At 35.5% G+C, this 131,097-nt stretch overlaps 7 protein-coding genes and 1 long non-coding RNA gene across 12 annotated transcripts; 4 read left to right on the forward strand and 4 right to left on the reverse strand.

The window, feature by feature from the left end:
• The first annotated feature begins 3,319 nt into the window (after positions 1-3,319).
• On the forward strand, positions 3,320-5,287 carry LOC110786738 (mannose/glucose-specific lectin). Its single transcript, XM_021991313.2, has 6 exons — positions 3,320-3,478; positions 3,622-3,822; positions 3,946-4,212; positions 4,398-4,598; positions 4,694-4,960; positions 5,037-5,287. Exons 1-6 carry the CDS (start codon positions 3,458-3,460, stop codon positions 5,055-5,057), a joined length of 978 nt encoding a protein of 325 aa, XP_021847005.1. The 5' UTR covers positions 3,320-3,457; the 3' UTR covers positions 5,058-5,287.
• Positions 5,288-31,546: 26,259 nt separating this feature from the next.
• LOC110786757 (protein FAR1-RELATED SEQUENCE 5) lies at positions 31,547-35,127 on the reverse strand. The gene is made up of 3 exons (XM_056839008.1): positions 33,796-35,127; positions 32,008-33,442; positions 31,547-31,915 (listed from the first exon to the last, which is right to left on the reverse strand). Exons 1-3 carry the CDS (start codon positions 34,593-34,595, stop codon positions 31,694-31,696), a joined length of 2,457 nt encoding a protein of 818 aa, XP_056694986.1. The 5' UTR covers positions 34,596-35,127; the 3' UTR covers positions 31,547-31,693.
• Positions 35,128-35,853: 726 nt separating this feature from the next.
• Positions 35,854-36,408, reverse strand: LOC130465602 (uncharacterized). Its single transcript, XM_056834430.1, has one exon. The coding sequence runs from the start codon at positions 36,406-36,408 to the stop codon at positions 35,854-35,856; it is 555 nt and encodes a 184-aa protein (XP_056690408.1).
• Positions 36,409-38,786: 2,378 nt separating this feature from the next.
• On the forward strand, positions 38,787-45,452 carry LOC110786778 (rRNA (cytosine-C(5))-methyltransferase NOP2C). The gene is made up of 2 exons (XM_021991354.2): positions 38,787-38,963; positions 43,578-45,452. The coding sequence occupies exons 1-2, from the start codon at positions 38,908-38,910 to the stop codon at positions 45,220-45,222; spliced, it is 1,701 nt and encodes a 566-aa protein (XP_021847046.1). The 5' UTR covers positions 38,787-38,907; the 3' UTR covers positions 45,223-45,452.
• Positions 45,453-45,925: 473 nt separating this feature from the next.
• Positions 45,926-57,154, reverse strand: LOC110786780 (uncharacterized). Of its 5 annotated transcripts, none has more exons than XM_021991356.2 (14): positions 56,763-57,154; positions 55,623-55,721; positions 55,417-55,496; positions 55,279-55,342; positions 55,110-55,177; positions 54,970-55,024; positions 54,792-54,872; positions 54,595-54,633; positions 53,714-53,803; positions 51,737-51,799; positions 47,986-48,072; positions 47,560-47,817; positions 46,745-46,891; positions 45,926-46,366 (listed from the first exon to the last, which is right to left on the reverse strand). In XM_021991356.2, the coding sequence occupies exons 1-14, from the start codon at positions 56,784-56,786 to the stop codon at positions 46,202-46,204; spliced, it is 1,320 nt and encodes a 439-aa protein (XP_021847048.1). In that variant the 5' UTR covers positions 56,787-57,154; the 3' UTR covers positions 45,926-46,201. The 5 variants fall into 5 exon arrangements, with proteins under 5 accessions (XP_021847048.1, XP_021847050.1, XP_056694996.1 ...); XM_021991358.2 differs by having other exon boundaries at positions 55,623-55,743; XM_056839018.1 differs by having other exon boundaries at positions 55,623-55,761.
• A 25,044-nt stretch (positions 57,155-82,198) lies between these two features.
• LOC110786739 (uncharacterized) lies at positions 82,199-84,839 on the forward strand. The gene is made up of 3 exons (XR_002532932.2): positions 82,199-82,337; positions 82,495-82,572; positions 84,763-84,839. It is a non-coding gene; the product is annotated as an uncharacterized lncRNA (long non-coding RNA).
• An 8,058-nt stretch (positions 84,840-92,897) lies between these two features.
• LOC110786781 (cell division control protein 48 homolog B) lies at positions 92,898-108,820 on the forward strand. The gene is made up of 12 exons (XM_021991361.2): positions 92,898-93,285; positions 93,376-93,420; positions 94,016-94,071; positions 94,221-94,370; positions 101,956-102,060; positions 102,983-103,082; positions 103,230-103,514; positions 104,262-104,431; positions 105,387-105,515; positions 106,531-106,618; positions 106,799-106,876; positions 108,048-108,820. Exons 1-12 carry the CDS (start codon positions 93,139-93,141, stop codon positions 108,522-108,524), a joined length of 1,830 nt encoding a protein of 609 aa, XP_021847053.2. The 5' UTR covers positions 92,898-93,138; the 3' UTR covers positions 108,525-108,820.
• A 598-nt stretch (positions 108,821-109,418) lies between these two features.
• LOC110786740 (uncharacterized) lies at positions 109,419-110,657 on the reverse strand. Its single transcript, XM_021991315.2, has one exon. The coding sequence runs from the start codon at positions 110,484-110,486 to the stop codon at positions 109,860-109,862; it is 627 nt and encodes a 208-aa protein (XP_021847007.1). The 5' UTR covers positions 110,487-110,657; the 3' UTR covers positions 109,419-109,859.
• Between the last annotated feature and the right edge of the window lie 20,440 nt (positions 110,658-131,097).

The following is a 131,097-nucleotide window of genomic DNA, read 5'->3' on the forward strand; positions in this document are numbered from 1 at the left end:
AATATAGGCTATGTAGCGTACGTTATGCGTGCTTTGGATGCATATTATAAAATTTCACCAATCTATCACTACCGTCTATCTAGAAGATTGAACATAAATTGTTTTTAAATAATAAAATACGTAGCACTATAATTCCATAGAAGTAAATGGAAACTGAAACCTTGTTTACTGTTTATGCCAAATTTCGTATAGACGACCTTTGGTTGGGACATAGACGACTAGATAAAATAAAGTATGCAAATGACGGGAGATAAATGACAGAAAATAAAGAGAGACGAGACGAGAGATGGTGACGCGGAAAACCCGAAAGGGATAAAAACCGCGGGTGGCAATGAGTTCACCAATCTACTATGTTGTCGGCATAAATAGCCTAGGTACGTGTGTACATGTACAATGTATATTTTCGTATATGTAGACATAGCTAATAATGAAGCATAAATGTGAGAAGATATTTACACGAAGAATAATGGGTTAGGGATTGCCCGGAAAGGTAATTGGTAATAAGTATTTATCATCGGTGTATATGGCGTAGCCTTTGTAATGTCAGAGATGTTGGCATATGAGAATGAGGTAATATGATGAGATCCGAAATAGGAAGTGCCCAATTATCGTAGAAGGTTGGTCTTTATATAGGACTTTGGTGCGGCATTTGTTGAGGGAGTTGTGCTAGTAGTGCTCCTTGAATTGCTCAACTGATTCCTTGATCTCCTCCAACCGTTTGCTTGATCTTTGCTAACCTCTTTGACCTTGCCCAACAAGTCTTCCATGACTCAGCCATAACCGCTCCTCAAACATAGGAACAGACCGCGACATGTACGGTACGAAACGATCCATAACATTTACAATAAAATTGATTATGAGAAGATTCTAAAACTCGAATATCTTCCAACCCCAATGATAGAGATTGAAAAAGCCTAAATTACTTTGACATGAGTATGATATATAGAACTCTTTTTTCTCTCCCTTTTCTCTCTTCTTCTTTTTTTTTTTTTTTTTTTTTTACTAAGCAAGTAGAGTGGTATATATATATATATCAACAAACAACTTTACAACCTAACTTCTCAAGTGGACAGGCCCACTGAAAAAGATTCAAAACAGGCCCAACAAAGGCCAAAACAGCAAAATTATCCCTCTATAAGGGAAGTATACCAAGTATGATCTTTATGACTTATGTTTCTAGGCAAAATTGCTGAAACTCTACACTGTACATGGTGTTTAATGTTGTTGCAAACCTTATTTACTCTGCATACTTGGCCATTCCACAGAGCATTGTTCCTTTCCTTCCAAATATGGTAAACTGTACACATGACAGCAGCATATATGACCTCTTTTCTGAATTTAGTAACTGATTTTTTATGCAACCAGTTAACCAGTTCTGGTAGATTCCTGGTGCACCTGATGCCCAACCATGAACCAATCTGATGCCAACATCTCTCACTGAAAGGACAACCACTGAAAAGATGCATGTGATCCTCAACTGCAATGCCACACAACAGACAGGTATTGTCAGTTGTAACACCAATCTTCATTAACCTGTCTTTGGTGTTCAATCTACCTAGCAATGCAAGCCAGATAGTCTCCCCATACAGCAGTAGTCCAGTATTGAACTGGAGCAGGACCCATCAACTTCAAATAAGCTTTCTTTATGGAGTACTTGCTGATAGCCATCAACTGGTTTTCAATAATATGTTGTTTCATCAAATCCTTGATCTGGCAGATGGCCCTCCAGTACCAACTATCATCACTCTTAGGGGAGTAGTCCCACCAGGATTTACCTTTCAAGTAAACTGAGTGAATCCACTGAACCCAAATATTCTCCTTGCTCTCTTTCTCTTTCAAAACCCTAATTTTCTAGGGGCTACCACCAACCATTAGGTTGATGGTAAGCCCCATTTTTCTTGTTTTTCATAGCTTTTGATTTCATGTTCGGAATAAAAACTTCATTCTCTCTCTATTGGGGAGCTTTTTTACCCATTTATTGGGTTATCTGTACCCATTTATTGGGTTTTATCTCTCTCCTTATGAGAGTTTGGGGCCATGTTTTTAATTTCGCAGGAAAAGTTGATTTATTGATGAAGATTTGTGCGGAGTTACAACGGATGTCATTCTCACGTCTACAATCAATTGAATCAGATTTAATTCAATACCAAAGCTACAATAGATCGAAAGACCCCCTCGTTGAAGGCTGTATCAAACAGCGATGTGAAAGAGGGTATTCATCATTGTCAGATCTCACCTACAACGATCGTGGTATTGTCGGATTAGAATTATGTTTGATCCAAATTGTTTTGTATTTGTTAGTTTTGATTTCTATTGTAGATGTCGTATGACTATTTTATTAATGAACTAATTTTTACCTTCAAAAAAAAAAAGATATGATATATGGAGGTCCTCGTAATCGTGGATCTTATATATGGGTCATTTAGGACTTGGATCGATCCTAATCTATTTGACATAACTTCATATCAAAACATCCAATTAAACACTAATTCTCACCTAGCTTAGTCACCAAGATTGCATGAGGATGGACCTATTTATATTGGGCGATGATAAAGGTCGCAAGTTACGACAACCTTTAGTTGTCTGAATCTTACATGTCGGGGTTTAATTGGTACATATAGGAACCACGTAGGTTGTGCGTCATCAGAATATTTTTACTATCAATGTAATATTTTACTATGAAAAAATGTAAATAAGATAGTCGATAAAAAGATGAAAACAAATTAGAATGTTAAGATTTTTCTACATTTTTTTTGAAACATGTATAATAGGTTATATAAGTTAAATATTTTAATTTCTAATTTAAATCATGACACATAAACATGTCATGTTATCATTGTGACACGGCTTAAAGGTCGCATGTAACCTTTATCATTTTCGATCAATATTATCGGAGGATAAATTTTAGCGTATAAACCGGATGTGCCTTATAGGATATGATTAACAAGTTAGGTAGAATGCACACCAAAATAAAAGATGAATGAGAGTGATGGATAGCTCAGTTGGTTAGAGCTTCCATCCCGGTTCCAGATGATCTGGGATCGATTCTCATCCCCACCCTTGTAGCTCATTTGCACCAAAAAAAAATAAAAAATAAAAGATGAAATATTCAGAACTATTTCAACGTAGTGGACGCACATTTCAAAATTTCATCAATCTATCACTAATTGTGTAAGAGAATATAAATTATTTCGAAATAGCAAAATAAAGTCCACTATTTATTCGAAAACATGCATAAATTAAATAAGATAATAAGTGTATGGTGAACAAGCAGAATAAGTTCTTACAGATCCATATGGTAAAAATGTAAGATTATGACTTCCACGTACTTCGTATGTACATAGTATTTAAATAGATATCTTGAGCATGAAATTCTACCAAAACACACATCAACCAACACACAACATACGCAATACTTGCTTACATAAACATTTGCACCTTATTTTCTGCATACGAAATGGCTCAAGTAATCGTCAAGGTGCGTCTTTATTATTTTTGCATATACTACCTCCGTTTATGATTGATCTCATTATGTTCTTTATTTGTCTATTAATGTTTATTAATAAATATTAATTAATTGGGTCGTACTAATTATTACTTTTGTTATATTCAACACCATAGAAGCAAGCAGTTGAATACTATGGGCCTTATGGTTCTAAATTGTCACAAAATTATAGCCTGCAACTAGAAGACGGGGAACGTTTCAAAGAAGTTATAGTAACATCTGGGTCCATTGTGGACTCACTTGGGTTCGTGGTAGCTAAGCGAGATGGGAGTACCGCCACTTACCAGTTTGGTGGCAATGGCTTCCATGTAAACAAGGTTAGACCAACACGTACATGTTCAAATCTTCATTTTTTTGAGTAAAAATATACCTAAATTCATACAAGTCATTTAACGTGTAATTATTACCCTGTTCTTTTTCCTTAAAATACATATCTAAAGATGGTACTCAAGGATGGAGAATACATAACAATGATCACTGGGACTTCTGGTAATTATAAATACCAAACTGGTAATGGTGTGCTGATTGCTACGCTGAAAATACACACAAATTTGAATGTGAATGGATACGGACCATTTGGAAAAGGCATTGATGTCCAAAATGTGGAGAAATTTTCATCCCCGAACAAGAGTGATGTACCTGCTATTGTTGGATTTTTTGGAAGGAACGGCAGGTATCTCGAATCTGCAGGAGTCATGATCCCAAAGGTATATATACGTATATATTTACAAATATTAACTTGAATTTTGACATGTGAAAAAACATGAAAATTAATCTAACATGTCCAGTAGTATAAAATCCGAAGTAATTTATACGTATGTTAACATTTTATTAGTATACATATAAAATGTGTCGTACTAATTATCATTCATTGTTTTGTCTACTTTCGTAGAAGCAAGTGATTGAAATCTACGGGCCTTATGGTTCTCAGCTCCCAGAAAATTACCGCATGCAACTTCAAGATGGAGAACGTTTCAAAGAAGTTATAGTAAGGTATGGGTCCATAGTGGACTCACTCGGACTCGTGGTAGCTAAGCGAGATGGGACTACCGCCACTTTCCAATTTGGTGGTCCCGGTTTCTATGAAGGCAAGGTTAGACGACTAACGTGTACATGTTTAAAACATCATTTTTTCCGTCAACTTGTATTTATTTCCTCGTTCTTATTTCTTAAAATGTACATCTAAAGGTGGTACTCAAGGATGGTGAATACTTAACAAGGATTAGTGGAACCTTTGGTAACTCATCTAAATACCTCCCTGATAATGGTGTGTTGATTGCTACAATGACCATACACACCAATTTGAATCCAAATGGATATGGACCATTTGGAAAAGGTATAGATGTCGAAAATGTTGAGAAATATTCATCACCAACCCTGACTGATGGCCCTATTGTTGGATTTCTTGGAAGGAAAGGCAAATTTCTTGAGTCTGTAGGAGTCATGATCCAAAAGGTAAGATAATTACCAAATAATACTTAAACTTAATCAAGCTTTAATATGCTAATGTTTTTTTGTATGCCAAATACAGGAATTCCCACCAAAGAATTGAATGCAATGTGAGGCCATGTAAGGATGTATGAATGAACACGCTATTATAGTTATTATGTGTATTTTTCAATAAGCCATATTAGTTTATATATAAACTACGAGTGATTGTGGCCTCTCAAGAATGATTGTAATCATAAACTTGAGTGAATATTGTATTCTACGTACTTTTCCTAATTTCCCTTATGTATTGGCCTATCTATGATAATATTAAGTCTCGTTTTCCCTTTTCCACTCCTCATTAATTTTTGGCAAATTTGTCAAAAACTACCTTATAAAATATGATTTTTGCGAAAAACTACCTTATAAAAAAAATGTTGTAATAAACTACCTTATAAAATTTTTATGTTGTAAGATACTACCTTTGACCATATTATGAGCATTAATTTAAAATTACGACGTTGACTTTACTAGGTGCATATTACGCGACATCTAACGGGAAAGACGTAATTAAATGGCACGTGACATATATATGGTAAAGTCAATCCCGAAATTTCGATCAAACGTTCATAATTCGGGAAAAGGTAGTATCTTACAACATAAATTTTTTATAAGGTAGTTTATTACAACATTTTTTTTATAAGGTAGTTTTTCGCAAAAATCATATTTTATAAGGTAGTTTTTGACAAATTTGCCTTAATTTTTTTTTTGCAGCTTTGATTTAAATCATATTATACCAATTAGTGATCGAGCTCAATCTTTTAAATTATGTTATAAAGTACATTTAAGCTAATTCAAAATATAGCTCCTAATAACTAGATTAGGAATCGTGAAACTTACTTGTGCTATTCAAATGGTCCTCTTCTAAAGCGCAACCTAAAAGCCCATTTTCAGTGAAACACTTGAGTTTTTTTTGCATCGGTGACTCTACAAGGAAAAAGCTAGGTAGGTTAATTACAATAACAATTGCAATTATTTACGCAAATCACACATGAATTAATTCATTGCATCCTACAAGAAACAGATTATAATAATATTATACGAAAATGATAAAGGTCGCAACATGCGACCTTTAAGCCGTGTCACAATGAAGACATGCATGACACGCCTATGTGTCATGATTTAAATTGAAAACTAAAATATTTAACTTATATAACCTATTATACATGTTTCAAAAAAAGGTAGGAAAATCTTAATATTCTAATTTTTTTTTATTTATATATATATATATATATATATATATATATATATATATATATATATATATATATATATATATATATATATATATATATATATATATATATATTTTCATAGTAAAAATATTGTATTGATAGTAAAAATATTCTGATGATGCATAACATACGTGGCGTCAATATGTACCAATTAAACTCTGGCACGTAAAATTGCGACAACTAAATATTGTCGTAACTTGCGACCTTTATCATCACTCAAAATTATATACTACCTCCGTTTCAAAATGATCTTTTACACTTTCCGTTTTAGTTCGTTTCATAATGTTCTTTACACTTTACTTTATTCTACTTTTGGAATTAAAATTTACTACCTTACCATTCTTACCATACAATATTTACAATTTTCCACTTAATTTCTCTTACTTTATTCATTTACAAGAATTTGTATCTTTGATGACAACCTAATTACGACGGGTTAAATATCCCATCGCAAAAGCCCTTTGCGACGGGGCTAACAACCAAACAAAGACGGGAACAACCGTCGCAAATGTCTTTTACGACGGATTAATGGAGGAATTTTTCATTAACGACGGCCACTTTTATGACGGGTTCGCGACAAGAAATCTCGTCATTAATCAACGATTATTGATCTTTAACGACGGGATAACCCGTCATTAATCAACGATTATGGTACAATTTCTTATAGTGTCTCTTCCAAAGAAGAATTTTTCCAGACCTAAGATACAAGCATCGAATCATCGATACCAAGTGTTGTGTGGAATAAGCTCATAACAAGGAGATCGAACAATCCCCTATCTCTATCACTAACTTAATTAATTTACGAGGGAATAATATTTGTGCTATTCATCCAATCAAATCAACTTTAATGCATTGGGATGTTGCCATGTTACTTGCTCTATTTCGCATCCAATTGTTGTGCCAAATAAACAACCCTTGAATTGAACTAGCCAAGCATATATACTCATTGAATAACCTTTTGCACAATGTTACGTATAGATAACAAAAAGCAAAAGAATTTTTAATTAGCAAGTTTTCGATCCCATATTCCCATGCATGATAGACACTGTGACTATAATGAGGAGTTTAGTACGACACTGTGACTATATGAATGATAGGGATAAGAGTAAATTTTGTAAACAAATCATGCAACTCCAATTGGTCGTTGCTAGGGGCATGGGTATTGATAACATCATTGTCCGAATACTAACGTTAGACAAAAGAATAAAAATGAAGTTCAATTCTTTATGCATTTTTATCGGCTAGTCGATCTCCGATCAGATTATCTAACACTTGTCTAGCTAACTGTGAGACCATATTCATAATTAGTATCTCAAGCTCGTAGCTAGCTTATGTATGTAGGAGATGGGTGGGTCATATGTGGCTAGTTACCCGATAGTTTACTAATTTCCAAACGATCTTTTACAAAAATTTGTAATTAAACTTCTGTTCATTATGTTTTTTTGTTTTATTTTTTTGACATTGTTTTCCTTTATGTTGAAACAAATTAAAAAGTAACTTTTTTTTTTTTTAAGTGTACTATAACGTGTACTCTTTTACCAAATTGACTACTTTTACAATTTTATTTACCAAAATAGCTACTTTTGAATTCTATTTCCCAAACTAGCTACTATTTATTTACCAAAACGACTACTTTGACTTTGAGGCAAAAAAAAAACAATGAACCAGTTTGAGTTTTTTTAGTAGTGATCCGGTTTGGGTTTTTTTAATAGTCAACCGGTTTGGTTTGATTTTTTTTTTTAGAATAGTGAAATGATTTTGTTTTTCAGGGACTCCCATCCGTATATTTTTTTGGGTTCCTTTTATTTTTCTATACCCAAGTCGATCAACGTCATTAAGTCTGGCGTTTTTCTATTTTTTCAATTAACCATCGACATTCATAAACCCTAATATTTTTTATTGAAGATTCCAATAGAAAACTTGATAAAACTATGTAATTTTCTTTCTCTTTGAACATTTAAAGCTTATTATTCATGCATATTATATTTAATTATATTCAATTTTATGGAACTTTGGTTTCAATTCTAATAAAAAAATCAGAAATTTCTTTGGGTTGAGAAAATTTGAGAATTGTATACTTTGATTGAGAGTTAACGTCTATTATAAGAGAGATTTTAGCTTACGAGGTTGTTAGCCCTTAGATATGTTTTTTTCTTTATTTTCTAAACTTTGGGTTGGTTTATTGTGTAAGACAATAAAACTTAGTTGCACACCGTAGTATTTTTTTATTTTGCCTAAAACTAATAGGGCTTATTATGATATGTGTGCGATTGGATCAATGTTTATGTTTGCATGGTCCTTTATTATAAGTAAAATACAAGTTATTTTTTTTTTAAATAAAGTAATTATTCTTTAGTTTGTAATTTATGTTTTGAGTTGATTTTATTTGAGTATGCTTTGTCTAAAAGTAGCTATTTTGGTATATAAAATAAATAGCAAAAAGAGGGGAAATAGAATGGATCTTTGTTAAATGGTTTGGTTTGATTTTAGTAGCAAAAATTACTCGTTTTTTAGTCTAAAAAAAACACAAAACAAACAAAACCGGTTCACTATTAAAAAAAACCCAAAGCGGTTCACTACTAAAAAAAACTCAAACCGGTTCATTATTTATTTATTGTTTGCCTCAAAGTCAAAATAGTCGTTTTGGTAAATAAATGCTCCCTCCATCCCAAAATTATCTTCCTGCTTTCCTAAACGAGCGTCCCAAAATTATCTTCCTGTTTCTAATTATAGATGTACTAACTTTTCACTTTACCCTTGTTTGGGACCACTAAAATTAAAAAAAAAAACAAGGAAAACTAATTTAATAACACAAAAATCAGAAAAAAGAGGAGGGGACCATTTGATGGAAAAAATGATCCCATATGACCCCTATTTGTGTTGAATCTGTGTGCTTTAAATCTGAGCATTTTGATTGGTTGAGAATAAATATTATTGTATTCTTATTGGTTAAACTATTTTGAGTAGGATCCATGTGCAAAAGAGGAGGGGACCATTTTACTTATTCCAACACAAGTACAATCCAATCATTAGACTTATCCACTCCAAATATTTTTCTTAAAAACCGTGAAATTGGTCAAACAGGAAGATAATTTTGGGACGGAGGGAGTAGTAGCTAGTTTGGAAAATAGAATTCAAAAGTAGCTATTTTGGTAAATAAAATTGTAAAAGTAGTCATTTTGGTAAAAGATCCTAATATATAAATCTAATAATCCAGAAAACGTCTCTAAATGTCACTGAAGAAATTTGAGGAGCATGGTCGAGTTCCTGCTAAGGAACATGGTCATTGGTCAACATGGTCATTGGTCAACATGGTCGAGTTCCTGCCAAGAAATATGCTAGAGTTCCTGCTCCTCACTTTACTGAAACAAAGTCCTCACATGTATCCTCCTCGAATTATATGAGCTGACAGTGACAGTTTCCCATTAACACAACAACTACCATTTTGTTTGCGCCAAACCCACACATAAAAGCATTTTAAGATGACTCAGCTTAAAATGGTCACCAATTGGGTATCATTGCCAACTCATTGCTTTGTCACTGTCCAGTCAGCTGAAAAAAATTTCAAGTACAATTCAAATTTGAAATTCAAATAATAAAAGGATTTAATTTTTTTTTATTTTGGTTAAATGTCGTTGAAACCGATGTTTTTCATCTCCCCCAAGTCAGTTGATCTGTTATGTTTCGTTTGTTTTGATTTTGCAGTAAAAGATCTTTGTTTTGAATTCTCCTTCTTCATCGTTTTATCATCTATGTCAATGGAGTAATTCCTTTGAAATTGTTATTTTTATGTCGATATTTCCAATGTTGGATTTGGTTTACTGTTGCATATCTGTTATGTTTCGTTTGTTTTGATTTTCCAGTAATAGATCTTTGTTTTGAATTCTCCTTCTTCATCGTTTTATCATCTATGTCAATGGAGTAATTCCATTGAAATTGTAATTTTTATGTCGATATTTCCAATGTTGGATCTGGTTTACTGTTGCATATTTTTTCCTAATTTGATATCCGTATTTCCTAATTTTATCAATGGTTTGTTTAAGTTTGCAAATAAAAAACATGGTTTGTTGTTCACAAATTGCATGGAATTGGAAAAAGATGGAGCGAAAAATTCTGGACAATTGGATAAAAATGGAGGAAAAAAAAAAGGGGTGGGGGGTTGGTAGGGAAGAAGTTAATTGCGCGTTTTATTATGCTCAAGCCAGTACTCGAACCCTTGACCTTCGTGTAAGCAATGCTCTATGTTAATGTTGTAGTTGTGACCATTGTGACGTGAGGCCGAAGCCATTGTTGGTTTTGCATAGGAATTGTATTTGTTCGGTTCCATTATCTTTACAATACAATGTAAATTATATTGTATATAAAGGAAATCGCTGATTTATTAAATTGTATACAAGAAACATTCTTAAAATAAATTGTGTATAAACTGTAGTTAGTGTAAAGATGTAGTTGTAATATAAATTAGAATATGTAGTTTTTTATGAATTGATAATGAACCTATTTAATCCATTACCACTCAATCCGTTGTTTTTTACAATATTTGTTTTCGAGTTTGGTTATCGCAAACTTGTATTGGAGTAAAATGTGGGATTCAGCCGGTATTATTCCAAGTTTAAGATTGTCAAACAATCACCCAACTTACTTAATACGTTACTTGAATGTATGCAACATGAAAAGGTTTCCATAGCATTAGTTTAAGATTTTACAACAAAATATCGTTTATTACTAAGTCTTTCAGAATATTTCTAGCATCACAAGCGTCCTTAGTTCCAGAACGAGGCCACAACATTGTTTATATAATCTTGATATTCCATTTCCATGTAATTCAGCTCAACATCTTGGTCAGGGCCTGCTACAAAATTACAATTGCTTAATTAGGAACCATATGAAAATAAACTTGAAATTGTTGTGTACGAGTATCATAACATTGGGTTAATTTGCATGTTACCTGCAATGTTAGTGTTGTCAATTGCTTGGTTGAATGCGTTTGGTTCGTACGGTGCGGCTTGTGAGGGATTAAAGATTGCAGCCCACTCTTCCTCCCTAAACAGCCGTTCGACCCACGGTCCTTTGTAGTAAACCTTGGATATGACGTAACTTCCTTGTTCGTCTCCTAGATCATTGTCCGTAAGGTGGTACTCTTTCATCCTCCATAGCGTTTTTTCTCCACACCATTTGTACAACAAGATCTTGATTTCTCCTATCATTCTTCCAAACCTGTACACATATGTAGCCGAACCTGAGACTTTCCATTGGCCCCCAGTACGCGTCAATCTGTTACGCACTCCTCCTCTTCTTACAAAGAAGAACCATGCATTTTCCCCAACGTCAATTGGTGACATCTGTGGTAGTTCCCATGGCTCGTAATTGTAGAATTCAATTTCCTTTATTGCATCGCAACCTAAAGGTTGTTCCCTAATCTTTCTTTTGAGGTACCACACTAGTAGTTCCTCATTAGTCGGGTGGAACCTTAAACCAGGTGCAAGTTGCTGTCAATTTGTTTTAGGGTTAGTTAAACACAGGTATGCAATTGTATTACCAAAGGGGAAGCAAGCAGATGAACAATGTGATGATAATGTGATTGTGCTACTATTTCAGTGACACAATTGTGTACAACGTACTCCATCTAACCCTATACTTCATTTCGTATTCTATTAATTATATATAGTAAATATATAAGTAATAAAATATAAGTAATATTATCAAATAAGTCGTATTCTTAGAAAATTAGTGTATAAATTTATTTCGTTTTAAATTGAATTGTGGTATAACAAGGTAGTATGTTGTTGTTGTATTTAAAAAACTGAATTATAATATGGTCCTAAAAAGACGTCATTAGTCATAAATGCAATATTTTATTTTATTAATCAGTTAAATCCACTAATGATGACTAGTGATGTAGGTCTTAGTATTGAGTGATTTGGTCAATTTATCCTCATATAATTCCATTTTAGTAAACCCTAATTAGCTGAGTAAATGATTGTGTTGATTTCTACTTGATTGAATCTACATTGAACACTAGATCATTACCAGTACCAAAAACACAAGATCAACAAGAATACCAACAACAGATCGATCAACAACAAACACAAAAACAGATATAGACAACAACACCAACAACAAATCCATCAACAACAACAGAAATAACTACAATCAACAACACCAACAGCAGATCTAGACCAAGAACAAGAAGAAATTACCACAAAATGATCAACACCACTACAAAATCAACACCAAGAACATTAACAGGGAACATGCAGCTAAAGAATCGACCGGAAAACAAAAAAAAACTCGATTTTAAGTAACATATTTTTAGTGGGAAATGCATAATTAGACAAAGAAATGGTTGGATCCATACCAAGTTTTCCCCCAAATTCTGATTCTCCATAGTTGTTTGGGTTGTAGTGAATTATTTCGCGTTTTTGTTGAGAGAGAGAAACAGTCGTGTGAGAGTTTTATGGGTGTGAAATGTAGTTTTATTGTAAACTTTGTGATGCTCGGACTAAAACTCCAGGGGAGTGAACTAAGTATTTGCATGTAAAGTGGAGTGAATTTTTAGTGACGTGTGTTAGTAGGGTGGAAGACAAAGGCTGATGTGATTCCCTTGTTGACCTATTGAATCCACTGTTTTGATAATTTTTTATGTAGTTGTTTATACTTTATTATTAAATTAAATTTTATGTTATATATGTGCTTTAATTTGCATCAGTAATTGTAGTATGGAATATTATTCTTACATTAATAATAAACAGTACTATAGTATGCAGGAAAAGGGAAATTTTGGTTGTCATCATTACACTTTATTGAAGAAAAAAATTTTGACCTAGTAGTGTCATTCAATCAGTTTCCAAGTACATGTTGCAAATAGTTTACAAAATTGATAACTCACCAATTAATCTTTTCGTCAAGTTTGTAATTGTATCGTAGTTATAACTAAAATATTTCACAATATGAAATACGAATTTTACGCTATTACGGGTTTGTTTTTTTTGTACTTATACTAATTAGTTTATTTTTTTGTACATTTTCTCATTTCCAATTCTTGGATTAGCTTATAATACAGTTTCTCATGTCGACCTATTTACGGCGAATGTTATGGAAATAAAAATCGGAATAGAGTGTTTATTAATCCCAAAAACTTAGAGTTATGGAAATAAAATTCGGAATAGAGTGTTTATTTATTCGTTGAGTTAGTTATGATAGTTGTTGACGAACAATCACCCAAATTACTTAATACGTTAGTTTTTTTTCCTAGGCAAGCAAGATCAAATAATGTTAAGCTCAAAACAGATTTACAAACTAAACTAACTCAAGGATGAAACAAACCAACTAGGTTGGACCATTCCATCAAAGCTAGAAACAGACTAACTTACATTTTTAGGTTAAAACAACCAAAATTCGATCTCTAACATTTTGCTTAACTCTAGCTACCATATTCTGAACAGTTGGAAAGGAAGCATTCCAAAAACAACCATTCTTACGTGACCAAACAGCATACACTGCAGCAGCTAGCATTTGCAAAGATCACTTGCTTCCTAAACTTTGACATTCTTCCATGAGCAATACACCTCATGAGCTGCTGCTGCTTAATACGTTAGTTGTAATGTATGAAACATCAAAAGGTTACCACATCATAAGTGTCAATATATACAATAATAACCCGAGTAGTACTAATTCGATCCCAAAATTCGCACCCTCACAAGCATGCTTAGTAGTTTAGCGATTCCACCATCAAGTTGAAATTTTCATTTTCTTCCATCTGCATCCCATTGTAATGGTTGTAGTTCATCGAATTCAGATCATTCGGAATATTGATTGCTACATAATTACAATGGCTAAGTTAGATGCCTTATGAATGAAATAGTTTATGATCAGTATGAAGGGGTGTTGCATGTTACCTTCATTGACATTGTCTTCAAATTCTGGCTCGATTGCGTTCTGGTGGTACGTTGCGGCTTGTGGTTGATCAAATTTTGCCGCCCATTCGTCCTCCACAAAGTGGCTTTGGGTCAATGTTCCTTTTTTGTAAAGCTTGCAGATGACGTACTTCCTTTGATCGTCGCCTAGGTTATTGTCCTTAAGGACGTATTCCTTCATCCTCCACAATGTCTTTTCCTTATCACGCAGTTCGTACACGAATCTTTTAACTTCTCCCACTATTGTTCCCGCACTAACCACATTCCTAGCCGTACCGGTTATTTTCCACCTACCCGCCCTTGTCCTTCTGTTACGATTTCTTCCTCTTGCCACAAAGAAGAACCATCCATTCTCCCTATAGTCGATAGGTGATAGGTCCGGTAATTCCGATGGCTCGTGACGGTAGAAATCAACATCTGTAATTGTTTCCCAACCCAATGGTTTATCAGTAATCTTTCGTTTGAGGAAAAACACTATTAGTTCTTCATCCGTTGGGTTGAATCTCAATCCCGGTCCAAACTGTTAACAAGAGGATGCAACCAGATTAATAGGATGGAAGCAGAAATAAAATGGCTGCAAGAAAATTTAAACATGGTATAACGATGGTATCTAGAAGCACTACTTTTTGAAGAATACCAAATTAGGTTGACCAACAACATGACGACCTTAGATTAAAACCCTATAAGTTTCATAGCTTCTAAATTGAACACAAGATCAAAAACAATATTAAGTGAAATTAGTAGAACATGTACTTATGTGGTTCCTTTAAATTGAAAAATATGTACTTAGTTATTTCCAATAAATAACTATCTTGAAGTGAACCTTCAATGTTATTACATTGTTCCAATAAATGTGAACTTACAATTTCATTACATTGTTTCATTTTTTTTGTTTGTGTTGGTTATTTTTAATTGCTGTAAAATTGTATTACATTATTTCATTCATGTGTCGATATTTGTTTATTAATTAGGATATTTATAATAAATCATTTCACACGTATATACAGTTTAATTAGGATATTTATAATAAATCATTTTTAGGACATGTAATTGTTTTGTGTCTTAGTCATGTCACTAATAATTAGCTAAATATTTTCATGGACATAGTCTGACCAACTTGAAGTAAGATTTTGAGCCCAATAATCTATATAATTTAACTATAGTATCCCGTATTTAGTTGTCATTAACAGTTTTTAAAATGTAACGATGTTCTTAAAAAGCTGTTAGTAGTCATAATGTGCTAAATATTAGGAGTTAATCACATTAAATGAAGTAATTGGTGTTAGTAGTCATAATTTGTTAGTAGTCTTAAGTAAAATGTAACGATGTTCTTAAAAAGCTGTTAGTAGTCTTAAGTAATTGGTGTGTTCGAAAACACCAATACACTCCCAATGAATCCTATTTATTAATCATTAGCAACACACGAAATCCACACTAATTTAGATGGGTGTTGTGTCCATGACATCATCCCCAAAATGGAAATCAACAACAACACCAAATTAATTCTCACCATACGAAAATAAAAAACAACACACGACTAAAAAAAATTAAGAGAAGAAATTTAATATATGCACACGAACAACACATTAACAACAGCAACACCAAAATGGAAATCAATTTCAACAGATCAGCACAAAATTACTACAACCTTCACAACAACACCACCAAGAACAATGTGGAAAATTTCCCAATTTGTAATTAATCGAACCAAAAAACCAAAGGAAAACGCCATTTAGTATAATGAAATTAGGAAACAATTAAGGAAAATAGACAAAAAATTGGTTGGATCCATACCAAGTGTGGCCCAATATTCGGATTTTCCATAGTTGATTGTGCTTTAGCTTCCTCTTTTGTGGGTTTTTTTTTATGTGTGTGTGTGTGAGAGAGAGAGAGAGAGAGAGAGAGAGAGAGAGCGCGTTGGTGCTTCAAGTGAGTTTTGTGATATGTTGGTGATTGAATGAAGTTATTGAAAAAGGTGGTGTGCCTTGTAAGCTTTGTGGTGGTCGGACTAAAACAGACAGGGGAGTGAACTGAGTTTTTGCATGTAAAGTGGACTAAATTCTGAGTGAGGTATGGTAGTAGGGTGGAAGACAAAGGTTGATGTGATTGCCTTGTTGACTTTTGATACTCCAAATTTTTTTAATTTTATTTATTTAATTGTCTATACCTTATTATTTAATATATTTTTATGTTATATATGTGATTTAATTTATTTCACTAACTCAAGTATGGAATATTAAACATGCAGTAAAAATAATAAATTCCAGGAAATGCAGGAGTAAGAGTTAATTGTATCGAAAGAAGGGAAATTATGCCTGTCATCATGACGCTTATTTAACATTTTTTTTTTCTAATTAATGTTATTCATTCAAATTTCAAGTAAATGGTGCACAAAATTGTTAACTAAGTTAAATTTTTTTTTTTTTTTACTACGACTTGGAATGTAGACGTAGGTTTCACTAAAATGTGTCTAAATGATTTTTACATTTGTTGGGCACAGTAAATCTGGTTTTAATGTTACGTGATTAATTAACTGATTTTTGGAAGCGTAGTGTATAATTGGAACAATACGGTTTCTTATTATAACTTATAAGAACTTATACTTTATTTGTTGCATTGTTTTGTAAATTTTCAAGGTATATTACATCAAAAGTGAAAATACATCAAAAGGGAAAATACATCAAAAGGAATAGGAAATGTCATATAGTTATGCAATATTTCTTAAGGTATATTACATTAAAAGTCAAAATACGTCAAAATGTATAGTACACCTTAGGGTATATTACATCAAAATGGTCATTGGATCCAAATAAATTCTAAAGACACAAAAAGTTATATGAGGTTCCATTGATCGTTTCCTACACTCAATGACTTTCCCCACAGCATTAGATAATGAATTTGTCTACCAACTATCGTCCATAATTTCATCACAATAAAATATTGTGCTAAATGCAAAATCTCTCCAACTTTTGCACACCTTTGCTAGTTGCAATGCTTCTATGCCAGTGAAACGTGAAAAAATCAACTTCCCCATAATCTCTTCGTCGAAGATAGCCACGTGAGGGACTGGTTGACGCTGCACGTTTCGTGTAACAATGAAATTAAGTGTAGTAAACATATTCACCCAGCTCATACTTTCAAGTATTCAACAAATTATAAACTAACTATAGAATTTAATATGTTTCGGTTCTTAAAAATGAAAAAAACACTATAATGCAAGTAAAACGTAGTGTATGTCGTATTAATATAAGTAATTGGTGTTGCTTAAACTTATTATGAAGTTATTAATGAATAAACAACTACTCAACAGTTAACTAAAAACAAATTGACCACATATTACTTAATCAATTGTTATGGATAAATTAAATCACACAAAATTGGTCAATATGGCCACCATACATTCCCAATTTAGAATCCAAATATTGGTCCTTTTTAATACATTGATGAATTGTACTTTAGATTAATGCAATAGATGAACAATCCTTAAGTCGTTTGCAAATGGTTATTCAACAACATCATTGACAGGTAATACAAGTACAAATATTGGATCTAATTGTAAGCAAAAGCACACACATTTTATTCGCCCAATAGAATATATTTACCATCAACCGAATCAGAAAATTATATCATTTAATTACCACAACATTAGTAAATGTACGAGGAACTAATCAAACAATGGATGGTATTCATACCACGTTCAATTCACTAGTCGGATCTGCTAGCTGTTGATCTTTATCTTGCGGAGGAAATTCCATGATTTGTGACGCAAAATCCTGTTGTGCGTGGGTTTTATTTCCTTAGAATGGGGTTATGTTTTTGTGATTGGGATGTTTGTAGGATTTTTGAAGTTGTGGGGTTGAGGAGTGGAAGGGAAGCCTTTGTTAAGTTCGATTAAATGACAATGGGAAGAGTGTGCTCAGTTGTAGGCTGTACAAGAAATGCAGTAGTCTGAAATTGGAGAGTAGGGCGGTCGACAAAGGTCGATGTGATGTCCTTGCTGACCTTTTGATTCCCTTTTTAAAATAGAAACCATTATTTTTCTATTTATGTGGATTGACGTCGTTTTTAATAATTAATACGTCCCAGCTAGTTTTTTTATTAAAGTCGTGTATGGAAAAATAAACAGATATTCATATTTATTAATTCCCACTTTTGGAGACTTTATAGTTAAATTTATCGAAAGGGGGTAAAGCGAAGATGTGATGTTTATGATTAGTTTTTGGTAAATAGTGACATTGAATGGTCATTACATTGACATGGTGTTATGTTTTAAATGTAGTTGAGTTAATTCTGATCTCTAAGTCCTTTCCCTAGTTATAAATTTTTACCTCTCATCAGTCCAACCAAATTGTCTAGAATATGAAACAAGTTAATGACGTACACTTGTATTAAAAATGTGTATTCTTTGAAATTAGTACAATCGTTTTATTTAGGGAAAATTAAGTACAATCGGTTAACTCTAACTTACGACGGAAGCATCACATTTCCTTAATAAAGCATACTAGATTATTTAAAGTCGTTCACAACGTTTTTTGGGAAGATTGCACATCTTAAAACCCAATTGCATAAATTAGCATAGCAAAAGAGATCATGAATGCCATCTTGTACATCAAATTTTCGTCATTACGTGCTTTTTCAATCTGTACCAGTAGAGTCTTATTGTCACCCTCAAGCATTTTTATTTTATCTTTGAGTACGATGTTGTCCAAAATTATCATCTCCTTTTCAAGCTTGACACGCACATTCTCATCTTGCAGCCTTGAAATTGCCTGTTGGAGTACCTCTATGATGTCATTGTTGTTGTCATTCTCCCAAGTGAAAAAACCACAGTTATCATCCTGAATATAGATGTATGGAAGGAGTATGTATTAGATTGGAAAATTGCTTTATTTTAAACATCACTTTCATGTATTACTTACCTTCCAGGACGGGCATGAGTAAAACCGTTGCCCAGCGTTTTTTGTGTGTTTACATAGTTGAAGTTTGGCTTTGTGACCATGGTAGCATAACAAGTGCTTCCCATTATGCACACGGCTGTGTCTAGTTGACGCGGATGAGTTTTGCGAATCGTTTTCTATGACCATATTTGTATGTGTTTGAACTACCTATTTTGAGTTGAATTGATAGTGCATATGTTGTGGTTGGATTAGTTTCAGAAGTTGACTTACTTATAGTCCTTCCAGCCTGAAGTAATTTAAAAAAACGGTACAATTTCAATATGACCGTTACATGGTTGTTCATTGGTCATACTTAGTATTACACATCATACATGATAAATAAATTTACACAATTAGAGATTTAATAAAATATACTTACGATGTATAGAATAATAAATGGCCATACACAATAACTGAGTAGCATTTTATTTGCACAACAAATGTTTCCATAGTTGGGCCCAGAACGGACCCCACAATAAAAAATGTAAAAAACGCTTTTCTATTACATTCATGCACACTTATACATAATTGAATTTAGAAAAATCAAAATAATACAAAATTGAAATGTAAATCTAATTACTTCTCACCATTGACATAACCCCCCACTACCTCGCCGAAACCATAGCCACCGTCCGGACCTTGGTCTGATTTCAAAATCCTATCCACACTTTCTTGGTCCCAAACACGAAGACGACTTGATTTTGGAAATATGTGAAGGTTTGCTCTAGGTGACGCCAGCCTGTCGATGTATATAATCTGGTAAGAGTAGAGTAATTGTTTTAGCATAAACACAATGCAGACATAATTGCAAACTATGAAGCATTGTTTTGCAAAGTAGGGACTCACGAGCAAAAGCAGAGTACACCCCCCGTATCCTTCCTTTGAGGCATTGAATTTGTTTCCATATTTCACAAGCCAGTCCAGTACATAACGTCCCCAATTATACTCGGATGCTTTACTCGCTATCTGGAGGACGCTGAGATGCAAAGGGCTTATCCAGCCACACTTTTGTGTTGGACATAAAATGGTTCCTAGTGCGTACAATAAGAAGTGCCTTTGAAATGACTCTTTCTCTGGTCCTTGGCATACTATTTTATCAAAAACCTCAGACTGTGTTACAGTTCCGTACATTGTGTTCTTGTATAACTTCTTATTGTTTAGCGCGGTACTCTTGTTTGACAAACTTGGATGCATCAAAGCCTTATCAGATGGTATTCCTAAAACCGAATTCACCATTTCCTCATCAATTCTAACCCTATAGTTATCCCTTACTGTTAATTGTAAGGTTTTGGGGTCAAACCTAGAAGTAATCCAATACCCGAACTTTGGGTCAATACTGTTAATCCTCGTGAATAAAAGTTCCTCAAAGCCCATATCAACAATCCACATCTTTTGTTTCGGTGTTAATTTCTCTACTAGAATTGCGAATTGACTAAGAGCACATCCCATTCCCGGAATCTGTAAATATGGTATTTTTTTAGTTTGGTAAGACATGTTTAATTAAATCAACATTTCCATTGTGTACAAAAGTAGCCTCACATTTAAGACACACAAAAAATCTAGCACTTAAAAAAATATGTCCTACTAATGTGACGCATAAATAATGTATCCCGGACATAACTTAAATTTAGCCAATGGTGTAAAATATAATTGATTTACCTTGCGAATAACAGGTTCTTTATTGAAACCATTTTGCGAATCAGAGCTGTCCGATTCTTTTCCACTCGATTTCCTATTCTGTTAATAATGTAATTTATTTATATTTATTAGGGAAAGCATATATGAGGTATTGAAAACTCAATACGTCGGTAAACATTGTATGAATAAATAAAGAACACTTACCCTAGGTTTTTTGGTAGACGTTGTTGGGTCAGCCGCCACCTTACGTTTTGCAGCCCCCTTCCCTTCTTCTTCAACATCTCGATGTTGAACGACGATATGTATCACCGGATTTGATTTGGTAAGCTCCAAAAGATTGTAAAAGTCATCTGGATCTGTGATTGCAATACCGTCCTCATGAAATCTATTCATATCTTCAACATACCAGATCGTGTATTCTTTTTTGCAGCCTAATTTGTCAATTAGCTTGTGCGTATGATTAAGACTTAATCGATTTCTACTCGTGATAATCGTCTCTGACAATCCTTGCTCGTACCCACGTTTTGGATGAAATATGAACTTCCCATGATACCAAATGTTAAGGACAACCATGGAAGTCCAATTGCAAAGCCTGTGACATATCAAATTAAAGTTTTCTTTGTAAAAGGGGATCTAACAACAAAAACAACAACTGAATCGGTGTAAAATTGGCAAGAAATTACCTTTTTTTTTCCTCTTTGGAGAGCATTTTTTGGGGATTTATTCCTCAATATCAAGTATATTTTTGATTTGTTGTTTTTTGTAGAGAGTGTTGTTTGTCTTCAAAGGTGTGAGTGAAAAAGCGATGTTTCCAAAGGCACAGTCTCAAAAGCGATGCTGACAGGTAAAGCGTGATGTACGACAATTTAATTTTCCATACGTAATAAAAAGTACATAATTAATAAATACCAACAGGTAAATTTTTTTTTCTACAATAGATGAAAACATTAAAAACGGCGACATACATTTAATAAATATCTCCGAGTTTATAATTAAACTATGAATTAATCTTGGGATGCGATTAAACAAATGTAGAACAACAGATTATCAATTACTGAATTCTATTCGTTGGTCAAATCAACGATTTCAATCTTCTTTTGTCTCCCGATCATCAGTAGGTATTCATTCTCTTCTATCGGCTCCCGCTTGATTAGCCTATCGTCCGCTTTTGCTACAGATACAATACGAGTCCCTTTGGAGTTTGGTTCAATGTCTTGCCAAGAGAAGTTCTCTAACAAATACGAGTCCCTTTCGTCCATGAACACCTCGCTAACTTTTGGGACATAATTGAGGTCACTTAGCAACTTTGATGTCTCCGAAGGATCAAGTCTATCTATGACCCCTCTCATGAACATTCTCCACTCTACCTTGAACCTCTCTTGTTCAAGTTCAACAGCCATGTATTTTGACCATCGTCGGGTAGGAGGAACCTCTACAATAATAAAAATTATACGTCAAATTCCAAAAAACAATAATAAATTGAATGGATCAAGTGACTAATAACTAGTGCGTTTAGGACCTATGTGATTACCTTTTCCATTCACCTTGATTGTTGACGCATTTGCTCCAATAGATCCATGCTTTCCTCCCCTTGTTCGTGGTGTTGCTTTTTTGGGTGTTCCCTTTGCCATTCTTTTACTGATCAAGAGTTGTGGATGGAGGTTTAATTTGTTTTTTATGTGGGGTAAATTGCTTGTTTGAATATGGCTACTACTACAACCTTGTTCTTTATATACCACTAATCTTACACAGCCGTGAGGTATAGAAGAGTGGATGATGCTTAAAATGGCGGGAACAGCCACTGTTTATTTCCATTGTGATTCTTTAATTTTTGGTATAAACAATTAAATAACTGTTTGTGCGAATTAAAACATATCACATTACGTAAGTCAATAGGGGGAAAATTCGCATTTTTATATGGTATGCATATTTATTATAGACGAAATGTGTTTTCCCGCCAATACAGATAGTTGATGTTGCAGCCAATAAGCAAACAACCCAATACATGTGCCTGTAATGATTGACCGGGTCCACTTTGCACCAGACATATAATTTAATATAGTAGTTTGTATGTGTCTTTAATTAAAGTTTATTTTTTAGCGTGTATGAAAATTAATACTTCTCGTTACGTATTCATATGTAATTATTTTAATAATTATGCAATCACGTCGTCCTTCGTATTCCATGAAATCTCCATATCCTTAATTCACTTATACCCCGTCTTGAGGAATCGTTGTTCGTCAATCAACCTAGGGGGCAACTCTAGTCAATATGCCTTCATATCACATTGAACGACCAATTCCATAATTCACTTATACCCCGTCTTGAGGAATCGTTGTTCGTCATTCAACCTAGGGGGCAACTCTAGTCAATATGCCTTCATATCACATTGAACAACCAATTCCTTAATTATTTTATACCCCGTCTTGAGGAATCGTTGTTCGTCATTCAACCTAGGGGGCAACTCTAGTCAATATGCCTTCATATCACATTGAACGACCAATTCCTTAATTATTTTATACCCCGTCTTGAGGAATCGTTGTTCGTCATTCAACCTAGGGGGCAACTCTAGTCAATATGCCTTCATATCACATTGAACGACCAATTCCATAATTCACTTATACCCCGTCTTGAGGAATCGTTGTTCGTCATTCAACCTAGGGGGCAACTCTAGTCAATATGCCTTCATATCACATTGAACGACCAATTCCATAATTCACTTATACCCCGTCTTGAGGAATCGTTGTTCGTCATTCAACCTAGGGGGCAACTCTAGTCAATATGCCTTCATATCACATTGAACGACCAATTCCATAATTCACTTATACCCCGTCTTGAGGAATCGTTGTTCGATATTCAACCTAGGGGGCAACTCTAGTCAATATGCCTTCATATCACATTGAACGACCAATTCCTTAATTATTTTATACCCCGTCTTGAGGAATCGTTGTTCGTCATTCAACCTAGGGGGCAACTCTAGTCAATATGCCTTCATATCACATTGAACGACCAATTCCTTAATTATTTTATACCCCGTCTTGAGGAATCGTTGTTCGTCATTCAACCTAGGGGGCAACTCTAGTCAATATGCCTTCATATCACATTGAACGACCAATTCCATAATTCACTTATACCCCGTCTTGAGGAATCGTTGTTCGTCATTCAACCTAGGGGGCAACTCTAGTGAATATGCCTTCATATCACAATGAACGACCAATTCCTTAATTATTTTATACCCCGTCTTGAGGAAACGTTGTTCGTCATTCAACCTAGGGGGCAACTCTAGTCAATATGCCTTCATATCACATTGAACGACCAATTCCTTAATTCACTTATACCCCGTCTTGAGGAATCGTTGTTCGTCATTCAACCTAGGGGGCAACTCTAGTCAATATGCCTTCATATCACATTGAACGACCAATTCCATAATTCACTTATACCCCGTCTTGAGGAATCGTTGTTCGTCATTCAACCTAGGGGGCAACTCTAGTCAATATGCCTTCATATCACATTGAACGACCAATTCCATAATTCACTTATACCCCGTCTTGAGGAATCGTTGTTCGTCATTCAACCTAGGGGGCAACTCTAGTCAATATGCCTTCATATCACATTGAACGACCAATTCCTTAATTCACTTATACCCCGTCTTGAGGAATCGTTGTTCGTCATTCAACCTAGGGGGCAACTCTAGTCAATATGCCTTCATATCACATTGAACGACCAATTCCTTAATTCACTTATACCCCGTCTTGAGGAATCGTTGTTCGTCATTCAACCTAGGGGGCAACTCTAGTCAATATGCCTTCATATCACATTGAACGACCAATTCCTTAATTCACTTATACCCCGTCTTGAGGAATCGTTGTTCGTCATTCAACCTAGGGGGCAACTCTAGTCAATATGCCTTCATATCACATTGAACGACCAATTCCATAATTCACTTATACCCCGTCTTGAGGAATCGTTGTTCGTCATTCAACCTAGGGGGCAACTCTAGTCAATATGCCTTCATATCACATTGAACGACCAATTCCTTAATTCACTTATACCCCGTCTTGAGGAATCGTTGTTCGTCATTCAACCTAGGGGGCAACTCTAGTCAATATGCCTTCATATCACATTGAACGACCAATTCCTTAATTCACTTATACCCCGTCTTACTAAAACGTTGTTCGTCATTCAACCTAGGGGGCAACTCTAAACACGAGTCATAACTGAAAAAATAATTACAAATTAAACGGAATGTCGTTTAAATAATTTAAACGTGATAACCAACATACGTTATTAATGTCTCTTTAATTCATTTAGTTGTTACATAAGTAACAAATTATTTATTATTAATTTAAAAGGGGTGTAGACAATTTCCTTTTTTTCCAGCATAAGTTACTATGAAAAATGAAAAAGCTTTACACCTACTCACCTACATGTCGGACGACATCATTGCATTGTTTGACCATTTTGTTTTATTTGGTTTGTTTTCATTTTCACAAACAAATTACCTTTATTTGAATTAATATCATATCTTACTCAACACAATTCGTGGGTTTCAGTTAAACACACAAACACTCACCGGACGCCGACGACACCATCGGTTTGGGAAGATCATGTAAGTGACTAATATCTTGTTTGTCTATTCATGATTGATGTTTTATAGAGTAATTAAATGAGGTTTTTTCGGAAATAATTCAGATTTGCATGTCAATTGTATGTGTTAAGAGATTCAATTTTTTCTTCCCCCCAATTTAGGGACGACCCTGCTGCAGATGATTTTGGGGAAGTAGCTGCCATTGCTGTCGAGTACGCACTTGGGGCAGATTTTAATCAGCCTACCACGGTTGAAACAGCTCCGACAACAACTCAACACATCGGCGATGATTCCGAGGAAAACGAGGACGTGCGAGAAATAGCCCGATCCAACAACCCAATACATACCGGAAGCACACCGCCCGTCGACGGAGACAGCGGCCCTGTCGACAAGGTTGTAGCCGGTTCGTCTGTCTCCCCCAAAGTAAATCTCTCTTATAACCCGGTTTATTGTACTTCCTATTTGTTAAGATCCCAAATCCGGTTTTCAGTTCATTGAGTTATTTACTTATTAATTGTTGCCATCAACAATTTGTTTGTAGGCCGTACATCAGCAGGGAAATGTACAGAGTGATACGGAGGATATACCCATCATTCAAGACGACGGAGTGTCTCAGGTAATGTACTATTCAATTTACAGTGGTGAAATAAGTTAACCACGATCAATGAATATGTAGCTAAAGTACTTATGTTTCCATACTTTTATCTTGTTTAATACAGCCAGGATTTATGTGCAATTAATTAACTAAGAAATTGTTACAATGGTGCGTGTTAAAATAGGATAATATTTGGGATAACATTAGCAACGGCGAACAAAGCCCCGTTCTCAATTTCTCAGAGTATGAGGTACGACTAGCAAAATGTGTTAGTGTAAAATTTGGTACTAAGTTCTTACTACATAGGTTTCCTATCATAACTTTGCCTTATAATAATAGTTCGTACGCCCATTTGTTTAATGTAGAACGACGTTGTACACACTCATAATAATATGAACAACACAACACAACCGACGCCACAACAAGAGACCGAACAAAGTGCCCAAGACAGTACTCCACCTAGGCGTAAGAGAGGGAGGCCGCCTATTACAGAGTTCCAACGACTGACGCGTCCGAAGCCTCTTGGAAAATGGGTTCCCGGAGGGCCAGGACGTCCGCCCCTCGGCAAGGGTGAAAGCAAAGCGGCTAAACCGGTATATAAAATTGGTACTAGTTTTTAAAAATTTCCATAATTCCTTGCTTGTCTGTAATTTAATTTCTCTCCTTAATCATTTACTGGTACAGCATACTTCATTAAGGGTTTACCCTCAATTAGTAATAGACGCAGTGAATGCAATGTGTCCAGTACGAAGAGACTGGGTTGAGAGTGCGGGTTTTAGTTCGATTCTAGAACTTAAGGTAAACAAAGTGGATAGACACTTTATGACTTGGTTAGAGAAGAGGTGGGACTGGAAGAGACAAGTACTAGTAGTGAGGGATGACTACGGAATCGCAATTGATGAGGAAATGATATCTTGGATTACTGGCATACCCTTTGTTGACCAAGACTTCGAGTCAATGACGTTAGGAAACGATGAAGTTGAAGAATTTGAAACTGCGTACAACACTCGGAGTGGAATTGATTACACTCATGTTTACAACAAATGTAGTATTGAGACCGACAGGCTTTGGTTTTTAAGGCATTTCATACTATTGACTATGGGTAGTCTATTTTGTATGAACAAATACAACTTCATTACACCGAAGCTATTACCATTATTGAAGAAAGACTACGTGTCCAACCCGTCCGAGTGGAATTGGTGTGGGTTTGTTTATGATTGGATGACAGGTCGTGGTAAGGAGCCGGGAAAACCATCTGCCTTTGTGTTATTGGTGAGTGAACAGTGGTTTTTTATGATGTTTACAAATGTGTTATGTTATTAGTAATTCATTTTCCGTTGCATAGATTGCATATCTAGATCGAATAAAGTCCAAAAAAACAGGAAAGCTATGGTGCAAGGAAAAGCCCCGCATAAGTGCTTGGACCACCGAGGACATGGACTTGGTCATTGCGCTTGACAAGGGATCCAACGGCGAATTCGGCAAAGCTGAGGTACTTGACTAAAAACTACCACATCTCTCAATTCTTCCAACTTATAATATGGATACAATGGACAATGTGCTAATAGTGCAATGTCTTCACACTCTCGAGCAGGTTGTTCGTGATATTGTGTATGGTAAAGAGTACCCGATTGCCAAAACGGCTACGAAACCACCATGGAGTGATCTTCGAGGAAAAGGTATTGTTGGTGAACCCATCATTTTTCCGGATGTGCAGAAGGTTAACCTACGGCCGCACAAAATTCCCCAAAAAGATGCAAGTACCAAAGAGGTTCGTCTATGCCTATTATTGTTACAAACACTTCTATATCGTTTGTCATCATTCAATAACGACATGGATAACATTTTCAAAGTACCATTCAATTACAGGATGCAGTGAAAAGTAGAAGGCCGCGTAAAAAGGGAGCAACCAAGAAGGCGAAGGAGAAGTCAGTACACAAGACAAATACCAACGAGGAGGAGGATGAAACTGAATCCGATGATGACATCCACAACAGGGAGTTGGAAAAACCAAATGCCATTGTTCATCCTAAGCATACAAAGATTGCGGACATCATACTGGCACAAAACAAGAACTCCGAGCAAGTTCTATTCAAGTTCGGTAAACACACACTATCTCGTGGTTTGCTGTACGCGTCATTTAAAAAATCAGGAGAAATAAATCAAAAGGTATGCGTGACAAGTTTTCACCTTATACGACGTGTATGGAACCCCAAATTTAGTTTTCTTAATCTTAATAATCGCAGTATACACTTGTAGATTATGGATGCTTGGTGTGCTTGTTTGAACAAGGACATCACAGAGAACCCTGCAATAACTGCATACGTTATCCACCCAACACTATTGGTAAGTTAAATGTAGGACACTTTCGCACAAACATTAGGCACAAACGGATATAATAAGAATAACTGTAAACAATTGTGTGTAGGATGATATTTTTCTTAAAGATATGAATTCAAACGAGTATATGGAGTTGGTGGAGAAGAAGGTTACGGAGATTAAACAAGACTTTGACAGGGACTTTGTTCTAAAGGATGTCAACAAGGTACAATCTTAAATTTATGTGTAAACTACGTCCTTTAATCCTTCACCGTAACTAATACAATTATGGACTTTGTAACGCAGTTGTATATTCCCTTATGTGACAATGGCGATTGGATGGTCATTACTATATCTGGTGGAGAAGAAGTGATAAAGGTTTTCGATCCTCGGAGAAAGCCACATACATCACTTACCTTCAGCGAGTTACTAGCCCCAAAGACTGTACGTGTTTTTGTTTTTTAGGTTGTTCATATAACCCACCGATTTGTAGACACTCCATCTTGAAATATGTTGTGCTTTAAAACAGGCTAACCTTATTGGTCAAGTTCCAGAGCAACGCACGCTGAACGACGTTTGGTCATTTTTTGATTATTCGGATTACAAAGTGCACATTATGAACAATCCGATAGCTGGTAATGTTCCCGATCGTGGCTTGTTGTGCATGCTGCATTTGTTGTCTGTTCGGGAGAATGTAACAGAAATTATGGAGGTAATTACTTAATTGGTTTTCCTTTCTCAATTTCCAAACAAAACACAATGTCACAAGCAAGTTCGTTTCAATTGCAGACGTATAGGGACAACAACAATGGTATCAGGAACTTCCTTCTTGGCCGTTTAGTGGGAAGCCATCATAACGACATGAAATCCAACGACGTCCTGAAATTACTCTCAAGCAAAACGTGTTGAATCACTATTAACAAAAAATCTAATCTGCCGGGAATTGTGTGTGGTGGCGTATGATGTAAACATTGTAATTAGTATTCGTATGGCTTAAAAAACCACTCGTTTGTGGATTTATGACAATGAAGTCCTACATTTATTTATGAAATAGGAAAATGTGACCTTCTTAAGAATATTATCACGATGGCAAGTGGTACTAATCCCATTTTGATCATTCAGGAATTAGCTATTTTAAACAGACAACACTCCATATGGATTTTCCTATTTTGAACATCTGTGAAGTAACATTATTTCAACTATTTGCAATTTTCTAACAATATACCGCAAAAAAAGACCCCATTATTTTCAACAACAGTATGAACAAAATCAATGTAAAAATATTCCAATGTTTAAAATTTAATTTAATTTATTTAAATGAATGAATATGTAATTATATTACCAATTCAGCATTGTATGAGTTTCCACGAAATGATTTTAATGAGGGTATTATAATTATTTTATTCAACACATAGAGCATTATAACTATATTTTTGACGCAAATGAGGCAATGGCTTCGGCCTCACGTCACAATGGTTACTGCCTTAACATAGAGCTTTGCTTCCCCTTTGGTCTGAGGTTCGAGCCCTGCTAGCACCGGGATTATGCATATTTCCCTACCAACAACCCCCCTAACCCCCACTTTTTTTTTGGGAAATTTTTCCACATTCTTATGAGGACCAATTCAGTTCAACGTTTTACGTTTATGAAAAGTTAAAAATATAGAATTGAATTTAATGGGACTAATTTATTTTAATGAATGAATACGTAATTATATTACCAATTCAGCATTGTATGAGTGTCCACGAAATGAAATTAACGAGGGCATTATAATTATTTTATTCAGCACATAGAGCATAATTCTAGGCAAATATCCAGCATAAGTTTCGTTCTAAATGATTTTTCACTACAACAATGATTTCTTTAGAATTTGTGTGGATTAATATTACGATGTTATCATATTGTATTCGGTTACATTCAGATTGTTACATTATTCAGAATATTTTTCTAATAATCCCCCGGAATATGTAATTCATGCATCAACAACCCCCTTCTCGGTTATTTTAAACCTACATACATTTAACTCTAGCGTAGATGATAACAAGATACTTATCATTCTTACATAACTTTGGTCTGCGACATTAATTGATTTTGATAAGAATAACCTTGTTCTTATATTCCGAGTCCATCCGTTGCCCAGAGCAGGCCGAACCTTCCTTCCAGAGGACATCATGAAATGTGTAGAGGAATCGGAATCAGTTGGAAACACATCAATAACATTATTGACCACTAGGACGGCAACATTGTATTGGGATGCAATGGACTTCAAACCGTATCTAATTGCACGAAGCAATTGTGTTCGTGACTCTAGCCCTTGAGCCGTGTTCTCAAAATGGGTAGTGCAAATACTTGCAATAGAGTCTATAACAACTAACCTGACATGCCTGCATGTGTTGTGCGACTGTTTAATCAACTTTACAACCCAGTCAAGTACGTCAGGTAACTCATACGGTGATTCAACCTGTTTGGTTGTTATATGATCACAGGGGTTGTCATTGGGATCAAGAGAGGTCTCTAAAATGAAGGGTATTAGAGAAGTTAACCTTCGAATTGGAAAAGGTCCAATTGAGTGTATATAAATGGTTGCCCCATACATTCCACCCAATGACGGAGGTAACTGACATGCAATACTAGTTTGAAGGCAAAGTTGTGTCTTACCGGTCGCATTCTCCCCGCATAATTCAGTCACTTCACCAACACTTATTCCACCTTGCAAAATACTATCAATAGAATCGCACTTCGTTGTTAATTTTGGATGATTTGCTGACATTCTTTTACTTTAATTTACTTTTAAACTAAACAACCATTAATATATATACAAGTTGGATTGTGCTACACTAAACTTGGATGTCAACAAGAAGATTAATTATGTCACTCAAACTCATACAAACCACACAGAAACTTAAACTATTATTTCTACAATTTGAAAATTTCTAACAAAATACCACAAATAAAGACACCAACATTTTCAACAACAAATGTGAACAAAATAAATGTAAAAATATTCCAATGTAATAAATTTAATTTAATTAATTAATCGTTGTATGCGTGTCAACGAAATGTAATTAAAGACGCTATTCTAATTAATTTTATCAGCACGTGTAGCATTAAGTCAAACTATTAGTATATTTTGGACGCAAATGAGGCAATGGCTTCGGCCTCACGTCACAATGGTTACTGCCTTAACATAGAGCATTGCTTCCCCTTTGGTCTGAGGTTCGATACCTGGTAGCAGCGGCATTATGCATATTAACCTTCCCCCCCCCCCCCCCCCAACCCGCACACTTTTTTTTGGAGCATTTCCCCGTACTATTTTGATGTCCGATTCAGTTCAACGCTTTGCGTTTATTTTAAGTTAAAAATTAGATTTAATTTAAAAAGTACCAATAAACAAACTTCAAATGACAATCTAACACAAAAATTCCATACAGATAATACGGTACCAAATTCATTATAACATTGATAAAAACAACTACATGGTCAATCTTCCTCCAAGTCTTGTGTTCCATTCAAAGGTATCATAATCAAAAGTTTGAGATATATCTTCGGACAAATTTATTTGAGATGATTCAGGAATGTCTTCTAAAACAGGTCCAATGGATGAGGAATGTAAACGGGCATCCTGAACGTTGTTCGCATGCTCTTGCCTAGCCCGGTAGCTAGGAATATGGCCATAAGTAGACCTTATGAGTTCCTACAATTACCGTAACTTGAATAAATTATAAGTCGTAATAAAAAATACACATTCAAAAAAAAAAATAAAAAAAATAAACAATGTTACATTACCTCGTTCGCTGCAATCTCAGCGTGATTACATGCTTGGTTCTTCTTTGATTTGTTGTAGATTGAATACGGTCCTTTCTTAGACCGCCCAACATGCCTCTTATCAATGGGGGTTTTAATGGCACCATCCTCAGCAGGTTGAGATGCCCTCTTTAGGGCACGTTCATTACACTCCCTCGGTCGTAGCCTACGACGACCAAATACGTTACGTGCTTCGGGATCCCACCAACAAATAGACTGATCACCTCCTTCACCAGTCTTTCTTATACCGACTGCATCCTCCATTTTCAGCCTAAGACTATCAGTGCCTTCCGTATATAACTTGTAGGCAGCTTCATTGCGCATGGCTAATTCTTTCAAATAGTTATGCCTTTGGGAAAGCTCTTTAGCTTTGGCTAACGTTGCGGTTTCTTGAGGATCATAGTATGAAACCCTAACACACTCATACGACCTAACTTGCTTCGTCCATCTATCTAGTATATATTTCTCCGGTATAAATTGGAAATCCTCCACATCCATTGCTTTGAGTATGTGCCTACATAAAATACCCCTAAATTCAAACAACTGACATGAGCAACTCAGTTCCCCCTTTACCTTATCTATTTTAACAACGTAACTTTTGAACCTTTTCCTCCAATGAGGGGAGGTCAGTTTCTCATCTGCTCTATACAATACAAGTGACCCTATTGCATTGGTTTTGGTTACGTTAGTATGGGTTAAACCTTTACGCTCATTCACAACCGCAGCAAACATCTCATTGGTGTATACCTTATGCAACACATACTCAGTTAACACACTCTTGTCCACATCAAGTCTAGGAGGCTTATCCATACTATTATGATTATCCTTCGACTCTTCCTCTGCCTTTATCTTCATACAGAACTCGTAGTTTTTAATAAACTGCGTTAATCCACAATCTAAGTTTACATGAATTTTGAATGTGCGATTCATACCTTCACTTCGTTGCGTAGAGGACATTCCAGCCCAAAATTTACCTCTATTGTAAGCTGGTGCCCACTGCCGACGTTTATCATACGCATCCAGCATCCAACCCTGACGTTGATTATATTTGTCCATCACAAGACACCAAGCCTCATCAAACTCCTCGGGATCGAGCATGTCATGAACGGCGGTTCTAATCAGCGTGTCGATGCTTTTCCATTCATCGAGCTTGCCGAGATTGCGAGAGGCATTTTGTAGCATGTGCCACAAACAAAGCCTGTGAGGAACCCCGGGGAAAACTATGCTTATCGCTCTACCTATTGCCTTGTCCTGGTCGGTTATAATTCCCTCAGGAGGCTTTCCCATGCACTTAAGCCATTCCTCAAAGATCCAAACAAAACTCGGAGTGTCTTCGTGTGAGATTAAAGCGGCAGCAAAAACAATTGACCTCCCATGATGGTTGACGCCAACAAACGGGGCAAATGGCATACGATACCTAGTTAATTCAGTAATTATTATTGTGTGAAGTAGGATGGAAAAACAATATCAAGTAAATTATTATCGCATGCATGCACTTATATTAACTTAATTAAAAATCATTATCAAATGGGAATAAAAACTATTTATCAATTATATCGCATTTATGACAAGCATACACACGGTAAACGTACCGTATAAAAAACCTATGCATTTACACTATTATTAGGAGTGTCATAAAAATTAACATCACAATAATATCAATTACCACATGCACAATTACTTCAATTTCAATAACACTTCCCCAAATAACCCAAATAACTAACAACCACAGTAATGTAATTGAAAGAAATAAATAGTAAAATAACATACCTGTTGCTAGAAAAGGTGGTGTCGAAACTGATCACATCCCCGAAATATTTGCAACTTCCTCTACTACGCGCGTCGGACCAGAATGCGTTCTTTAAAATACCCTCTTCATCTCGTTCTATAGAACTATAGAAATCGCCATTCAAATCTCGTTGTGCTTTAAAATACTCTTCAAGTGCAACAGCATCCCCTTTCTCAAACATGGTTTTACGACGTTCAACAGCTATGGCGTTCCTCAAATCTTTTTTGTTGAACGTTATATTATCAAAACCACCCTTTTCTATCAATTGCGTGCCAAAGTTTCTACTAATGCTAACACCGGCACGTTCATTTATCATTACCCTATCAAAGGTAGCACTATCGATGCTTCTATAGTTAACCATCATCCTACTATTTTCGGGAAATAGGGGATGATTATGCACCAAATCACAACTAATAACTACAAACTCTCCGTTTTTCTCTTTACCATAAAAAAAAACGTTGCAACCTGTAACATTAGACCCGACACTAGATTTCACGCCACCTTTCTTACACTTTAGTCTGATCATCTCCATCGTATGAGGCCTAGCCTCAAGCTCACCAATACCAACTCTACTAACACCCTTATCCTTGTACTCCTTCTTAATCTTACTACATATTACAAACAACTCAAAACCAGTCATGTACGCATAACGATTGCAACATTCAAAAAACTCACTACCGGACTCAAAACACATTCCTGGACAAGGGGTGGTTGGCGTAGTTGAATTCACAATAGTTCCTTCTCCGATGAAAGGTTCAACATTAAGGTCTATACTAACCATTGTACTCTGAAATAAAAAATGAAATCAACCAAGTAATTTGTTAATACAAATTAAAATAAATCATACAATGCTTTTATACAAATAAATAGGTATGGCCATTTTTTTAAATATAATTCAAATAAACAAACAATTAAATAAAATAATATAATAGCATTACGTTTTTAATTATACATATACAATAAATTAAATTAAACAGGTTAACATACACAAGTTATCCCCTAAAATAAATGATTACACACACAGGGTACATAGGTTTCTCCGTCAACTTCAACCAACAACATTGGTTACTCCGCTTGATTAATTAATGGTTCATAGATTTCACGACAATGATAAAATAACAATACATTTATAAGGATTATATTCGGGAACAAAATTTACTATGAAAATACATAAAACGAGTACAAAATTGTAGATAACAAAGTTAAAACATTACTTAGTAATTGCTTTGTATTAAATGAGAAGTAGAAATGGAGTTCATGAAAATTCACCTCTTACAACAAGCCTGGTAAGTGATAACCTTCTGTGGATAGTTAATGTTAACCTTCACTTTGGTTTGTTTTGTTTTTTTTTTTTTTTTTGGGGAAATTTAGGCGGGGAAATTTTCGCCTGATTTTTGGGCGCTAAGATACCCGCTTGGAAGAGCAAACTGGCGGAAACAATGAAAAAGTTTCCCTCCTAAAATATACCATTTCCCACCTAAAACCAAAATGTACAAGCTGACATGTCGTTCACTGATTGCATTCTATGTCCAGTCAACATAAAACCATTTTATGTGTATGGACTCCCTTTTGTTTGTTAGTGGTCTTGTATGTTTGTGTATAGCTGTTTTGTTGCTAGTTTCTGATTGGTAGTTCCTTTTGTATATATATAGTCTTATTAGCATTAGGGTAAAATTAGAGGGTTAGAACTGAAAACAGAAACAAAGAGGTGCCGTCCTGAAAAGATCAATACACAAAATCTGGGTTTCTCACCCAACCAAACTCATTTTCTAAATTGATTTTTTAGACATGAACTTAAAAGTGTAAACTTTCTTTAGTTACAAAAATTTCTTTGAATTCGTATTTTAGACTATGGTAATATATATACAGGCCCGACCCTGAGAGGTTATCAAATTGTTTCCCATGGTCGAAGACCATTAGCTTCGACCATTAGCCTTGGCATGCCAAATCTCGTTATGATGTTCTGCCATATGAATTTTCGAATTTGGGTTTCCGTAATTGCAGATACTGCCTCGGGTTCAATCCACTTGCTGAACTAGTCAACTTCCACGATCAATCACTTCTTTTGATTTACAACCGAGGGAAACAGACCAATGATGTCCATTCCCCATTGTGCAAATGGTAAGGGGTATAATGTTGATTGCAAGGTTTGAGCTGGTTGGTGGATGGCCGAGGGCGAACTTCTGACATTTCTCGCATTTCTTTGTCATTGCCTTTACTTCAGAAATCATGGTGGGCCACCAATATCCGGCTCGGAGTGTCTTATGTGCTAAGGTCCTTCCCCCAATATGGTTTCCACAGATACCCAAGTGGATCTCTCTCAAGATATAGTCTGTCTCGGTTGGCCCGACGCATTTCAGTAGTGGGGTTGAGAAAGACTTCCTCATGAGTTCTACCTTGGCATCAATGACGAACCTGTTGTTGTATCTCTTCAATGTTCTGGCTAGCAACTTATCTTCGGGAAGTTCTCTCCTCTCCTTATATGTTATGACTGCGTCCATCCAACTTGGCTCGGGACGCAGATTGCAGACCGTGGGAGGAGGCAGATCGATGCTTCTTTCTTGGTAAACTTCCACATGGACCGACCTATTCATGTCGATGAGCGTTGAGCTAGCTAGCTTCGACAGGGCGTCGGCTTGTGCATTCTGTCCTCAGGGAATCAGGATGACTTTGAAAGATCTTAACTTTGACGTTAAGGATTTAATTTTTGCTAGGTAAGCTGTCATACTTGGCCATTTTGCCTCATACTCCCCTCAGATCTGGTTTGCTACGAGCTGTGAATCAGTTTTGAGGCAAACATGTTCGGCTTCCAGGGATAGACAAAGTTATATTCCTGCGATTGCAGCTTCGTATTCAGCCTCATTGTTGGTCGCTTTGAATCCGAACTTCAAAGCATACTCGATGCTTTTTCCTACAGAGGTATTAGGACCACTCCAGCTCCCGAGCCATTGACTGTTGAATATCCGTCTATGTAAACCTCCCAAGTCATGTTGGTGTCATCTAATACCTCTTAGTACGAGCAGTCGGTCAAGAAGTGAGCGAGTGTCTGTGCTTTGATGGTTGTCCTCGGCTGGTACTTGATGTCGAATTCTGAAAGTTCGAAGGCCCAAGCGGCCAATCTTCCCGATCTCTCGATTTTATCCAATACTTATTCGAGTGGCTGCTCAGTTAATACCACGATCTGATGAGAGTGAAAATAAGGTCTTAGCTTTCTTCAGGGGCAGAATTAGGGGGGCTGGTGGGGCCATGGCCCCCCCATGATATGTTTAAGTATTAAATATGTACAATAATAGCACATGTCTTATATATCTTAAGTGGTTATTTTACCTTAAAAATAGAGGTTGTTGGAGGTACAAGGTTCAAATCTTGACTCCTTCACTTCTATACTTGTTTTTTTATATTAAGTTTTGGCCCCTCATATATATATATATATATATATATATATATATATATATATATATATATATATATATATATATATATATATATATATATATATATATATATATATATATATATATATATATATATATAACTTCTAGTTCCGCCCCTGGCTTTCTTGCAACTACCACCAATGCGTGGGCTTCTTTCTCGATGAGGAGATACCATGTTTCGGCTCCCGTTAAAGTTCGGCTGGTGAAGTAGATTGGCTCTTGCTTTTTCTCTTCTTCCCGAAGGAGAACTTCACTCACAGGCCCTTGACTTACTACGACGTATAAGAATATGGTTTCCCCTCCCTTTGGTCTGGCCAACGTCGGCAGTTGAGTTAGTTGTTGGAAAGCTTCTTTCTGCTCTTGTTCCCATATGAGCTCAGGGTCTACTTTCCTCGGGACGCCTTTCTTTTTTACTGGTTCGCCTTCTCCTTCTGGGAGTGTCTTTGGCTTAAGGGCTTTAAAGAAGGGCGCACCTTTATCCGAAACTTTCGAGATGAATCTTGACAGTGCGGCTAACCGGCCGGTTAGCCTTTGCACGTCTCTTTTAGTCTTTGGTTCGAGAAAATCGAGCGTTGCATGGAATTTATCTGGGTTTGGTTCGAGAAAGAACATCAAAAATTATAATGCTTAATTAGCACCCCGGGGCGCTCGTTAGCATTTGCCTTTAAAGAGATATACTTTGTAATACTTAAACTTTTATGTTTTCTATGAAGTAAATGTTTGATTAAATCTAAGGATGAGTATCAATAAAAGGTGAAAGAGATGTGAGATATGAAAAGATTTGATATACTTTGTTAGCAAATTGAGGAGGGAAGGAGGCGGGGGGGGCAAATAATGATTTTGTTAGGGTTTTGGTTTATTCTTCCCGTAATGATTCTCTAAAAAAAAAATCAACTTGATCACATGTAATTTCCACATTTATACATAAATAATTAAAATATAAACTTTTCTACGACGATCTCATGTATAAAATCAACTTCTTAACAAATACAGTACATATTAGATGTACTTTTAATCAAAGATCTGCTCCCACCATGGCTCACCCACCCAAGATCTGCGGCTGAGCCATGGTGAGTTCCACCATTTCTGGGCGAGCCACCATGGTCACCACCCGCTAATTCTGGGCGGCATTCGAGTTACAGTATAATTAAAAAAAAAATCGAACCTCCGCCGCTGGTGACGATGGTGGTGCGATGGTGAATACGGTGGTGAAGATGATGGTGGTGACGGGACGAGGGGTGGTGATTGCAGGCTGCTGCGGGGTGGTGGTGACGGGGAGGGGAGGGGGGTGGTGACAAGGAGGGCAGTGGAGATGGGGACAGTGATGGAGATGGTGGGGGTTGCCGGAATTTGTTGCCCAAAATGTATGGTAAATCGTGGGATAGATTTTTGAAGGGCACAATTGTCATTTCATGTAAAATACGCGGGCGTTTTTAGCGAACGAGGACGTCGAATAGCGATACACAATAATAATACAATCAAATACTTCTACTTTTTTTATCAAGTTATTATACGGAGTAGTTCTTATTCAAATAGTTACATTTCCCCATAGTCTAAAAACTCAGTAAATAATTTGCTGCAGTTCGAGGTTGAACTTTGAAGTACCGCCGCCTTCAACAACGGAGCTGCAACGCTTAACAGAAATTCAATATCTATGGTATGCAGTTACGTACCATCGCAGCTAATTGTCGCAGCACCCAAACTTTGATTTCCAGGTTATATACCAGTTTTTTTTCTAATTAATACCCTATGTTTTTCTTTCATTTTGCTAGCATTATACTTTTGTGGCATTTTTCTGGTAAATTTTTGGTTGATTATTCATTTTATGTTGTTTGATTTTCTGGGTATTTTGGGATATGATCAAATATATGCTGTAAATTAATTTCTGAAGGCTTGTTCTGATTGTATAGTTAGTTTGGTAGGTTGATTTTGTCTGGGTTCGGATTGTACAGATATTATGTGTTTTAGTGACAAGATGGTGATTTATTTTGTGGGTAATTGTTCGCTTTTAGCTGTTTATGTTGAAATTTGTAGGTAAGCGTAAACCCCATTTTGAGTAGGTGGATATCTGTGTTTCCTAAAGCACAAATGTTTTAAAGTTGGGATTGTTTGATTGGAAAGGAACAAAATATTGCGAAAATCTCAGCATGTAGTTCTGAGTCTTTAGACTATGTGTTGGATTATGATTTGGTTCATATTGATATGATTAGGACAGTACTTAGTTTGATACTACCTCATCAGATGAGGGGCCGCAATTGATTTCACTGTCGAAGATTTACTTACTCCGGCTATTAATTTCTCCAAGCACGTACCGAGTCCAGAAATTGCTAAATTTAGGGGTTTAGAGAAGTCTCGGAGGCAATTCGAAGCTTTTGAACTTATTGTTAGGTTGTAATTTTGTAAAACACTATGCCTGCGGCTAGAGGAGAGAGGGAAATAGTGGGAGCTTTCTTAGGACGGAGGAGTGTACAATGCACAAAGCATGCAACCTTTTTTTTCTGGTAAGCAAGTAATTTTATATCATTAAGACCAAAACATTGTACATCCTAAAGCATTAAGAGAGGTTCTCAACACCTAGCCACATAAAGTGTCAGAAAAACCTCAACACTAATACAATGGAAAAGATTATCTGTCACCATTAGGGATCTTCTTCCCAATAATGCCTCCAATCCTTTGCTTCACAATGCACTGAATCTCCTTCACAGCTGCCTGTAGTAGCTACCTTTTGTTCCCACCAAGCCTTATTCCGAACACTCCAAATCTTGTAAAGGGTTGCTGCCACAGCAGCCAGAGCCACATTATTCCAGAATTTAGATCTTTTTTTTCTTTTAGTAGCCCATTTCATCAAAATATAGAAATTAGTAGTATCTTCCATAATTCCCAACTTCCTCATAATTTCCTTAATACACTGAGTACTATACTCGCAACGAAAAAATAAGTGTTTGTGAGTCTCTGTCTCGTTGTCACATATTATGCATCTCTCTGAATCACATATGAGTATTGAATGCAGCCTTTGCCTAGTCTGGAGCCTCTCATGAAAACCGGCTAAGTAATGAATCTGTGTTTGGCGATGTCAACCTGTTCCATACAAACCTGCACCATTTCACTCTCTTCCACGTACCTAGCTAAGTTTTGTAGACTTTAGCAATCTTGTAAGAGTTATAACCAGGGTCAGTCAGCCACTTATCATCTTGCAAAGCCAACCACACTTTTATCTTTACAAACACATTTCCAAGCCCAACTAGCACTATTAGGGGTCTGGTACAATGTCCAATCCTTCTCCTTATTCCTTAATATAAACAGAATGGATCACCTTACCCGTAAGTTGTCTGCCTTCCTAGAAATATCCCAAACATGCTTCCGATGGCTGCTTATTTCTAATCTCTAAGCCTCCACATTAATGCTCTTAACGACCTTATTTACCAACTGCAACTTGCCTGCAAAAATAAGTGTCTACTACACCAAACTCTGATTTTGACAGTCATTTTTCCAATCATCTTCTCGCAGTCTGCAGCATTGAGTTTCTTAGGACTCACTGGAACACCTAAGTATCTTAATGGAAGAGAACCAATCCTGAAACCAGTACTGTCTGCAATCCCTGCAACAATATCATGATCCATCCCACAAGTGAAGGTAGCTGACTTCCTGTTATTTGCCACCAGACAACTTTTAGCATTGTAGCAGAGAATAATTTCAAACCTTGAAGCAGCATAATTATGGAAGTATCCTCACCTTTGCAAAGCATAATTAAATCATATGCAAACACAAATGATTTTACTTGAGAGACTTGCATCTAGAATGAAATTTAAAGTCCCTTTGAGCACTAAATTTAGATCATGATCCTATGAGGTACTCCATACATAGAACAAAAAGCAGGGGTGACAAAGGACCCCCTTGCCTTAGTCCTCTTTGTGCTTGAAGAAACCCCGAAGGAATTCCATTTAGCATCAAAGTAAAGATGGGACCTTGGACACAATTCATGATAAGACCAGAAAAAAAGGCGGGAAACCCAAGACTTGAGAGCATCTCTTGAAGGAAACCCCACTCAACTGTATCTTAGGCCTTTTGTACATCAAGTTTGAACATATGTACTTCTTTGGCTTCTCTTATATAACTCACAAGATCTTGACAGATCAGAACATTGTGAAGTATACTCCTTCCTGAAATAAAGGCTCCCTGGGTGTTTGAGTCTTTGAGATCAAACTTGACAAGACCAATCTCAGCTTTTCACACAAAAGTTTGGTGATACACTTGTAAATCACAGGCTCACAACACAACAAGAAATGGGTCTGTAGTCCCGTACTGTACTAGGGCAATATACTTTAGGAACCAAAGTGACAGGTGACATTCAATTCCTTTAGTAATTTCCCAGACTTAAAAAGTCCAAAAGAGCTCTGAGATTTCATCACCTACCACATCCCATGAAGACTTGAAGAAGAAACTATTATAGAATTATACTCATCAAGGCCCGGGAACTTATCATTTGGTATAGAAAACATAACCCTTTTCACATCATCTCGAGTGAGTCAATCAACAAGAGAAGTGAGAATGGCTTCCAATTTGGGCCCCTTGGTCCACAATAATGTCTTTCACACTACTTCTATCTTCCTTACAATTATCCAGCAAGTTTTGGTAGTATTCGATTCGTTAACCCAAACACCATCTCCTCTCTGGATAGCATGAACCCTATTTTTGTACCTTCTGCTTTTAATACTCTGGTAAAATTTATTAGTATTTTCTTCACCATTTTCCAACCATTGAAGCTTTGCTTTCCGTCTCAAAAAAGACGGGAAAACCTCATGCGCTTGCTTATAATCGTTAGCTGCCTTTTTCTCCATATTAGCTAACTCAGAAACCTGTGGTCATTGATGCATCTCTCCTTGCACCTCAAGGAGCTATTGGAATGCCAAGGTGTCAGCTGCTTGAACATCACTAATTGGCGGAGACCGGGGGGGCTGGTAGTAGACCTGGTTATTGGACAGGATAGTCCAATGGATATAGGGTTAGGGTCAAGTTAATAGGGCTTTTATTGGACAGTGCTCTTATTGGACAGGGCCTTTATTGGACAGGGTCATTATAGGGTCAAACTTATACTACAATTATTTTGAAAATTAAAATAGTAATGATACAAAAAATTACGTGTATAACTTCGTATTTACTTGTACTTGCACATGGCTCTTTTGTTTTTCATTTTTCATTGCTCGTTTATTGACCCGCCCACTAATGACCCGCTATTGACCCGCGACCCGCTTTTGACCCGCCCATTATCGACCCGCTAAAAATGACCCTTTCAATACCCGACCCTATTTTGACCCGCACCGACCCTGACCCGCCCCGCCCGATAACCAGGTCTAGCTGGTAGGGGCGGCCGCCCCCCCAAAGATGAAAAAAATAAGCAATATGTAATAACACCTGTAAATATAAACCATAAGTTTCCCTTTGCTCCAGTGGTCAAAGTAGGATATTTGAACCCCGAGATACAAGATTCGACTCCCATCTTCAGAAAAACTTCCTTTTTTTTATACTTATAAAATGTTAACATTTTTGATGTAAATTTCTCGCCCCCCCCCCCCCCCCCCCCACCTACAAATCCTGGCTCCGCCACTGTTGACACTAAAGCCTTCCTGGTTCAACCTTTCTAAGTCACCTTTCAAGCCCCTTAACTTCTTTGGAACATGGAACATAGCACACCCTTGAACCCCTTGCAGCCATGCCCTTTTCACCAAGCCTAAAAACTTTGGAGCAGAATCCCACGTATTAAAAAGCCTAAATGGTTTTTTCCTATCGGAGCTTCAGGGTCATGCCACACTGTTGATGGGTTTAGGTTTGTTGGAAATACTTGGGAATGAGATTCAGGAGTCCTAGTCAAATTTCTTTGAGAAATCACTGTAGGTTTGCCTCGCAGGACATAAGTTCAAATCTTTTCAGTGTTTTTTTTCTTCTGATTTCTAGATACCTAGCGAAATCTATTTTGAGGCTAATTTTAATTCAATGTTCCTGTCATAAAAAATACTACGTAAAAGAACTGAATTCAATTTTTCAAATACTACGAGTCTATGATTATGAGTTATGTTTCTGGATGTCTTAATTTGTTACTTCCTTATATCCCATTTGTGTATTTTTTTTCCAAGAAAATTTTGTTGAACAAGTGCATGTGTTTCAGCTGCCACAAAAAAAAAAAAAAATTAAGAAAGAAAGAAAGAAAGAAAAAGCTTATGTTTCTGGACACTGTTATTTGACTTATTTCCTATTGTCATGTGACGTGTATATTCTATAATTCTAATTAGCTATATAATCTCTGTACTAAAATTGTATTTTTCACTTAGCAGGCGCCTACAACAGCTCCAGAGCGGCTACTCCACACAAAATTCAGAATCCTATCCTCTGATGGATTCTTCAGAGCGTTATTGCTATAACCCAACTCTTCATTGGAATCCCCAGGTTGAAGAATACTTCATAAAGGCATATGGTGCTGACCATTTCAGTAGGATCTCTAACGCCCTTACTCGCCCTTCTAGCTATTCTTGCCTACGTGTTAATATTCTGAAAACAACAACTGATGCTGTCATTGAGAAGCTGTTGTCAATCCAACATGGAACAGATGGCAAAGGCATAAACAATAATCTCATACACAAGTGCCCGATTCCTGGGTTAGATTATGTTGTCTTTGTTCGAGGCACAGGGCCTCATGAAATTGATTATGCTTATGCACCTGAACAGCCTGTAAAGGAGGTCATTGTAAGCCGCAAATGTGCTGAGGCTGTTCTTCGGGGTGCTCAAGTGTATGTCCCTGGTGTTTTGGCATGTAGTGCTCATGTTGAAGAAGGAGACTCAGTTGCTGTTTCTGTTGCCATTGAGCAACATGTACCTGGCGGTAAATGGGGTACTGGAATAACACGTGGGATTGTACTTCAGGGCTTAGAGACAGATCCCCAATATTTTCAGCGAAAAGGCCTATATATTGGCCAAGGAACTACAATGATGTCCAGGGCTGGGATTTTCCGAGTGTTACAAGGTGTGGCCATTTCTATGAGTAACAGGGTATTTAATCTTCCTTCTTTCAACAACGTGCTTGAAGGTGATATTTTTCTCCAGAACCTTCCGAGCATTATTGTTGCTCATGCGTTAGATCCTCAGAAGGGTGAAAGGATATTGGACATGTGTGCAGCTCCAGGGGGTAAAACAACTGCCATCGCGATGCTTATGAGAGATGAAGGAGAGGTAGTTGCTGCAGATCGATCACACAACAAGGTAATTGATGTTCAAAATTTGGCTGCCGAAATGGGCTTGAAGTCTATAGTTACATGCAAGTTAGATGCTGTGAAGTCTGTTGCTACAGAAAAAGTATCTGACATTGACGTGACTGAAGATACTTCAAGTTCAAAGTCTTGTTCTATTGTTAAAGAAAAGTTAAATGGAAATATGTTACACAAGGAAAATGTTGTGTCTAACCGCAGGAAGGATAAAGATAGCATAAAAAATGGGATTGGAAAGAATCACGTAAGTGGTGGTAGAGTTGAAAAATCAAAAGGTTTTGCTCGTAATAGTTTCGATAGAGTTCTCCTTGATGCACCTTGTTCTGCTCTTGGTTTGAGACCACGATTGTTAGCTGGTGAGGAAACCTTGGAATCTTTGAAGAGTCATAAGTTATACCAGAGGAAGATGTTTGATCAAGCGGTTCAACTGGTTCGCCCTGGAGGGGTACTTGTATACTCAACCTGTACAATAAATCCTGGTGAAAATGAAGCACTGGTGCGTTATGCTCTTGATACATATAAATTTCTGTCACTGGCACCCCAACATCCAAGAGTTGGTGGGCCGGGCCTGGTTGGTCGTTGTGAGTTATCTGACGGGTACATTGAAGAATGGTTAAGGCCCGGGGAAGAGGAACTTGTGCAGAGGTTTGATCCTTCTACATCTGACACAATCGGGTTTTTTATAGCCAAGTTTAATGTAGGCTGCAAAGACACATGAGTCTTGTTCAACATAGACAGGTAGATACTGGATTCTTTTGTCATCACCGTTTACCAGATCTCTTTGCCAAACCTTTAACATTCAAAAGATAACGTTTGAAGTTTGAATCAACAACATTCCATAGTGGTGTTAGCTTCTGATGATGATTTTCTTTTTTATTTGAAGAACTTGGAAAACATTCATGTTATGTAATCATATTCATTCATTGATATAGTGTCTGTAAACTGGAAGTGATTTCATCAATGCATGTTACTATTTGATTCCAAAGAAAAGAACTTAACTCATTAATGTTCTTATGATAAAATTTCAAAGATTGTTATGTTTCTCCTTGAGAATGACATACAGAACAAAATGTTCAAGTCATGGTGAAGCTCGCAACAGCATAAGGGTTCTCCTGCAGCTTGTATTAGACTCGGCCTACACAAAGAAAGTTGTCGTGAACCGCAATCTCACAGAGTCAGAGTATAGCACTTGATGACGAACCCTATAGACCAAACCCCTTCTGTTGACGATCACCATCCATCTAAGTTTTAACAGTATGTTTGGTTCGCATTTACAATTACAGGGAAAAAATGTGAAGGAAACGAAGGCTCGTGCTTCTATGACTCAAGGCTAAAAAAGAGACTATGTAGACTTTTTCTTTTTGAAGGAATATGTAGACTTTGAGACAACATAAGTTTGTACACTAGATTGAAAATCATCGTGGCTAGAACGCTTGTAATTAAACATCATTACCTTGATGGTTTACGGAAACAAGAATAAGCACGTTCCACTGTGAAGGAAGCCATAAGTTTTAAACACGATCGAGCAACATTTGCAATTCCATACACAAGGTTAAATGGCTAAGGTACCACCCCCTCAGCAACAATGTTTAATAAAAATGGCAATGGTTTGGTTTGACAATGTTTTACATCGCGAATTTGAAAATAGGCAGTCACAAGCTTAACTTTTAACTGGGGCAGAGAAATATGAAGGTCTTCTAAAAAAGAGGTGAACGGTGAGGTATACCCTTTCTCCTCTTGCGAGTCTTGTCCGGTATTGCTATTTGTACTTGCTGTACGATTGCCTCCAGGCCCTCCACTACTTGATCAAGCAACAGGAATGGAGGAGCTAATTCATTTTCCTTCTTCATGAATGCTTCCACCTGAGATGCATTTGTGCCATAAATTACAGGGAAAGGGATTGAATAAAAGAGTGGCTGATTTATCAATATGAGCATTGATTTTGAGCAGAAACAACTCATCAAACAATTCAAACTAGATGTTATAAAACAGTCTATATGGTCCAGGATTTTTAACTTGTGACCTTCAGAATTAACAAATATAAAACAATTTAACGGGCACATATAATAAAATCAAATACTCCACCTTAGTATAAATTCCAAAATAAAACCAAAGTACCAAACAAACATAGCCTTCATAACAGCATGCAATTCACAAGATTTCAAATTCAAACCATTCAATTAAAACGCTATTGTTTTCAAATTAGTGAGACGAAGCTACAAAATTATAAACCGCGTTACCTTGCAAGAAATGGAGCAGTAATTATAAACTTCATACTCAATCAACTTTCTTTTGCATGTATGGCATGTCGCCTCCTCATTTGTTTTCGTCCCCGAGTGTGGCAATGGAGTCAAAGCTATGACCATCTGCCTGTTACATCTGTATGGCTGGATACACATGCAAATAAAGATTAGGCGATAGTTGTCTAAGTAACATGATCTAGTCATCTACAAACTCTCATATCTTCCATCTTCCTAAGTTGCAAAAACAATAGATATCTAAAGCATCCTGAACACATATTTGTTATCCTTGTTATCTAACACATATTTCTTTTTTCCTGGCTAAATAAAGTAGTTCAAAGACTAAGGTACAGAACAGGGAAACTGATCTGTTCTTCTGAATACAAAGTCGAAAGATAAGGGGGGAAAAGAAACAGATGCAGATTTTAATTTCCCAAGGAATACATAGAAAGACCTCAATCCTTGCAACAACCTCCCAATTCAGACAGAGATTTCCTATTATCTTTCTCAGAGAATGTGAGAAGCCAAGGATTGTACCAGCAGTAAAAGACTACAAGACACATCTTCATTGCCATCTCCGTGACAAATTATAGTATACGGCAATTCAGACATATCTATTACTTAGGAGTTGAAGGACATGGTGTTTCTAATCATCTAATAGCATCATTAAATTAGTAACTACAAAGACAAAAGACTCGCTAGCCTAAAATATGCAAAAAAATAAAAAATAGTTCCCTGAACCAAGTAAAAAGATAATTAAATATTAAAAACTAGTTCCTTGAACTAAGTAAAAATTAATAGAACGGTAAAATCACCTGGATCTTTGAACAATCAACATGCCTCCCTATCTCATCAAGTGGGACCACATCCTTGTAAACATGTCGATAGATCTTCAAAAGTTTATGGCCTGCATGGGAAGCTAATGACACACAATACTGGCAGAGAGATGCATCACAATCTATACAATACTTGTTCAGCTCATTCCGGCGAATAGGATGTTCAGAACAAGGCTCAAAAAAGGTCCTCCTGAAAAACTTTTCAAGCCACTCTGGCTTTAGCTCTCTTAAATTAACCTACAATTTTTTTAGAAATGGAACACTATGTATTAGATACTCCATATAAGATTAGATACAACAAAATATATATTAGAACAGCTATCCAAAAACAACAAAATAGGATTGTTTCAACTTTTAAAGAGGCGTGAAATGACAGATACTCTGTAATAAGATAAGATACATCACCTGTATGCCCTGACTTGACAGTATATCATGGTCTTGCTGAGGCTGTGAATCCTCCTGATTTAGCTTCAACTGAATTTTGGTACTGCCCTGAAGACAACGAAAAGAAGAAACAGATTTCTTAACTTTCACCTGCTAAATACCAGAGGTAAGATTACAAGAAAAATAAGACCACATTGCTGCTATTATTGGTCACTTCTACCAACATATTTAAAAGATACTCTCAGTGTGACCTGAAATTTATTTTAATACTGCGCTCTCATTTTCAATCCTACAATTTACCCCTGGCTAGATTGCCACTTCCATCAACAATACAAACTCACAAAAGTACCACCCGGCTTAGGTAAAACAAACAAGAACAATGCTGCTAAAAAAATCATCACAGGTAATGATATAAATTCAACTAATCATTACAATAATTGTATAAAACCTAAATATTTGCTATAGTGATATGTGTACTACAATGGTTTTGTAACTACTTGTGTATTGTGGAAAGTAGATATTAGCTGGCTGCAATGTGCAATCTTTTAACTGTTCCATGGCTGCAAACCTATTAATGCCCAGACTGCAGTTGATCCATTGACTGGGCAGGAGGACCTGTGAATGATGTTCATCAGAATCTTAGTAAAGGTTTTGCGAAGATCTAGTAATTCAAAATGCCAGCTCTTGTTCCACCAGCCAGTTAGCTGATATGAGCAGTGGGAAGTACTATTATCACACTATAATTAAGGTGCTTCGAACGTCGGTTTTAGTTCTCACTGTAAACACAATACTAGCATTTCTTGATAACTCTGGTGGCATGACTCATACATTCAAAAATATAAGTTTCGAAGGATAACTTATTCAGAGAGCAATAGAGAAAAATCAATTGCATGGCTGGTGTAAAAAACAAATTTGACAAGGAGAGGGGGGGGGGGTCTTTGGAACTTTGGCATCGAGTTGGTATGGTTTTGGTCCAATTCAAACCCATAGGTCATTTATGGAAGAAAATTATAAAAAGACAGGACACTCTCTCTTCCGAGGCGCTACCACCTCTTCCCCCATCAATTCCACGACCCCGCTGGGTTGCTCTACCATCCAAGCCATCATTTCCCTAAGAACCAACTACAACAAAAAGATACAGAAAAGATAATAACTTGAATATCTACCTTACATCTACTTCCTTTAATCATGATAATAAGTGGGTTTTTTACACACTATAGGTCTACATTTGTAACTTTAGTGCGCAAAATTGACTACAAAAGGTCTGCAACTTTACATTTCACTAAAGTGTTGAATATAAGGGAGGAAGCGAGAGGAAAAGAAAGGAGGCTGTGGAGGGGGACGAGCAGAAAGACCATATGAGGAAGACTCCATATGAGGACAACAGAGAGATAAAAGGGTGATAATGGAGGTGAGAAGGAAAAAGCAAGAGGTGAAAAGGTGAGAATGAGGAGGGGTGAAGGGAAAAAAGCGATGGTGAATGACGGAGAGAGAGAGAGAGAGAGAGAGGTGAGCAGTTGATATCGGAAGCAGGGAAGAGGAAGAGAAAATAGTGTGTGAAAGGGAGGGGGGGTAGGGAGTTAATCTGCCAATCAAAAACTTGTCTACGGCTTTGCCTTTCAGATTTCGCCCGTTATAAATGCATGTGTATACCATACAAGGTACCTACCTGGTCTTGGAACTTAGACGAGAACAACTTTGAAACTAATTCAGAGGTAAAGCATCAACTTCTTAGGAAGTATAGTAAATGTTGAATACATAATGACACGGGAAAAAAGGAAAGAACCACCGTTGCTGATTGTCATAAATGGAAGTGAGAGAGAAAGTCTATTGACCCTAACGATAACTAAAAGAGGGCAGGAAAATTGGCTAACTTGACGTGGAGAGAAAATAAGATAACTCCCTCAAAATGTCCAAAATTGATGTTCCACTCACATTATAGTTAACGGACGAGAATTTCTTGGGAAACGTATTGCTACCTAACTCTGATCTAAGAAAACAGATTAGCTTCTCAATTAGGCTAACCAGGAGAAAAAGTAGCAAACCATGGGTTTTTTTAACTTGATGAGAAGAGGGTCCAAAGGTAATTTGGTTCAAAGCTTCACATGCTATGTCAAAGCAGGACCTTGCTACAAGTTTTCCTGTAATAGTTTCACTTATCTTACAGGGCTTGCCTAATGCATAGGGCTCAGAAAAGGAAATAAGAGTCCAGGAGTTCCAGGATGTAGGATGAGCCCAGGAGATTGAGACAGTTTAGTAAGTAAACAGAGACAAGTGAATTATAATGAATAGAAATATGCCTTAATTAATGGTGAAGATCTTCACATCAGGAAACAAACGAAACAGGGTACTCCGGGAAGATTTAATTTGGCAGAATAAATATCATGGATCTTTCAGTGTTGACTAGCTTATTTTGTCGGTACTATTTGGCGATGACGGGAAATACGAGAAATAAAAGTAACTCGCCTTACATGTTTTATGGAAGTTTCCAGAGAGGCAAAAAGTAATTGTAACAGCCCCAAACAAACCAATTCTTCCCAATTTCACCACTTTGCAAAAAAGAATACTTAATAAGATACTCATGTTATGATTATTTAGCTATGTTTGGAAATACTAGTTGAAAAGGAGTTGAAACTGACGAGGCAGATGACTGTATGAGTTGTTTGGTAGAACTAGTTGTACAAGTAGCTGAAATTTGTATACTTCGTATAATTTTTCGAATAAAAAGAAATAAGATGGTGGCCGATCTCAGTTCAAACCCAAGGATCTGCCGCATTAATCGGCTAAATATGAATAAATAGCAAAATTTAAAGTCCTTATTAAGACATGATACAAAACTAGAAAGAGTAGCATCTCAATTTAAGCCATTTCCAGCGCCCTTTATTTTATTTAAGATGCATGCCAAATAACCGTAGTTAGTCAACACATTATACATTTCAGTTCCTTATCAATTAAGATAGCTGAAATGTGTTACCTTAATTGGCCTTCATTAACACAAGTTAGAGTAAACCTGGGATGTAACAAAGTCAAAAGAACCTTTTTTTTTGGAAGTTAAGATTTTAGAGCTTGATGGTGGCAACATCACTATATTCAGAAAAACAAAGCACTTGGCTTTGAAATTTAGCAACGATTAAATCGTGGCAACAAATCAATTGAAATGCACAAAATAGTGTCTTGTCAGCAAGAAAACTAAGTTTCTATAGACACCGGTCAAAGAGTATATAAGTCCGACCTTTTCTTTTCTTTTCTTTTCTTTTCTTTTCATTGATTCTCTTTTACTTTATTCTTTCTTTAGAGAAAGGGGTCACAAGGCGCAGGTTAACGGTTTTAACGGTCAATTGACTATCAGCAGATTGCAATATGATGATAGAGAACTAATAAATTATTGTCGAGCTGCTCTTTCAGCTCCAAAAGACCATGCCAAGAGTTAATTCAACATTTGATATTTTACCTCAGAAATAATCAAGAACTGAAACCAATCACTTCAACTGAAACCAATCACTTCAACTGAAACCAATCACTTCAATTGAAAACCAATCATAAATTCAAATTTGTTAATTTCACTCAATTTGTTAAACCCTTCTTCCAATTAACTTTGTCACATACTCACATCACATGCATGTTTATATACAGTTAATGACAACACCATAAGCCATTAATTTATGACAAAAAGGATCCTATCAAGAAAATGAATCAACTGCAATTTCAGTGTAAGAAGAAGTTCAAACAAAAACAGCTTTAGAAGAACATCAGCATATTTAATTTTCCATACCTCAAGTGCAACGTTAGAGGACGAACAGCTACCCATCTTCACACCCAAAGGATCAGATCTTCCCTGAGAAACACATGTGAAAACAAAAAGAGTAAAATATCGTTAACATGCAACCCTGAAAAGTTTATAAAGTATGGAAGACAAATTGAAATGTGAACGGGTGGATATCCAATTGAATAAACCTAAATCAAAAAAGGAAGAAGATGGCCATGATTCATAGATTGATGCATTCGAGGTGCACTACTTGTTGATATCATGAGATGTTTCAATGACGTTTAACGTTGAACAAGGTAACGTAACATTCAGTAACACACTATTGGTGTTTTAGAAGCTTTTTCATTCAGTACAAGACAAGATTGATATTAATGAGTGATTTAATGCTATTGGTCACTACCTCATGAAAAATGCAATCAATCAGTTTTTATACTGCCAAGTTAATCAGAATTTCAATTGGTAGGCTAATACTAAACTTTTCGGGGAAAAGTACTGAATGATGCAATAATTACGTCACAACGAAATTATATTTAGCATATGAAAGAAGAATCAAGTAAGAACTTCTTTGATTAATGTAGTTAAAGGTTCTATACTATATTAATGAGGATCAGTTGATTAAAAGGGCTATGCAACCTTTTAAAAAACAATGAGCATCAGATGAGTAAAATTTTGACAAATTTAATTTAAATGTGCAATAGAAAATACACCAGAAAAAGTGAGCAACTTCTAAGCACAAAATGGTGTATCTGTTTATCAAAATCAGATATCAAATCAGATATCAAAATCAGATATCAAATCAATAATGAGGATCAATCTATCCTATGACAATATCATATCTTCCCCTTGTCAGTGCAATTCATAGCAAAATTCTTCCATGTGAGATTCTACCAACAAAATACAATTTATAATATTTTACACATTGCACACCAAATAATCTTCAAATACAGTATCTTCTGATGGTTAAGTGCATAAAATTCAGAAAAGGTTCAAACATTGAATAGAATGGCACTTCAATCAAATGAATCTGTAAATTCCTTCTCCTCTGATTTTCCAACAAAGAAATGTTCCCTACAATTAATCAAACTGAGCAGGGCAGGTACACAGAACCTTGGTTTCATGCTTTACCTTGATTTGGATTCACCTACCCGAGGTACAGCAATGAGCCTTCGTTGGTTATGACACGTAAAACATTGTATTATAATTTCTTTTCCAAAATAATGCTTGTGCTAATAATACAAATAAGCCTTCAATTCCTTGACTGTGTAGGTATACTCAGTTCCTCACCCTCAATTTTTAGGGAGGGGGGGGGGGGGGGGGGGGGGAAGTTTTCAGACTTAAACAACTGCAAAAGCTTGTTTTTATAATAGAAATGCTAAATCCATATCTTTTCTTGCTGATAATAAAAACTCACAAGATCCTTCCCTGAGTATTTAGTCATAGTAGAAAAATGTTAAATATTTATCAGTTGTTTAATTCTATATCTGCTGCCTAATTATTGGAGTTTCCTTATATGTAAATGAATAGCATTCTGCTGAATAATTTATTTCTTCCTCATTGAAAGAAATTAAAAATTAGAAAAAAGGTAATTCACTACTTCTATGAGTAAGTCCTCTAACTCTTTTCCCCTTAAACTTAGTGGATTAAGTACAAATTTTTATTTATTTCCCCATCAATCTGGTAGTACTTCTTAAGATCCTTGTGAACTGCGATAAGGATTTCCAGTTGATCCTAGGGTACATAAAAGTTCAATAGCTATAGTATACTTTGAAATTGTTATAAGTACTTTAAACCTAGATTAATAAAACAATCAGGAGTACAGTAATTCCTTTTCGCTAAACTATGACGACAAGTTGCTAGGATGGACCCCCTCCTGTGTATGTTGTCCTCCAATAGAAATCGTCCTCTCAATATTATTTAGGCATAGAAATCAAAGAATATGTGAATCCAATATGACAACAGGAGAATGAATAGAGAAGTAAATACCTTCATTTTTTCTGCCAATGTGTCTTCATCTGCCGCTTTTTTGTTCTTGATCTCATCAAGCAAAACCAATCTTGCTGCAACAACTTTCGTCTGCAGAGAAAAAGGAAACTTGACAACGGCACTTGGTTACATTTAAATTTAGAAGAGCTTGCAATGCCTCCTCATTCAAGGTAATTAATAAGCTCATTTTCTAGAAGCTTTACATGCAAAAAATGTTTTTCAACTTCAAGAACTTTAGGCGAAGTCCAACTAGTGAAAGATGTATTACGTATCTGTGTAAGTAAACAATAGAACATATATACAAGAGGCAGATCTTATAATATACAAAGGTTACTAAGATTATCGAGGCAATTATAGGCATAGCTAGTGCGAAGAATGCGAGATGATTGACCCCTCAATCAAGTGGTACTATTTCCCCTCTTGCCAACTACTGAAAATATTTCCACATTTACACACGAAGCATCTTGATTTCACGCTGTGGGTATTCTTTATGTTAAACACTTCCCAATTGTCATGTCCTAAATCCAAATTTTCTGGTCTATAAGCCAACTGGAAATCAAGCGAGCCAGGAGAAGAATCGCACAATGTAATATTCTCAAGAAGACTAAAAAAGGCCCGATGGAGGATTCAATGACTAAAATAAGGTAAAGTAGCAGTATAACAACGGTTGACATGTAAGACTTCATAACATCTAATCCACTACAGAAACCCACAATGTGTAACTTCCCGGTCATTTACATGAGCGATGCATCCATGAATACATTTGTGACACAAGCACCGGACTAAAGAAGCATTGCTAAGCTTTTCAATATGGCAGACAAAAAATCAGAAGCACATTAAGTAGATATTAAAGAAGGTGAACATTCCAAACATGTATTCACCTTCCTCCATGAGTTCCATCCAGGGGTATCCTCTTTCCCCTGCCGTTCAAATTTTCACGACTATAATATCTCATTCTGTGAGTGCAAATACAATAACAAGTTCCAGACACACGTGAAAATACTAAGTGCTCTTTAATTTTATTCTTGTTGCAAATTAATACAGGACATCGAGAGAAAAAGAAAAGATATAAACCCACAAACTGCATAGAAGGAATGAAATGAACATCTGGATCGTCCTTGTAAGCTTCCGATAGAATGCTGACAAACTCATCAGCCTCCTATATCATGCAGAAAACAATCTTATACGTTTTTTCATTTTATTTAGAATGTGTGCATGATAGATAAGCAAATAATAAGTTCCAGTTATTAAAGTACCGAAGTTGAAACTTCGTTCTTCTCATTACTCTGTTTACAGGATTCTTCTGCAGGCCTGTAAAAAAGGACCAAAGTTTCTGTCAAGAATTGGAAAAAAGGACAAAATAAGGGTCTGAATAGAGTTGTCTGCTTTCGCTTACAAATGCAGGACACTAATAGCTTCACTCGCAGTTTTTTGTTTAATGTTGGAGTATATTCGATTATGGACCTGAAAAGAGAAAGAAAATAATACATATACGAGTACTTAGTTTGATGATATTGTAATCAGTTGAAATCACAAGACATATAGAAAGAACCCAAATGCTTTACCTCATTCTCTTTTAAGAATTTGAGGTCCTTGCAGACGATTTCTTGAAATTCTAAGTTGTCAATTCTGCAATATAAGTACGAGATCTAAAAGTATTTCTCCCATTTAAGTGTCTCGTATCTTAGTTTGTAAGCACTTACCCCGTATTTTGTACTAGTAATTTCCTCATCATATCAAGCCTTTTCTCCCGTTCTGGATTCAAAATCTTTGTTGGTTTTCCCTGTAATAAATTAAGGTTACTAAACACAAAATTACCAAACAACTATGGAGTACAGTGGATGTAAAGACTGCAATGCAGTTGCACCAAGACAATAGGATATAAAGTCTGCTCTATAGAAGTTGGCACCTCTAATTTATCTTGCAGAAACCTTTCAGGAATCTTCAGCATACTGTCATACAAAGCCTTAGAAGTGCTGCAATCAATCCGAACTTTTGCCCCTGCCTCCTGCGGTGAAATGAATTGGAGTCTAAACAGGAATTCTTAACTGTTAATATGGAAACAAAACTATTGTTAAAAATTTAAGATTCATTTAGCCTCTAAACTGAACAAAGTTACTCAACCAAGGTCGTCTTATGAAGAAGAATCACTGTATCTCTTAAGAATGCAAAAAATGGAATAAAAAAGGGTGAATGACTTGAGAGTTGGGATTAAGTGGAAAAAACAGCCTTTGGTAAGTATATTTGGTCTTCAGTAGTGAAGAAAGAACTTCTCTGAGATCATTTGGCACATACTATCTAGTGAAGAAAAATCTTCTCTAAGTTAATTTTGCACATACTATCCACTGGAGAAGCAAGAAACCTAAAGTATTTCCTTGAGTTGGAAAAATGGTCATTAAGTCATCATATTACAAACTACACAAGAACCACTAATGCCACAATCACACACAAGCAGCATAACACTAGCACACCAGCATGGATATGCACCAATTCCATGGACTAAAAAACAATCAATAATTTCCCTTGTAAGTATAATTCTGAAACCGAACAATTACTTTTCATCTTCTCCCTTGTTTTCAAAGATGGTCAATTTCCAAATTGAGTCAAATTTTCCTCTAAAAGAAACCATTTCAAATCCATGAAATGCAGTGTAATGTCACTTAAACTTTCCAAATGTAGTCTTCATCAATTTTTTCTCTCATATCATGGGAAATGCCTCAAACTCAGAATGCAAAGAAATTCTTAAGTTGTCCAACTCACAACCCCATAGTAAATTTACACATACCTAATAATTCAATAACATGCAATAAAATTAGCCATATTAATCATGCATGACATCAAAAATCAAACAATGGGGCAAAAAAACATTCATTAGACCCTTTAATTCTCTAAATCCCGATAATTTTATACAATTATTACAAAAAAATCACAACTTAACATTATACCATAAAGTATTCATAAAACCCAGAAAACACATAAGTCAAAATTGAGCATAAAAACACAAAGTTCTTGTCCTTTTTTTTTACCCAAAATAGAAACAGAAGCATACCTTCATTTTCTCAGCATCTTGCATCAAATAATAAGATCATGTTCATATGAGATGGGTATTAAAGGGTTTTGTTGGGATGTTCAAATACGAAAGTGTAATTGTGTAAAAAAAAAAAAGGTTTTTTATCCTTTTTTGTACTTTATATGTCTATTTTTGGGTGTTTTTCTACCTTCAAATTTTGAATTTGTGCGCTCTAAAGATTAAAGATGAACAGAAACCCTTTAATTTGAGATTAAGAGAAGAGAAATCTGGGAGTTGATAAGTAGGGAATGAATGCTTCTGCAATTCCTAAGCAAATGTCACTTCTAACAATGTGCTTTCATGCTCTCCAATGCAGGTTTTTGCAGGTTTCTTTATGACTAATTAATGATATTATTCTACCATTTTTAACAGTTTCCATGGTGGAATAATTAAGAGTGTTGAGCCCGTCAATTATAAAAACAAAAAACAAAAAAAACAAAATATATATATATATATATATATATATATATATATATATATATATATATATATATATATATATATATATATATATATATATATATATATATATATTTTAGGATGGTTGAGAACTTTTAGATCATGGCATCTTTGAAACATAACCGTAATACACAAGTGGTAAAACTTGAGAATAGAGCTAATCAATGATCAGAAAATTACATCATGGAGTTTTGAGTACAAACTAGTTAGTGTTCCGGGCGATGCTCCGGATAGTAGAAAAATGAATTAATTAGATTATTATATAACTCGCTTTGAGTCAAATTTAATTTTCTACATTACAATATATCTTGCTTTGAGTATGCTTTAATAAATCTAATCTAATATATATATATATATATATATATATAAAGGAGGCATATTTGTTGAACTATTAGAGCGCCAGCTAGGATTACTAATAGTTTCGGCCAATGAAAAATAATATGTCTACTTTATGTTTGAATTAAAAAAATTGAATGCCACGTAGATAATTAATTAGATGCTACTTAGATATTTAAATTAATTAATTAATCACTAATATATATACAATTCCATCCAAAATCAAACGCTCTAATAATTAAAAAATAAATCTAAAATAAAATTCATCCATAATCAAACACTAATCTAAAATAAAATTCAATCCAAAATCAAACATTAATCCAATATTAGAGCGCCACGTAGGAAATCTAATGGTTTCGGCCAATGAATGAAAAATAAGACTTCAAAATTATTTTTGAATTAAAAAAGTTGAATGCCACGTAGATAAATAATTAGGTGCCACGTAGATATTGTAATTAATTAATTATTAATATTATATATAATTTCATCCAAAATCAAAAACTATAATAATTAAAAAAATAAATCTAAAAAGAAATTCAATCCAAAAAAAAAACAATCTAATCTACTCCCTCCATTTCTTTTTGATGTATCCATTTCAGAAAGTGGAGAGTTTTTAAGAAAATTGGAATCTTGGTTTGTATTGGTATAAGTGTAATGATTGGGTGTAAGAAAAATGATTGTATGTAAGAGATTATAATAAAAAAAATAAAAAAAATAATAAAGAAATAAGGTAAGAGAGAGGAGTGATAATGATGGGTGATAAAGGAGGTGAGAGAGTGGTTATATGGGGAAGAGAAAAGAATTAAATAATAGGGGTCGGGAAATTTAGGTGGGAATATGGGTAGAATCTTTAGGTATTTTGATAATTAGATAGAAATGTAAGAGTATTTTAGGATAAAATGTATGTCCAAAAATAGAAACGGATACAACAAAAAGAAACGCTTAAAATGAAAACGGATACAACAAAAAGAAATGGAGGGAGTAATATATAAAATATAGCAGTTGATATATATAGGAGTTTTTATTTTAACGTAATAATTTAATAGAAACCGTGCATCGCACGGGCTAAAATCTAGTTTTAACATGTAAGGATTATTAACTCGTAAAGTACTGACTAATTAGTGATGTGATCGAGAGACAAATGAGATGTCATAGGTTCGAAACCTATAACTAACATTTTTTCATGATCAAGAAAATTATATGAGATGCATGACATGTCAAAGATGACGATGCGACATGTCATCGATAATAGAAAGTGACATGTGGCAAGATGTCATTCCTTGCCTTGGAGTTTTAATAATAGTATAGATTTGGTCTTTTGGACTTGAGAGTCAAGAAACGAACAATACATTAGATTATGGATCGAGTGAGTTGCAAGTAAAAAATTGGTCATTTGGGACTTGAGATTCGAGATAGGGGTTTTTGGACCATAAGTGATCATACATGCTGCAACGTATGGGGTGTAAGTGGATTGAGAAAAGTCCAGTCCAGTCCAGTCCAGTCTAAAGTTGTTGGAGAGGATCGGACCCGGACTCAAATTTCCAAGTCCAATTATTTTTGGACTTGACTTGGACTAAAACGTTTGGAGTCCAAAAATCCAATTAAGTCCAAATTTTTAAAATTTTATTTTTATACAAACCTATGTAATTTTAAAACTATTGTGAAATATGTGATTTTTGGGTCTTTATTTACTAGTATGTATAATAAAAAATAAAATAAAAAAAATAAAAAAGAACACTCCATATAGAACCCATAATCCAAAAAAAATTCTCACCCTCTTTCTCATTCACTTTCTGTAGTTGGTTGTGATGGTTGGATTATTGAGTTTTAATAGATTTTAAAATTTACGTTTTTTAAGAATTAAAACCTTTTATGACAAAGTATTTAGATTTTTTTTTTTTTGGTGCGAATGAGCCACCAGGGCAATATAAATTACAAATGGGGGCGGGAGGATTCGAACCTGAGACCTATTGTACACAGGCCCTCAGTATTTAGATGTGTAAGACATATTGTTATTTGCAATTATATCTATGCTTGACTAAATTAAAGGCTATTTAGAAAAGTGATTAGTAGTTATGGGTGTTAAAATATTCGATACCCAATATTTAATACTCGTACGTATTATTTTATGTGCCAGAAAATATAGCCGGTGACAGTATTATGTTCGAACCATTTGAGTATAACTTTTTTTTTCTAAAGAAATTGGATCGGATCGGATCGGATTGGACTGGACTTGGACTCAAGAAAATTTATATGGATTGGGTTGCATCGGATTCAAAAAAAATTGGATCGGACTCATACTCAAATATTCAAGTTGAAACTTTTTTTGGATTGGATTTAGACTTAGCAAAGTCCAACCATTCCATCCAATTTATACCCCTAGCTACATACTACTTTATCTGTTCCAAAAATATCGCACCATTTGATTCTTTATCTATTTACACCACGACTTTGGCCATTTTTTGTGACTCATACGTAAGAAAAATGTAGCCATGCCTCATGTGGGGTCATGTTATATTTGTATCGATATATATATTTTTTAAATATCATTTTTTTTATATACTCCGTAATTTTTACTTATACACGATTTGAGTATTAAGGGTCAACGTAATGGGTTAGAGGAGTAAAAGTCAACCATGATGGAATATTTATGGAACGGAGAAAGTATATTATTTTATTAAATTTATTATAATGTTTTTTTTTTTTAAAATGCTTACGAAGGCAAAGTGCCTAAAGAAATCAAACAGATTACAAAAACAGCTAAAGCTAACCAAAAGAAAGAAAAACAGAGAAAGAAGCAATTAAGGAGGAATGTAGCGTGGCATTGCCACACCTCTTACGTCCTCTTCTAGTAATCTACTGAAAGCTATAGGTAAATCCTCCAAGATAACAATCTCATGTGGTTGAGCCACCCCGTGGTTGGCAAGCCAGTCGGCCGCACGATTTCCCTCTCGGTACACGTGCACAACTTCAGTTTCCCAGTCCTCTCGGACGGAGGGAGTAATTTTTACTTATACACGATTTGAGTATTAAGGGTCAACGTAATGGGTTAGAGGAGTAAAAGTCAACCATGATGGAATATTTATGGAACGGAGAAAGTATATTATTTTATTAAATTTATTATAATGTAATTATGTACTCTGTATTATTTTACAAATTGTCCAAAAATTTTTTTTTAAAAAAAATAGTCCTTCATCAATATTTCCACTGGCCTGTAATATTTTTTCCATTGTGATTTTTTTTTTTTTTTTTTGGGAATTTAGGTGAATTAAAAAGGAAAGTGAAAGATCATTTCAGGACTCCAAAAAAGAAAAATGGAAATATATTAATAGACGAAGCGAGTATATCCATTTTATGGGCCATCAAAACCAAAACACTTGGTTTTTGGAAGATAAATGGATAATACTTGAATATTTCTTATTCATGGGAAAGGGTCAAAGGAGTATGATATATCTTGGCCCAAGGTGAGAAATAGTTGTCCAGATTTTGGGCTTTAGTAGTTTATTAATTATGTTTGCTTCTTTTAGGCCCTATTCGTCTTTAAGGTGTGGTAAGCTAAACTCTGTTAGTGGGGGTGAGGTTTAAGGTATGGTAAGCTTTTACTCTTTAGGCTCCGTTCGGTATCGTTTTTTGCTTCTAGGTTTCTGTTTTTTTTACAAAACTAATCAAAATAAGAAAACTACAAAAAGTGGTTTTCAGTTTTGTGTTGTCAGTTTTCAAAATTAACATGATTACAATAGGTATGACTATCTTTTAGTTCATAACTAGATTAGATCCCCTACACGCACGGATTTTGATAATTTTTTTCACAAAATATTTAATTGATTATCTCCCAAACTACTGCATACTTATAATATTTTTAACATACTCGTTTAAATTTATTCATCTAATGTGCATATTTAAAATGCTAATATGGTAATTTGACCAAAATGTTGAGTGATATATTTTCCATTATTAATATAGCAATTTGACTAAAATATTACCAATTTAGAATAATTATAATTACTTCGTATCTATTATTGCCATAATTTATAAACTAAATTTTGTTTCCATACATAAATATTTTATATAAAACAGGTAGAGAATAAAAATAAAGTAAAACAAATACATTTTTTTGGGAAAGTGGTTTTTGGCGGGAAAAAATCGCACCAGGAATTGACACGTATCATTCCTGGTGTCTCTTTTAGTACATAGTAATAGATTCAATCTAAATTTTTGTTGGAAAACCAAAAAACTGAAAACTGACAGTGATACCAAACGAGCCTTAAGTTGTTGAAAACTTGCCATATGCCTTGAATAATCATGTCTCTTTCAAAAGATCTAGCATTGGAATCTCGTTGTTTTGGGTATTATATAAACTCTTTTGTCACTAACCTAATTTGATATTGTCTTCAAGATCAATAAAAATCTCTCAATTGCTTGTGATGTAGTTAACGTATTATTAAATAAATCACGTGAATCTTTTGTGTACTTTATTTGTTATTCTTCTTCTTACATTCATTACAACAGTATTTTGGGTCACTCCATAATACTAGTGCAATGTCAGTTAAATTAAATTGAATACTTCAAATGTGTGAAAACGACTAAAATGCTTATTAGCCAACTTTTTTTTTTTTTTGATAAGCAAGTATTTGTATATATATGCATCAACATTTACAAGATTAGCAAGCTAGTGGAACAAACTCCACTACAACCACAAAAAGAAGGCACAAAGCCAAAGACTACCCTTCAAAAAGGGTTAAAAATCAGTTATGATCACTAGATCTTATAGCTTTAGGCAAAACTGAACTAATTCTAGTATTAGCAATCTGCTTTACAAGACTGCACACTTTATCAATGCTTCTAATTTGGCTGTTCCACAGGGCATTATCCCTCTCTACCCATATGTGATAAACTATACACCACACAAAGGTGTAAATCACCTCTTTCCTGAACTTTGTGATCTTCTTCCTATGCACCCATCTAATCAGATTAGGTAAACTTCGAAGGGAATTGTTGATGTTTTAACAAGAAACATCTTGCTGCTAGCATCCAGAGTTGTACGGACACCCAAAGAACAGATGACTATGATTCTCCACTTCAAGCCCACACAACAAGCAGAGATTATCAGTAGAAACTCCAAACTGCATCAATCTGTCCTTAGTATTCAACCTTTCAAGCACAGCTAACCAAGTAATGAATCTTTGTCTTGGCTGAGCTAAACTACCCCATACTGCAGTAGTCCAGTATACTCTAGCAGTAGCAGGAACCAGTTTACAATAAGCTTTTTTAATGGATTATTGTGGTATGGAACACAGTTGATTCTCAGATAGGTGTGTCTTCATCAACTCCTTAACATGGCAGATGGCTTTCCAACACCAGCTATCACCAATTTTAGGGGAATAACCCCACCAAGTTTGATCTTTGAGGTAGACAGAGTGAATCCACCTCACCCACACATTTTCCTTTTTTGTAGCAATCATCCATACATGTTTTCCCATGGCTGCTATGTTCCACATCTTTAAATTAATGAGCCCCAAGCCCCCCTCTTTCTTTGGTTTACACACCTGATTCCATGCTACCTTCCCAGGTCCACCATAATCTGCAACACCATTCCACAAGTAGCTCTTGCGGATGTTGTTGACAGTTTTGAAGACACTCTTTGGCAAGATCATGATCTGAGCCTAGTATGTTTGCAAAGACATTATCACAGAATTAACCGAAGTTAATCTTCCAACAAATGACATATTTCTGAAACTCCACACTTTGATTCTAACACACATTTTCTCAACAATTTTTTCACAATCAGCCACACTTATCTTTTTAGAACAAATAGGAATGCCAAGGTACCTGAAAGGGAAGCTCCCCTTGGCAAAACTAGTTATGTCAAGTATTCTTTGCACTTCACTTTCAGTCATATCAGAGACAATAGACAAAATTTTTGGAAGGACTTGCTTTTAGGCCAGTAGTTTGAGAGAACAATTGAAATCCCTGCATCATCAAGTGAACAGATTTAAATCCACCTTTACAATACAAAATGACATCATCTGCAAAACACAGATGATTCAATTTTGAAGCAGAACACCTTGGATGGAAATTGAACCCCTCTTTTTCACCTACCAGCATCAGAATTCTAGATAAGTATTCAATACAGAGCACAAATAACAAAGGTGATAAGGGATCACCCAGTCTAAGGCCTCCTTTGCCCTCAAAGAACCCATTAAGAGTCCCATTTATAGAAAGTGAGAATCTAGGTGACCTCACACACTGCATGACAAGATGGGTGAAATGAGTAGGAAACTTGAGGGCTACCAACATTTCTTCTATAAAATCCCACTGTACAGAGTCATAAGCGTTCTGTAAATCCAGTTTTATGAGACATCTTGCAGAGTTATTCTTCCTCTCATACCCTTTAACAAGGTCTTGGAAAACCATAATATTATGAACAATGAATCTGTTTTGTACAAAGGCACCTTGATTCTGAGCAATCACATCAGGCAAGATAGTTCTAAGTCTATTACAAAAGACTTTAGAAATGCATTTGTAAACCACATTACAACAGGAAATGGGCCTATACTCATGCACACTCTCAGGGCACTTCCCTTTAGGGATAAGGGTAATACTAGTGCTATTGATCTCTTTTAAGAGTTTTCCAGTACTGAGAAAGTCCAGGATAGCCTTGCAAACATCATCCCTTACTTCTCCCCACATTCCTTTAAAGAAAGTACTCCCAAACCCATCAGGGCCAGGAGCTTTATTAGCCAACTCTTAGGAGTTAAAGATAAGATTGTGTACATCTGAACTTTCTTAAACCTTATTCACGAATACCGGTTGTGACTCGTGAGTTATTTGACAAATCCATCCAAATAGTCATGCAAAGTTTGGTTCATCCATGTCGGTTTACTGCATATTTAAAGTTTAGCCTTTCTCTGATTTTTAGTCAATAAACACTAATCTATTGTGTGCTTATTCGAAACTTAAAAGTTTTTTTAAGGGAAAAAAAGGTTGCAACTATTTCAAAATACTCTGAACTTGGCGCACAAATCAATGTTAGTCACTACTTAGTCCTCTTTCGACTGATAATGGATTCTTGATGGATTTTCTGTAAAGAAAATCAAGATATGGGGTCAAAATAGGAAGAGGAAAAAAGAAGAGAAAAAATCCTTCGTACAAGGCCAAATTAAGGATCAACAAAGATTTCATATAGGCATATAGCCAACCACATTAGTGACTTGTAATTTTGTAAACAGACAACTAATTAAAATACAACTGCACGAGGGTGTTAGTATGTAGGCCCTGACTAAGCAACAATTTAAAAATAGTGACATACAATATGTCAATATGTAAGCTATCAATAAATACAAGTACAAGTTTATTCTAATGCTCCATTTATTTGAACAGAAAATGTTTTCAAAGGAAAATAATTTTCCATGGAAAACAAATTTTAAGGAAAAATATCAAGGAAAAATAGTTTTTTTTGTGTGTTTTTTTACGAGAAAATTTATAAAAAAAAAAACTTAGAAGTGAAAATCAGAGGAGAAAAAAATAAATATAAGAGATTAGAGTGAAAAATGTGACATTCCTTCTTCTCTAAAGGAAAGTTGGTTTTCCCATAGAGAAAGTTGTTTTTCGCCTTTAGGAAAATTGTTTTCCACCCTTAACAAAACACCAAGGAGAAATGAAAATTTCATTTTCTGAAAAAATAGTTTCCGTCAAAACAAACGGAACCTCAGAGACTATGGAGATTTACCAATTAAATTACTTGGTAACTTTTTGACATGGATATCCTAATAGCTTTTGACTAAAATTTGAAAGAGAAGATATACGACCAAATAGTTTGACAGTGTGACCCAACAAAGGCCCACTGTGGCCCAACGCAAGCACAAGAGTAAGATGGCCTTTGCATTGGTTTTGACGTAAATGATCCGGCACGGCATGCTTTTCTTAGAAAATAAAATCTTTATAAACCTCTCTTTTTCCTTCCCAAAATTACTTACTCCATCTACCATCTTAATTATTCTATTTTATTTATTTATTTATCATATAATTATAAAAATAAAGAGTAATGTACTTTGGTGAGTGAAAAAATGGCCGAAAGATATGGGTAAGATTAACAAAAGGTGAGTGCATTTAGATTAGCAACCCAAATATAAGCGAAAAGTATGCCCAAATTATAGGCTATTGCCTTAATTAAAGGTGACCACTCCTTTGAACTAATCGTTATTTACTCTCTTGATTTTTGATCCTACTTACACCCTAACTACGCTCCTAACAATGTTCTATTATTTGGTACGTACCGAGTACCGACCTTTGCTAGTGGGATGAAAATGTTTGTCATTCGGGTGCAGTACACACTTTTTTACATTTTCCCATTATTTGTGAGGAGAAAATGTAATAGAGCTCTATCTAAATGTACCTATAAATTTTTATTACGGAGCATGTAAATCCGACCTAGACTTGAATTATATCCGAAACTCATAAGTAATTATGTTCAAACATGATATGAAGTTGATTTGATCTAAATTGAACTAGCACGGACAAATTATTATGCCTGATTTTGAGTTGATTATTTTTCTTAAATATTTTTGTTGACCATAGAGCCGGATAAGGCCAGACTCAGATTGATCTGAACCAAATATATAGCCTATATATAACTTGCATAAAAATATCCTGAAACCTGATCCACCTGACTCATTTTACATTGTACGAATTAAAAGTGTGCAAGTCTTTAATGTTATCTCATCGTCTCATATCTATTCACGGTAAAAACTCATACTAAATCATTAAATGTTTTGTTTTATTCTCTTCAAAAGACTAATGAGGTCTTAACCAAGTGACAAAGAATGAATTTGTGAATGTCATTTTGCCTCATTCGTATTTTAGACCCTCCTTTCTGAAAGGTTTTTGACTTGATTTTTGTTTTTTGAGAAGGAAAGAAAATCAAAGCGGACAACCTTAATCATCATTTCGGATGAATAATTACAATGGCTCTGAGACAAAGAGCAAGAAATCAGGTAGTATTAGGGGTGAAAGTTTGGTAGCGAAAAACCGAAAACCGAACCAAACCAAACCGAATAAGAAATTCGGTTCGATTTTGACTAAGATTTTTTTTAAAATTTGGTTTTATGGTTTGGATTGGACTGAAAATTCTGAAACCGAATAAACCGAATAAACCGAACTAAAACCGAACTAAAATCGAATAAACCGAACTTGGCTAAAAAGTATAATAAGGGCCCAAAAATTGGCTAAAAACAGGTATAATATAGACCCAAAAAATGGCCCAAATGAAAGGCCCATGAAAATTCAGTTTTATGGTTTGGATTGGACTGAAAAACAAAATTTCGGTTTGGTTTGGTTTGGATTAAAAGGTTATTTGGTTTGGATTCGGTTTCAAAAATGTAAACCGAATTATTTCGGTTTGGGCCTTAATCCAAACTGAAAACCGAACTTTCACCCCTAGGTAGTACAATGAAATTACACCCTAACCTCGAATTACCCAGTCCCAGTTTCAAGAATACTTGGAGAATAAGGGTTCTCCATAACTTCATTTATCATTAATTAATGGTAACTCAAATTCATTAGCTAGATGTGTAAGTTTTGTGATACTCCCTCCATCTTTTTTTGGGTTTTACGTTTTCCTTTTTGAGTGTCCTAGAATGTTCTCTACATTTTCTTTATATTATCATATAAATGTTTTAATATTCTATCAAAATTTGTGTCTAATGTTTATTTTAACCAATTAAATTCATTGGGTCATTTAATCTCTCACACTTTTTCATTAGGACATTAAATTTTTCTCATTTTCCCAATATTAGAATTTTGATAAAAGTGAAAGCATTATAAATTAAAGTAATTTTCCTTGTTTAAATAAAAAAAGTTAAAGGAATCTCAATGCCATTAATTAATCGTTAAAACGCGTGTAAAGTATCAAATGTAAATAACAAAAAAAGACGAAGAAAGTACTTATTCCTTTAATTTGGTCGTTTTGTGGTTGTGCTTCATTTATGAGGAATTCTACATTGTCCGCATTTAATTCAATCTCCAGTTTCTAACTCGCATGTTGATTGTTGAGGTTCAAAATTCTAGATGTACAAAAATATCAACACTTTAAAGTGTCAGAAATTTTGACTATTTACTCAATACTCATTTGAAAAAAATGGCTCCCACACTCATTATCCTTCAACAACAATATCGTCATTAAAGTTTGTCCATTATTGCTTAAATAAACTCTTCTAAATAAAGAATATGACTCATAGAAATGGTGTGTCAAGCAACAAAGAGAATGCTATTTTCAATCATAATTTGCTTTACACTTTATATAGGATTTTTTGTCATTTAACACCTTAAAAAAATCAGTTTTTGTAATTTAACACCTTACTTAATTTTTATTGTTTTTAAACACCTTAAAACACAAAAAAAATTAGAAATCGACACCACTTCACGATTTTCGTTAGAAAAAAACGTTAGTTTTTTACTATGTTAAAGTTCCCAAGGTATGATTTGGTGGTAAACAACTCCTTCTACCATCAAATTATACTTTGGGAGCTATATCATGGTTAAAAACTAACGTTTTTTCTTATGGAAAACGTTAAGTGGTGTCGATTTCAAAAAAAATAGTTTTTTTAAGGTATTTAAATATAATAAAAATTAAGTAAGGTGTTAAATTACAAAACTAGTTTTTTTAAGGTGTTAAATGACAAAAAATCCCTTTATATAGAACAAAAACAATTAAAGGGATCGGATTAGAGGGAAGCAAAGGTTGAGAAAGAGCGAGACTTTCACAACTCATCAACGATGATTATTTATTTATTTGTTTAGGGTAGGATTTTAAACATTTTTAGGGCATGCTTGGATTGAGGGTAATGTATTAAAGGGGTAATAAAAGTCAAACTAAGGTAATTGAAGGTGATGATGAGGGGATGAAGTGGTGGCAAAGGAAACAAGCTAGTGTTGGCAAGAAGAAAATAAAAGGGAAGGAGGAACAAATACCCTCATCATGGGAGGAATAGTTACCCACCATCCCACTAGGGTGATTATTACCCTCATTTGGGGGTAATTACTTCCCCCTTCCTACCCTCTCCTCACAACACCGCCACTACCACAACTTCTCATCACAATACCACCACACCACCCTCCTTACAACCACCTCATTTCACCTTCATTGTCCTTTTATTATGGTGGTTTGACTTTTATTACCCCCATAATGCATCATACCCAATCCAAGCGTACCCTAACAATTAATTTATTATGCGATAGACTAACACAGTAACACCAACATGATCGACTGAAGAAGCTATAAATCACTAGAGTAATATCAAAACTACCCCCACTATATCAACCATCCCTTAGTCGTTTAAGTGATCCATGATGAATTGATGATGCTAAGTAGTAGTAGCATCCCATTTCCTATCATTTGTCGACGGAGCTTTTCTCATTTGTCCCGTGAATCCGTAATAGACTAATAGGGCTAATGAGTATAATTCGACCACATGACATTATTTTGCAACACTACATCTTAGTGCCAGGGTTACGATGACATCGAAAATATGGGGTCCTATCACTACAAGAAATTGTACCATTAACGACAAGAAATTCCGTCGCTAAAGACCAATAATTGTTGATTAACAACGGGATTTTCTGTCGAGAACATGTCGTAATAAAAGGGGGTTGTCATTAATGGAATACCTCGTCGTTAACCTGTCGTAAAAGACATTTGAGACGGTTACGTTGTTCCCGTCTTTGTTTGGTTATTAGCCCCGTCGCAAAAGACTTTTGCGACGGGATTTTTGACCCGTCGCTGTTAGGTTGTCATTAAAGATACAAATTCTTATAGTGTGTGTAATTTCTCAAAATGAAGCCTTATTTAATTAAAAGAAAAAAGGAAAGAAAATTAAAAAAAAAAATGAATTGTTAAGAATCAAATCCATGACTTTGGATAATACATAACAATACCTTAACCATTACTTCAATTTTATTTTTGTTGATACTTAGAAAACTAATTATATTATATCTGAAATTTAGAGTCATGTGCCATCGCTCACCCAACACACCCCAAGAGCCGTCTATGTTACATCTAAACCTAACACAAGTTCTATATGGTTGTTAGACGTGACCCCTCCTATTACTGACATAATCCCTTATCAATATAAACGAAAAATCCGTCACATAGCTGGATCGACCCCCCTTAGCTTCCATCTGGTGGCCAGGCCATCAAAACAGAAAAGACTAGTGGTAGTACAACTTTTCAAGGAACATTATCCTCAAGTAACGTATTTTCCACTAGTTAGGAGAAGTTTCAATTCGTTGCTAGTATGTGCTTTCTATTTTTTGTGACTTGGCTTTTTCCAATCCAACCCTTTTCTGATTTGTTGGAAATAGGAATAATTTACATCACCTTTTAGTCATTCTACAACTCCTAAAGACCATTCAACTCTTGTCAGGGAATTAATTAGTTTTACACATGAATGCGTAGTTTGTCGTAATTCTAGCCTACTACTCCGTATTTGTTGTGCACAACACGATTGTTTTAACTCAAAAAAAAGGGGAAATTAAAGAGAACGAATGATGATTTTATGAAATTAATGCGACATAAATTATTTTGGTGCGAATGAACCACAAGATGTAAAATAAAAGAGAGGGATTCGAATATGTGGCATATCGTACATCATTTCTCAGTCTTAATTTTGATATGTCTTGTCCTTCAGTACATCAATTATACTTGGTTAGGATTTAGGAACAAGAACTAAAGGGTTATCTTTCCTTATTTGGCAAGATAAAAGACTTTTATTGAATCGAAATGCGTGTTCAAAGATATGACTCAACTCAAATTGACAAGCTAGAATCTCGTGGAGGAGGTGACATATATGAAGCAAATTCACTATCCATTGAACTCCCTAAAATTGGATGAGAAATAGAGAACTAGAATAGACTAATATTTATATAGGGATAGATTGCATGTTGGTATATCGAGACATATGAAAAATGACCTAGGGAATGGAATATAAAGATGCACGTATATACGGATTATAAGTATATAAAGTGTACTAGTTCGCATGAATTTTGGATCTTGTATATATATTCTCGAGGAACATATGTAAATTACATTTTCATCAAAGCTATGCATGCTAAAATTTCTCTACAACATCATCTGAGAATTATCTTCTACGGAGTATGAACTTATTAAAATTTGAACGTACACCATAAATTTTGACCTTTTTTTTTTTTTTTTGTTATTCTACGCTATGCTTAATTAGAAGTGTTGAATGACGAACACATTCATGAGTTTTACAATATGACAATTGATTCACAAGCTGTAACTTTTCAAACTATTTATATGCATATATATATGCTGTTATTAACTAATATTGATGCTCCTAGTATATAAAGGGTGAACAAAAAGTTTCACCGGCCAAAATCTTCACACCCCAAAATGAAAAACTAAAAAAGAATCAATAAATCTGAGTTCTTACAGTATCCTGTCGCGTATTTACATTGACGGTCAGTTTGAACAAAACACCGTCAATACTAGCTCTAAAAAAAACCCGGTAGCCCGCTCGGCCAGTTCATCGTTGTACGAACGTTGAGCTAATGATTGAGCGTGTTGGTCCCTGTGCTAGGCGCAGAAGGTGGCGTGGGTATTCCTTTAGGAAGCATATCGTTAAACAATGATCCAGGTCCTTGTTTCGTCGGTGGTTGCCTACCGGAAGCATGAAAAGCGTTCTCTTTCGGAATATCTCGGTGTTTCCTCGGCAAATGTCTAGCAAAGGAAGTGGTTGATATGATAAAAAGAATTAGTATAACCATTGTAACCCATCTAATAACCTTATTCTTGAACCTTGCCATTGCCCTCGCAATCAATGGCCGCCCTCTCGGGTTTTCGACTACGGTTGATGACTCAATGGTTGGAGAATAGATAGAGAGATTGAGAGATTTGGTGAAGAGCTAGAAGAAGAAGAAAGAAGTTTAGAGGTGAAAAGGAGGGATATAAGTGTGGTTTTATACAAAGGAAGGTGGTGTGGTTTGGTGTAAGAAATAATGGTGGGGTTTATGAATTTGACAATGTCAATATAGTTGATAAAGTCGTGAGTTGGGTTTAAAAAAAATAAAGAATGAAAAACTTTTGCCATATAAAAAGACCACGCGCTATAACACGCGCCATGGTTTTGACTAGAATGTAGTGAGAGGTGACTTGCGTAGGAAGGGTGTATGTGTATGTGTATGTGTATGTGTATGTGTATGTGTATGTGTATGGGATTTGGTAGCTAGAAATTTAGTTAGTTGAGCTTCTTCCAATTAGCCACATGCTTTTGTGTTCCCACTTCTTTTACATATTAGCCACTACCGGACTTGTTGGGCACTATAATAAATATTGTCACTTGCTAAGGGAGACAACATACCACATTTTATTTCATTTCACGTTATTACCAAGTATTATACATTTATACTATATTGCTTTGAACATTAATGTATATACTCCTATGATTTATTCTTAGTTCAACATTAATGATAAAACTATCAATGTCTCTATAGGACTTCACACCCTTTCAATTGGACGAGGGGTCGAGTGTACACAACCTTAATTATCATATTCTATATACTGTGATAGGATGATGTTTTCGTAGTACAACTTTGAAATGATCACATTTGCTAATCTTTACAATTCATGCATTTTAATTGTCATTTATTAGTTGTTCGGATATGTTAATGATTGCATTAATATACTCCGATAAAACTAACATTCTAACAAGTAATTGACCATTAATCAAATCCATACATATAAACATATGTACTGGAGGGAGTGCTTCACAATATGTATCCTTACTTGTTTACCTTATTTATAAGATAAGAATATGACCAGGTCAAAAAGTTTCATACTACATCCGTTTTAAAATGATCTTTACACTTTTCGTTTTAGTCTGTTTCATAATGTTCTTTACACTTTACCTAGCTTATTCTATTTCTGTACAAATTTACTACCTTATCCTTTTTATCCCACAATATTTACAATTTCTCATTCGCTTTCTCTTACTTCATTCATTTTTCTCTTACACCCAACCACTTACATTTCTCTTACACTCATCCACTTGCATTTCTCTTACTTTATTCATATTTATTATAATCAACCAAGTTTTCTACTTTTGTCTTAATATTTATGTAAATTGTAATCGTAAAAATCTTTATGAAACAGAGGTAGTACCACATTAGACTTTATGTTTTTATTTTCTTTTGCTTATTACCAAAAGTATACGGAGTACTTCGTAAATAGTACGGAGATGGAAAATCCTCCAAAATGATCAAAGTCTTTGGGTCTCCTTGATTAAGAAAAAATACCTTACAAACACAACCTTTTTTGAGTATGTTCCTAAACCTAAAGACTCCGCTATCTGGAAACATATCCTTAGCCAAAGAGAAATTCTTCGCAAAGGAATTCGTTGGAAAATCGGAAATGGCTCTTCAATCAATTTCTGGTTAGACAACTGGGCAGTACAGGATAACCTCCTCAATTACCTGAATTTGAATATTAATGAAGTTAATACTTCCCTCCTTGTCTCTGATTTTATCATTCCCAATCATGAATGGGATCTTTCCAAACTAGCAACTATGGTTCCCCCTTCTATAGTCTTGAAAATCCAAGGTCTCCCTATTCCTATTTCTAATATAGCTGATACCCCAATCTGGGGGGCTACTTCATCCGGGGACTTTTCTGTTAAATCTGCCTCTTGGTTAGCTCATGGGTTGGATCCCGTTCCTCAAAAATGGAACCACACCTGGATCTGGAATTTAGACATTCCACCTAAGATTGCCGTCTTCTTATGGCAAATATGCCACAAAAGTATTCCAGTTCGTGACACCTTGCATAAAAGGAATATTCTTCCCTTCGATGTGTGTCCTCTATGTGAAACCTATATTGAAACTATTAATCATCTATTTATGCAATGCCCTTCGGCCAAACTAGTATGGAACCTGCCTTTAACTAAGAAATGGCTCGATTACTACTCGGTCTCACATGATTTACTCGACAACATAAATTACCTGAAAAATTACTCTTCTTCCATATGCAAATTCTCCTTCCTCATATGGTCGCTCTGGAAAGAAAGGAACAATTGTATCTTCAAAAACACTTCCTTTAACCCCTATAGAGTGTTCCACCAAGCCAGCTCGGCTTACCATGAATGGCAATGTCGTCTCCTTCTAGACCATCACCAGCTCAAGGGCACTCCTTTCACCCCTCATTCCTCCATTTCTCCCTCTCCTCCTTCCCCCCTGATTTTGGTTCGCTGGCACCCCCCTCCACCAGGTTACTTCAAACTCAATTTTGACGGTTCCAGTAAAACTACTTCAGCAGCAGCATGTATTATCATCCGCAACAGTGCAGGCAACCCGGTCTCGGCCTGTACTTTTAATCTTGGTCACACTCAGGCGTTCATGGCTGAAGCTATCGCCCTCCACAAGGGTCTCCAAGAAGCTCGTCGGCTCAACATTTCTCACATTCAGGTCGAAGGTGGTAATCTTCTTGTCATCAATTCTATCAAGGGAAAGTACACTCCTCCGTGGAAAATTCATAACATCATTCAGGATATTAAGCATCTCCTCGCCTTCTTCGACACTTGGGAAATTAATCATGTTTTCAGAGAAGCCAACTCAGCAGCAGATTGGATAGCAAATGTCGGTCACATCATTGTAGGGAAAATGTATTTAGATCCTAAAGCTAGTCCTCGTTTATCTTCCATTATTTGTAATGACTACTCAGGAGTGACTCTCGTGCGGAGAGGCTCCTAAGTATATTCTCCTTATCTTTCAAAAAAAAAAAAAATGTGATGTTGCCAAAAGTGTACAAATTATGATCAAAGCTTAGTCGAATTAGGAAATCTGATCAAATCTAATGGGGTTCTAAAAGAACATACGGTGTTGACGTGTTGTAAATATTGATGGATATATATATATATATGTATAATTTTACAATAGCTACATTAAAATTGTAGTTATGGTAACCATCTCAAATCTAAACCGTTCTTTTAATATATTTAATTTTAACCATTCATAGAGTTGATCAACAATCAATTGAAATCTTAAAAGGTTTTTCTTTAAAAATATACTACGTAATACACTAAACATTTCGGACTTCGATCGAACAATGGCAGATAGGTTGAAAAACTGAAAACGTTAAGTATGAATTTGGATGAGTTGGAGAACTATTGAAGAGGGAAAATTGAATGGGGAAGAAAAGATGGTTCATGACTTCATGGCTCACGGCCTCACGCCATTGTTGTCTACATTAACTGCAACTTTTCAGCAATTGCATTGTTATCTGTCTTCAACAACAATAACCGGATTCGAATGAAACTTAAGCTATTATTGGCATCATTTACAAATTAATGCAGACAAATTATCTTGACATGCATAATTAATTTGTAGGATGATCAGAAATTGAATATCAGATTTACATTTGACGAGGGGAGGTAAATAAGTTTAATTTTTATATTTTAATTTTCAGGAGTAAAATCTAAGAACGGTTGAGATTGCTTATTGGATTTTGACGGTTGAGATTAAAAGATTTATCATGACTACAATTTTATTGTAGCTATTGAAAAATCTTCCTATATATATATATATATATGAATTGTTTTACACTACTATACGTACGTGCGATGTTGAAAGAATAGCTCGATAGATACTACTAACATGTTACAATACCTCACATCAAAATTATTTAGCTAATGGAATTATTGTTACCCGATCCAAATCATACATATGATACATGGGCCATATTAACACGAGCAAGTTTTCGAATTAAAAGATATTTTTATTGATCAAATCACCAAAAAGAGGAAAGTTACAAAGGGAAAGTGTCATGTTGTAACAATCCCTTTCTCTCATAATATTAGTTCAATCCTTTTCTATATTCATGTATGGTATCAAAATAATTTATTATGTTTTTTTGAAAAAAAAGTTTGTGAAAATTGGATTATGCATTTTCTTAGGTGTTTCTATGGCGGATATAGAAAAAGGAGTGGGTCCTAAAATAATTAATTAATTAATTGAAGGGTAGTCACTAGTCGATCATATATAGTCAAATCCTTTTCTAGTGGAATAGGATGGATGAGAAAGTGGACCTCATACATGAATTATAAGCTAGCTAGCTAGCTAGCTAGGTCAATTATTGTTTAATTAACAAAAGGTGATTACCATTCTTATATCATCTTTGACTACCGCTTTAAGATTTTATTATACTTATAGTACGTAGCAGTGTAACACCAAACAATGAGTATCACATATTCACATATTCACATATTCACATATACATACCTGGACCTCCTACATACAGAATATACAGTAGTGTATTAAGAATTACGGAAACTTTTGTATAAGACCGCTTTATCGAGAAAACCGCTTTAATATATTTACTTAACTAATTGGTTCCATTGCTTAACTAATTGGTTCAAATTCATTGCCTAACTAATTGGTTATAGTGATTAACTAATTAGTTCCAATGCTTTGTTGGAAGTATAGGTAGTGATGCTTCAAAAGAATGAAAATTGTGCTTGTCCCACATTGACAAAAAATAAGAGTTTTACCCACTTTATATATCCTCACTCCACTAATAGGTTTGTTAGAAGACTTGAGAGGAGGCTCTAGGCCACCGCACACGCGCGCGCGCGCTGGCCGGGCTTGGGCGCGTTCGCGGGTGTGGGTGGGGCCCTTTTTGCCGCCAATCAATCCCGTGTAACGGCTAGTTGTTGTATTTTGGTAACCGAATAATTTCCATAACGGTTACAGATTTTATTCCGGAAATTGTGTCATTGATTACCGAATTTATTTCCTTCCCGAAATAATTCTTCAGCCTTCCGTTATTTATTTTGGCTTCCTCCTTCACAAAGAAAACACAGCAAAATTTGCTCTCCGAAAATTTTCCTCTCAAACACATACTCTCTGATTCATTTGGGCAACGTTCAATTTCGTTTTCAATCTATCTTTTTGTACTACACCAACGAGATAGATGTCGTGTAACCCTGGAGGTTGATTGTCAAGAGGCCGTGTGTACGTAACGGGGCAAATTCAACTTTAGGGAAGTGTTCATACACGCCACGACTTGGTTAAAGATAAGTTTATTCGTTCATTACTAGTCATTGTTCCTACAATCTAAAGTTGAATTTTTTCTTCCGTGTTTTATTTTTACAATGGCTGGTCATATCCCTACTGCTATCCCTTTCACTTCTGCCATGCTTCCCAACCCTTTCATCCCTGATATGTCTAAGTTAGATCCTTTCGATGGGAAGAATTATAAGATGTGGTCTGATAAGATGGAGTTTTTCTTGGGTCAAATTGGGGTAGATTATTGTCTTACTGTTATTGCTGCCCCTGCAAATTCCACTAGGGATTTTGAGTCGTGGGATGTTGTTGCACTACATGACTGCTTCTCTTTATATGATTTATAGTAAGTCTAAGAATGCTATGGAAATTTGGGATGCTCTGAAAACTAAGTATGGAACTGATGATTTTGGGACTAAGAAATATGCTTGTAGTCGTTGGTTAAATTTCCGTATGACTGATGATAATCCTGTCCTTGATCAAGTTCATGAGTATGAACATTTATGTGCTGATATTGTTGCTGAGGGTATGAAAATCTGTGAGCTTTTCCAAGCCAACTGTCTCCTTGAGAAATTACCCCCTTCTTGGCAAACCTATGTCCATTCCATGAAACACAAACAAAAAGACTTTACCCTTCAAGAACTCGTTTCCCATATTAAGATTGAAGAGCAGAACCGTATCCAAACCAAGGGAAAAACTACTGACCATTCTTCCTCTACTGCTAATCTTGTTGAAACTAAAAGAAATGCAGGCTATAATAAGGGACCGAAAGGCAAGGGTCCAAATCAGTTCCATGGCACAAGGCAGAACAACAACAACAAGGAGAAAAGGCAGTTTAAAGGAAATTGTTATACTTGCAGTAAGTATGGTCATTCAGCTAGGGAATGCAGGCAAGGACATGGACCTGGGAACAAGCCAAAGGAGAACAAGCCTCAAGCTAATCTCACTGAAGACATCATTGCTGCTGTTGTGTCCGAGGTGAATCTGGTGAGCAACGTGACTGAATGGGTTGTTGATACTGGAGCAACTCGCCACATTTGTTCGAGCAAGGAAATGTTTCAAGACTATGAAAAAGTTTCTGAAGGAGAATGTGTCTTCATGGGCAACTCAAGCACTGTGAGTGTACTTGGCAAAGGAAAAGTTTTTCTAAAGCTTACTTCTGGAAAAACTATTGCTTTGCAAAATGTTTTGCATGTACCCGATATCCGCAGGAACCTCATTTCTGGTGCTTTACTTAACAAAGCAAGTATCAAGTTAACTTTTGAATTTGATAAACTTGTACTTACCAGAAATGGTGAATTTGTGGGTAAGGGATTTTGTAATGGGGGTTTATTTGTGCTTGACGTTGTGACTGATAATAATAATTCTTCTTCTTCTGTTTATATTGCTGAGTCAATTTCTTTATGGCATTCTAGACTAGGTCATGTGAATGTTGCATCTGTCAAGAGACTCAAACAACTTAGTCTTATTCCAGATTTTAGTAATACCTCTTTTGACAAATGTGAAGTTTGTGTAGAAGCTAAGCACCCGAAAAAAGCCTTTAATAAGAATGTATGTCGATCTTCTACCCTACTAGAACTAATTCATAGTGACTTAGGCGACTTTAAGAATTCCATGAGTAGAGGAGGAAAACGTTATTATATTACCTTTGTAGATGATTTTTCTCGTTATTGTAAGGTCTATTTATTGAGTACTAAAGATGAGGCAGAAGAGAAATTCCATATTTATAAGGCTGAGGTTGAAAACCAATTAGACCTGAAAATAAAGAGAGTTAGATCAGATAGAGGTGGTGAATATGATGGAACTCCTTTAAAGAAATTTTGTGAAGCTAATGGGATTATTCATGAGGTTACAACTCCTTATACCCCAGAACAGAATGGAATAGCTGAACGCAAAAGTAGGACACTTAAGGATATGATGAATATTATGCTTATAAGTTCTGGTATGCCTACTAACATGTGGGGTGAGGCAATTCTTTCTGCTTGCTATGTGCTTAACCGTGTTCCCCATAAGAAATTAGATAAAACCCCATATGAATTGTGGAAAAGGTTTAAGCCTAATGTGGGTTACCTTAAAGTGTGGGGGTGTTTGGGAAAAATAGGACTTCCTGATTTTCAAAGGAGTAAGATTGGACCTAAAACCGTAGATGGTATTTTTATAGGTTATGCGTCCAACAGTGCTGCATATAGATTCATTCTTAAGGATGCATCTGGTTTTGGACCAATTCGTGAGTCAAGGGATGTAGAGTTTTTTGAACATATTTTCCCTATGAAAGTTAATGTTCAAGCATGCTTACCTGTTGCATCTCCACCTTCCATTGTGCATCATGACATTGCATCATCTAGTGAGGCTCTAGAACCTAGAAGGAGTAAAAGAACTAGAACTGAGTCTAGCTTTGGACCCGATTTTATTACTGCCTTCCTAATTGAGAAAGAGTTATTAGACGAGCAAGAAGTTGATGCATTTCTCTTAGAAGAAAACCCTAGATCCTATGGAGAAGCTATGAGGTCAATTGATTCAAATTTTTGGTTAGAGGCCATAAATAGTGAAATTGAGTCTATCATGAGTAATAACACTTGGATTTTGTCTGATCTTCCTAGAGGTTGCAAGCCCTTATGTAGTAAGTGGATTTTTACTAAGAAACATACTCCAAAAGGATCTTTGATTAAGTATAAATCTAGGCTTGTGGTAGGAGGTCATCGTCAAAAGCATGGTGTAGACTATTTTGATACATATTCTCCTGTCACTAAAGTTGCCACCATTAGAGTCTTAATTGCACTTGCATCCATTCATGATCTTTTTGTGCATCAAATGGATGTAAAAAATGCTTTTTTGAATGGTGATTTGAATGAAGAAATTTATATGAAGCAACCAGAGGGATGTGTTGTTCCTGGACAGGAAGATAAGGTATGCAGGCTCATTAGATCATTGTATCACTAGAGGAAAAATCGTCATGTGCTTCCCTTCAAGTGCGGCTCATTTAGTAAATTGGCAGCACTTGAGAGCATGAAAAATAAAAGAAAAAATACATTTTCACAAGTGCGGGCTATTTTAAAAAATTGGCAGCACTTAAACTCAACTGCGGGCTTTAAACTTAAGTGCGGGCTCATTTTACAAAAGCCGCACATAAGATTTCTAAAATATTCTAAAAAAAAGAGAAAAATATTTCTAAAATCAGAGAATCCTTCGTTTTCTCTCTCCCTGATTCTTTTCCTTCTTCCTCTTCAGCTTCGTTTTCTCTCTCCTCTGTCGTCGCCGTCGCTTCTTCACCGCCGGAGATCGATCTCCTCCACCGCCGGTGATCTCTACCCTCTTCCATATCAGACTAATTCAGGTTTAAGTACTCTGTTAATTTCGATACAATTTTATCCTGGTAAAGCCAATCCTCCTGAAATTGCATCTATTGGAGGTGTTAGAGTATTTTTATGTTTTGGTGTGTTCATCTCTTTTGGATTATGTCTAAGGTTTATTTTGATCATATGAATTTGCTGTTTGGAAGTTACTTTTTCTATATTTGGATTTCAAAATCGCCATGTGCTTCCCTTCAAGTGCGGCTCATTTAATAAATTGGCAGCACTTGAGAGCACAAAAAAAATGAAAAAACATACATTTTTACAAGTGCGGGCTCATTTAAGAAAATTGGCAGCACTTGAGTTCAAGTGCGTGCTCACTTAAAAAACGAGCCGCACAAAATTTCACGGGTTCTTATTTTCAATTTAATATTCATTTTCGCGCTCCTCTCCTTCCCCTTTCTCTACCTCATCTCTCTTTCTCCAGCTCAAACGACTCTCACTCTTCACCTCAAACCCCCTCTCTCGTCCCTTTGCTGCTTCTCGGCCGGTAACCCACCACCACCATTTCTCTTGTCGGCGGCACAACTGCTTCTATCTTTGTTGTTTTGCACTGCCCAGTTGTTGGTTCTCTGCTCTCTCTCGCCGGCTCCATCTTTCTCTCGTTACTACCTTGTATCTCCACCACCAACGGTGGCCGAAGGTGGTAGCTGAGGTTTGTCATCCGTGCTACACTGTCGATCGATAATTTCCTATTTTCCTTCATCAATTAAGTTGACTTTGAATAAAATCAAAACCCCCAATTTACAAACCCTAACTTCCTAGAAATTTGATTTTTGGTTAATCTTTAATGTTTCTATCTATTATTTTGTTTATCATGAGTAATTTATTTGATTCTTTGATCTGCTTCGATAAAATTTTAATTTTCAAGTTAATTGGGAGTTTTTTCATTTTCATAATTTCAGATTTAATTATTAATTTCCAATTCATACTGAATAAAGCTGCATATTATATCCACAAGGGTAGTTATCGATCCAATTAATGGAATTTGGAATTTCTCTGAATTGGAGGAGCCTATATTGTGAAAAATGCTTTTAAGATGCTTAGAAGAATTCTCAAATTTTGGCATTACTGAGAAACAAAAATTTGTATTCTTGGTTGTTCAAAGTAAAACATGTTACTGATCTAGCTAATATGTTTTTCCAGCAATGCAACTAGATTTTTTAATATGATTATGTAGTTTATAACTGTGTATGAGCACTTTAAGTTTATGTATACTATGTGTAACCATGTTTAATCCAGATACTTGGTGATGATTAGTTTTGTTTTCTGATGCTTGATTGGTTATGTCATCAAATCAGAAGTTCGTTGTCTATCAGACTATTGCAAGTCTTGCATTTGGACGATCATTCTTTATTAGTACTTTAAGACTTCGTCTTAGTACTTCTTCAAGCGTAGATTTGTATTCTTATCTTCAAGGGTTATAGTCCATGATTTGCAGGTCATCATTGCTACACTCTTTAGTTTGTTATAGGGTTTCTATTTTGTTGCTGCTGGCTACTGTAGCCTACATGTTGCTAGTGAAGTTCCTAGAGTGAAGCTGTTGTCTTCTTCTCTGGTAGCAGCTGTTGTTGTGAGAAGTTTACTTTTGGCTGCACTTTGCTAGGCTGGATGACCTGCTCTTCTTTGTTGATGTTGTGTTAGATGAGGCCTTTAGGTTAATCTGGAGGGTCGGGGCCGGAAAACCGAGGATCGTGTTTATCCAATATAAATATGTCAGATTTCAGATCAGGCCCCTATAACATTTTTTTTAATAGTTTGTTTTCTTGTGAATGCTCATGTGTATTATAAATTGCATTAGTTAAGTTGTTGAACCTAGTTACTCAACTTTTTCGGCAATGTCATTCTACTACAACTTTATTTGTATTTTGTTATGCCGGGGTGGCTTAATCACCATATACTTGTCTAGCGTCTGCTTACTTCTTACTCTAGTATAGAGTTTCTTTTGTAAAAAAAGTAATTTACATGCAGGTTTGCCTTATGAAGTTTAAGATAGAGTGTTATTGTCTTAAGGCTGCAGTGTTTAAAAAGTTTGTTTATTCCAATTTGCCATGATTTCCCATATGATGGTTTTCTTGAGTCTATTTGTGTCCCATTCGCTGATTTCCTCCTACTATTTTCTATAACTTGTGTTACCTTCTTTGTGATGGTTCTTAGGTTCACCTTGCTGATGGATTTCAGGTTCTCTAAAACCTTACAATTTCTGGTCTCCAAGAAGGGGGTGATATCATTGGATCCGTGGAGAGTATTAGAATAGTAGTTCTGGTGCATCTAATGTGGGACACCAGCCTGTCCAGAAATTTTACATGATTGTAGTTGTTGTAGATTCATCAAATCCAAGGTGATTATTTTTTCATTTTCTTTTAGTTTAAATACATTTTTGTATATACTAGTAGTAATCAGATTCTAGGTAATTATTTTTTCACTTTCATTATTTTAGTAATTTTTTTATACTAGTAGTAATTACAGGATCCTTGTGTTCTGGTTTCTTGTAACAGCTCTGGCACACTTTATTATTGGACAGGAAGAACATACACACTGCCGGTTCAAAGTATTCAAACAAATTAGTTCACCTGGTGAGCTCTTTTGCTTCCTCTCTTTTACTTTCATTCACACATTAAGGGAAACGTGTATGCTTCTTATTCTTTTATCAGTTAATGCAGTAGCTAAAGTCTATTCAATAAAGAAGTTCTATGTTGGTGTATATATAGCTATAATCAATATCTATTCATTATGTCCTTAGCTGAGCTCGTTTGTGTTTGTTGCTTTGCCTGCTGCGATGTGATTCTGCCTACTGCTATTCTGCTATACCTGCTTTGATTATGATATGCTTCTTCTATTTGACCTGATCTGCATACTTTTGATTTGATCTTCTGTTTCTGATCTTCTTTTGTTCTACTTCTTCTATTTTTATCCCGTGTTTTTGTTCTGATATGCTTATGTTTTGCTTCTTCGTGCAACCAGGTGGTAATTTATGGTCAGAGTTGACCATAATTGACTTTCTAATTTTTTTTTTGTTTAGCTTGTATGCTGGATTTTGTTCCGTTTGAAGGATTGTAGGTGTTAACCCATGTTATACAAGATATGAGCTATAATGATGAACGAACCCTTAATGTCCAAAACTAGACCAAACTAGGTGAGATGGAGTCGTAATATCATAAAAATAAGAATATAAAACATGAATAGGTTTTAAGTTCATTATTTAGATTCATTTTTCCAAAGTTATGAGCGAAATAACTTATTTTAGACAAGATATGACCTATATAGATCGAATGAGCCCTAAATATGCACAACTAGACCAAAGTAGTTGAGATTGCGTCTTACAATCATAAAAATAAGAATATAACGTGAATAGGTTTAAAAGTTCATCTTTCAGGTTCATTTTTTCAAAGTTAGGAACGCAATAACCTATTTTAGACAAATATGACCTATAATGATTGAATGAGACCTAAATGTAGATAACTAGACCACAATAGGTGTGATAGAGTCTTACAAACATAAAAATAAGTATATTAAACATGTAAATGGTTTAAAATACTTATTTAAGTTCATTAGTGGAAAGTTGGGAGCGAAATAAAGCATTTTGGTCAAAATATGACCTACATGAACAAACTAGCCTTAAATGTTCATAACTTGACAAAAGTAGGTAACAATGAGTCTTAGAAACCTTAAATAAGTCCAATGAACGTGTAAAGGGTTTAAAATACTTATTTCCGGTTCATTAATTGAAAGTTGGGAGCGAAATAAGCCATTTTTGTCAAAATGTGGCCTATAATGATCAAACAAGCCTTGAATGTGCATAACTTGACCAAATGAGGTTATAATGAGTCTTAGAAGCATAAAAATAAATATATTAAACATGTGAATGACACAAAATAATTATTTAGATTCGTTAGTTGAAAGTTATGAGCGAAATAAGTCAAAATATAACCTATAATGATCAAACGAGCCTTAAATGTACATACCATGAGCAAAGTAGGTAATGAGCCTTTTAAACATAAAACTAAGTATATTAAACATGTAAATGGTTTGAAATACTTATTTACATACCATGAGCAAAGTAGGTGAATGAGCATTTTAAACATAAAACTAAGTATAAAAATGGTTTGAAATACTTATTTAAGTTCATTAGTTGAAAGTTGGGACCGAAATAAGTCGTTTTACTCAAAATGTGACCTATAGTTATCAAACAAGCCTTAAATGTGCATAACTTGACCAAATTAGGTGATAATGAGTTTTTGAAACATAAACTAAGTGTACTAAACATGTAAAGGGTTTAAAATACTTATTTAAGTTCATTAGTTGAGATTTAGGGGCGAAATTAGCCATTTTAGTCAAAATATGAAGTATATTGAAATGTGCATAACTTCACCAAAGTGGGTGATAATGAGTCTTTGAAACATAAAGCTAAGTGTATTAAACATGTACAGGGTTTAAAATTAGTGGAAAAGTTAGGAGCGAAATAAGCCATTTTAGTCAAAATTTGAACTATAATGAACAAACGAGCCTTAAATGTGTATAACATGACCAAAGTAGGTGAGAATGAGTGTTTGAAACATAAAACTAAGTATATAAAACATCCAAAGGTTTTAAATACTTATTTAGGTTCATTAGTTGAAAGTGAGGAGAGAAATAAGCCATTTTTATTATTATAAGGTTCATTATTTCATTGTTGTGAGCAAATTATGTCTTACTTTAATGTACCATACAATATTTATAATACAACTAACATATATTTTTTCTTCTCGATGATCGATCTTCTTTAGGTATTCAACAATCCGAGGGAGCAGCCTTTTACCATTGAGTAGATAAATGAAGTTCGAGAAAAGTTGGCAAATTTCATTACTATTTATCGTCTTTGATATTTTCTTGTAGTGAATCTTAGATTGTGGATGCTAGTTTTTATAGGATTGTAATGTAATCAATTTTTATATTTATAATTATATACTATTTAATTTAATTATCTATATAATTGGATACTTTTTTTATGTGATGCATGGAGGTTAACTAGTGGGCCTGGTCTAATTGTATAATATATGTAGCAGGGATATCAGTTATATAACAAATTTCTAGATCAATTGCGGCTCATTTATATATCAAGTGCGGCTCTTTTTTATGCTTGTGCTGCACATTTTTATGTCAAGTGCGAGCTAATTTCAAAAATTGGCAGCACAAAATTTGTCAAGTGCGGGCTCATTTTCAAAATTGGCAGCACAAACTTTGTCAAGTGCGGGCTCATATTACAAAATTGGCAGCACCAAATTTGTCAAGTGCGGGCTCATTTTGTAAATTGGCAGCACTTGAAGTATCAAGTGCTGCCAATATTTTGGCAGCACTTGAGAAACATCAAGTGCGGGCAAGCCATGTGCTGCACATGTAAAAGCCCGCACTTAACCCCTTAAAATGAGCCCACACTTGAGCTTTTTTCTTCTAGTGTATGGATTAAAACAAGCACTTAAACAATGGTATGACAAATTTCATCAAACTATTATTTCTAATGGCTTTCAGGTAAATGATTCTGATGCTTGTGTGTATTCCAAACTTTCAAAACTTGGTTGCGTTTTCATATGTCTATACGTGGATGACATGTTAATTTTTGGTACCAATATAGACATAGTGAACGAAACCAAGGCTTTCCTAAATTCTTGTTTTGAGATGAAGGATTTAGGAGAGGCAGATGTGTTTCTTGGCATAAAGATTACTAGAACTTCATATGGGATGTCTTTAAACCAATCTCATTATATTGAAAAGATTTTAAAGAAATTTGGTCAATTTGACTGCACTCCAGTGCAAACCCCATATGATTCTAGTATTCATTTGAAAAAGAACAAAGGTAATTCTGTATCACAGGAACAATATGCCAAGATTATTGGAAGTTTGATGTTTTTGATGAACTACACTAGACCTGATATAGCATATGCGGTTAGTAGATTGAGTAGATATACTCATAATCCTAATCAAGATCACTGGAATGCATTGATTAGATTATTGAAGTATTTGAAAGGCACTATCAATTGGGGTTTACATTATCATAGAGCACCTTGTGTTCTTGAGGGATATTGTGATGCCAATTGGGTGTCGGATAGTGATGAAATTCAATCTACTAGTGGCTATGTTTTTACTCTTGCTGGAGGAGCTATATCATGGAAATTATCTAAACAAACTTGCATTGCCAAATCTACTATGGAATCTGAGTTTATTGCTTTAGAATTGGCAGGACAGGAAGCTGAATGGATAAGGAGTTTGCTTGCTGATATTCCATTGTGGGGGAAACCAGCTCCATCAGTTTCAATGCATTGTGACTCACAAGCTGCAATTGGGGTAGCGAAAAATCAAGCCTATAATGGAAAGAGAAGGCATATTCGCTTAAGGCATGCTATAGTTAGAGATCTGATCAGAAAAAAATCTAATATCACTCGAGTATGTAAAGTCCGAGAGGAATATTGCAGATCCTCTCACCAAAGGCCTTTGTAGAAAAATGGTGCTTGAGTCAGCACAAGGAATGGGTTTAAAGCCTATTGTGGAGTAAATTGTGGTGGACACCCATCTTAGGAAATCTAAGTTCAATGGGTCAAACGAAATCACAAAAGAACTCATGTTTGTTACTACTACCATTCCTAATAATAAAAGTGATGTAGTATTTTTCTAACTATCATATGCGTAAGGTTGAGCTAAGGCTCTTAATAAGTTCATAGCCTTCAGAAGGTGGTTTGTGACAGTACAAACTTGATGAACTTACCTATGTGAATGTGGGGGTTACGCCCAATCCCCTATGAGAGTCCTTAAGGCTGAGGACCACTAGAGCATTCATGAAATCCGGGTATTTTCTGGGGCACTACAAAATTACAAATTGCGAAAACGAGTCTTGATTTGAGAAAAGTTGAAACGCGCAAAAGTAGTTTACTAACTTCGTGATAGGTTCAAAGAGAAATCTACCTAAACCGACTGTAAGATACTTTTGTATGCGTTGGGTGTTAATTCAAGTCCAAAAGACATTGACACTTTCAAAACTAAAGTCTCCGTTGCCCAAAACGTTCCTTCCTAGTTTTTCCTGTTCTTTTGAATCATGTGGGGGATTGTTGGAAGTATAGGTAGTGATGCTTCAAAAGAATGAAAATTGTGCTTGTCCCACATTGACAAAAAATAAGAGTTTTACCCACTTTATATATCCTCACTCCACTAATAGGTTTGTTAGAAGACTTGAGAGGAGGCTCTAGGCCACCGCACACGCGCGCGCGCGCGGGCTGGGCCGGGCTCGGGCGAGGGCGAGGGCGAGTGGCGCGGCGTGTTTGCGGGTGCGGGTGGGGCCCTTTTTGCCGCCAATCAATCCCGTGTAACGGCTAGTTGTTGTATTTTGGTAACCGAATAATTTCCATAACGGTTACAGATTTTATTCCGGAAATTGAGTCATTGATTGATTCTAATTGAATACCGAATTTATTTCCTTCCCGAAATAATTCTTCAGCCTTCCGTTATTTATTTTGGCTTCCTCCTTCACAAAGAAAACACAGAAAAATTTGCTCTCCGAAAATTTTCCTCTCAAACACATACTCTTTGATTCATTTGGGCAACGTTCAATTTCGTTTTCAATCTATCTTTTCGTACTACACCAACGAGATAGATGTCGTGTAACCCTGGAGGTTGATTGTCAAGAGGCCGTGTGTACGTAACGGGGCAAATTCAACTTTAGGGCAGTGTTCATACACGCCACGACTTGGTTAAAGATAAGTTTATTCGTTCATTACTAGTCATTGTTCCTACATGCTTAACTAAGTGGTTCTATTGCTTTTCTAATCGATTTCATTGTTTAACCTATCTTTTCCATAACATAACTTATATGACACCAAGGCGATCTTTTGTGTAAGGTCGTCTTATATAAAAGTTTGTATAAGAATTATATTGTATATAAAATTCCTAGTATATATTTCGTATTATGGAAAGTTGTCTAATGTTAATAGGTGTATGTTTCAAGAGTTTATGTTGTGTTAGAGTCGTGTACCTGTGTATTACATATACGTTAATCTATACAAAAGGCCAACTCATTTTCTCTTAATCTTCTCTGTGTTTAACATGCTATTAGAGCCTCTCTAAGATGAGAGATTTGTTTTCGATCCTTTGTCTAAACACAACCCTAGTGTTTTTTTTTCCCGCAAACCCAATTAAGAGAATTTGTACCTTTAAATTAGTCGATCCAGATTTTTTTCTTGATCTTCTCTGCGCGCAAATTTATCTCGAACAAGGAGTGTACCTGTTCGCTTAGGTTTGCGCGTCGTCCAACATGAGTATACCTCCGAATATTTTCTTTTGGTTCGGTGATCGATATAATGTAACGTCGCTTCTAAAATAAGAGTCGTTAAAACTAATTTTAATGAGAATATTTGTGTATTACTACGCATACAAGCTAGTTAACATCGTAGCCTAATGATAGAAGGAAGAAACTTTTGTAATTATCGTAAAGGAAAAAAAGATGCATGCATGCATGGCTTTTATAATAGTTAGAATCGAATTATTGCAAAAACTCGTTGTGGATCTAAGAGTTGTCAATTAATAGTTGGAGCCTACTTAGCACGTTCAAAACTTTCAAATTGCAAAATAGTGACAATGACAAATGAATAAAGTGATACCAAGTAATATACTGTAATGATGGTTTCTTAATTTCATAGGTTAATTGCATGAGTTAATTTAGGTAATGCTAGTTGATGATTGGTTTTACGGAGTACTTCTAGCTACTTCGTATATTGTTTTTCATTGCATGATTAGGGTGTGATTTTAAGTTAATTTTATGCATGGAATTATATATGATCGTCAATTATTCTTTAGTTTGAGGATGTCCAAGAAAAAACATAACAAAACATATACTACGTATATATGCATGCATGTTCGAGTAATGGTTTGTAATGGACATTCCCATTAATATATGTCCACATTGACGAAGCTAGCTAGATTGTGTATGTAGTGACATGCATGGTAGCATTGAATTGGTAGAGTGTTGAAAGATGGACAACATATTAATACAAATTAATTTACAATTGTTGTCTAGTTAATTTCATGTAGAATACATGTATAAAGATATGATATTGGACAACGTACTGCTGCCATCATGTATCCTGCATATCGATCAACCTCGCCCGGCCCTTTCATCTTCGATTCACTGATTGTATGTTAATGATATGGTGTACTTGTATATAATATATTGCGTATACTACTAGTATTAAACTATTACCTACATTCATATAATCATATGGATCAGTATCGAACAAGTGTAGTCGTAACTTAATTATAATATGCTCCCTCCAAAGAAAATTAAATTACACCATACTCTTACTCTACTAATGGACTAGCTCCCATTTTCTATGCACGTCCTAGCTAGTGCTATTGTTTTTTTCTTGTCAACAATCATCATCATCAAACATTTAAACGTTTCATACTTTCTATAGTTAATTTAAACTACCTCGCTCCGGTCCCTGGGACTATGGAAAGAGGTACGAGATCGACTATGTTTTATTCTTTTCACCTTATTCTTATTGCTTTGAAGCAGTCGGAATTACCAAAGAAAAGCAAGCGCTAATCTTTAGAACGAACAAACAGATTTACGAGCGATAAATCTGTAAAAGCTCCGGAATCCACCAGAAAAGAGATAAACTCTCAGAATTTTATTATCAAAAGAATAGTTGCCCTCTATTGACGAAAATAAAGTGTTTAAATAGTTAACACAAAAACTCTAATACGAAACGGAATTAAAAACAAAAGTCGAAAATAATTAAACTGCATATTTCGAGTCCTAAACGAACTCGGATGGCTTAAAAAGCCCATCAATCACAGCTAAGCTGTGCGTTGAACTCGTGGGCCCGTTTCCTTTCCAAAAACATATTTTATTAAGCAATCCGACACCGGAGGCTCGACTAGTAGAAATCATTTCAGCAACTTTTAGCAATTTGCTTCTTTGTCGAATCGTGCAGCCATCCAGCTTCCTACGTCAGTTTATTCTTTTTAAAATTGGATCAGATCAAATTAGATCATAAAGAATTAGACCAATCCATATCAAAAACTAAAAAAAACCATATCAAATCAGGTGAAGACCGAGAACAAAACCCAAAGAGGTATTATAGGAATTTAGCCCACCTGCTAAGGTTGTCACTGTCACGAATTTGTTTGATAGATGGAGCATGTATTAGTATATTAGCATGTTAGATAATTAGATTAATCATTATTTTTTATTAAATTCATCTTTATTGTGAACTTAAGTTATCAATAGTATGCATTAAAAGGCAAATGGGGAGAATTTTTTGATGTAAAGGGGGAGACTACTCTAATACTTCGTAGGAATTTTAGCACCGATGTTTCAAAGTTTGTTGGAGGAGCGTGAGACCCACCGAGAATTGGGCGGAAGAGAAGGGCGTAGGAAGAACAATGTTGAGGAAGTCAAGGGAGACATCAGACACGTTGAGAGAAGACCTTCATTTTGGGGTGGGGGGTAAAACTGTAAAAAAAAAAAAAACAGCTGGAGAAGGCTTGCTGCCCACGTACGCGTTGCGGGGTTGTGGGCCGTACTCTTGGAAGTTGGAGGCTCTTTTAATATTTTGTTAGCCAATACTTGTGCCCCACGTAAGCTTTTACCTTCTGGCCGGCAACATTCTATGGACAAACAACTTCCCCAAACGAAAAATTTGCGAATACAAACGTAATAAAGTTTTAGATTTCCTCATTAAAACATCGAATATCTAATTTTAGCAATTACAACCTTAAATTTTTAGATCCTTTTTAAATTACAATGTGAAGTTATTTTTCGGCAAACATTACTGGAATATGATGTCATAATGTTATTAAAAAACAATTACATAATTTCTATAGAAAAAAATCAAAAAAGAAGAATTAAAAAAAATAAGTCGAAAATAAGAATTTAAAAAATCGATTTTTTTTATAGATATTATATAATTTTTTAAAATAACATTATGATATCATCTTCCGGTTACTTTTGCCGAAAAGAACTTTGGGTTGGAATTTAAAGTAGACGTATAAGTTTAAGGTTGTAATTGGCAAAATTAGAAATTTGAGGTTGGAATTGGCAAATAGAGAACTTTATTAGGTTGTATTTGCCAAATTTGCCATTTAAAAATTACTCTTTCCGTCTTTTTTAATTTGTTCTTTACGTTTGTTAATTTGGATAGATTTTGACTGTGGTGCATTATGATTGTAGTCTTGGTTAATTTGGAAAAAAGTTTCACTTGAACAAAGCGGGCCTTTGTGAAATTAGAGAGATAATTATTATTGTGAAACAGGTGAATGGTGTAAATGTATATGATTGTATATGCTTATGACTTCATGAGTATTGAAGGTCTTAAACTTTTGATAAACCTTTGATAAATGATGACTACGGAGAGCATTACCATTAAGGGTCCTACTTTAAAGTTAAATACTCCTGAGAATGATGATAAGATATCATGGTTTGATTTACTGTTGGGGTTGGTACCTCCAAAATCATGTCTCAAAAGCTTCTTGCCTATTCTCTTTGATAGTCATTGGTTTGCCATTGTATCTGAGTTCCAAGGATATTGTTTGCAGTTGGCAGGGCAACACCCTATCTGATGATCTCTGGTTTTGTCATTTTATTATGGCCATCTGATCTTGGTGCTGCTATAACTTCTTGGTGCCAACCAACTGCTGTCTCCACAAGCTCATGTCACACCAGTTCAATTTGCTGCTCTTTGTCTCTTGGGCCTAAGGAAGCTAAGCAACTGAAATTTTCATGCATTTTTAGATTTTGATGTAAACACAAAATTACGTACTGATAGCATACGCAGTTGGTTCAACGAGAACACTAAATTTGTAAGAATGATTATTTTTATTGTGACGAAGCCGCGAAGGTCATATCTTATGTAAGCAGGGCAATGCCTTGTAGTACAAGAGTGATTATAAATGTTCATTGCAAGAGTATTATTACTGGCTTACTTACTGACTGCATTGTGAATTTGCAAGAGCTTTCATAGACTTTCAAATGTATATGGCAATGGAAATCAGAGTATTTGTGAAGCTACTATGCAAATTAATCAGCTTTTTACGAAATATAATCCCTGTTTATTGCTGGAAATTTATTACAAACTGCTCTACTTCATTGCTAGGAAATTTAGAACTGAAAATTAGCCGTCAGATTTAAATTATGCAGTTTAAAAGCAGTTTGGGTATTTGGTGCAAACAAGTTTACAAATAGGTGTATATTGTGCAAAAAGTTTATAAACATGTGCATTTGGTGAATTATAAACATGACTTAACGGAGGACTAATGGAAAGTCAAAATAGGGGTATTTGGTGAACAATACGAAAAAAATAGGGGTATATTATGTATTTTGAAACACGCAGGGGTATTTGGTGAATTTCGTGAAACCTCAGGGGCATTTCATGAAAAAACCGTTAGTTAAATGATTTTTCAGTATTCTAATTTCGCTCTTTTGGGTCTTACGGGGTGCTGATGGTGGCGTTTGGTAGCATTGGCGATTTGATGGCGAATCAACAGTGTAGTAACTTTGTAGTGTAATTTTTATGATTTTGATTTTTTGGGTAGCTTGGGCGGCGATGGTGGTGGAGTAACATTAGCTAGGCTGTCATGGTGTTGGTTTGATCGAGTTTGCTGTTGATTTTATTTTCAGTTAAGATACTTCCATATACCCACCTCCTCCTTGAGTATGAGAACTCGATACCATAGGGTTTTGGAGGTGGATCCCAAATTTTAAATTTTATGAAAATAGTTAACCAAACATCAAATATGGGGTTGGATAATTTTAAACCCATACCTGATTCCAAAATATGTTGAACCAAATACACCCTTAATGATTTAATTTTCATTTGTCTACTTGGGCCAGGCCCAAATTTGTAGCACGGTTTCGAATATAGGCTATGCAAGTGTGAAATACAGAGTAATTGATATCTTCTTCAACCTAATTTCAGTTTTCTGGCGGAAAAACTTTGATACAATCAGCAAGTTTGGTTGGGAAACGTGAATATTAGATTGAAATCTCGTTTCCCATTCGTTTCCGGGATGAATTCAGTTTCAAACACGTCTCTATTTTGGTAGATTAGGTACTTTGGTGTTTTAGTAGCAGTAGTGTAAATACATTTCCCAAAGAACCAACACTAAACCTTGCGACAATGGAGGAGAGCAGCAACGAATCAATCAACAATGAATGGAAAGCGGAAGAAGCAATAGCTGGAAATTCTGAAGCACTCCTAGCTCTTCGTGAACTCATCGCTTTCCCTCTTCTCTACTCTTCTCATGCTCAACACCTTGGTCTCAAAGTATTTCTCTCTCCCTTTCTCACATTAATTTCGGATGAATTTGAATGTTTTCTATTCTTTAATTTCTTCTTAAATTTTGAATTGTTGCAGTGGCGCCGTGGCTTGTTGCTATATGGTCCTCCTGGCACTGGTAAGGTGAGTCAATTCTTCTCCTTACCCCGGTTGATTTAGTTTTTCTTTTTCTGTTCTTTTTATCGTGGAATTTCGAATATCTATGTGTGAATTTACGAGTTCGGAATTAAATGTCTGGATTTTGTGAGAATAGTGAGCATATGATTTCTTAGTAATGAGAATTGTAATTGAGATTGTTATGGAAAGAGAACGTTTTCGGGTTTCTTTGATTGTTTTGGGAAGGTTATGAAGTTATGGCAAACGTCTTTGTTTTTTAGGGGAGAATTTATAATGAATGGTGGGCAGCTGTTATCTTCTATGATGTTATCACCTAAGCAAATGATATGATCATTCTACGTGCTTGACATAGTTCTAGTTTTATAATCGGGAAACCCTAAGATGTATATGATTCTAATTTGGGGTGATTAAGACCAAGTGTCGGAGAAAAGGTTATGTTAAGAGATTTTGACATAGATGCATTCGTAGGTGTTCTTGTTCTGTTGATTAATCGATAGTAGTATATGCTAGCGAGTACTTTTTAAAATACTTCTGAAGCTTTTAATGAGTGATCTACTACATAATGTATATGACACTGATTTGTTTTATTTGCATTGCCCAGACAAGCTTGATACGCGCAGTGGTCAGGGAATGTGATGCCAAGCTAACCGTTATTAGGTCTTGCATCTTTCTTTGAAGCTTAAATCTTCATTATGTTTCCCCCCTTCTAATTTCACATATACTTGGGATTGAAAGTATGTTCTTTCTTGGATGCATTGTTGCTTGCCCGATAATGGGTTCTTATTTTCTCTTGTTTCTGGTTGCAGTCCACATACAGTTCATAGAGCACATGTTGGAGAAAGTGAGAAAGTCCTTCGTGAGGCTTTCACGGAAGCATCTTCTCATGCAAAGTCCGGCAAGCCTTCTGTCATATTTATTGATGAGATTGATGCTCTCTGTCCTCGTCGTGCTTCTAGGTATGTAAAACAAAACAATGCTCTTCTGATGAAACTTATTCTAGCGTGTTGCATTTTTAACTACAGTAGTATTGATACTTTATACATCTGTTTTTCCCTAATTAAGTTCTCTTTCTAATAGATAAAATGATAGAAGGGGATTGAAAATTTAAAACGAGAGCCATGTGAACCTCTAAGTTCTCTATCGATAGGCTACATATTTTCTATTTAAATCTTTGTACTTCTGGAAAGCTGGATGATAATCAGGATTGAGGTAGAACATGTAAATTAAAAACCTATCTCGATTTGTGGTACCAAAAAAATAGTTTTCTACTGTTTTCTGAAAAGAAATAGTTTAGTTGTCCAAATATTCTCTTCCAGAATCAAGAACGTCATGTAGTTGCATAGTGGGTGCATCTATTTATATTCGTAGTAGAACGCTTATGTAAATCTTATGAATACACTGAGATAACATTATAATCACGATTGCCATTTGGAAGAATACAAGTGATTTTAGGGATAATAGTAACAATCCTGAATCTCAAATTAATGAGAAACTTAACTCAGCCCTAAATTCAATTACTTAATCAGAAACTCAAACAAGGAAGCTCATTTTGTAACTCAGAAAATTCTGAAAAATGTCTACCTTTAAATTTTCAACCCTAACTTTAAATTTATAGCTGATGTTGCCGTGTTTTCTACTCCAACACGGAAAAGGTAATAAAGGCCCAATAACACTAAGAATTCTGCGGCGGAGGATGATTTGATCTCCTAACACCACCACTGCCCGCACTTGACACTAAGAGTAGTTACTTGATTAACAACCCCATCAATTTTCTCTTGCAGTTGTTTTTCTGTATTAGTTTGTGTACTCTCTTGTTCGATTAAGATGGTGATTTGATCAAACATCTATTCATTAAAGCATCTGAGTTGTTGTTACACCCAGTATTATGTATATCATGTATATCGCAAATTCTCAAAGAAAAGCAAATCACAAGAACCCAACAACTCCAATTTTGTACCACAATATTTCGTCAATGGCAAATTTAAGTACAAAAGAGCGTGGTAAATAAATGATCCAATTCGCAACAGCTAGATTCAACTCGTAAACTATACACATGTGCCGATAGCAATAGACCAACCAATACTTCCTCTGTTTTTTTAAATCCATCACTTGCTTGTTATTGGTGTTTCCTTTTAAATGCATCACTTCTACATTTGGTAACTTTCTACCGTATTTTATAATTTCTCTCTCTTTCATTAATCCCCACTCAAAGTATTTTATTGTTTTTATTTCTCTCATAAAAACCACTAGCTCTTACATGCTATCTCTATCATGGTCCCCCTTGTTATTTTACTACAATAAAAAAAAATCTAATCGCCTACTTGCACCATTTAATAATAATTTTGCATGGGCCTCCTAAAACTGTGTGCCCATATAAATGACGCATTTAAAAAGAAATGGAGGGAGTATCTCTTACTTTATGATTGCGAAATTTCCTACAGCAAAGAATCCCCAAAGTCTGAATTTGTGCAAACAAAAACCACCGAAAGTAGGCAAACCAATTCTAATGTAATTTGTAACAATTTGATTCCCAAGTTCTCATACTTAATTTATCAAAAGCTACTAGTCGCATGTGTCACAATTAATTAAAATATAATTCATGCACCAAACAAACTAAAACAATGTCCACACCTGATATTTTGGACGAAAGAAGAGTTGGCGTTTTTCTTTTCTTTCAAACCTTGGCTCTAGATACCAACTGATGTGGATCTGAGTGACCATCTTGTGAATGGAGGAATGTAAGTGATTTTAGGGATAAAAGAACCAACTTTGAATCTCAAATTGATGGGAAACTAAACCCAACCCGGATTCAAGTACTTGAATCCGAAACTCAAACAAGCAAGCTCATGCTTAACTCGCAAAATTCTCAACGAGCGTCTACCTTTAACTTTCAACCCTAACTCTATATTTATAGCTAGGTGTATAAATTGGATGGACTAGATTGGACTTCGCCAAGTCCAAATCCAATGTTAGTTTAAAAAGGCGCATTAAGGCGCACAAGGGCGCTGTTGGTGCACACCTTTTGGATAAGAGGCACACATAAATTCTAAAGATGCTTAAAATTTGATGTAGAACAAAACCAACACACTTCATACTCAAACCAACATAATAGTTATATTAGTAATGCGTGAATGGACGAAAAGAAGCACAATTAGTTTAAAACATACCGCTAACCGACAAAGTACTTAGTAGAAACTTAAAGTATCACACAAATCACACAATCAACATAAAATAAATAAGTAAAAAGAAAAGCAAACACATTTGGTTCTTCAAGCTTGATAGTAGGCATCCTAAAATGCTAGTACTCTATATCATCATCGTCATACACATCCTCCTCTCTTTGATAATCCTCATCTCCATTGATGTCCTTTTCCATCTCAACATCTTCATCCAACAACACAACCCAGAAGCAGCGCTACTAGCAACCCCCTTTCCTTTATCAACTCTTGATGATGCTCTAGTGGCATAAATAGGATCATTAGCTCCGGAGGCTCTACCAACCGCACCCCGTGTCAAATCCTCACTATCAAATACAAAATCATCATCATTATCTTCATTCTCTTTATTATCATCCATCCTCCAAGTATACTTATTATTTTTATCAATCTCATTTAAGAGAATGGGATCAACATTGTCTTTCCTCGTGTATCAACGAATAAAAGTTCGGTTGTATTTAACAAATACCATGTCATTTAATCGACTTTGTGCCAATCGGTTCCTCTTTTTAGTATGAAACTGTAGGAAAGAAAGATTATAACTTATAGGTCATTGGTCACATAATCTTATTAAATAATAGCATATTATTAAAGTAATTGACAAAGGTAAAGTTACTTACAAGTTGAAAAACACCCCAATTCCTCTCACACCCGCTGCACCACAAGTGAGGCTAAGAACCTTTATGGCAAAATTCATGGGTTTGGGAGTTGAATATCCATAAGAATACTATCAATCGCTACTTTAAAGAAAGTAGAAAATTGTGTTAAAACTCTTAAAACTTGATATTTAATTATATACATCAATACTTGTAAGAGTGGTTTGCCTAATTGCCATGTTATAGGAAAAGAGTCCGGCGGCATTCTTAAATGAATCCAACTCATTAAGTATCTTGTCTTGACTCTTGAGTTGCCACATTCGGAAATAACCTTGGCTCCTTGCAATGCAATCATACAAACCCGTCAGACCTTCCTCACAACTTACTTGATCGGGTTTATCATAATGGATTTCTGGATTTAAATAAAATCCGGCTGCATGCAAAGACCGATGAAGTTGAACCTCCCACTTTTTATCAATGAACTCAAAAGCCTTTTGATAGTGATCAACCTTAATTGAAAAAGCCTTAGAAATAGGCTTCATAAATGTAGGCCATTGGAGTCGTTTTCTCTCAATCAACCATCCTAAGAACCTTCACAAGAGGACTTGCCAACTTGAGAATGAACAACATTATTCCAAAAGTTTTCTTGCAAGAGAAAGGATCCTATTTTCTTTCCTCCTGATTCTTTTGACCACTTAGAAGCACTCCACTCTTCAAAATAACTATCTTCATCAAGTTGGCATTTTGTTTATGAAATTGAGCAAGTGATGAAAGATGTTGAAAATCTAGTGATCGTCGGCCTATGCAAGTTTCTTTCATGTGTGAACTTCCTCATCATGTTCACAAGAGGGATATGATTATAAATATATCCATTCATGAACATACACTTTTTGAGTGCACTCTTGACCTTTGGAAGTTTTTCAATGTCTTCCAACATTAAATCAACGCACTGTGCGGCATATAGAGTCTAATAAAGATGAGGTCTTTGTGCCATAAGTACTTTAGCTACAAGTTCTAAAACCAAAGCATTACAAGTTAGAGACAAAGTAAATGTAGGAATTAAATTCAACTATAAAGTTAGTTAGAGGAGAATTATAATTTCTTACCGGCCTTAACATAGTTAGATGCGTTATCTGCCACCATTTGAACAACATTTGCCTCGTCACCATTTGAACAATATTTGCCTCTCCAACTTCTTCAACCATGTCACCTAGCTTTTGAAACAACGAAGTTGCATCTTCACAACTTCCGAAACATCCATGAATTTTATGAACACGGAACCCCTTGGAGAATTGACAAGAAAGTTCACAATGTATTTTTGTGCAACCTAATCACGCTGGATAAAGTGGAGGACCCTTTTGTTTCTCACTCTTTCTTATGCTCCCACATCGGATAAAATGGAGGACCCTTTTGTTGCCCACTCTTTCTTATGCTCCTCTATTTGCTTGTTAGTGTCCTCCACTTCGTTCTTAAGCAAAGGAACTCTCAGCTTATACATACTTGGTGGCTTCAAGCCGGGACCATATTGTCCAATTGCTTCAATCATCACTCCAAGGCTCTCATATTAACCGCATTGAAAGCAATTCCTGCATCATAAAACCACCTAGCAATATGCCTACAAGTCTTTTCCCTTAACTCCTTGTCACAAACTCCAAATATTCCTTTCCTTTCTTTCTTTCTTCCAATATCTCTTTGGGAGTAGAAGTGATAAACATGTCCATGGGGCCTTTGTGCCTTGGTTTTTTAGGAAGGTTGCTAGTCTTGCAATTCTTTTATCCAAGCTACTACCCACCATTTCACAATCTTCCCCTTCCCCATCATCATCAAAACCATGATCAAATTGAGGTATGTTTGGCGTCATTTGACTATTTGCCTTCTCTTGTGCTTTTTTAATCATGAAATCCTGGACTTTTTCCCTTACATGTTCGGGACAACTATGACATTTCAATGCATTTCTAAATCCTCCAACCAAGTGTTGTTTTAGTCGATAGACCCCTCCTTTTTTCACTTTACCACAAAAGTTACATGACCAATTATTCTTATTATTAGGATCCGGTTTTCCATATTTTTTTGCCGGTTCATAAGCACCGGATGATCCCGTGGATGGAGTGCGGGAATTAAAACATCCATGGTAAATTAACAAGCTGAAAAAATGTAGATGAACTCATGTTATGCTACTGCCTACTGCACTAAGCTAGCCAACAAAAAGCTGCACCTAGGTAGCACGGAAACGGGTACGGGAAAAAAAACGGGGACGGGTATAGAAACGGAAAAATTCTAAGTTTCAAGAAACGGGTATCGCAAGGATACGACAAAAAAAAAAAAAATTAAATTTCCTATATTGGGCACTACCTAGAAAAGATATAAAGACTAAAAAAGAAAATTAATTATAATTAGATTTTAAAAGAATAGTTAGAAATTTTGTGCGGCTTAGACACGCTCATTGCAATTTGCAACCCCATGACCTGCCACATTACAAAAGTATAGATATACATCATCCATTAAATTAGCAATAATAAAAATCAAATACTCACCGGAGAAATTGGAAAAAAAGGAAGCACAGAGGAAAGGAAGGAAGAAAGCAGTGAGATGGAGAGAACACCCTTGGTTGAAGATAGAAAGTCACAAGAGCTAAAGTTTGAAGCCCTTTTGACAAAAAGAATTTTTTTTAATTATTAAAAGGCTAAAAGCTAATGGGTACTTTTGATCTTTGCCAAAAACGAATCCGAAACGTACCCAACTTAAGCGTTGATCGTACCCAATACGTTGAACGTACCCATTTTTTGGTACGTATTGGGGACGTATCCATGGAGTACCCGTACCGTCCCCGTGCTTCCGTGAAGTACCCGGTACCGATTCTTCACTTCATAGAAGTACACCTCTGCACTACCAAAAAATAATTAAAACCAATAATTAAAACAAAAAACCACAAAACAACAAAATAATTAAAACAAATCATTAAAATAGATAATAAAACAGAAAAATAATTAAAACAAATAATTAAAATAGAACCAAACACAAAATATAAGACAGAAAATAATAAAAACAGAGAACAACAGTAAAGAAATAAATCCAAAAAATCCGGAAAAAAATTCAAAAAAAAAACACCAAAATTAGATTTCCTCAAATTAACATAAGAAGACGAAAAAAAGAAGAAAGAAGAAAAAGAAGACAACGAAAGATAGAACTACATACTTGGAGTAGCCGTAAACGGTGGAGGAGAAGCCGCCGAGCAGCAGTGAAGGAAGAAGAAGCCACTGAGCAGCAGCAACAGCAAAGGAAGAACTTGAAACCGTGGAGAAGTGCACGAGATTTGTTTTCTTTCTCCTCTGCTTAATTAGAATTGTAGAATATGATTGTTAAAAGGTCACATGGGGGTGGGTTTATCAAATTTTTTAAACAGGCAAATAAAAGTGCCACGTCTGGAAGAGTGAAGGCACGCAAGGTGCACGGAGGGGCGCGTGTACGGGACATCGGTGAACGTGGGGTGTCCTAGGCGCTGAAGGACGCACACGCTTTTTTAAACTAAGAATTCAATCCAAAATTTGTTGGACGTGAATATTTGATTCCGAGTCCGATCCACACTTTTTTTGAGTTCGAACCAGTCCGAACCATATAAACTTTCTCAAGTCCGAATCTTGTCCAATCCTAATTCGATTTTTTTTAGAAAAAAAAAGAACTTTTTCTTAATTTAAAAAGAAAAAGTTAAGTTTAAATGGTTCGAATATAAATGCAAATAATACTGTTCCTAACTAACTTCTCTGACACATAAAATAAAATATAAGAGTATTAATTATTGGGTATTAAATCCTTTAACACCTATAACTACAAGTCATTCTTTCATAAAGGAAAATATATAGTTAGAATTTAGTTACGCAATAAATACAATTGCAAATAATTGTCTTACACATCTAAATACTTAGCCGAAACAGGTTTCAATTTTTAAAAAACATAAATTTTAAAATATATTAAAGCTCAATAATCAACCATCATAGCTGAAGAGAGAAAGAGAAAGAGTGTGAGAGAGTATTTTTGGGTTATGGGTTTTATATGGAGTGTAACATTTGGCTATTCTTTTTATTGTGCATAGTAAATAAAGGCTCAAAAATCACATATTTCACAATAGTTTTAAAATTACATATGTTTATATACAAATAAAATTTTTAAACTTTGAAGTTTGAACTTAATTGGATTTTTGGACTCCAAAAGGTTTAGTCCAAGTCCTGTCCAAAAATAATTAGAATTGGACATTTTAGTCCGAGTCCGATCCAAAATTTTCAAATCCGATCCAATCCGACAAGTTTGGACTGGATTGGGCTTTGGCCTTATCTCAATCCCCACTTACGCCCCTATTTGTAGCTAATGTTTCCGTGTTTCCTACTCCAACGTGGAAAAGAAAATAAAGGTCTAATAACCCTCCTAAAAAATTAATTAATAAACTAAACTAACCCCACTAATTAACCATTATAACTTGAAACCATTTAAAGGTCCAAAACATTTTAAAACTACTTAAATAAACTGAAAATAAAATCATCTGCATGTAAAGCACCCACTCTAAGAATAATTGAACACCACGCAACTCCTAAAAATCATCCCCAAGTAAAGGATAGATAACGTATCATCAACCACTATGTTTTGAGTATGACTTGATTCACATCATCATGTGGCTGCTCCTGAGTGATATTATTTTTCTATACACTTGATAATTATCGAAGAATTGCTAAATGCAGAAGAGAACAAGATGCTCGATTGGCTTCCCAACTCTTTACACTTATGGATTCAAATCGACCTACATCAAGTGCACCCCAGTTTGTTGTAGTAGCATCAACTAACAGGTTGTTCCTTACTCTGATATCTGTACTGTTGTGCTGTGTGTCTACTTCTTTCCATATGCTAATTTTTATTTCCTAGTTCCACCATTCCAGTCTTCTTCCTGGCAAGTAGCTAAAAACTGCCTACAGAAATGATTGTAAATGATTTCTTCGCTCGTTCTGGTGTTAGGATAAATGATTATGATTGTGTTGTTGGGTGGAGATTATTTGTTGAATAGTTTAGCAGTAGTTATCCGTTTTTAAGGGAAAAGAACGTATGCCTAGTTTTTCATATTTAATTTTTCTATGTTTCGAGCAGTGGTTTTATCTTTTTGTAAGCTGGAGGTCAGTAAAGTAAAGACCAGTATATATGTCCAATCTCTTGCATTATTATATTCTAACGGCTCTTTATCCTATTTAAATTTTTGTTTCCTTGGATCATATGTTCTGGCAAATTTTGGGGTATTGTCATTCACTCAAATCATTCGTCTGTCATTTGTTGGCTCAAGTCATATGGTACTTGTGTTATAACTGTAGTTTGTTTGAACTCCGTGAAATATAATATTATGCGGTATGTTGCGACGTGTATACCTAGTATGATGTTGTTCGTCTATCCTATAGTTGCTTAATCATTGTATCTCCCCCATTTGGAGATTGTTGTTTGTACCTTGCATTTATTTTTGAAATACAAAAGAGGCTGATAAGAACTTTACAACAGATATGTTGGCTTGGAAATGTATTTCTCTTTGTGTCGAAGTATTGTACATGTTCTATTGATGGTGTATATCTTGTGTTACTTGTGTGGTTTACAACTTGATGTTTATTGTTAACCTTTGATGGAGCTGTAGTAAGATGAACACCCTCATTAGTCATCACCAGGTTTTTTACTTAAGTATATCAGTTAATTCACAAATAGTTACTAATACAAAGTTGCTAATATCCCAAGGATTGATAATATTGATCCAGCATTGAGAAGATCAGGAAGATTTGATGCTGAAATTGAGGTGACAACCCCTAATGAGCTTGAGCGCCTTCAAATATTAATGGTAAGCTCTGATAAGAACCATCTGTCCTTCCTGTCTACATTTGTTTAGATCAAATACCAATAGACGATTTACTCTCTATAGCAACTACATGTTTGGATGCTTTAGCAACATAGCTGTTCTAATGCAGGTTTACTTTTGTTTTGGTAGCTGTATACTAGGAAACTTCCACTTGATCCCGGTACTGACTTACAAGCAATAGCTGTGTCATGTAATGGATATGTTGGGGCTGATTTGGAAGCTTTATGTCGTGAAGCAGCCATGTCCGCTGTGCAGAGATCAAACGCTATCGTGGAAAATGATGATATGTGGTGCATCACAATGGATGACTGGAAGCTTGCAAGAACTATAGTTGGTCCAAGCATAACTAGAGGTGTCACGGTAGAAATCCCCAAGGTGTCTTGGGATGATATCGGGGGACTAAATGATCTGAAGGTCGGTATATTTGAAGAAAGAACTTTTACTTTCTGCTTGTCAGGAATTTTCGTTGATTGCAGAGGTGGATGTAAGTATGTAACATAATATGGTACAGCAAGGGATCTAGAAGAAGCACAAACCCAGTTTGAGCTAATTTAATTGCGACCTTAAAACAATTTTTTTCCAAGGAACGAAATATGTTGGACAATTTAACTGAAGCTATACGCAATGTGGTCTAGTAGATCCCAATCTCTCGTGTAGCTATTGCGCTTAGTGACACCCTCTTTTTTTTAGACAATGTGGACCATAAATGGGAACAGTATGAAAACGCTTTACTAATTTTTTTCAAATCCATTTGATAGAGAAGCTAAAGGATGCTGTTATTATTAGTAGACTATCAGTAATTTATGAAGGCCTGATCTAAATCCGGTTTTCATTTTTGGGTCAACAGTTTCTGATAGAAAAGTTTATTTAGAGAAATGAAACTGCAAATCACAGTTATAAGCAGACATTAAGGGTCTTAGAATCGTGGGTGGACTAGATAATATCCCCTTTTAAACTAATTGATTGTTTAAGTTTCTAATGCGTTCTAATATCTAAATAGTTTATTAGGCCTGAAGACTTCTCGGAATATGTTGCATAAAAAGAGATTTTATTAGTGCTAGGAAGGTCAATATTGGGAGATGCTTTCAGGATATGATTAGGTTGGGTTTTGTTGGATTTCATTGCAATCTCTTACTCTCTTTTGGCGATGCTGTATTCCAGAAGAAACTTCGGCAGGCAGTGGAGTGGCCTATTAAACATGCTGGTGCTTTTTCAAGGATGGGTGTATCTCCCCTTCGGGGGATTCTTCTGCATGGACCTCCCGGATGCTCGAAAACCACCCTTGCTAAAGCTGCAGCTCACGCAGCACAGGCTTCTTTTTTCTCATTGAGGTATGATTTTCTTCAATAAGCCAATTTCACATTTTTAAATTGCTGCACAATACCATTTATCAGATAGTTATCTACAGCATTTAAGGTTCCTTACTTGTTATGGGTCCCTTCTAATTTTTATCTGGGTGTCCTGTTTTATGTATCTTGGACCCGGTGGTTAAGAAACTGGGAGGGTCTGTAAGACACAGTACATCCTATGCACTTGTTCTACATTATCTTGTGTGTTTGTAAAAAGTAGCAATATTTGGGTATTTTTTATGTTCTACTGGAAGTTTGTTTCCTCAGAATTTTAGATTGCAGGTTTTCTATCAAGCTGAGATAGGTTTAGCTTACATGAGCCTATTGTTGGGTCACTTGAGTCTCATAACACCCATGCATTTGTTAGGTAAAGGTACACCCCAAGAGCCCTGAGTGAAGGGTTGTTAAGGTTTGAGCATGTTCTTCCAGTTTGGAGGTTAATGCCTTTGGCTGTTTTCAGAGTTGCTAGGTGGCTGATGCCTAAGTCTTCTTTTAAAGGAACCTTCAGGAATGAAGAGAATTCATTTGAAGTTCTGATCTTTCATCTTTGATTGACCCCAAATCATTATTTAGGTGCAAGCATAACTGGAGAGGAGTTGCTGGCTGCTGGTTGTCCGTAGTTCAAGCGTCCTTCCAGTTTGGACGGTTATTCCCACATTCTTTACTGGAAGTGGCTAGGTGGAAAAAGAAAAATATATGTATCTTGTCGCGTGAGGGGATCCAATCTTCTTTCTAAAACAAACCATAGGAAACAAGGATATTTACTAGCAACAGTTTTGACTTTTGAATGTGTCCTTTTTGTGCATTGTGCATACATGGTTCTTTATGTTTAATCATATATTGAAAGGTGACAGTGTTGAGCTACCTCTCTGTCTGCATCTTATTGTTGTTTCTTTATACTATAACAAGCTCTCATTTATATAATTGTTTCACATAGTGGTGCAGAATTATATTCAATGTATGTTGGAGAGGGCGAGGCTTTGTTGCGGAACACATTTCAGAGAGCAAGGCTAGCAGCACCTAGCATTTTATTCTTTGATGAAGCCGATGTCATTGCTGCAAGGAGGTTGCTATACTATCTCTCTTCGTCCGATGGTTTGCTTGAAATTTCTGTCAATTTATTGCATTTTCAGTATCCAATATATACAGAACCAGGAGTATCCACTATACACGACTTTACATTTTTCTCAACTTCTCGTTCATGATTTCACCTGTGAATCCCCCTCCCCTTGTGATGAATTCCAGTTAGAGCTAAGAAACGTAGTTGCTGTATTCAACTTTCAAGTAATATACTCCATAGATGTGAAAAATCTTTACTCGTGACACTGGCACGATGTGTTTGGTAAGCAGTAATAAACTGTGGCAATGGTAATGAATTTATATGTTAATCTGTAAGGAAAGTATCATGCCAGTGTACACGGTAATGCAACTCTATTCCCAAACATGTGTTTTTTTCTTCTTCAGAAGTTCACTTTGCCATCCACCACCACCGTTTAGGTGGTATTGAGAATATATGATGGAAAATAATTGCGGTGGACTGTTTATTTCGGCCTACCAAACAAGCCATGTTTTCCATCCTTGCTGTTGCAGAGTGAATTTCCTTGATGAGCTACTAGTGTAAAACAATGCAGGTCCAGTAATAACAGTTCTTCACATAAAAGGCTAACTTCCGAGGCCGTCTTCTTTATCTTCATCCATCTATATGCAGTGCAGTATGATGATGTGTTTACTTTCAGTTGTCTATGCCATCTGAACATGTGATTGATGTTATTTATTTATTCCTTGATCTTTTTATCTTACTGTGGTGCCTAATGCAAAGTAGAACAAAATTAATTATATAGTGAACCTGGAAGTAATAGCTAAGTTCTGGAGTCTTCCTGTTTCGATATCACAAAAGACGGCTCTTATTCTCTCCAGACAATACTTGCCTTCTAAAATGTGATTTGGCCCTCAAGAAATCTACATAGTACATGTGTTTGTGACGTATCAATGTACTCCGTATTAACCTGTTAAGAACCTCATCGTGATCTTTATATCAACCTTCAGATTTTAAAATAATAATAATTATGATTCATTTTCAGAGCTGGGAGTTCAAGCGGAAATATTTCAGTTGGAGAGAGGCTTCTGTCAACGTTGCTGACCGAAATGGATGGTTTGGAGCTTGCAAAAGTATGTCATGGTCTTGAACTATTTCAATATCTGTATTAACTGCTTATTAATTTATTGCCACTGTAAAATTCATTCCGGCATGCATTTCTCTACAAGCAAGTTCACCTAAAATTTTCTTGTGTATTATTAATTTTTTCTGATTTTTGGACTTGAGAGAGACATCCATTTTATCTTCTGCAGGGAATACTTGTTTTGGCTGCCACGAATCGACCTCATGCAATTGATCCTGCACTTATGCGTCCAGGGAGATTTGATTTGGTAAATTTATTTTGTCAGACAGTAACACAAAAAACTACTCTAAACAGATGCTTCCCTTGAGTAATTTCATGTGTGGTATAACGGTATACTCCCTCCGTCCCGGAATACTTGACCTGTTTTCCTTATCAGGCCGTCCCTTAATACTTGACCTGTTTCTAAAAATGGAAATATTCTAACAATATTATATTATTTCTTACTCCACCCCTATTAACCCACCTACCCCCTACTCCATACAAAAAATAATTAAAAATTCAACCCCTACTCTCCCCCAACCCCACCTCTTAACACACCTCCCACTAACTACATTAAAATAATACCCCACTATCAACTACTACCTATTAAATTAAATAAGTCAATTCAAGTCCCTTAAACTCTGTGTCGGTCAAACCGGGTCGAGTATTCCGGGACGGAGGGAGTAACATATAAAATCAAAAAGGTTTCTGGGTTGTGGGTGGGGGTAGGTATAGCCATATAGGTTATGTGAAATGTTCCTTTTACACTTCCAGTCAGGAATTTTTAAAATTCTTTTGTCATCTCCACTTTTCAAATGAACCAAGTATTGGCTATATTCATGATTTTTTATGGAATGTTATTATAAATCATGAATAAACATTTCTACTTGTATTAAAAAACATTGCCTATTCTTGTATAGATTTTTTTTTCTGGGGGGTCAGAGTTGGTCATGCAATGGGAGTACGTCAATACACTAGAAGATGCTCTAGTAAATTGGCATATTGCAGGTGAGGGGGGGGGGGGGGGGTATTGGGCAAAGTGGCTTTGGGATAAGCTGTGAAATTGAAGTTCTTGGTAATCTTGTGGAGCAATGACGAAGCCAGAAAATTATGTTTGGGGGGCTAACAACATTAGAAAATTGTATAAATGGGTAAAAGATGTACATAAACTTTAGCTTTACACTGGCTCAGTTCCTTCTTCAGTCCAGTTAGCAATGCTTTCAAATGATCTGATTGATGCAATGATTTGAGAAGGCCCTCTGAACAAAGTTAAATGTAATATTCATTAAGATAGGATGCAGTTGTGGTCAAATTGGATTTATCATTCCAGAATGAACATTTTGCTCCTAGGATCTGGAAAACAAAGTTGTTTAATCTATTTGTAGATATTTTTTCTTTTCTTTTTCTGTTCGTGTTTCCTGAATTTTGCTTCTCTGCAGGTACTTTATGTACCGCCTCCAGATTTGGAAGGTCGATATGAGATACTACGTGTGCATACAAGGAATATGAAACTGGGATCTGATGTCAATCTTCAACTAATAGCAGATGGCACCGATCTGTTTACAGGTGCGGAGCTGGAGGGTCTTTGTAGAGAAGCTGGAATTGTAGCTTTGAGGGAAGACATATCTGCAACAACTGTGAGTGATCGACATTTCCAGACTGTGAAGAATTCCCTAAAACCAGCATTAACTAGGGAAGAAATTGATTCATACTCTAGATTCACGAAAAGTTCAGCTTTGCAATTGCGCCAAGTTCAGTCTAATACTGAAAAAACCAGCAAACGCTCAGGAAAACGCTATGTTCCCATGTCTATCAGTGCGGTCACAATTAGTTTTGTAAGTTTATTGGTAGTTGCTGCCGCAAAGTATTCTCCCTGGGGTATAGACCAAAGTGTGCCTAAAGCAGCAGCTTCCTGAAAACTATGCAAGTATGCATCATCTCTTATGCCATTATCCAGTTATCCTTGTAACTTTGTTCAAGTTAAAGGTTGAATGCCGCTACGCTTAAATCTTCACATTTATTTGTCCGTCTTTTTTGTCCTTTTGTCTTGCTTGAACTCGTAAATGTTTTATAGTAGTACATGATTTTTTTTTGTTTAAAGGAAATTATTTGACAAAAACTACCTTAAAAATACATCATCTTACCAATTATTACTTTGTAAAAAAATTATTGTTATTTACTACCTTATAGCACGTTTGTTTTTGTGATGGAAACACTACCACCTTGTTTATGTTCATGTCCCTTTAACCTAAGCAATCTCAAACCCGAGCCCGAACTTTCAACTAAGTTCAAAATTATGTTGAAGTTAGGTTCGTTTAAGAGATTTTATGTTTGTGAATGGTTCATGAACGTCTCAATTATCAATCGAACCAAACTCATAAATGAGCTTTTTTCTTAAATGTTTTGCGATTTAGTGTTTAACCACTTGAATTTTTTTTTTTTTTAAAATGTGCACTAATGTAGTCATTTAAATTTAAAAGTACTTTTATTTTATGATTTTTTTTTGGATGTTAAAAGTCAAAGTACGATTTTAATCTACAATTAAATAATTCTGTGTGGCAAATTGCATTTTGAAAATAGATAGATGAGCTTTTTCATGAACATAAATTTACGTGTTATTCATAAACTTAAATAAACGAGCATAGATATGTTCATGTTCAAACTTGTTTATTAAACGTGCTTCAAAAATTGTTTAACCTCGACTCATTTATTAAATAAATAAATATGAACGAGCTTTAATTGAGTCAGAACCCAAATAGTTTATTGAGATTCTTGCCTCATTTGCATCCTTACAAATGGTATGTTTGCAATTTGAATTCAGAAAATTCAGAATAACACAATTAAAGCTTTTAGATGATCCTCTAATACAAGTAAATGGTTAATGGCCAAATCCAGTGAGATCGGAGTAATTACAATCTAATTTGGCTAAGTAATTCGATCGATCAATCCCTCCCAACTCCTTCCATACATAGAACAAAAAAAGGCTAATATAATGTATATATAAATATACGTAAATATAATACGAAGTACTCTGTAATGTTTGATCCGCTGCTGGCGTCTGAATCCCCGAGTCTTGATCTAGGCCACCATTTCCATATACACAACAAGCTAGCTAGTTGACATAGTAGTAGTAGCTAAAATTCTTAACCATGCATATGAGTTATTGAGTACTAGCTAGTCTCCGAATGCATAGAATTAACCACAAAAATAATTAAACTCCAACTAATTAATTAATTAATTAATTAATTAGATCAAGCACTTCTCCCTAACATCTCTTGAATTCTCTTGAAAGAATCCCACTTTTGGAGGAGCATTTGTCTACGAAACCTCTTAATAAACAAATCAGCAACATGATCAATCTCATCTTCCAACTTGAAATCTTGCCCTTCATTCTCTTTCGAGTTTTTCACCATATCAATGATCGATCCTTCGTGTTCATCTTCTTCATCAAACAAAGAATGTGTTAGATCTGGATACTTATCATCATCATAGTATTCATCACGACCATAATACTCTAACAACAATTCCCTCTTCTCCGATGGCGCGAGCTCATGATCAGTAGTAGTAGACGATTCACTAGCCATATTTGTATTGTAGAGGATGATCGCCTTGTTTTGATCATCATCTTCATCGTCGATGTCGTCTAAACTTATTTCTTCCTCCGCCATTATTTTGTCGTTGCGTTTTCGATCTAACAAGGCTTGGATCTTGGTTGAAAGAGTACCAAGTGAAAGTTTTTTGCCCTTCATAAGTGAAAAAACCAAAAGACGAACTCTCATAGCATTGGCTTTACCCTTCACCCCCGTTACCTTCCCTTTCACTATAGTACTCAATGCCGAAATCATATTCTTCACAAAAACTGAAGCTTTGTTCTTCATTATTCAATGAAATAGGTTTGAATTTGTATATATTGTGTTTTGGAATTTTGGTTGAACATATGAAAATTTGATGTGGAAATAAACCTAGTTTATATAGATAGATGCATGGAAAGATAGTTGTGTACGTACGTACCTTTAGAATTGTGGCACTTTAATTAGTAGCCGGTACATTGCATGCATTATACAAATTGGCCATGTGAAGTTTTAGATATAAAATCATAAAGGTGGTGGTAAAGTGGTAAAAGTTGAAACAGAAAAAACTTAGCCGATCTTCCACCTAAAAGTACAGCACATTCAATATTCCAAAACATGTGAATCCTTAGCTACTAAGGAAGTACCTCAAAGTTATTTTGTATTGTTGAAGGGCTCAATGCTTCACTTTGCACAATTAAGTCATTTTATAAAAATGCATACACTACCTAGCTACTTAGCTAGTGTAACTTTGTTTATTGATATAGTCATTTGGAATCGGTTTGGACCATTTTGGTTAGAGTTGTTTCTGATAACGTATGTATCATTTACTTTCATCGTTTGATAAAACTTACTTCACTCAATTCAATTCGGGATTAATTATAGTCAATGAGTTTATTGCTCTAGAAAACATGTTCGTTTCAGTAGTAATAATTCATGGATTGAGTCGTCTGATCAAATTTATGTTATACGATTTTGGGTACGTACATGTTGAGCATATGTCATATCAGTTTTGGAGGTCTACATGCTATAATTGTCATATTATATCAATTATATACTTGTAACTTTTTATTTTAGGAATTTTATGAAAAGGGTAGTCTCTATGCTAAAGAATGGATTTTTCATCAAAAATTATAAAAGAAGACAATTATAGAATTAAATGTACAACAAAGGTTAGTTAGAGTACAAGAACAAACAACTTTAATGGTATTGCAAAGAAGCGTGAACGAAATTAATTGAACTTATGTGTAAAGATTAAAGTTGCTTCAGCTGATGCTTCCAGGAAACAATGAGCCAAAAAAAGGTTGTTTTGTTTATGCACTATTCTTGATTCTATTGCATTATTTTCTTTAGTATACTCACTTTTACTCTTTAGTTAAAATCAAAATATTGCTCTTTAGAATAAACTATACGTTATTTCATTTATTTTTTTGAACTCCGTTGGTGTTGGCCTGGTCATCGGAGGAAGTCTTGGAAATATCAACTTGCGTTTAAAATGGACACAGAATTTCTATTGATAATGATTTTTTGTAATTGGATTTAGTACTAACAATTTTTTAGCCACTAACACCAAAGTATGAAATCTAATCGGTAGTGATTAGTACGTAGTGTTATGGTAGACCGGCAGGTTACATACAAATTTGTATCAATAGAAGTTGTTTTGCGTACTAATCAATGCTCGCTGATATTGTTATAACCTATAACCGACAATTGGTCATCTAGGGTACATGAAGGACTATTTTTTTGGCATACCTAGGGTACATGCCTACATGGCTACATGGTGAGTTCTTTTAAAATGACGAATACACTTCATGTATTCTTTAAAAACTTAAAGAGTATCCGGTGGCCGGTGTAGCTTTTCTTTTCTTCTTTTTATTCACTATTCTTAGTGTCTAAGCTAAAAAGAAACTTAAATCGTTCTTAGTGTTGTAACATGTAAAATATTGGGGTTGTTGTAGACTTGATCAAATGGCAAGTCAGGTCGTAACAACTTATCTCATCCTATTGTGATGGTTTGAGGCGGATCTAAACAGGAGGTCAATTTTTATGCTCAAAACCTGATATTTTCGGCCAATATGGTGAATTTTTCGGTAACCAAAATTTCAATTTGAGCCGTCCAAAACAATGTAAAATTATTTAAATTTAGGTCGGGCCTGAAAAATCAACCCGAGAACCTTACATTTTTGGGCCGGGTAAAAATGCAAATATGATAGGGTCTGTTGATAAGAGCAAGGTCTTGGGCCCTTGGCCAAAAATACAGCCAGTTTCGAGATAAAGCGTTGGGCCGAGCCAAGCCTAATTTTTGTTTTTTTAAACCTGCTATTTGGGGCCAAAAATCCCGGGCCTTTGTGCTGGACCAATTTTAGACATCCGGTTTCAAAATTTGAAGGCCCAACAGTACTAGATAGTCAAAACTGAAACGGACAGTCTTCATTTCAAAAGTACCTTTTTGGGCCTAACCATTCAAATAAACTAGTCTAATACGTATGAACTACGGAATAACAAATCAAACCAAGAAAAACTAAAAGATTTATGTTAATCATTTTGCTTTTTCATTAAAATAAACTAGAAAGTAATGAAGATTGAAGATTGAACGCAGAAAAACAGTCCATATTTCAAATAAAATGATTGTGTTTGGTCACACATTGTTCCCCATCTGCTACTTTTTCCTCATGGGTGGCCCTTTTAATTATTCTTATCATGCATTACAATCCTTTTAATCTCTCTCTATATATAATATATCAAATCTCTCTTAAATAAATAAAAACAACCACTTTACCAAAACCTACAACTTAAATTAAAAATGGTTAGAGTTAGTTCTTCCCTTGTGATTAAGGCTCTAATTATGTACTCCTTGTTGTTAATGTCAATGCATGATCAAGAAATTTTTTGCGTGGAAGCTTACGCGATACCAAGCGATGCAAGAAAAGGTGTTCCGGCCACCGGAATACCAAACGGCGGTCGTCAGAAGTTTGTCATGGGAAAAATAGGTAGGAGGGTATTGCAAGATGATCAAGATTATGATTATTATGATTTCTACAGGAAGCATGAAGATATACCAAGTCCTGGTATTGGTCACTAATTAAGCTAGTCAATACTTTAGTAAATTATACGTCTTATATACTACACTTTTTTCATATAGCAAATCTTACAGTCCGTTTCAATTTCAATATACGCACAGTTTTTTCATCAAATTTTTACTTTTTTTATTATAATTTTTTTCCATTTGCGAGTTTCTTGTTGTTTAAATTTGTTTGTTACGTTGTATGCACGACATAATAATTTATTAGTTGTTATAGTGTGTAATTATTACTCCGTATATAATTGTATATGTATATCAATGGCTTTCATATAATTAAGTTGCTTAATAAATTTGGTACTCCGTAGTGTAATTTCTATCTAGTCAATTACTCCGTAGCAAAATAGTAACCATATTTATTGTTATTAAGTCATTATTTTGCGAATTCCTTCTTGTTCAGATTCGTTTGTTGAATCAAGCATTAACAAGTAACAACTTTAATGTTATAATGTGCTATTATTGTTGTGCATGGTTTACATTCATTATTCTTATTTCATATAAGCTAGCTAGTTGCTTTTGTAACCAAGGGCAGAAACAAGAATTTTTTATTCTGGGGGTAAGTAAATTTTTTTTTTTCATATTTTAAAATTATTGAAAACAAATTTACAAAGTAGGAGGTGTCCGAACGCCCACGTCGGGCCACACTATAATACTTTCTTTTTACGTGAAGATATCATTGACCATTTAATCCAATCAAAGCTTTGTCCGCAAGGACAAGCGGGATTATATCCGGAGGGCATTCCTCCATCCATACTAGCTCTTCCACATAAGATAGGGAAGCTAAAATCATAGAGTGAGCCACATTATTACAAGATCGACTATTAAAACCAAAATTACAATAATTAAAATTTCGAGCAAGTAAACCAATATCATTGACTATAACTAGATTGTACCTCTGAGAGCTCCTTGATCTTTCCATGTAAGAGTGCTACTAGGCCTTGACAATGGACTTCTGCCATTAGAGTTCTAAAACCAGTGTTGTACGCATATCACGTACTAAAGTGGAGCGCTTTGGAGTTTGGCCTCAGCTAGCAGGGGCAGACCTTCTTAGCTAGCCTCAGCCGCCTCATACTCGCCTAGCAGACCCACAGTCCATTAACACACTATCACCGAGTCGGTCTTCTTTTTCTCGAACACTCACATGTTGCGGGCATTCCATATTTGCCAGAAAAACATCATCATTTTCAAGTTCCGGTTTTCATTTTCAAGAATAGGTTCCGGTTCTGGTTCAGTGGTTCTATGATGTTGCAACGGGTTCAGGTTCCCATTTTCAGGACCCTGTTACAACATGTTCTTTCAGGTTTTCATTTTCAGGAGCCTGTTGCAATAAGTTCTGGTTTCGGTTTCTGAAATCTTAACAGGGTACCTGTTGTACTCACCCCTGCTTATTATCCCACTATAGTTTAATACTTTTATTTTAACGGGAATAATTTAATTACTTAGTCTAACTTAGTTAATGTGTTTAATTAAGAGAAAATTTTGATTCAGTGAACTCCACTATATGATGCCAAATCCAGTGGCCGATCTAGGAAAAAAATTAGTGGGGTCAAAATAAAAATTACGGAGTACTACCTTTTTTTTTATTTTATAAACAAATTAATTCATTGATAAAAGGTCATACGACATCTACATAAAGATTTAAATCTAACCAATACATAATAATCGAATGAAATAAAAACTTCCTTTCACCATAGCTACTATCGTAGTATATCAAACATTCTGTATACCCTCTTTTATATCGCTGTGATTTACAGCCTTCATTGATGAAGGGGTCTATAGATCTGTTGTAGCCGTGACAAATATGATTTCCGTTTAATTCGTCTGATTGTAGTCGAAAGATTGACATCCTCTTCGATCCCGCATAAATCTTTACCAAAGAAACAACCTGAACTAAACTAAACACACAAAACTTAACTAGAAACAAACCTACCATAGGGGTACTTACTAACCTGAAACAAACAAACCCACTATAGGGGTACTTACTACACTGAAACTATGTAGTTTTATTGAGATCTAACGCAAAAACACAACATAATTGAAAGAGAAGGGGCGGAAATAACCAAATTTCCGAAGAAGATTGGCTATTTCTGCCCTAGAAAACCCTAATTTTTGTAAACCCTAAAAAGAGAGAGAAAAGAGGGAGAGAGGGAAGATTTACGGAGTACTACCTCCCTTTCAAAAAGATCTTTAAAGTTACTATTTGCACGTACTCCAATGTAATATTTAACTAGTAATATATCCAATTTCGTATGTGAAAAATTTATAAAAATTTGATATTCTGAAAATACATCCCGAGACCAATCTAACAAGATCTTTCATGTAACGTTTTGATGTATATAATGGTGAGAATTCACGGTCAAAGTTTTTATAATTTGGATACATTTTCCAAAGCGTAAAGAATTTTTTGAAACGGAGGTAAGTATAAGTTTTAGTAGGTTCAAGTAGTTGATTTTGTAACAAAATCTCAAATCTTATTAGGAAAATTTGCAAATTTATGTAGGGTTAATTGACACTGCCAAGTCCTTGATGATGTAACTAAATAACTTTTGTTAAACATACATGGACATACATGTGCGCAGACAGATATTGATATTCGACACATGGTATTTATACCACATCTTCAATAGGAGTACTTTACCAACTTTCAAAACAAATATTTATGCTGATGAAAGCCATGCCACACCTACGAAAACTCAATGGAAAAAGAAGAATAACACTTGGTATGAACAGTATGATCATCCTTTAAATTTTTTTTAAAAAAATTAATAAAGAATCGTATGATCATCCAATTAAGGCGGCATTTTGCTTTATTTCCCTGTTAAGGCCCATGCAAACCACTTAATTGATTTATCCTCCCCTTTTAAATTCTGTCACCTTTTCTTCCCCCCCTAGTGGGGTTAAATTGTACGTTTAAAAAGGCATGGATTAAGCATACCGGAAAAAAATTACATGGCCACGTATCACCCTAGCTTTAAACTTTCACAACCTCCCCTGAATTATAACTACAACCTTTTACATTTCTAACCTCTCAATTCATTTATAATCAATAATTTAGTAAAGTGTCCCTTTCTAGTACTTCTATACCAACATCTAAATATTTAATTTTAAAAAACAAATTCATGCATGAGTAATTTGTTTAAAAAAGGTTTGTTGATTATAATAACTTTCTAATTTTCTTTTTTCTATTATTTTTAATGACATTTATCAGTGTCATTAATCCACTTGCAAATTGCAATGCTAGTCAAATCTTAAAATAGCTCTTTCAAAGATAATATTTTTTTTTTTGACATAGGATTTCAAAGATAATGTCAAAGTTTAAGATCTTATCGAATAAATATGCAAAGTTGGTGAACAATCTTGCATTGTATCGAAAAGCTTCTCGTCCAACCCTTAGCTTCCATGTAAGTTGAAAAAAAAAGTTATACTCCGTACTTCGCACGTTAGATATATAAATGCTTTTCACCAGGCTCTTGATTTGTCAAATCAGATTTGAGGTAAAATATTTTTAATGAAAAATTAGTTTTGTGAAGAATATTAAGGAAAAGCATAATTTCAAATGCGTTATTCATTATTACAAGTAAAGTTTGAGATAAGAGAAACATGGGATTGAATCCATAAAGGTGTCTGAAAAGGTGAGAAACTGGGTGATGGATGGGGGAAAGAAAAGGGGAGGCAAGGAAGGGGGGGTCGGAGAAAAAGTGGTTTATTGCAGGAAATTTGATTTTGGAACACTATTTAGTTGATTTTAACACACCCATTGTGATTGTGAGTTACTTTCTCCGTTCTCAATTACATGACACAATTGAATGTTTAACACTATTCACACAAGCTTCTTTGATTTCATTTTGTGATTTATATATATAGTCATGCGCGGTCTTATTAGATTTGTCTCAATAAATATTTTTTAAATATCAATTTTTTATAATTTTTTCTTATCCATAGTGAAAGATATTTACGTTTGAAATTAGACATTGACAAACGTGCCTAATTGTGTCATTTAAAAAAGAACAGATAATGTATTTTATTATTGAGATTTTTTGCTACCCTTCTAACTAGACCTGTCAAACGGGTCGGTCGGGTCGGGTTGTAAAAAATTATTTTCGGGTTCGGGTTGAATCGGGTCGGTCACTTTCGGGTTCGGGTTTACAAATGTTTGTTCAAGACCCAGAACATTCGGGTTCGGGTCGACCCAACGGGTTGAGAGATTTTAAAACGCGCATTATATTTTCATTAATTTGGGTGCTAAAAATACACAATATGGGCCCAAATTAACAAATTTTCCTACACAAGTTTATATTTAGTCAAACTCAACCATAAAATTGTTGTAGATTAAGAGTTTTCAAGGCTAAAATGAAGAACAAGAAAGTAAGACTTACGGAACTTGTTGTGCCGTGGTAACCAAACCACTGCCTTGAAAACGAGATTCGGTGCAACCGGGGTGCACAATTGTATTCACCGATTCGTTCCCTAAGGTTTACACAACCCTCAACACACAATGGCACTCTTGGGTGTGAGATGGAGTTACCAGAACTTATGCCCAAAAGAGAGGAAGAAAGGGAGATGATAAGGGAATGATTTTTCTGTAAACAAATCAAGAAATGAAGCATGTATTTATAGGATTAGAGGAGAATACAAAACAACCCAAAGAAACCAAAGGACTCAAAAGAATCCAATGGTATTGAATCACCAATTAAATCCATGATAATGAAGGGTTTATAACCCCCATAATCAAGAGAAATAATGGACCAACTTAATCATCATAATCAGAATGATAACTGTCCATAAATCATACATAAAAGGTTATCATAAAAGAGGAATCCAAAGAGAAGATCAAAAACGGACAACACTAAGAGCCGATCTCGAAACCTGCCGGTTTCTCAAAACCGGCCGGTTTTCGGTGCACTTCAAAAAATGCCTTTTAAGTCCGTTTTTCAACTCACGCTCGAAACCTGCCGGTTTTGGAAAACCTGGCAGACAGGTTTTGGGAAAACCTGCCGGTTTTCCAAAACCTGGCAGGCAGGTTTTGAGCGATTTTCCATCTTTAAATTCCAACAATCCCCCACTAAAGATGAGAAAAGATATCAAATGGAAGAGGAAAATATTGGGCATAAGAGGAGATCAATACATAGCATTCGGTGTTACATTTAAGTAAATTGAAACCAAATGTTTAGTGAAGTGGAACAATGACTTACAAGTCCAAGGGTGGACTAACCTTGAAACCCTTAAACTTTTGATCAAAGAGTGGACTAACCTTGAAACTCTAAGATTTAAGTCAAGCCCCCCACAACACATACATCACCCCAAAGATCTAGTAAACTCCGCAAAGTGAACGCGTTTTAAGCCATGCGTTTACCTTAGTTCTCATGGAAGCTCTAGGAAACCGCCCAAGTTTCCATGGAAGATGGCGAGTCTTCACAACCACGTAGGTGAATCCCTTGTGCTTCTCAATAGCACAAAACATCTCTTAGGATTCATTAAGAGTTTAAACAAACTCAACCTCCACATAAATTACAACGGTGGATTTCTCAAATGCTTAGCTAGAGCACCTACCACGTAAGTATAAATCCATTAAGAATTCCAACGAATTCAACCTACACTAAGCATTACAAACACAAACTGCCATAGGAATGGAATATTAGTAATGCTTATCATATTCACTTCATGGGCTTAAGCCCCATTCCCCTCGACGAGTCAAGAACTTGGTTCCTTGCCAACCCCTTAGTGAAAGGATCCGCCAAATTTCTTTCGGACCTTACATAGTTCAATGCAATCACTCCATTTTTGAGTAGTTGCCTCACCGAACTATGTCTAAGGCGTATGTGCCTCTTCTTACCATTATAGTTGCTATTATTAGCCACACCAATTGCCGCTTGAGAATCACAATGCAAGGATACCGAGGAAGTTCTCTCCCCCCACAATGGGATATCGGCTAGGAGGCTCCTTAACCAATCCGCTTCTTGACCTGCCAACTCAAGAGCAATGAATTCAGATTCCATGGTGGAGCGGGCTAAACATGGTTGTTTCGAGGACTTCCATGAAATAGCACCTCCACCCAACATAAACACATAACCACTAGTAGAAACCACTTCATCATTATCGGACACCCAATTAGCATCACAATAACCTTCCAAAACATTAGGAAAGCGATTAAAATGCAAACATACCTCCATGGTACCCCTTAGGTACCCAAGTAATCGATGAAGTGCTTTCCAATGTTCACTACTAGGATTGTGAGTATATCGACTTAATCTACTTACCGCATAGGCAATGTCGGGACGTGTGCAATTCATCAAAAACATTACACTTCCTATTACCTTGGCATATTGCTCTTGAGATACGCTTGAACCCTTATTCTTTGTAAGCTTTACACTTGCATCATAAGGAGTCTTACATGGCTCCACATCATAGCAATCGAACTTCTTCAAGATTTTCTCCACATAGTGAGATTGACTCATTGAGAACCCATCCTTGGATTTGGTCAAACGAATACCAAGGATCACATCGGCTTCACCTAAGTCCTTCATTTCAAACTTAGTAGACAAAAAATCTTTAGTGTAATTCACAACCTCAAGGTTAGTGCCCATAATAAGCATGTCATCAACATAGAGACAAATAATAACACAAGAGGAATCAAACACTTTAGAATACACACAAGAGTCCGAAGAATTAGTCACAAAGCCATCACTCCTAAGAGTACAATCAAACTTTTCATACCATTGCTTAGGAGCTTGTTTCAAACCATACAAAGACTTTTTAAGTCTACACACCTTATGCTCTTGACCCTTAACTACAAAGCCTTCCGGTTGAGTCATGTAAATTTCCTCATCAAGATCACCATTAAGAAAGGCCGTTTTAACATCCATTTGATGGACCACTAAGTCATGAATTGCCGCTAAAGCAACCAAAGTCCTAATGGTGGCAATCTTAGTCACAGGTGAGTAGGTATCAAAAAAGTCAATTCCCTCTTTTTGAGTGAAACCTCTAATAACAAGTCTAGCCTTAAACTTATCAATAGAGCCATCGGGTTTCTTCTTCTTAGTAAAGATCCATTTATTACTTATGGGTTTAGACCCCTTAGGCAAATCACATAAGTCCCAAGTATGATTAGACATGATTGAATCTAATTCACTTTTAATGGCCTCTTTCCAAAAACTAACATCTATGGATTTCATAGCTTCACTATAAGTCTTTGGGTCTTCTTCTAAGAGAAACAAAGAAACAACAATTTCACTCAAATAATCCACATCAAAGTCTTCTACAAGAAAAACGGTCAAGAAATCTGGTCCAAAGGTAGTCTCTACTCTAAGCCTTTTACTCTTCCTAGGTTGGACTTCTTCCACTATAGTGGGAGGAGGAGGAACACTAGGACTAGGCAAAGAAACATCCAAAGGCACATCAACACTTGACTCATGCACATGAGAAGACAAAGAGGATTTCAACGGGAAAATATGCTCAAAGAAAACTGCATCCCTAGATTCACAAATAGAATGATCACTCAAAAGCATGAATCTATATGCGGCACTATTATGAGCATAACCAATGAACACACAATCAAAAGTTTTAGACCCAATGGTGGTTTTCTTAAAATCTGGAAAAGCAACCTTTGCTAAGCACCCCCACACTTTCAAAATACTCATGTTAGGACTATAACCCTTCCAAAGCTCATAGGGTGTCTTATCCAACTTCTTATGGGGCACTCTATTGAGTACATAACAAGCGGATAAAACCGCCTCCCCCCACATGTTGTTGGATAATCCGGAACTTAGAAGCATGGCATTCATAGTCTCTTTTAAAGATTTGTTTTTCCTTTCGGCAATACCATTTTGTTGTGGGGTGTAAGGAGAACTTAGCTCATGGATAATTCCATTGGTTTCACAAAATTCTTTTAAAGACCATTTTCCATATTCACCACCTCTATCGGTTCTAACTCTTTTGATTTTAAGGTCAAGTTGATTTTCAACCTCGGCTTTATACTTTAAAAATGCACTTTCGGCCTCATCCTTAGTTTTCAAAAGATATACTTTAGTAAACCTTGAAAAGTCATCAACAAAAGTTATGTAGTAATTTTTCCCTCCTCTACTAGTAGTGCAATTTTTAAAGTCCGCTAAATCCGAGTGAATCAACTCTAACAATTTAGTACTTCTCGTTGTCACTTGCTTAAAAGGTTTCTTAGTATGTTTGGCCTCAACACAAATAGGACATTTAGAGGCTTTGTCAATTTTATCAAAAGAAATTAAGTTCATGTTTTTTAACTTTTCCATGTAAGAAACATTTAAATGTCCTAATCGATTGTGCCAAACATCCATAGACTCAACGATGTAAGCAAAAGAAGAAGTACTTTCATTATTGTTCAAAACATTCAACACAAACAAGCCTTCACTAAGGTAGCCTTTCCCAACAAAGTCTCCATTCTTAGAGATAACAATCTTATCCGCCTCAAAGACAAGTTTTAGGCCGGCTTTGTTGAGAAGGGCACCCGAAACAAGATTCCTCCTTAGGGATGGAACATACAAGACATTATTCAAAAACAAAGTTTTTCCGGAAGTGAGTTTAAGGTGGACCTTTCCTTTGCCAAGAACTCCGGCGGTGCTACTATTTCCCATGTAAACATGGTCTCCATCGGTAGCATCCTCAAATTCCGTCATGATAGCCTTGTTAGCACAAAAGTGTCTTGATGCTCCCGTATCCAAGATCCATTCTACCTTGTTCTCCACCAAATTGGCTTCAACCACCACCGCGGCTATCACCTCATTCTTTTCAACAAGGTTGGCTTGGGAGGCACCATTGGAGTTGCTCTTGTGGCGGTGATCACATTGATAGGCTTTGTGTCCTATCTTTCCACACACATAGCAAGCTCCTTTGGTCTTTTGAATCTTGTGGTTGTTAGTGAAGTTTCCTTTGGTTGAATGATTTTTCTTCTTCCCTTTGAACCTGTTTTTAGCCATAGGAGCACTAGATTCAACCAAGTTAGCTTTAGAAGAATTCAAAGAAAGGGATTCAAACTTATCCTTGAGGCGATTAGCCTCTTCGGTCCTCATATGACCAATGAGTTCTTGAAGGTTCATGTCCTTCTTCTTGTGCTTCAAAGAATTGCGGTAGTCATTCCATGATGGTGGAAATTTCTCCAAGAGTACATTGGCTTGGAGAGTTTCACACATCTTCATACCTTCACCCAAGATGTCGGTGACGATGTTCTCGTAATCATGGACTTGATCCATGATGGACTTGTCATCCGTCATCTTGAAATTGATCCACTTACCAACAACATACTTTTTCTTACCGGCATCATCGGCTCCATACTTCTTTTGCAAGGTGTCCCAAATGGACTTGCTTGACCGATTGGTGATGAGGAGGTCAAACAAGATTCCATTCACATGATGGAGAATGTGAGCCCGAACAAGTTTGTTGTCTTTCTCCTTCTTGGTCAATGCTTCGGCCGCCTTCTTGACATCTTCCGCCGAAAGGGAGGGATCCGGTGCTACCGCCTTGCTTGCTTCAATTGCTTCAATCACATCCTCATAGAGCACATAATCTATTTCAAGTTGCTCAAAAAGGATCAATAATTTTTGTGACCATCTCTTGTAGTTCTTGCCATCAAGAGGCTCCAACTTAGAGAGGTCGGGAAGGGTCTTGTTCATCATAGAGTTAGCCATAACAATAGACATAATATCTCGTTTTCAAATTGTTGTAGATTAAGAGTTTTCAAGGCTAAAATGAAGAACAAGAAAGTAAGACTTACGGAACTTGTTGTGCCGTGGTAACCAAACCACTGCCTTGAAAACGAGATTCGGTGCAACCGGGGTGCACAATTGTATTCACCGATTCGTTCCCTAAGGTTTACACAACCCTCAACACACAATGGCACTCTTGGGTGTGAGATGGAGTTACCAGAACTTATGCCCAAAAGAGAGGAAGAAAGGGAGATGATAAGGGAATGATTTTTCTGTAAACAAATCAAGAAATGAAGCATGTATTTATAGGATTAGAGGAGAATACAAAACAACCCAAAGAAACCAAAGGACTCAAAAGAATCCAATGGTATTGAATCACCAATTAAATCCATGATAATGAAGGGTTTATAACCCCCATAATCAAGAGAAATAATGGACCAACTTAATCATCATAATCAGAATGATAACTGTCCATAAATCATACATAAAAGGTTATCATAAAAGAGGAATCCAAAGAGAAGATCAAAAACGGACAACACTAAGAGCCGATCTCGAAACCTGCCGGTTTCTCAAAACCGGCCGGTTTTCGGTGCACTTCAAAAAATGCCTTTTAAGTCCGTTTTTCAACTCACGCTCGAAACCTGCCGGTTTTGGAAAACCTGGCAGACAGGTTTTGGGAAAACCTGCCGGTTTTCCAAAACCTGGCAGGCAGGTTTTGAGCGATTTTCCATCTTTAAATTCCAACAAAAATGACGTATAATTCAAATTAAAATCATATTACACACAAAAATAGTAAAAACAACGTGTTTATTATGCTTAAATTTTCTCATAATCTCATTTATTACTATAAATACAATGATTTTCAATCGGTCGGGTTCAAAACGGGTTCGGTCGGGTTTTGACCCATTACTTTTCGGGTTGCTCGGGTTCGGATAACATCGGGTTACGGGTCACAAAATCTTGTTCAGGACCCAGTATTTTCGGGTCGGGTTCGGGTCGATTTTCGGGCCGGGTCCATTTTTGACAGGTCTACTTCTAACCCAAACAAAGGAAAATGACTAAAAATGACAGCTAAGTATACACCAAACCAAAAACACACTTTAAAATAAAATGGACATTTAGATTTTTATTAGTCACCGCTTTAAAATTATTTACCAAAGGAGAACATAACTAAAACAAAATAAGAATTCTTTTTTCTACTACGTATAAGTAAATAATGAAAAACATCTCCAATATCATGGTAGATGATCGTGCAACAATGAAATAACTCCAATGTCAAATCGTTTTTTTGTTGTATGGAGGACTTCGTTGTAAATTGAAAGGTCGTCAAGAATATTGAATTTGCTTCAATTCATATCCCGCATTAATCTCGATTTTTAAAGTGCATTCATCATAAAAATAAAATGATATTCACCATGAAATATATGCACCATCAATAAATTAAATACCCATCTACTCGACATCAACACGTAAATAGTAAACCTCTCGAAAAGAAAGGGGCATTACTTTGTCTTTCAAGGGAGAATCATTCTTTAATTGCCAGGAGAGGAAGTATTGTTAGACCTACAAAGATAAGAATTAAAGAGAGAAAAAAATACAAACAAATAAAGATATTTGAAATTTTCACCTGTTAAAAATCGACGAAAGTCCCTCTAAGTTTACAAACCCGAAGTTACCCGATCTGTAACCGAGTTCAAATAGTTTAGAGGAGAGAGGAGAGAGATTGAAAGAGATAATTTTACTTTCCTTGATCTTAGCCAAAAAGGCCACGTATCAACTTAAGGGTGCGTTCTATTCAACATGATTTTCACTTATTTTTTCTGAATTTAGCTAAACTTATCTGAACCTATCAAAATTTATTTTAGTTATAAATTGTACTTAGTCAATCCTTATTTTTCCTGAACTTATCTTGTACTTTGTATGAATTTATGTAAAATTAACTAAACTTGTCTGAACTTGTATAAACTTATCTTTTCCGAGGCCTTTGTTTTATTTCTTTTAAGAAATTTCAAACAACAAAAACACTCATTTTACGTGATCAATTTCTCAATTAAAATTCTTGGCGTCAAATGGTCCTAATACAAACAAGACGCAATGGGTATCATTTGGGCCAATGGATAACAAGCCCTTTTTGAGCCCATGATAAGATGAAACCTCATAACTAGCCTATCAAAAATCTTTCTGACATGAAACTTGATACGAAATCGACCCGAAAATGCGGAATTTTGAATATGTTTCGTGACCAGGAACATAATTTTATCTGAATCCAAATAACCCCAAAAGAATTGGTTAAAACTCATCCGAATCCGTTTGCAATCTGATCAGTCGAAAATCATTATATTTATAGTAACAAATGAGATGCGGTTTTTTTAAAGGATATTGTGATGACTTTTTAGTACAATTAAAATCATGTCGTTGTAACTATTGTCGGGTCCATGTAATATGATTTCAAAAGATCTTGCATTTATAAGGTGTACAATAAATTTATTGTACACTGGAATAACTTTTACCCATTTTTTTTTATAACTTTCAAATCGTTTTTGTTAACTTTTATATTAAGAAAAAAAGTTGATGGATAAACATTTTAAAGGTTTACTTTTATACATTTTTAGTGATATTGAAGAAATTTTTATTAAAATTAAAAATTATCACTAAAAATAGATAACTTTTAAATATATCGGTGTAACTTTTAAACATTTTGAATTGCAGTAACTTTTACTACGGTGTACAATAAATACAATATTTATCGTACTCCATTTGTAAATAAGAATTTGTGATATGATTTTTGTTTGACTTTTACACCATTATATGATAGAAAATTGATTACATACATATAACTGTTGAAATCAAACAAATTACTGATAATAAGAACTCGGAATTCTGGTGCTCAAGCAACCATTAAAGGAACTGCAAAGAAGCTTATATTGAGAGAGAAAGTTTGCTGATACAGCTTACGAGTAATACTCTCATAATCCAACAGAAAAGAAAGAGCTAGCAATATATACTACTCTACTGCATTGTTGTCACAACCAATCAGCAAGCAGGATAAAAACTACCAACCTATCATAAATAAGTTGGCACTAGCTGACAAACTAGCTGTCATAAGCTGACAATATAGCTGAATTCTGTTATAACGGGTGTAATCCAGTGTGACCAAGTGCAGTCTTGCTGGTGAGCTTGCCTTGCCGGTGGAGCTTCATCAACTGTTGTAGTATAACCAACACCCCCCCTCAAACTTGGAGGTCCAGAAGAGATACCTAGATTGGAAAGAAGCTGATAAAACTGAGGAGACGTCAAGGCTTTAGTGAAAATATCAGGCAATTGAGATTGAGTAGGCAATTAGGTCAACTGAATGAGACCTTCTAAACCCTTATCTCTGGTGAAGTGACAATCAATCTCTACGTGTTTAGTTCTCTCGCGGAATTTTTTTTTCTTGGCAATGTAAATAGCAGATTGATTGTCACAATGAAGAGTGACTGGTTTAAGATCAGTAATGCCAATTTCTTCCAACAACCTAACCAGCAAGTGACTTCAGAGGCAACTGTAGCCATGGCTATGTATTTAACCTCTGAAGAACTCTTAGATACAATACATTGTTTCTTGGACTTCCAAGAATCAGGTGAAACAGGTGAGTTACCCAATAGAAAAATTGTAGCCTGTGATAGACCTTCTAGTGTTTGGACAGGAAGCCCAATCACTATCAAAGAATGCCTGGAGAGTCAGGGAATCTGAAGCTTTGAGAAGGATACCTTGACCTTCTGTACCAGCCACATATCTGAGAACATGATAGAGGGAGAAGCAACATGAGATACCCTAGGAGAGTGCATAAACTAACTTAACCGTTGAACAACAAAACACAAATCAGGCCTGGTAGTGTCAAGAAGTTCAGTTTCCAACAAGAGTTCTGTAAAGTTCAGGTTTATCATAAAGCTCTCCTTCATCATGAAAAAGTTTAGTGTTGATAGGCAGAGATGCTGCAACAAATCTATGAAGGTCAAAACCACTTCCAACAAGAAGAGACTTTGTAAACTTTTTCTGTGCTAAGATAACTCCATCAGGCAAGTAACCAACTTCAATTCCTAGGAAATAGTTCATGACTCCTAGATCCTTGATGCTAAAAACAACATGAAGGTGGGCTTTCAGTGCATCAATAGTAGGTAAATGATTCCCCGTCAATAAGATATCATCCACATATACAACAGCCAGAGTAATGTGAAACTCAGTTTTCTTTATGAACAAAGAATAGTCATTCTTAGATTGAACAAAACCTTGTTTCAGCAATTCGATCAGTATGAAGCTTAGCAAACCACTGCCTAGAAGCTTGCTTTAAACCATAGAGAGATTTTATGAGTTTGCATACTTTGTTGTTAGGGTTTGAGATACCCTTTGGCACTTTCATATAATCCTCTTCATGTAAATCCCCATTAAGGAAGGCATTGTTGACATCCAGTTGATAAACAAGCCACTTCATACTAGCAGCCAAGTGTATAATACATCTTACTGTAGCCATCTTCACCACAGGAGAAAAAGTCTCCTCAAAATCAATGCCATACTTTTATGTGTACCCCTGTACAACCAATCTAGCTTTACATATTTCAAGAGTGCCATATGCTTTGAGTTTTACTTTGAATACCCACTTGCACCCAATTGGCCTTTTTCTAGGTGGTAGAGTAACCATTTCCCAAGTATGATTTTTGAGTAAGGCTTCAATTTCTTTCTCCATAGCTTGAATCCATTCTTGACTAAGAACTGCCTCTTTGTAAGATTTCGGTTCAACCAAACTATCAATATGGGATACCGGGGAATGGTAAGTGGCTGGTAAACTAATGTATGATACCAAGTTACACCAATGGCTAGCATGGTGACACTGGTAGTTCTCAAGATAAGAAGGTGGCCTCTGTAGTCTGGTGGAATTTCTGAGAGAAGTATCAGTAAGATCTTGTGTCAAACCAGGATCTGTATGAGGAAGAGAAGTGGAGGAAGAAGAAGAAGAAGAAGAAGAAGAAGAAGAAGAAGAATAAGGTGAAGAAAGAGGAGTTGTATGAAGAGAAGAAAATTGGGAAGATAGGTGATCATTGTGTAAGGAATCCGTATCAGTAGTGAGGTCTACTGGTACTGGTATTGGTATGGAAGAATTAGGTGAGAAAGGGAGAATGAGGTTTGGATCAGGTATGAGAGGAGTGTGTTTGGGTAAAAAGATGTAAGGTGGTAAGTCGGTAAGGTCGGGGATGGAAGAATGTAACACCCCGACCTCTAATCCAGGTATTAAATCATAACTAGCAGCGAAATTAACCTAATCGGTCGGGACATTACTAGCCGTAACTCCCTCTTGGGAATTACAAGGCAACCATCAATCATAAGCTATTAAATCCTCCAAAATTAACATAATTATCCTTTATATTCCCAAAGTAAAAGTACATAACTTACTAAAAATCTCTAATTAACTATTAAAACATAAACTAGGTGGAAATTATTAAGGTGAAATCCTCGCCACTACTCGTTTCCGTCGTTCCCAGCAGTACCTAAAACAGAAAACAAAAACGGTGAGCCGAAGACTCAGTAACGACTATCCTAGTAACGTAAATTCATTTCAATTCATTTTATTTAATAACACAGGGAGAATAGAATAATGTAAAACATTTTATAAAGTCCTTTATTTAATTCATTCATAACTTTAGGGTGCACATGCTAGCCGTGGCAAGTATGACATGGTGGAACGTCTTCCACGATGGACCGTTGTCCATAAACATGGGGCCTTGGCCCGAAAACATGAAAGCCTTGGCTCAATGGGCCGATGCCCCATGGGTACATGCAAGACCGAGAATAGTAACCTGTGAACATATACTGCCAAACGGACTAGGTCTTTCACTTTCATTTATCATGTTCGTTTAATTTTACATTTTAGCCTTTTTACTTCAGTTGAAGTAACATAATTCCTTTAGATCATGAGATCATAATAAAAACATCATTTCTTTCGTGGTTTCTTATAAACATCATTTTATAAGAAATTCAATCAATCATATTATGAGAATAAATCAATCAAATCATATTATAACAAATAATTAAATCAAATCATATTATAATAGATAATTCAATCAAATCATATTCATTTCCCGCAATTCATAAAACATGTTAAAACATTCAGTTCATAAATCAATCATAACGTTGTAATTTCATAATCGCATTTATAAGGGAATTATGGTACTAGCAATAGCCGTTACCTCACTTCCACGATTTTGCTAAGGATTTTCCTTGGTTCGTTCGTCCCGAGCTCCGAGTCCAATTTCTTTCAAAATAATAAATGATTGAATTAGTACTAAATCGATAAATAATTTTAAATCAATATTTTATAAAATTTTTATAAGTAATGAATTTATAAATAACGAATTTTTAATAAAACATAATTTCGAAATTTAACGAAATATTATTATTAATCGAATTTTCGATCAAAATACATATATATTTTTATAAATATTATTTAAATTCCATTTTTATTAATTCAATCTAGTTACTTTATTTTAGTAAAACTGAAAATCAAATATATATACATTTTTCTACTTGAAAAATAATAAAAAAAATTATTAGAAAATAACTAAGTTATCAAAATTTATTTAAGGCAAGCAAATTATTAATGAGCAAATATGAAAATGCAATTCAGATCTTAACTTACCAAAGGCCAATTCAATTGGCCCAACCTTAAATTGGGTTTGAGTAAGAAAAATAAAAAAACCAAAGTTTTAAAAATTGAATTTCTGATTTTTGGTTCCTGTGAGAATGGCATGAGCAGGGGAAGGGGGGTGCACGGCTCAAGGGGGCACGAAGGGGGAAGGAGAGGAGGTGGTTGGGCTCGGTGGTCGGCGACGGGAAACGCCGGCGTGGTTGGGCGTTGCTGGCCGCGTGGCTGCGGTTCGCGGATAAGAGGGAGAAAAGGGAGGGGAGTGCGAGAGGGAACGAGAAAAGGCGGGGCTGAGAGGTGGGTTTGCTGCGTGGTGGTGGTGGTGGTGGTGGTCGACCGGAGAAGCAGAGTGGTAGGGTTGGATGCTGGTTGTGGTGGCGTTGGTGGTGGTGCGAGCAAGGAAAGAGAAAAAAGAAACAGGGGAGGGAGCAGGGGGATTCGTGGGGGAGGAGAGGGGAGACGGTGGGGCGTGTGGTGGTGCTGGCGGGGGTCGAAGGTGGTGGGGGTGGTGTTGATGGTCGTGGACAGTGGCGGTGTTGGGTGGCTGCATCGGTGGTGTTTGGCAGTGGTGGTGGGTGGTTTAGTTTAGAGGAAACAGAAAGGGAAAGAGAATTGGAAATTGATTTTGGGTGAGGAAACAAAGTGGCAATTGTCTGATTTAAAACTAAGAAGAGTGAAGAAGAATGTTCAGCACTTGGGGATCAAGCAAATGAACCAAGACTGAATTGGGAGGAAAAGGGGAAAGAAGGAAAATGCTCCTTCTTCTCTTGTACGTGGAGAGCAAGTAGAAAAAGAGAAAAAGGTGATTTTGGCTCTTTTAAGGGCAATTTGGTAATTTCACAAGATTAGGCCAAAATTTCTGAAATTTGTTGCTATTTTTGGAAACTACTAGAAATAGAAAAGTTTCGCTAAAATAATTCTTTGTAAAATATTGATAACGAAAAATAAATAAATTTTCGTTTATAAATTTATCGTTTAAAATAAATCGTAAAACCGTTTAAAATAACGAAATTCGATTATTCGTAATTTATTTAAAACGAAATCAAGCTAATAAATATATTTAACTTTAATAAATAAAGTTTAAAAATTTCGGGGTATTACAAAGAAGGAGTATGATGAAATGGAAAGTGCGTTTCATGAAAGGTGACATCCCTAGAAACTATGATTTTGTTTGATGTAGGGTCTAGAACTTTATATCCTTTATGTGATGGAGAATACCCAATGAAACTACATGATTTAGCCCTCATATCAAATTTTGTTATGTCTACCTTGAAGTAGACACATAACACAGACAACCAAAAGCCTTGAGATGTTCATACAATGGTTTATGTCCATTAAATTTCTCATATGGAGTCAAATTCCCAATGCTCTTTAGTGGCATTCTATTTATCAAATAAGTGGCACAAAGTATACATTCACCCCAATATCTGATAGGAAGTTTTTACTGGAAATGTAAAGCTCTAGCAGTCTCAAGTAAGTGTCTATGTTTCCTCT

The sequence above is a fragment of the Spinacia oleracea genome, chromosome 1 (genome assembly GCF_020520425.1).
Source record: "Spinacia oleracea cultivar Varoflay chromosome 1, BTI_SOV_V1, whole genome shotgun sequence".
NCBI lineage: Eukaryota > Viridiplantae > Streptophyta > Magnoliopsida > Caryophyllales > Amaranthaceae > Spinacia > Spinacia oleracea.

Bases quoted from the DNA above. Each gene is read 5' to 3' on its own strand.
- LOC110786738 (XM_021991313.2), top strand. From the start codon at position 3,458: ATGGCTCAAGTAATCGTCAAG. The intron at 4,599-4,693 runs GTTAGACGACTA...GTACATCTAAAG, and splicing joins CCGGTTTCTATGAAGGCAAG to GTGGTACTCAAGGATGGTGA. The intron at 4,961-5,036 runs GTAAGATAATTA...TGCCAAATACAG, and splicing joins TAGGAGTCATGATCCAAAAG to GAATTCCCACCAAAGAATTG.
- LOC110786780 (XM_021991356.2), bottom strand. From the start codon at position 56,786: ATGCAAGATGCTGAGAAAATGAAG. The intron at 55,497-55,622 runs GTGCCAACTTCT...AATTTATTACAG, and splicing joins TTCTGCAAGATAAATTAGAG to GGAAAACCAACAAAGATTTT. The intron at 48,073-51,736 runs GTATGGAAAATT...CGTTGTCTTCAG, and splicing joins CCTCTAACGTTGCACTTGAG to GGCAGTACCAAAATTCAGTT.
- LOC110786781 (XM_021991361.2), top strand. From the start codon at position 93,139: ATGGAGGAGAGCAGCAACGAATCAATCAACAATGAATGGAAAGCGGAA. The intron at 103,515-104,261 runs GTCGGTATATTT...GCTGTATTCCAG, and splicing joins GGGGACTAAATGATCTGAAG to AAGAAACTTCGGCAGGCAGT. The intron at 106,877-108,047 runs GTAAATTTATTT...GCTTCTCTGCAG, and splicing joins GTCCAGGGAGATTTGATTTG to GTACTTTATGTACCGCCTCC.
- LOC110786778 (XM_021991354.2), top strand. From the start codon at position 38,908: ATGCAGTTACGTACCATCGCAGCTAATTGTCGCAGCACCCAAACTTTG. The intron at 38,964-43,577 runs GTTATATACCAG...TTCACTTAGCAG, and splicing joins ACCCAAACTTTGATTTCCAG to GCGCCTACAACAGCTCCAGA.
- LOC110786757 (XM_056839008.1), bottom strand. From the start codon at position 34,595: ATGGTTAGTATAGACCTTAATGTTGAACCTTTCATCGGAGAAGGAACT. The intron at 33,443-33,795 runs GTATGTTATTTT...TGAATTAACTAG, and splicing joins ACCACCTTTTCTAGCAACAG to GTATCGTATGCCATTTGCCC. The intron at 31,916-32,007 runs GTAATGTAACAT...CGGTAATTGTAG, and splicing joins CTGAGATTGCAGCGAACGAG to GAACTCATAAGGTCTACTTA.
- LOC110786740 (XM_021991315.2), bottom strand. From the start codon at position 110,486: ATGAAGAACAAAGCTTCAGTTTTTGTGAAGAATATGATTTCGGCATTG.
- LOC130465602 (XM_056834430.1), bottom strand. From the start codon at position 36,408: ATGAATAGGTCGGTCCATGTGGAAGTTTACCAAGAAAGAAGCATCGAT.